Source organism: Notechis scutatus, chromosome 3 (genome assembly GCF_049901735.1).
Source record: "Notechis scutatus isolate UNSWTSFEM ecotype Mainland chromosome 3, rNotScu1.2, whole genome shotgun sequence".
Lineage (NCBI taxonomy): Eukaryota > Metazoa > Chordata > Lepidosauria > Squamata > Elapidae > Notechis > Notechis scutatus.
Window position 1 is genome coordinate 30,930,646 of NC_142011.1, and position 144,179 is coordinate 31,074,824.

Genomic DNA, 144,179 nt, shown 5'->3' on the forward strand with positions numbered 1-144,179 from the left:
AAAAATGGTTTTCAAGAAAAAATGTAACACAAAATTGGCTGGCTTAGCATCAGTGTATCAAAAAAGAACAAGAATATAGTATATTTGATTGAAGCAGTTTATAACTCATAAATTAATGCATGCATGCATGAACACATAATAAATAAAGATCTGAAGGAAAGGATAAAGCAGCATATCTGCTTGCATTGGTTTAAATATGCTCATTGTGTTACATTGAGCTTCAGGAAATTTTTTTTTACCAATTTTTCATTTGAAAAGACATAAGATTATAAGATTAAACAATGACTCACCATGATTTTGGTATTTTCTTCTTTTTCCAAATACTGATCACTGAACATATGACACGATCCCAATACTGCTAATTTGCCACCTTGAGTCTATCAAATAATAAATGGAGGACAACACAAGTATGAACTATAATTATCTAAGGGAACATCTAATACATGCTATCTAGATTAAGTTAATTCAATTTTAAAAGTCAGGTATATTTTTATAATACATAGATGATATAATAAAGAGAACCACTAATCAATATAGAGACAATTGCTAAACCAGGTGGGCAAGGGAATAGAGTAGTAGTTAATATCCTTTTGTTTGAAATCATGTCATACTATTTTCAAATGGCAAAATACAGAGGAAATATACTTTATCATAAAGAACTAAAATTGGACAGAAGTTGTAACTCAGTAACATACCTTGTAAGGATAAAAAGCCAAAATGGGTCTATTAAGAGGAAAACAGACAGAGCCTGTAGACAGAACAGCCACTGCAGGTTTCATCACATTTAATGTAGCACCAAACGGATATACAAAAGTGAGAGCCCTAGAAAAAGGATGCAAAGAATGTTGTTGCCAATTTTTAAACATTGCAGCATAGTGCGTTTCCAGATACAATATACTGTAACAATAACTTCCCTATAAAAATGGTCTCTCACTTAAAAAACATAGCATGAGCAATGTAGCATACAGGATACTTACTGTGAATCATTTCCACCACTATCTTCATCTATTATCCCAGTCACTGTTTTTCCTGCAGCTCTGCTGATTTCCCTTATTGAGGGAAATACAAAATCAACTGAGATTAATAGTTTATAATACAATAATTTAAATAAAATTTGCCTGAAATTAGCCACAAATAACTTACCGATTTAAAACTCCATTAGACACCAAGGCTTCTTTAGGATGGAAATATTTATAATACACATTTCTCACCACAGAATCTTAAAAATAAAAACAAATAGTTACTGAAGTGCAATGCTTTGAGATAGAGATTCCATTTCATGGTTATAATTAATTCCATTTCAAACCATGAATCCATGGTCAATGGTGGATATACAATTCTAGCAAAGTAAAAATGCACAGTTAAACTAAATGAGGGAGGTACAATGGCACAGGGACTCTCTTTAGTAGGTCCACTTTAATAGCTTCCTTTTATTACTTTCATGCTCTGGGCACTGCTATTATTCCAAGCACACTGCAGCTTGGCATGCTACACACTATAAACCAAGGCCCTTCTGTTATCTCATGCATATTATGTAAGTATGGAAAGTAGAAAAGGTTGCTGATATTTTAATAGGTAGGAAAGTTATAGCCTAAATGAAATAGCCATAGCAGCAAAGGCAGTATAGCAACATATGGTTAACTAAAAATTGTACTGTCCAATTATTAGGAGTACAATCATAACAAATATGACATATTCAGATGTTAACTTAATATTATTCATTTATTTAATGCATTTATTTATGCTTCTTATATCTGTTTGTTTCATTCCTAAAACTTGTCTAACTGCCTGAAGTCAGATGCTCGACAGCTTATAGAAATCATTAAATACCAAAAAAATAGATTATAGTCAATATACAAAACTAAATATGTACAATTAAGAAGAGTCCTTACAGTATATCATACATCTCTAAGTGGTTTACCACAATATAAAGGAAAGCAGACAATACATTGAAATAATATAAAATAAATGCTATGAAAAAGTCACATAAACATAGTTCTTGTATAGGATTATTTCCAAAATCAACAGATATTAAGAATAAAAACACTTGTCAAAATAACAACCAAATTTACCATTCTTTTTCAGATCAACATTATTAGTCTGGATGTGAAAATATAAAAGATGTTGAAATAAATATTGAGTTGTAATTTGTTTTCTATTTTGAACTAGGAGTTTGGATACATTTTGAAAACTGTAAAAGTAGCAATTCTTTTTCATGAAATTTATTACCATTATTGACCATGATTCCAAACTCTTCTAATAAGAAGTTGATATTAGTATCATAACGAGATTCACCACCTTCTCCCAGCATCACCAAGATATTCCCACCACTTTCTAGATATTTCTTCAGAACTTCAAACTGAAAAGAAAAAAAAGCAGAAAAAAATAGTCTTATTAATAGAAAGTTGGTTTCATACTTTTTTCTTAGTCAAGAAGAATATTAAGACAGTCTTGAATATTAAGACAGCCATACTACATGACTTTTTCTTTAAGAAAGAAAAAGTTAGTTTTCATTAAGAAAACTAAGATCATGGCATCCGGTCCTCTCAATTCCTGGCAAATAGATGGGGAAGAAATGGAGGTAGTGATAGATTTTATTTTCCTGGGCTCCAAGATCACCACAAATGGGGACTACAGCTAAGAAATTAAAAGATGCTTACTCCTGGGAAGGAAAACTATGGCAAATCTAGGCAGCATACTAAAAAGCAGAGACATCACCCTGCTACCCTGTATAGTCAAGGGTATGGTTTCCCAGTTGCTATGTAAGGCTGTGAAAGTTGGATCATAAAGAAGGTTGAGCGCCAAAGAATTGAGGCCTTTGAACTATGATGCAGGAGAAGACTCCTGTGAGTCCCTTGGATTGCAAGGTGATCAAACTGGTCCTAGAGGAGATCAACCCTAACTGCTCTTTTAGAAAGCCAGATCCTGAAGATGAAACTCAAATACTCTGGCTACCTAATGAGAAGGACTCACTGCAGAAGAGCCTAATGTTGGGAATGATTGAGGGTCAAAGAAGAATAGGACGACAGAGAATGAGGTGGCTGGATGGAGTCATTAAAGCAGTCGGTATGAGCTTAAATGGATTCCAGGGGATGGTAGAGGACAGGAAGGCCTGGAGGAATGTTGTCCATGGGGTCGCGATGGGTCAGACATGACTTTGCAACTAACAACTACTACATGACTTGTAAAATTTATATTTTTTTAAATATTTCCAAAATCCCACTTCCCATTTAAAACATGTATCTATTTTTAATAAGAAAATGATCAAATTAATTCTACAATTTTATTATATTTTAAAAAGTCAAAGAGAAATTTACAAGCTAATAAAGATTCTGTTCCTTGGCACATAGCAAAATGTGCACAGAGAACCTTTCTGTTTCCCCACCAAAATATAAATCTTATGATGAATATTTAAGTTCTTTTCACTATTTAAGATATAATTAATCCCTGGACAATAAACAGATAATGTATTTAATGCTAGCACATACTTCAGCAGCTGTAAACTTTTCTCTGGGTCCTGCGGTAATCCATAATTTTACTCCTGAAAGTTTATCTGAAGTAATTTCATCTTTTAAACTAGGAGCAAGTAAACAAGAAATGTTATTCCATTTAAAAAATCAAAAAAGAAATACAATCTGTTTTAAGGAAAAATTTTATGACATGTGTATTAATTTTATTTATATATATCAGAACAAATTACAGTTTTCAAAAAAGACATTAAATATGATGAATTCCACCTACCTCTGTATTTTCCAGTTACTACGAAGTTTTTTTTGTAAAATCCTGTAACCACTGTTCATAGTAAAAATTTCCTTTTTGGAAGCATTGAAGATAATAATATTCTGAAGATCTCCCTCCATAATTATCTTGAAGATGAAGAAAAGTACAATTACATAAACAAAGGAACAGCAAATCAATGCTATAAATATCAATTAATGTATATTGTCTCTAGCTTAATATGCAGTATATTTTTAAAAAAATAAGATTATGTTTATGTTGTTTATAGCAATTCTAAAAACAATACTAAGCGCCCAGAGTCATTTACTTCAGATGGGGAGTCATATAAATTCAACACATGAATGTAATTATGAGAGTGAAAATTGATCTAATAGTCCCATTATACCAAACAGTAATTAACATTCATAAATTTCAATTATATTTTCTCCCTAAAAACACTATATTTACATAATGTACTCTCAAAGTCCTGCTATTAAAGGAACTAAGTATGCATATGATTTGAAAGTGGCATGTTGGGAATTAGGATATCCAAAATTCTAATGTTAGGGGTTCAATTTGAAATATATCCTTGTTGCCCATTGAAAGTTTCCCTGTTGGAGGAAGGACAGAAAGAGACATGCGAAAAATCCTATTGCTATATAATTTACAGGACATGAAGAATTCATAATTCCTCGGTGTAAAGCAAAAAGGCATCTCCCAACTTCCTTTTAAGCAAATAATGGAAAAAAATATTTAAACACCATTTTTTCCAGACATTCCGCCAAGTAATTAACACATCATTGATTTAGTCATAAACAACTGTCATGAAATTATTTTAAATAACAAAAATATGTTATTAGAACATAGAGATCATATCTACAAAACAACTTCAAAAACTCTAATAGATTGAGAATTATAAGCTGCAGGAAAGAAAACAGTATGCTGTTCAATGTACTTCTCAGCATCTTCTCTGGATTACAATTCTTGGCAAAAAATCATGAATTATATTGCTATACAACTCCACAATTTATGCAATGTAACAATGCATTTGCAGCTACAAAAATATAAGGAATTATATTGATCAATCTATGTCTGTCCTTGAGGAACAGAAGTAAAGGTTGATTCAGACATAATTAAGGCTACCAGATGTCCTTAAAAAGGATGTCCTAATTTTCTCTATCTGACAGGCATAGCATTAAAAGTAAATATTTTTTGGCTTTTTTAGTATCTACAAACTATCTCTTCCTGCAGCTTTTCTCTGCAGCATAACCTTCTCTAAAAATAGTCTTAGTAAATTCTGACTGAAATTGACTCAACTTTAATCAGTTACACACCAACCATTTTCTCCTAACTTATTGTAACACATCCTTGACATTCAAAAGCCAGTCTTTCTGATATTAGAAAAAATAATTTCATATTCATGTAGACCAATGACCTTTTTTTGTGCCCAATGCCAAGAAAGTGAAATAGTGTGTCCTCCTTTACCCCTAATTGTCTTTGAGCAATTTGACCTGTTCAGAAATCTGGTAATCCTACAGGTAATGCTAAACCATAATGGGCCTATTTGCATTAACATGGGGTAAAAACCTACCCATTGTAAGTTTATGTTCTGCAAAAAACCATCTTCAACAGTAGTAAAAACTACTGTTCTATATTAGAATTATTTATAACTAAATGTCCACATAGGGATGGAAATTATCATGTTCTCTGTGGGTGTGTCCCTATGTTGCTAACGGGATTAGAGAGCCATCCAGCGTGCCTACCTTCTACAGAAATGAATTGTCCAAAGACCCCTGGACTCGATGAGGTTTTTTTGTTCATCACCCTGATGTTAGAAACGAGGCTCCTTGCTAAGGAAGTGTTGCCACATATTCCTCATCAAGGGGCTGTTGAAAAAAATGTTTTTCCTTCTTTCGGGCAGGAAGGGGAGGCTCTTTGCATCCGTTTAATTCAGCAGTGGGGGAATCTCGTTTTCCAAAAGTTGCTAAACTACCGTTCCCAGCATCCTTGGCGATGCTGGTCCGATCCCAGCAGCAACAGTTGGAAGAGCCGACAGTTCCTCAGCCACACTTTAATACTTCTGCAACGGTTGGGACTGGGAGGAATTAAGGAATAAACTTTACGCAAAAATGGGGGAACCTCCTCTTTGAGGTAGCGCAAGCATTGCAAAAACCATCCTCTAGCAACAGCGCCAAGCGCCAAGTTCGAGGGCATCGCAAGGCCAGCCCTGTTTTCCTCCATGTAAATGGACCACAGATGCAAGGATGGCAAACGAGCGTTTATAGTTAAGTCTCCACCGTATTACTAACTCACCCTTTCCCGCCCAAGGAAATCCATTTACCTGCGGAGTCGCCACCATTTTTTCGCGGTTCCTCGATTAAGAAACCTTGGTAGCGGCGGCAGCAACACGCGGTAACTAAGGGCCGCTCCACCCTAGCAACGCGATTCTCTTCCTGCGCGTGCGCGGAACGCGGCTTAACTGTAAACCTCCGGTGGGGGTAGACAAAAAATGAGGTTTGATGACGTCCGATCTGGGAATGTTAAGAGACTCGCAGACTTGGAACTGCTGCCTGGAGGTGGCGGGGTGACTTCTCCGGTGGAATCCTCCACTCTTGGAAATAGGGGGAGCTTGTGAGAATGTGCCATAGCGAAGGTGGGGGGAATGTTTTCTCCGTCCCCGTCTTTAGCGCGAACAAGCGGCAATGAAGAATATTAATTAGAATTTAGAATTTCTATTAATCCTCCTGGCTTATTTCTTGCAAATCTGTAGCTCTCTAAGAAAAATGTTCCATAACACGAGGCAATAGCTGTAAAATACTGTATTGGCTTGATTCTGTCATTCTATCAATCCAATTTATTTATATAAATAATTATTTTACAAGTAATTCCAGGGGAAAATGTATTGAATATTCCTTCTTCCTCCTATTTTTCCCACAACAACAACCTCGTGAGGTGGGTTGGGCTGAGAGAAAGTGACTGACTCAAAGTCACCCAGCCAGCTTTCATGCCTAAGGCCAGAACTAACATTTACAATTTCCTGGTCTGGTACCTTAACGACTAGACCAAACTGGTGCTCTCTACATTGAATTAGGGCTGCAAAATCCAAGCGACCATTGAATGGTAGCAATCATTTTCTGTATCATTTTGCCACTTTAAAGTGGATGTATATAAATGTATAGGTTGCTTAACCATGATTTATTGACTAAACCACAATTATTGGCTTCGTTTACACAACATGCTGTGCCATTAAGGATGGTTTGTGTATGGTGGGAACTGTAAGCACTTTGCACTAAGGAACAATCTTGTTAAAGTTTAACTTGTGAACCAAGGCAGGTGAGGTTTTCAGATCAGGTTGCATAATTGCAAGTCATTCTCAAAACAAATCTGATCTGATCTTGCGAAATTTTCAGATCCGAAAAATATTGATTCCAGTGACCACTGAAAAGGACAACAATGTTTAGCTTATATTATTTGCTTTGCCAGTTGTACCCCACCACTTACATACCCTCTCCCACCCAGCAGTAGCCACCCCAAACCCTGTTATCTTTACACTGCACTTCCCCTGGCACTCTCTTCCACCCAGTGGCAGTAGCCATTTTCCTGTCTGCCAGCTTGCTTGAAATCACCTGGAATTTGAAACTTCCTGCCAGCTTCCCCGCTGGTTTTGGTTTTTGAAACCCTTTCAGGAAGTTGCAATTAAGTGCTTATTTAATGATCCATGATCCTCGCTTAACAATAGCAATGGGGACTGCAGTGATTGCCATTGCTTAGTCCTGCAGTCACGTGCCATTATGACTGAATCACTTATTGATGGAAATTTCAGTCTCAATCATAACTCAAGGCTTATATGTATCTTTTTAAAATTTGCAATAAAAATACATGAGAGTTCCTCATTTTTGTAAAGTTGGGACTCAACAATTGTTGAATAAATGGTTATTTATCACATGTGTGGTGCTCTGGTCATCTATGTTTTCCATAATATAGAACGAGTGTTGCTGTCCAGTTGAACAAAGCCATGTCACCACATATCAATATTATTTACAAGAAATCTTTATTCTCTTGATAAATCATTCAAACTTTATCAAACTTTATCAATCATATTAAATGTCAAGAATCATATGGCCCTTTATAGGTGTGTGTATGTGTGTAAATATTGACCACCTGATAGAAATATTCCTACATATCTGAAGAGACAGATAAATGTGGTTTGTATGGATGTAGCATGTAGTGAAAAACCATATACTTAAGTTTATAAACCATGGTTGATAGCATGTCAGTGAATCCCTTGCTTCTGATCTGTTTACTAAGCAAATTATTTACCAGTGTGTCATGGTCTTTTACTTCAAATTATGAGCACAAATTTGATTATTTTCCAACTTTTACTCTTGTGGATGACAAATAGTACAAAGTACATTTAAATACAGCATATTTGCCTTTGCTAGATCTTAAAGGGTTGCCAATTAAATTGCTCTGATTCTTGAATTCTGGTTCAGTCACTAGGTCATGTTCAATTCTTTGTGACCCCATGAACCACAGTACACCAGGCTCTCCTGTTCTCTACTGTCTCCTGGAGTTCGCCCAAATTCATGTTCGATGACACTATCTAACCATCTCATCCCCTTCTCTTTTTGCCTTCAATCTTTCCCAACTCAGAGTCTTTTCCAATTAGTGCTCACTTCTCATTTAGTGGCCAAAGTATTTGAGCTTCAACTTCAGTATTTGTCCTTCCAAAGAACAGTCAGGGTTGATTTCCTTTAGAATCGACTGATTTAATCTCCTTGCAGTCCAAGGACCTCTCAGGTCTTCTAGCCAATATTTCTAGTCTAAAATATTGTCTGCCTTTCCTAATTTAATACCTTATAGAAGAATTAATCATACTATGAATTCTACAAGTTCAAATCCCAAACTAACTGATGGATTGGTGAAGGCACATAAACTATAAAATCCCACTACGATAAGACAAAGATGTCAAGGCAGAAAAGTTTCTATTGGGAATTTTGTGTTGTTTTCTTTAGGTATATTTTAAAATGGGCATACAAGTAATCCTTGTATAATGATGCTAACTGGAAATGGAAACTCCTACATTAAGCAACATGGTCATGTTAAAAATCACATGACTGCACCACTGGTGATGTCAGTTCCAGTTGCCATCATTAAATGAGGACAACACAAATGTTAAGCAAGGACCTCAAGACTATGGTTTTCTGCAGGTTTCTCCATTACCTTTGCTTGTGGGAAATTCACGGGGAAGGTTGCAGACCATGATTATGTGACTATATTCATAACCACAAGATAAGGTCATTTTACTTGTTCAGTGATGTCACAAGTATGAACGGTCACCGAATAAGTGATTTTTTTCATTATTCTTTCTACAAATAAATTAGACAAAAGTTATCTTTATATGTCAAATATATTATACTTTTTATTATGTCTTAAACATTTTATTATAATAAAGAAGTGGGAGTAGGAAGGTATTCTGCTGTTATAATATAGCAATGATACACAGAATTTAGCAGAAACTATCATGTGAACCAACCCGGCGCTTCTGTTACTACCTTGATGACAAAGGAAAAGGAAGAAAGGGAGGCATTTCTCTATGTCAGGAGTCTCCAACCTCAGGGACCACCAAACTCATAATTTTAAATCCCACAGGCCACTAATATGAATTTTGACTGATGGTGGCTTGCTGATGTTGGTGGGAGACAGATGATTTGTAAACTCTAAGGTCTGAATCCAATCATTGTGAGTTTTTGAACAGACTTCAGTCTAAAAACATCCCCACACTATTTGCTTTCCAAGTATCTGATGGAATAGACTGCAGCCTTAAAAAGTTTATACAGATAGTCCTCAACTTATGACAGTTGTGCCCCAAAATTTCTATTGCTAAGCAGTTAACAGTTAAGTGAATTTTGCCTCATTTTATGACCTTTCTTGCCAGAGTTGCTAAGTGAATCTGACTTTGCTGGTCAGAAGTGCTGCTGTAACTTCAAATGATCACTAAATGAATTGTTGTAAGTCAATAATTCCTATATTGTAATATATTTGTCTGTCTATAAAACTATTAGCTACTTTCCAAACACTTCAGTACTAAGGTTTTGGAAAATCTAATGTAAGCTAAATCTAAACACAGGATGTTAAAAAATGTTAAGCAAGTACAGAGCTACCAAAAAATTTTGTAATTCATATTGCTTGTAACTGAATTTGCCATTTCATAAAATTAGCAACAAAAAAATTAGATCTTTTCCAGAAAATCTTTGCTTTGATAGTTTTGTTCTTATACTTACTAGTGGTTCATTTTAGCCAACTCTGGATCTCTTTATAGAGTTTATCAGAAGTCTGTGTTTTTGCTTTTTGCTGATAGTAAGAAATTGTTTTTAGAATGAGCTTGTTATTTTCTTAAAGATCTTGGCTATGCAAGTAGTTATATAATGTGTGAATTGCTATTCATTTTCTAAAAGATGAAAGAAGAATGCATAACTCAAAATTATTTAATGTGGTACAGAGTGGCTGAAAACAACATGACATAGATTATTTGTTCTAAATCTTTAAAAAATGAGACTACATACTATATTGGCATAAGAGCATTGGATGGAAATTGTAACATTCCCTTTTTTATTCATAAAAATCACCTGGTCAACTTTGCCTGTGTTTGAAACAATTCACATGTTGCCAAAAAATTATATATTGTGTCCATAAAATATCACATAGAGACTTTATTTTTTATCTTTTCATCAATACCATTTTGGGCTTAACAGATTTGTTCAGGCAGTTTATTTTTCTTTATCGATTCTTAAAATAAATCCATTTGTTTCTTTTCGATCTGTGCTGTTAAGAGGTAGTTATTATAAGAGTTTAACTTTCAATAAACAGGAACAAATAAGCAAGATTATTTAAAACTATATAAACAGAGATCACTAGAATATTTCCAGGTTAAAGCAACAATACTTGGAATCCAGTAGACTGTATGATGGATGGCTTGCTGTTTCCACCAATTTCATTTTGTTGCAGTGCATTCAAAACTAAAAAGAAATACCTAAAACCTGACAAAAAGCCTGGAGGTGTCAACTGATTTGAGAAAAATGAATTCAATGCCATGCCAATTTCATACCAGTAGGACTAGCTATGAGGACTGGGGTCAAGGAGAGGTAGTTACAGCTTTTCTGACTAACTCAAAAGAGTTCTTCAAGAACATACACAATGAAAAGCAAATTGCAATCAAAAATTCAAGAGCCATAAAATCTAGAATAATATTGCAAGAAAATGGATTCAACTAGTTTGAATTGGTAGTGCCCCAAACTTAAAACAAATGAATACAAAATAATTAGTTATTTAGAATACAATAAATCTCTCCTAAGCATCTTGCGTTCTCTTAGGACTTTATCCATTTGGTGAAAGGCTGTATCAATAAATGTGCTCATGCCTCTACAAATAAAATTATTTTAACTACCGTGATTGGCAATGCTCAGGAAGAGGAACATTCACATTGTAAGTCTCTGTATGTCAAAGTTGCAAAGTTTGCTTCTTTTCCAGTTAGAAGATTAGATAGGTATGTGATGTCTTCCTCTTATTTAAATAATAAGCTAAACCTAGATTTTACAAGTCATATTTACATGAGATGCTTTAATCTTCATCATTTGGTGCATATGAAAAACCCAGGAAAGCATCTGTTGCACTGGAACTGCTGGTAGCTAGATCATGAGTTTGGATGAGGGAACTGGGAACAGTTTCCTGAGTGAATTCTGGGTCAAAATGTCGTAGATCAGCTGGCCCAGCCTTTAAAAAAATATATTATTATTTAAGTTTTAGGCAATAATAACAATAAAGTAAATAGTCATTCTTAAAACCAGAGGGTGTAGAAGGAGAGAAACACAGCAATGTTTTGGGATTATGCTGAATCCTACTAGTCCATTCAACTTTATACTGAGTTGAATTTATGTTACGTTAGGTTCCTTTTATTCCTTTCACATAAAACACTTCGAAGTCAGTCAAACATTCTGGATTACATACATTACATACCATGTTTCTGAGACAAAGTGAGAGGAAGGCCCTGGGTTATTTGTCTGGGGAATGGTGTCCCAATTATTTTCCATTCACTGGTGGAGGGGAAGGGATAGAGGAAAGGAAGCTATTTATTTATTCTATTTATTTATTAAGAAAATTTATATGACTTCCCAGGCAACTTGCAAGAATTAAAAGATAACTACTTGTTTTATGCTCCTATTAAATACATTTTTTTCTGAAAAATACATTTAGCACTATGTGTAATTAGATTTTTAATTAGTTCTAATAGGCAAACTGAGTAAACTGTGATTTCTGCAAGCCATTCTTTACTCTGCAACAATTTCCAGTTTTTCTTTAAAGGCAAATTGCAGTATCCCAAGATGGTAAATCATGTGAATTGGCTCAATATTTCACATGTCAGGAAAATCTGTAACAAATTAAGAAATGTAGATCCATAATACCTGAAAAGCACTCAGAATTGTTAGCTTTTTCTAATATTTCTTCACAATTTCACAAAGATTGCCTATAGCATAATAAACCACTTACCACATTAGGATCAAATGGAGGAGTGATCTTCTTATTATATAAATCATCCCAGTTTATTGGAGCGAAGAACATATGGTTCTTTATTTCAAGCTGAAAAAGTAAAATAAAGATGAGCTGCTATCTGCTACATGTTTATCTATACCTAGCTGCAATGAATCATTGATCTAAATTTACATACTGTAAATAGTTTCCTAAAATACATTTACTAATTGTAAAGATAAACAATTGTACATTGTTATACAGAAGCTCATTGTACCAAATATGTACACAATTAAATCCTGGTATGAACTCAGGCTCAAGCCTACTCAGTAGCAATAAGGGCAGCAAGTGTCAATGTTCCTCCTGTAGGTTATCAAAACACCAGATTACTAGAGAAACCACACAACTCCCCCTCCCCTCAAGTATTCTGTCTCTGTATTGCAAAGATATATGAAGCAAAAGCACAAGGCTGCCAACTTGTCAGGAAAAGCCCAATTAATTCCCAATCCTCACTCTCTTCAAATCCCCATCCCTCTGGTAACTCCCAGATCATCAGGCTTCTAAGATGGACCGTTCTAATAGGTTCCTTGCTTTGGCAGAGGTCTAGGAAAGCTAAAATTCTCAGTCTGAGTAGAAAGTGATCTGTTCATGAAAGAATAAAGACCAGATCAAATTATCTATCTATCTATCTATCTATCTATCATCTATCTATCTATCTATCTATCTATCTATCTATCTATCTATCTATCTATCTATCTATCTATCTATCATCTTTTTTGTGGATTCACAAATGGAGGCTAGGGACTTACATACTTTTTTAGGTAATGGAGGTTGAAATCACCCTAAAACCTATTTCTTGAAGACTCTCTCATGAGCCCTAAGGTCCAGGAGCTCACAAAGGGCCATTGAGGCAATCAGGGCACCCTAACTTGTGTCTATATCACAACCTAACATACAAGCAGTTGGAACTAGTCACCTCAGCTGACTCAGAATTCTTTAGGGATTTCATAAGCTTCACCTTCTAACACCGTGTTGGCGAACCTATGCCATACGTGCCAGAAGTGGCATGCAGAGCCATTTCCCCTGGCACGCAAGAGATCACCTGGAAGAGCCCCACTGCGCATGCATGTGGTGCCGCCCGACAGCTGATTGTCGGGTATCTGGTGCGCATGTGCAGGGGGCAGAGGGGGGTATGCGGGATATGAACGTACATGTGCAGGATGTTGTTGCACGCAAGAGGGGAATCGCACATGCATGCACAAAGACATGCAGTGCACGAGGGAATTGCATGCTCAGATGCACAGTGCTGGCTGAAAAGTACAGTACATTGAGATATAAATGTAGAAGCAGAAGTACATTAAGTGTGTAATGGAAATGCCCATTAGTTTTCCTTTTTCTGTATACTATTCTGTATACTATGTCCAGCCTTAAAATTGATATAGCAAAATATGAAAGTTTCCATTAACCTATTGAATATATAGCCCACTCTAATCTTCCACTTGTACTGCTTAAATTCCAAATTATCTAGTTATTTAAGTTCTATTATATATTTATTAAGCAGCAAACTGTACAGTATTTGTAGCATTCCAAAATGCAGAAATTATAAAAATAAAAAACTGTGCTGGATGAAAGTGAAGATAGTGGAGATACATTGATAAAGGAGTAGCAGTGATGGGGCAGAGAAAATATCAGAAATAGTGAAAAGAGTTGTGAAATCTCACACACACTGCTACAGATTTAAAATACTGCCAAGTAGGATCGAGTTTTAGCAGGACAAGATGCCTGGGGTTCCAAGAATAAGCAGTTATCACATACAAAATCGGTCTTGGTTCCAAGCCTCTTCTTCTGGTCTTTATGAAGGAGTCCTTGTAGGATATCACAAGCTGCTATGGTCTTGGTTCCTTGAATCTGAAGTGGTTTGTGCAGAATATTCTCATACATCTGTGACATGTCTCGGCTGTAAAATGGAGGCTGACAGTAAAAATAGGAAAAGGTCAATAGCATATAGTACAATGTAAATTTGTATCGCGTTTAGATAAAATGCAATTCATGCTGTTTCTTATATAAGTTTAATGAAAGAAATGTATGCTATTATAGTTTGTTTAAAATAAATTACTGAATAAACCATTCAAAAGTTAGACTACCATATTTGTCTGAAATGGTAAGTAGGGGGCATTGAACAAGAAGACCTCCAAGGTCTCTTCTAAATTCTATTCTAAGTTCTATTCTAAGTTCTATTCTATTCTATTCTATATTCGTTGTAGGTGAAAAATACAGGGCAAGATGGCAGCAAACATTTACAGGAAAAGTGCAAAAGCTATATGTTCACAGTTTAGGTTTGATAGCCCTAAGGAATAGCTTTATTAGTAAGATTAAATGTGTGTGCTGCACAATTAGTTCATTTGTATTAATATAAACTGATCCAATCCTGCTTCCAAACATACAATTATCAACATGACTGATATGCTGACAGACTTAACATATGCAAGAACTCAAGCACCCTTTAATTAATTGATCGACTGAGCCACCTGGCAATTGATTTGAAGACACTGTTATCCAAATTCCACCTATGCTGGAATATGATAAACATGGCTAATTATACTAGCATACAGGGATAAGCAGCACAAGATAGGGTTCTAATAACACTCTGAGGCAGTAAAACATGGCAACATGAAGATGTCTAGACTTCAATTCCCAGAATTCTTTAGCTAGGCTGGCTAGAGGATCCTAGAAGTTGAATTCTAGACAGCTTAAACTTTTATGTAAAAAACCTGATGCTGTTTCTTGTCCCTTTGTCTGAAGTTTGTTTATATATTAGGATGAAAAGCCATTCCCATTCCCAGGCCATTTTAGTCTCCACTTCAGAAGCAAAACTTACCAAGCCAAATAGCATTTCATAAAGCACAGCTCCAAGGCACCACCAGTCAACAGTTCGGTCATAAGGCTGCTTTTTAAGTACTTCTGGAGCCAAGTACTGTAGAAATATGTGGAAATTTTAATAATAATATATCATTATATACACAAAGGATTGCAATTACTTTCCCAAAAGCCACATTTATTTTCTTTATTGGAAGTAGTACAAAAAAGTATGTATTTAAGTGGTAATGATACATCTATATGAGTATTTTTTTAAAGTATGCCCTGAGGATCCCTGGGGACTTCCCCAAGACCCCACAGAGGTCTGTGAAATAAAAATTTGAAGATATTTGCAAAAATTTAAAACAATGGCTCTCTTGTCATTGTTATTTTTTATTTATTAAAAATATGAGTTTTTCATAATTTTTTAAAATTAATGTTAATATCTGATGGCTTGAATACTACCATATTAATTTACAGGATTCAACAGATAAATATTCTACATGCATCAATTTTAATTTTTGATAGAATAAGTATCAATAAATACAACCCATGGACACAAGCTCTTTTGGGAAGAGCTTTTGGGAAGAGCTTTTTCTTTATTTTAAAAAGTAGGACAGGTTCCTGAGAGTAAAAAAAATTAAGAAACACTATATCATACTTCTGGTGTGCCACAAAAAGTAGATGTTGTTTCTTCTGGCTCCATTCCTTCTTTGCAAAGCCCAAAATCTGTCAGAACAATGTGACCCTGAAGGATTAGGGAGAAATTTCAGTCTTCTTGATATATTTCAAAATAGACAACAAAACAAATAGGCTTTTTAAATCTGGAGCTGGTAACAATGCCCTTTGTTTTTTTAGTAATATTTTTATCAAACATAACCCAGGCAACTGTGAATCCTGAGCAGAAGTCCACAAGCAAAATATTAGTTACTAAAAACTAGCAACTTGCAGTGAAACTCAGAAGCAGTGACTGGGGAAAGCCTGGGACCATTTCACAAGTCATTTCTCACACATGACATGCTCTTAATTATACATGTCTCACACTTGACACAGCATGCAAATGTTTCATCATAAACTACTGGAAACTATAGGAGGTAGTTGTTAGACATTACTAAATCTGGTCTCTCTTAACAGTGACAATTTTAATTTTCTCCATACAACAACACTAATAAACATACCTGACAATCCAAAAGAATATTTTCAGGTTTCAAGTCCCTTAAAAAAAGAGAGAACAAGAAAGGAATTTATGTTTATATGGTACAGCAGGGACAGACAGAAGATAGATCCAGATCTCTTGCAGTAACGTATAGATTCCCATTCAGCCATCCCAAATGCAGTGCTCAGACAAAGAAACTTTAAGACAGTCTGTATAGCTTTCAAACTTCTTGAGTATATCCTTAATGTATTTTTTCAATATGCTAGACTTCAGTTCCCATAATTCCTATGCAACCTGATCATATCATCTGAGGGATACCTAGCTGGGAAAGACTATGTTAAAATGATTGGTATGCTCCAAATTATCATTTTCAACTAATGATTTCAATTCACTCTGAAATCCATTTTGTGGTAAAGCGATAGTCTCTATTGGAGCACACTTTGACATATGCTGTCTGCTTGCTCTCTGTCTCTGTCTCTCTCTGTCTCTCTCTCTGTCTCTCTCTCTCTCTCTGTGTGTCAGATTTTTATTCCTGGCAATTGCCTAGACAAGTCCCATTGAGTTTTTGGCGAGGTTTCAGAAATGGTTTTTCATCTCCTTCTTCCTAAAGCTGAGACATTCACTGCCCCAAGGTCACTAAGCTGGTTTCATGCCTAACACAGGACTAGAACTCCCAGTCTCCCAGGTTCTGGTCTGATGCCTTAACCAGTACACCAAAATGGCTCTCTATGGCATGCTCTAAAGATATCCAATATAGCAACACTTGGATTTGTCAGAGGGTCTTGGGGGCTTTTCTCGGACAAACATATTTCTAAATAAATGCAAAAATCTCAGAGAAACTCGCCCCATGTTATTTTGCTCACAGGCAGCCAAACCTATTCCGTTAATTCACATGTTGATATGTTTTGCAGCAAGCAATAGGATCAATACCTGCTCTGATGCCAACATAATTTACCTGTATATGATATTCAGTGAGTGAAGGTAGCCCACCGCACTGGCCATCTCTGCTGCATAGAAGCGAGCACGAGGTTCACGAAAACAGCGCTCCCTTTGTAGGTGGAAGAATAACTAGAAACAGAGAGAGAAAAACTTAGGAAAGCAGCACAATGTTTCATAAACCCTCTTTTTATTTAACACAATCAAAAGATAGCAATAGCACTTAGACTTATATACTGCTTCTTACTGCTTTATAGCCCTCTCTAAGCAGTCTACAGAGTCAGCATATTGCCCCAACAATCTGGGTCCAATATCATACACCCTGCTCAAACAATTTTAGCAGTTTCATTTCGGCATTCCCATTTGGAAAGTTGAAAGAATTATTTTACCCACTTTTTAGTAAATAGATTTTACTTTCATTAGTAACTTTTCATTCCTTGGGGAGTATCGATATTCACTTAGGGGAGGACTAGAACCTAGTTTCTAGTCCAGCACTTTAACCGCTATACCTTGATGGCTGTCATTTTCATGTATTCTTTATTATTAGTTTGGTTGTTTTTTTCATTGTGAACTGCTTCAAGATACTTTGACATAGGAAATAGCACACATATGTTGCAAATGATAATGATGATAAATATTATTTATACAACCCCAGTTATGTAACCAGATCACTGCCTAATTTTAACACAATTTCATAGGGAACTGCTCCAGTATTTTATAAAGGTAGTTCTCCACTTATGCCTGATCGCTTGGTGACCTTCTGATGTTATGACAGACTCCCCCAAAGATACTTACAACCTGGTTCTGAATGTCTGACAGCCACTACCCACTGCAGTCAAATGACTGCATTTTGGGTGCTTGGCAATTGGTCCCCATTTATGGCCATTTTCCAGCATCACACAGTCATGTGACCATGATTTGTGATGTTTTTGATGAAAATCGACATTTATTTCCAGGTTTTGAGAAAAAAATCCCATAATGAACATTAATGACCTTAATGACCACAGCATTTGTTTGATGACTGCAGTGTTTGCTTTATAGCCACCATGTTCACTGTATGACTGCTACAAAAAAGAAGTCAAAAGTTGGTGACCTGCTTTAGGGACATCACAACTTATGACCATAATTCCAGGCTCAATTAAGGTTGTAAGAAGGACTAACTTCAATTTTAGTCTTCTGTCCAAGGTTGATTTAGTTATCATCCAGCCATGCACTGAATCATTCATAGGAGTGAAGGAGAAAATGTCAATGCAGTTTAGATTGAAAATGAAATCTGCCAATGATGCTAGGATTTGTGAAAAAGAGCACAGACAGGTACTTGCCTCTCCTCCATTTACATAATCCAGTACAAAGTAGAGTTTCTCCTTGGTCTGGAAAGAATAGTGGAGCCCCACGAGGAAAGGATGTTTCACATTCTTCAGGAGCACATTGCGTTCTGCCATTATGTGGTTTTGCTATCAAGAACCAAGAAGGAGAAACATGCAAATATGCAGGGTAGTTTTTTTAAAAAAAGATGTAGCAAAAAGAACTACAGAAATTGAAATCTCCAATGATACTAGGATTTGTGAAAAAGAACACTTTGGAGGAGGGATCATTCAAATCTACTCGCTGTAGAATACCTTATGCCACCAGACTTGAAATTCTAGAACTAGAAAACCTTGAATTACGCCGTCTTCGGTCTGACTTAAGCATGGTATACAAAATCATACATTGCAATGTCCTACCTGTCAATGAATACTTCAGCTTCAACCATAACAACACAAGAGCACACAATAGATACAAACTCAAAGTAAACCGCACCAAACTTGATTGCAGGAAATACGACTTCAGCAATAGAGTGGTCAATGTCTGGAATACTCTACCCGACTCTGTAGTTTCTTCCCCAAACCCCAAAAACTTTAACCTTAGACTGTCTACTATTGACCTCACCCCTTTCCTAAGAGGTCTGTAGGGGGCGTGCATAAGCACACCAACGTGCCTACCGTCCCTGTCCTATTGTTTCTCCTATTCTTTTATTTTTCTTGTATGTAACCATTTCATGTATTCACAACTATGTATACATTTATACTTATTATCTTGTAAACAATTGGCAAATCAAATAAATAAATAAATAAATAAAATAAAACTCCCATGGGGCCAAAAAAAAAAATGTTTTTACTTGCTACTTTCAAATAGCATCTTTAGCAGAGAGTGGGTTTTTTTAAACAGACTGTAGAAAGGAAGAAACAGAGTTAATGTAGCTCTCCTTCTATGCCTTTTTTTGCTATAAATTGAATGTATTAGAGGAATCCACTAAAGGCATGTGGATGACATGGCTTTCACACCAAGTATTGTGTGCTATCTGCCAGCTATTGATAAGGTTCTATATGCCCAACTTACTTTTCCTTCATATTGTTGTCAGTTTTACCTCAGAGGCTTAAAAACAGAACAGAAGAAAAGCATACAGGAAAGTCCATTCTTATTGATATGGAAGGTTAAGAAGGAAGTAGAGAGCAAATCTGGTTTCTGGGGGTTGTCAATGTTTTTTGGGGGGCTGGGGGGGCTTGCAATGTGCTATCATTGGATGGTAGCATAACAACACGAGAGATCATTACAGCAACAACTGCAGGGGTTTTCTAATGCACGATAGACCTGATGGATAGACCAAGTTCCTAACTGGATCAGAAGACAGTAGCATAAAATAGTTCCTAAAACCAATAAACTATTATCATTTATTGCTACTAAATTCTTCATAGAAATATATACATGCAAGCATATGCCTATCAACATAACCATTACACATGCTAAAATATAAATATCTGTCATTTGGTTAAAAAAGATCATACTACAGAAGAAGGCAGAAGTAGTAAAATATTCTGTACTCAATGTAAACAAAATATATTTCAAACTGACCTCTTTTTTCTTAAGGATGGACTTTTTCTGCAAAACTTTTATAGCATAGAATCTTCCATCAGACTTGTGTTTGGCCAAAAGGACCTGCAATAGAAATGAGAGACCAAGAAGCTTTCAGTACCAATTTTCAACTATCCCAGTTGGCCTGTTTTAGAAGCACAATGCTAGCAACCAAAAAAAATCTATGTGATATATATTAACAGCACAAGAAATATAGAGAGTTTGAAAAGAGTTTGTTTCTTCTAATCATATCAAAAGGAGACATCTGTTCTGAGGGGGGGAAATTGGAGGCAAAAACCAATACTTAATTGAAAATGTTTAATATTATAATATAGAAAAATGGCAGTAATCTATGACTTGCTAATCCATTCCATTTATAAGTGTTTATTGCTTTCAATATAACAGGCTAAACTGAGACATTCATTTTAAAAAGTAAAATACTCTGGAATTTCTAAATGGAATTTAAGAAATGGGACTTTTAATATGGAACAATAACTAAGCCTGAGGCCTTTACATGCCTTCATCTGGTATGCCAGCTGTGCCAGCTCTGCTGTTTCCTAGATCGGAAGGTATTTTGGATAATCCCTCACATCCTGTTCACTTTGCAGCTTGACTACTGCAATATACTCTACATGAGGCTGTCCTTGAGGACTATATAGATGCTTCAATTGATCCAGAATTAGTATCAACAGTGATGGTCTCGATTCCTTTGATTAAACAATACAAACTATTGAGACCCCAGGAATGCATCTTCTCTGTAGCAGTGCCTGCCCTCTGGAACAAGGTTTTCCCCAAGATCTGGAAGGTCTTTACCCTATTGGTGTTTCAAAGAGTCGTGAAGACTTGGCTCTTCACCCAGGCCTCTTGCAAGGGTAATTGAAGCTCCTTTCTGGGCAGAAAGTGAAAAACTAGAGTAATCTGGTAGACATTGTAGGAGGAAAGCTGAGTTAATCTATTGTGGCAAAAAAAAATCAGAAGTCTGGTAGCACCTTTTAAAATAAATATTATTAAAAGACATACGCTTTTGTGAGATGCATTTGATGAAATGAACTGCTACTCATGAAAGCTTATGCCTTTTAGTACATTTCATTAGTCAGAAAAGATGCTGTCAGACTCCTGATAATAATCTCAGTGAACCCGAGCTGGCAGCAACAATAAAATCATTTCACTGGAGTACTGATCTTTTAGGAGATCAATAATACTCTCAGAGAAATAGATGATTGAAATGCCTAGTCAAACACCATCATCACCACTCCACAAATGCCTGTCTGAATTATCAGAAGAAATACAGAGCAAAGGATCTTAAACCAGAGAACTCTCGGTGTTATTGTGCCTATGGATCTTTCTTCCTTTTGTGGTACTGAGCCAAATAGAACTTGATCCTTTTTCCAAATGAAATCTTTATTGTGATAATAGATCAGCTTAAGGTAGCTGGTATAGAAACAATTTTTTTAAGCTGAAAGATATAAAAATAGTATACACAACATAGGGAGAGTGGGGTACACAGCATTAGAAGGGATAACAGATTTACCAGAGTATAATTTAAAAGAAAATAAAAAAGATATATAAACATATATACTTTTTAATATCTTTTACCTTATAAAATAGGTAATTGTTTGTGTTCCACCCTTATTGTGTCCCACCCTTATTGGCAAATAAATTTAATAAATAAGTAAAACAATGAAAGATGTCTTTAGGCTATTTCAGTAGTCATCTAGGGATGAGAGAAGCAACATAATAAAAACATGTCCCTCAAAAACGATTGGTAAGGCATTTACACATCATTACAAATAATGTACAGGGATGAACCAAGAGATGCATTTCTAGACATCTTGAATTTTTTTGATGTTTTAAAGATATACTCTCATTTGAATTTCCCTTGACACAGTGGCAATCTGAAAGATTAGGAGCCACAAATAGTGCTTTGTGCCTTGTTATATGGAATAGATTCATTGAAATGCCAATCATCATAATCATTAGTAGCAGAAGCAAATCCACACTTTTTTATTGTAAATATGGAAGCAAGTTTGGCTTAAGGCAACTTTCTATGAGCAGTTGAAAAATAAATTATATTCCTGCCCATTCACTCTCATTATTTTTTACTACATTTATATACTGTTCATACAACTCTAGGTGTTATGAGTTAAAATTGGTTTATTTTATTACTGAAGAAAAAAAAATCCCAGAAGCACTTTCTGCCCTGTTTTCCACAGAATAATTTAATAGTAAGCATTTCTTACGAATAAATAATCAAGAAGTTGCTATGTTTCACGCATACAAAATACAGTATATGGCCTAAGGTATCCATCTCACTGTGCCTTATGATTGGACTATTCTGACTGGGAAAATAGCACGTGCAAATGTTACATTAATTCCCAAAAGTCAAAAGCCATGAATGAAAAACTATTTGGATCAACAAGCGGTCCACAAGAAAACTTCCCAAACTAGGTTACTTACTTTCCCAAAGCTTCCTTTGCCAATTATTTTTAGGAAGTCAAAATCAGTTGGCTTGGCACTATTAGGGGGGAAAAAAGACAAAATAAATACACCAAAGGCCTTCTTCTATATTAGTTAGAACTTTGTCCTCTACCTCTAAATCAATCATAATACATTTTTGCAGCGTGGATGATAAAATGGATCTACAAAGGCTGATAAGTTTAGAGTTGTATTTTACTTCAATTTCTCTCCCAGTGTCATTCATTCCAGGGGGCTTATTTTGGGGTGTAGGACTCAAGGCACAATAACTCTTTCTACTAACCCAACCCTCCCCCAATAGTTTCTTACTTTCCCATAATCTGCTGTTCTAGTCTGGCAAATGGTTACCCCTGCCCAAAAGCAAGCAAAGAAGTTCAGGATGTAGATACTTACTTTCCTTCACCCGTGAAGGCAAACATGTATGTTTTATTGGCTGAGATCAGAGGTGGTATTCAGCAGGCTCTGACCAGTTCTGGAGAACCAGTAACGGAAATTTTGAGTAGTTCAGAGAACTGGCAAATACCACCTCTGACTGGAAATTTTACAGTATCCTTCCCCTGCCACGCCCACCAAGCCATGCCCACAGAACCAGTAGTAAAAAAAAAATTGAATCCACTGGCTGAGATGTAAAGGTTTCATTGTCTGTGAGCTATTACAATGCAATTCCAAGGTCAAAAAATAATAATGAAGCCCACTACTGGGCTCCAGGTAACCTTTGTGTAAAATATTAACAGTTAACTCAAGGCTATAATTTTATTCTCCCCATACCCCTCCCCATCATTAAAATACACTGTGGTCCCTGCACGTATTTCTTGCTTGTACTACCAATGAATTATTAGCAGCCTATAAGAGAAGGTTTTACTGGAGCTCGAAATAGCTAGCCTTATATTATGGAGTGGAGTGGAGTGGAGTGGAGTGGAGTGGAATGGAGTGGAATAGAATAGAATAGAATAGAATAGAATAGAATAGAATAGAATAGAATAGAATAGAATAGAATAGAATAGAAGAATTGGAAGGGACCTTGGAGGTCTTCTAGTCCAACCCCCTGCTTAGACAGGAAACCTTATACCATTTCAGACAAATGGTTATCCAATCTCTTCTTAAAAACCTCCAGTGTTGGAGCATTTACAACTTCCGGAGGCAAGTTGTTATATTGGTTAATTGTTCTAACTGCTAGGAAATTTCTCCTTAGTTCTAGGTTGCTTCTCTCCTTGATTAGTTTCCACCCATTGCTTCTCGTCCTGCCCTGGGGTGCTTTGAAGAATAACTTGACTCCCTCTTCTTTGTGGCAGCCCCTGATATATTGGAACACTGCTATCATGTCACCCCTAGTCCTTCTTTTCATCAAACTAGACTATAATTCTATAATATAGAAGGAAAACCATCAATTTCTTTGTATTCCATAGTGCTATGAATGGTCTTTTCCATGGTCTTACTTGGGATTAGCAGATGGTCCAAGGTTGATATTGTCACTTGGTGATGGCTGTAGATAGAAAACAAAAAGTCATGAAGTTGAGTAACAATTGTTTGCAGGCAGACCTTAAACTATAACCATTTGTTGAGTAACCATTTGAAGTTACAATTGTGACATGAAAAAAGTGACTTACTACCAGTCCTCAAACTTACAACCATCATAGCATCCCCATGGTCACATTAGCAAAATTTGGGTGCCTGGCATGTATTGCAGCATCCCAGGATCATGGAATTGCTACCTTCCCAGCTGGCTAACAGGAGCAAAGTCAATGGGAGAAGCTGGATTTGCTTAAGGACTGCATTCCTCACTTAACAACTGCAGTGATTTGCTTAACAACCATGGCAAAAAAGGTCATAAAGTCACTTAACCACTGCCTTGATAAGCCATGGAAATTCTGGTCCCAAATGTGGTAATAAGTCAAGGACCCACCTGTACATTGGCTAATTGTGGCCACATCTATGAAAAAAAGACTGAAGCTACCTAATTGCAAAGAATGGTAAATTTGCAGAGAAACCCATACCAGGATAACCCAGCAGTTCCCCCCAACTCGGTGTTCTTCAGATGTGTTGGGTCTCAGCTCTCATAATCACTAGCCAGTCAGCAAATCCAAAGGGGCCACCTTTGGGCAGACTGGCCTATGATGGATAAAATTGTTTTTCTCCCAACTGATCTAAGGCAGCTAAGTAACTTTGCCCCATCTTCTCTTTGTTCAAAATTGTCCCATCACCGATACTTTTAATGAAGATCTCAGCCCTTACCTGGCTATTGTGCTCTGGGCTTCTGGAATGGTCCATTAAAACAGCTACTCTTTCAGCACTGAGGGTTAAAAAGAGAATGATTAACTGAGAAAAGTGGAACAAGACTGAGACACTGAGACTCCACCATTACGTCACAGGTCTCATTTAAACCCTGGGGGGTTAATTTGGCTGTCACAGTTAAGAAATAAAACTTCTTATTAAACCCATAGTCTAACAAAGCCAGAACAGAGCTGTTATTTGTGATAACAGTTGGAATGGCATTCAGCCATTTCTTGTCCTATTTTAAGTGAGGATTAATTAAAACCTTGTCAGCAAATTAATCTATTTTTTCCTGCTTTTATCACCGAATAGTTAGAATTGTCGAGGCAATTTGTATACTTTACACACTTTTACAATTAAAGGTGTAATTAGATCTTTCAAAGTCTTTTTGAAGTTTTCAAAGCCATCTCTTTACTATTTCCCCACTGTAAATCCACCCCCAAGTTACAATTAGCCCTTAATAGATACTCCTGTTGTACATTTCTCCTCCTTGTTCCCTGTGAAATTATTAGCAGACTACATTCAAAGAATGACATTTTGTAACAAGGAAGGATTAACTGCAGAGTATCTATATATACTCTGAAAACTCTAATCCTAACATTTTTTGGAGCAAACTCCCACAAACCAAACATGAGACATTTCCAGTTGTAAAGGCAAAGGCTAAAAAAAAATAATCATTTGGCAGTTCCACGCTAGCATATCCCCTTATTTCTTAAAAGCAAAGACATTAAGTAAAAGTGCCACATTTCAAAATATCCTCTATAGGCCCCAGAATTAAGTCTCATTTTCGGGTATCTTACTTAAGTCCCTTACTTACATCTGCCTGACAAAAAGCTCTCCTTGGAAGCGGAGCAGTGTAACAAAGCCATATTGAGTAACAAATCCCAGTTTGTGCAAGTCGTGGTTCCCTCTGCATCATGCCTGTGCCAGTCGGCTCAATTCACTGCTTATTCCTGGTAGGAGGGCATCCTCAGGCTGAATTTTAAAGGAACAGCACCCCATTGACAGAAAAAAAACAGATACTCACTAGGAGCACAGCCTGGAACTGGAGGCCTTGATGGTCTGTTCCAACTTCTCTCGACTTTGTTTTATGAAATCTACAGAAAAAGGGAGTGGGGAAGCAGGGAGGAGGAGTGGAAGTTAGCAAACTAAATAAACGCTTCAGGTGGCAATGTGATCACAAGAAATATACACAGAGGCACATTTGTTCTACAGTGACCTTGCCCTTCTCATGCACCTACCCGTAAGTCAAAATAAGCAGTCTTCATGAGAAGCAGAAGCAGACCTGTTTGCTCTAGGAAGGAGCTTCAAACTTTACTCAGAGAACAATGCAGAAACAAATTGTGAAACCAGGAAGAAATGATGTCCTAGAAGCAGTAGCCTCCAGTCTCCCTTTCGAATAATACTACCAGAACTGGCCTGCTTTTCTGAGTGATACATATAGATCTCATCATATGATAGAAGAGCCACTCTTGAATGCATATCTGGCATGCCTATACCTCTCAAACTCTCCAAGCATTTTGTGAACACAAATATAAGACCACCAACCCCTTTATCTCAAAAAGTGATAACAAGTCAGTGGACAATTCCCAAATCAGATAAATGTGGTATTGCTGGAATACAGGTAGTCCTATAATTGAGACCAAAGTTTATGTTGCTTTTTGAGACATTTAAGTTTTGCTCCATTTTATGACTTTCTTGCCATGATTGTTAAGTGAATCATTGCAGTTGTTAAGTTAATAACCCGGTTGTGAAGTGAATCTGGCTTCCCCCATTGATTTTGCTTGTCAGGTGGTTGCAAAGTTGTTCCCATAATCTGGCAACACTGCAACCATCATAAATATGAACCAGTTGCCAAACATCCAAATTTTGGATCCCCCCCATGAACATGGGGGATGCTACAATGGTCATAAGTGTGAAAAATGGTCATAAGTCACTTTTCAGTGTTGCTGTAACTTCAAACAGTCACTAAATGAACTGTTGTAAGTTGAGGACTGCCTTTACAAAGATTTTTCTAAGCTCCCTTTCAAGATAAAGACAGCTGACAATATAACAGACATTAGAAATAAGAAAATCTATACCCTTGGTAATATACTGTCATATTTTAATAAAAGCGGTCATTTCCAGTTTGCTCTGAGCACCATGTGTGCCTGTTGGATGGTATCTTGCGTTTTCCATTCATGAATCTGATTGAGGTTTCTTTTTGTTTTAAAGTTGGTTAGAAAATAAACAATAGGCATTGAACAAAATAAGCCACGGTCACAGCTGTTGATAACAGATAAACAGGGTATGTGCAGAAATTCTCCAAAAGGATTTGGGATATCGATTGGATCTCTGGAAATAATCTAATCCAGTTTGGGCTGCTTCTGAGTTAGTCACTTCTTCCTCTATAAATGGATTTTGAGCAAGATATTCTAAATATGGAACGACCTGTGGTTCTGTGAGTGCGTGCTGTGCAGCGTTCAAAAACCACCAATTTGAACCTAAAAAGCTTACCTTCTAGGGCAGCCCCGATAAGTAAAACAGCTGAGGCACGGAAATCCACTGTGCCATGGGAATCAGCTGAGCTCAGAAAGTCGGTAATATAGGACAGGATAGGGTGAGGTGGGTGGGTGGGTGTGGCCAGCTGATCATTGGAACTACCAGTTCGCTAGAACCAGTCTGAACCAGCAGCAGCCCCCCCACTATATGGAACCCTATTGCCTTACATAGCTGTCATGTTTTTTTTAAAAAAAAGCAGAATAGGATGACTTTTACACAAAAGCTAGACTTTATGAGGAGATCAAGTGTGATAAATGTCATAGGCAGTGCTAGCTGGAAGTCTCATCACTTCTAGGGAAGTTGGTGATAAGACATTTGCCTCCAGAGTCACCCTGTGACCACTGCAAATTTAAGTTAATGGTGATGAACGTAGATGAAGGTACAGGAAAACATTCTTGCTCCTTTAGAAAAGCAAAACAGATGTTCAAAACGTTCTCCCAATCTAATGAACCATGAAGAAGAATTTGAAAAGTAATACGAAGAGGAATTTGAACTATCTTTTCAAAGATGTGACAATTGGCTGGTAGAACTACCAATCAAAGAATGGCAACATTGGTCACCTCCAGTGGTGGGATTCAAATTCTTTTACTACCGGTTCTGTGGGCGTGGCTTGGTGGGCATGGCAGGGGAAGGATACTGTAAAATCTCCTGTCAGAGGTGGGATTTATGCTGGTTCTCGGAACTCCTCAAAATTTCCGCTACCGGCTCTCCAGAACTGGTCAGAACCTGCTGAATACTACCTCTGGTCACCTCCTCACAGATTATATTCCAGCAGGAGAGGAAACTATGAGAGAGGGTCTTGGGAAGTTAATGGAAGGACAGGTCTAAGGAAGGCTCAGATGCTAAATCTGGGAATACCCTCCTCCCCCAAATCAGGAAGCCCTTTTGTTGCTATTTCGCAAAAATCAAGCTTCTTTCTTCTTTTGCTAACTACACGACTGTGTTATACTGTATATTCCCACATTCCACACAATTAAACAACACAAACACAAAAATTCTAAGGCCTCAAAAGGGTTTTGCAGTTTCAACAGGACAAAAGAATAATAAAGGAAAGATTTTACAGAGCAAAACTTATATCCCACCAAGCAGTGGTGGGATTCAAATTTTTTTACTACTAGTTCTGTGGGCGTGGCTTGGTGGGCGTGGCAGGGTAAGGATACTGTAAAATCTCCAGTCAGAGGTGGTATTTGCTGGTTCTCCAAAGTACTCAAAATTTCTGCTACCAGTTCTCCAGAACTGGTCAGAACCTGCTGAATACCACCTCTGCCACCAAGTCATAATAGGATCTTTAAATCTCCAACTTGCATTATTCAGCATCCTGGAAACTGGTGGTTTTTTTAGTTCAATAGAACTTTTCCAAACACAATTCTTGGTAAAAATAAATCTGGATCTAACCCATAAAAAGTGCAATGAATCATTATAAGCAATATAGCTTTTATAAGAAATGAAAGTCTTTTTTAAAAAGCTTAAGGTACATCAGTTGTAGAATTCATGTTTAACAGAGTATGTCTACCGATAGGGACAAAAGCAGAAAGTCATAACATGCAGACACATTGTTCAGATGACATGTGTACTTTGCTTGTCAACTTTGCATGTGTCACCTGAACAATGTGTCTGCATTCCTATTATTTATACAAACCTTTGATATTTGTAAAAAATGCATTTAACCTTTCATTTGTTTGCCAATCCCTTTCAAATTTAATATGGAATTATATCATTATTTAAATGATATAATGTCTCAGAAAAGAAAAGACAAAAAATGGATATGGAGAGATATTCTAAGAGACTTCAATCCACCAAAAAGAGCTGGTATTAGAAAGGAAAAAAAGAACTATGCTTAATTTATAACATTTAAATGAAATGAAATCAGCATGGTTACTTCTCCAATATTTAAATATTTCTGTCACAAACTAGTGGATTTTCAGTGGTTTGGGGAAGATGTGTTTGATGAAACCTTATGCTGTATACAATTAGTCATAATTATTAATATTATATTATTAATATTATAATATTATTAATATTATATTATATTATTATTATTATATTATAATAATATTATTAATATTATGCTATAAACTTGCATGCACACATATACTCCTCTCCAAAAAAACAATGCCATGAAAAATCCAGGTTCAGCAATTCTTATATATTTTGGGATTATATTAGTTCCATAGTCCCCATGATCTGCTATTTAAAATAACACTGGTAAGGTTAATCACTACATCTGTTATCCAAGCAATTGTGTTTCTGTACTGTAAGTACTCTTATCATTATTATGGTTTAAAAAAATCACAACCAGAAAGATATGAAATCATTGAGGTGAAAAAAAATCTGTTTGGATTTCAAATAGACCTTCCAACCTCCCATCCCACAGTATACTGTATACTGTATACACATTATCAGTCAATACAGAAAGGGCAGAGGGGAAAAATCCAGGGAAATTTTTTATTGCTAAAGTTCTGCTGCATTCCTCTGTAAAAAAAATTACATCAGAATGGCAAAATCACAAAATAATACTTTTGTCTAAACAGATCAAAATCAGGGATCAAATGCAACGAAAACAAATGGCTCTTAACTGCAATAGTATTGTTTGATTCTTAGCTCTGATTTCATTTTTTATGGTCAAGGCATGAAGATGGGATTGCTCAAACTATGACTAACCTACACGTGACCTACCAATTTCAAAAGAAATTCAAATGCTTGGCATCAGTGAAAAGAAGTAGTCATTAGCAAGGAAGGAGCTGATCCATCTTAGTGGAATAAATTTGTGCCCAAATACATGCAGTAAATAACTAGCAAACTTCCCTGAAAGAAAACATTGGGTAAAATGTGTTTTAGATCCTCAGCACAAATCATTTGGAGCTAAAGAGCTGTGGTGATGCAGTGGTTAGAATGCAGTACTGCAGGCTAATTCTGCTATCAGCTGCCAGCAATTCGGCAGTTCGAGTCTCACCAGCTCAGGGTTGACTCAGCTTTCCATCCTTCCAAGGTTGGTAAAATGAGGACTCAGTTTGTTGGAGGCAATATGCTGACTCTGTAAACTGCTTAGAGAGGACTATAAAGCACTGTGAAGTAGTATGTAAGTCTAAGTACTATTGCTAAAGGGAATAACATGATCCATGGCTGCAGGCTATGAGCATCACAAAAGCTGCAGTAGAATCATTTCTCATAAATTACTGAACCTCACTTTCTCAGACTTCTCTAATTCACATCCTTAAGATTCCATCCTAATTAAAATTTTAAAAATCATCAATTAGTCTCGTGTCATGCAGCTTCAGTAAACCTAGTGATGTTTATTTAGCCAAACAAAAATAATGTGCATTTTTTCTACTGAATAAAAATCTTTAAAGCAGTGGTCCCCAATCAGTAGTGGTCCATGGCCTGTTAGAACCTGGGCCACACAGCTGGAGTTGAGTGATGGGTGAGTAAGTGAAACCAAAACCATCCCGTCCCCCCTCCCCAGTCCATGGAAAAATTGTCTTCCACAAAATTGGTCTCTGGTGCCAAAAAGTTTGGGGACTAACCAGTGGTGGGATTCAAAATTTTTATTACTGGTTCTGTGGGCGTGGTGTGGCTTGGTGGGTGTGGCTTGGTGGGCATGGCAGGGGAAGGATATTGCAAAATCCCCATTCCCTCCCCAGTCCTGGAGGAAGGTTGCTGCAAAACATGGGTGGGATTCAAATTTTTTAACAACCGGTCCTGTGGGCGTGGCTTAGCTGGTGGGCATGGCTTGGTGGTCATATGACTGGCTGGGCGTGGCCAACTCAACATCACTCACATCAAGGCATGCATCTCCTCGCCTAGCCTCTCATGACTGTGGGGATGCTACAACAGTCGTAAGCGTGAAAAATGGCCATAAGTCACTTTTTTCAGTGCCATTGTAACTTTGAATGGTCACTCCACGCAAGCAAAGTACCAGCAAAGGAGGAAAAAAAACTCCAGAGAAGTACCTGAGAAGGAAATCTAGTCCTGCCAAGAATGTAATAAGAGTTAATGGAGAGGCAGTTTCCGTAAGCAACACCAGAATATTTCCTTCCTGCCTTCCTTAAAGGATTAGGCCAGTAATTTCTTCTAACAACCGGTTCTCCAAACTGCTTAGAATGTTAACAACCGGTTCTAGAGAATAGGTGCGAACCTGTAGAATCCCACCCCTGCTGCAAAATCTCCATTCCCTCCCCACTCCAGGGGAAGGTTACTGCAAAATCCCATTCCCTTCCTACCCCACTAACCTGCTTTCCAGCTCCGTTCTCCTATGCAGGACAACAAAAAAAGACCAGCCAATCAGCTGGGACTTGGGAGGCAGAGAATAGATGGGGGCAAGGCCAGTCGGAGGTGGTTTTTCCTGGTTCTCCGAACTATTCAAAATTTCCGCTACCAGTTCTCCAGAACTGGCCAGAACCCGCTGAATACCACCTCTGGGAACAATCGTTGCTTTCAAGTACATCCAGCAAATGATGAGGTGAATAATCTTTTTTGGGGGGGAAGATCACCATCCACATTCCTTCCCTAATAATGCAATGGTCAGGACTAAATGAGTCGTGAATGGGACAAGAGGAAAAAATGGGTGGAAACATCCATTCTCTTTCTGATTCTTCTTTTGTCTTCTTTTCAGCATTCTCTTCTCTGTTCCAAGTTGCACCAAAGGGCAACATTCTCAATTTGTAGAGTTTTTGAAATTTGCTCAAGAGTTGTATAAAATTAGCATAAGGATTGGGTTTAGCATAAGGACAATCTGGCCCTATCCTATGTAGAATCAATTCAAAATAGTTATGATTTTCAATACAGAATGCAAGTAAGTCCGGATACCCTTTCTCTTGTGGTTTTTTTTTTTTTTTTTTTGGCAGGTTCATGAACTGGATAGAATGGGGGTGGACCAGTCTCACATGTTCCTGCCTAGTACTGCCAGCAATCATGTTGACACTGTCAGCAGGCTATTGCTAAATAGTTCAGTTTCAAATATGCCATGACTCAGAAAAATTAGGAAGCAATGCCTTATGGTCAGCCAAGACAAAGCAGTACAGGATGTTCTGCAACATAATTAAATCACCGAAAACCCTTGTAAAAAAAACTTTTTAATAATGGAAATAGCTCCCCCATTAGCAACTTGCTAACATAGTCATGCCACCTTTGTGACAATCGGAAATCGTCCATCTAGAGCTCTGGCAAAAAGAAAAATCTGTACTTGATGCATTGACCAGATTAGCAATCTTTAACAACAATAAAAATTAAGAACCCCCATATGGGCTTTCTGTAATTCTGATTACAAAGGGAATCTATATTGTTTTACACTTTGTGATATGGTTCGGGCTATAATGAAAATCAGGAAATAACACATACAATCAATCAATCCACCACCCCCATTCATTGTTGCATGTCATCCATGGGGAAAAAAAAAAAAATTTCTTGGCTGCTGTGATAAATCCTGAAAATGTCCCTCTGAAGGTGCTGCTTTAGAGGGATTCCACAGTTAGGGCTGCCCCAAATTCCTCCATTAGGCTAGACACGACCTGGTAACTAGTCTCCTGGGTGAGAAGGAAATTCTTCTTTTCTTCTATTTTAGAAAAGACTCCAAAGCTATGACTCACCAACTTTTCTTCGCTTTAGTCTCTCTGGAGACCATCACTCCCCAGATTGTCCAGTTCAGTTTATGTGGCTGTTCCATCTCCTTTGCCCCAGTCTGCAATATTTGAATGCCACATGGCTTTTCATCTACACTAATTTTTGGTATGCTGTTTAGCTGGTGGCTCCTTGATGGGTGGCGTACAGTTTGCTGTGCCAGGATTTGACTCTTTTCTCTGCTCACTTCCTGAATCCTGTTCCTTAAAAAAATGTCAGCAAAATTTTTTCTCTGTCCTTTAGATGTAACCATTATAACAGTATTCTCAAAAGCTGAGAAAGAAAAGGGAGTGAATAAAATCAGGCAGTGGAGAAACAGTTGGACATTTTAACCTTATCTCTTAAGCCTGGAGATTCAGACAGGAAATCTAGGAAAAAGAAATTCAGACAGCTTAAGAAGCCTACTGTAAAGCTGATTTCTTTTTTGTTTCTAAGTTTCTGTATGCTAACCTCTTTTTCCTGTCATTACATTTCATAACTGTGACAGTATATGAATTTTGCTTCTTTAGATATACATTGCTGTGAACAACATTAATGTTGGAAACCCAGTACAGTATTTTGTATTCAAGATCTAGATCATGGCAACTGACCCATAGGGAACACAGCTGAAGGCTGAACAGGTTACTAATAATCTTATACCCCTCTTCTTCTTCCCAGAAGACAAACTAAAGAGTGAAGACTGAAGATTTTATCCATAGGACAAAAAGAAGTCTTAAGTCCTGCCTTCTAACTAGAAAAGGTGGAGTTCCTGATAACTCCATCTTTAGTGATCAACAACAGAGTTAAAACTTGTTCCCAGATCTGGATGAATCCACAGATGGGAAGGATCTTTGGAACAATTCTGTTCTTCATATCTGATTATTTTGGAATAGTCTTAGTTAGCTGCTCAGACATAGCTTTTTTTGTTTTTGTTTAAGTAATTATCCTTAACCCAACTCTTGAATATTTGAGTTATAAGATATGCCACTCTGTTCTTCACATTCATTACAGCTGCACGAAAGCCCCAATACTTTCCAGAAACTGCATGTAGAGGTAAGAAATGATGGGTAAAACTATTCAAAATTTCTGCAGGAATTTTGACAAATGACAAATAAAGTTTACATTATAGATAGTACAGTTAATAAGTGATATACTGTTTGTAATCAAAGAGATAGTATCTATCCTGGCATGAAATTAGATTTTTATGCTGCCTCAATTGCCATTTGAAAAGACAAGACCATCTTTTTGGTACAATTTAATTCAATTTATGCATTTGTACAAGTCTCATATTAATAGCCTCATATTTCACCAAAAGCAATCCATTACTGTGGAGAATATGAAATGTCTCTTTGTTCATCCACCCACCTATCATCCATCCATCCACAGGTAGTCCTCAGATAACAGCCATTTGTTTAGCTACTGTTCAAAATTATGACATTACTAAACAAGAGTATTTATAACTGGTCCTTGAAATTGCAACTGTTAGAGAATTCCCGTCACAATATTATTGCAGTTGGTAGCAATCAACTCATAATTATGAACCATGGTGGTGCAGTGCTTAGAATAGATACTACAATAGTACCATAAGCTAATTCTGCCAACTGCCAGCTGCCTACAATTCGGCAGTTCCATTCTCACTGGCTCAAGGTTGATTCATCTTTCCGAGGTTGGTAAAATGAGGACCCAGATTGTTGGGGGCAATATGTTGATTCTGTAAACCGCTTAGAGAGAGCTTTAAAGCACTGTGAAGTGATATATAAGTCTACATACTGTTGCTATTATTATGATGGTTGCCGCAATCACATAATCACCATCTGCCAGCTTCCAATAAGCAAAGTCAATGGGGAAATTGGAGGTAATTGAATATGGTGATAATGTGGTATGCTTAACAACTATGCAAGATTTGTTTAATGACAGCTGCAACTTTCTTCATTAAGTCAGCATGGTCATGTGATGTCACACATTATGACCGTGTTGCTTAGTAATGGAGTTGCAAATCTGAATTACTTCATTAAGTGTATCTATCTTTTTTCTATTTTTCACAAAGAGGTAGCATCTGAAGCTGATTTCCCAGTAGTCACGTGTTCTATATTGTCTACCTCACTATGTTTTCCAAACTTTATTGCAGTTACAACCAGATGCATTTCATTAAAAACTTACTAAAAAGTAATAATTCTGACCTCCAGATGATAAGCAGGGAGACATTTTCCCTATAATCCCAAAGGGAGAGCAATCCATCCAAGCTGTAACTGCAAACAAGAGTTGGCTATATATTTGAAGGCCAGCCAGGGGTAAAAATGTTTCAAAAGGCTCATGTTCCTGCAATCACATTTTCTTTAAAATGATTGACCTTGAGCATCTACAACAATACTCCAGATGATATAGTTATCTCTTGCATTTCAGTTGTTATTAAGAAGAATATATATCATATTTTCACATCATGTTTATCTTAATGTTAGGAACTTATGGGCAATGTACAGCCCGAGTTATTTGCAAGATGAAAACCAGCTGATAAAGCAGGGCATTACTGTGTTTATAATACACACACACACACACACACGGCATATAAAAGTCTGCACATCTCTGCATGTTCTCATATCACTGTATCATTATTTTCCTTTTCATTGTTTATTCTATTGCTCCTTTACTACCGTTATGTTTACATTTCTTTTCCTATCTTCATTTTTATTTGTGTAAGCCACCTAGAGCAGTCCCATGGTGAAATAGATGGCAGAAAAATTTAAGAAACAAACAAATAATCACATCATCACCATATTCAATTACCTCCCAATTTCTCCATTGACTTTGCTAATTGGAAGCTGGCGGATGGTGATTATGTGACTTCGGCAACATCCTTCTGAGGTTGGTAAAATGAGGACCCAGATTGTTGGGGGCAATATGCTGATTCTGTAAACCACTTAGATAAACATTTTATATAACACTGCTATAAATCATTCTTGCAAATCTGGATTGACGTATCATGATAAGCCAAACCACAACAAAAACAAATTGTTATGCAAAGACAGCCATTATCTCAGGTTTACTTTCTGGAAGTGAACATGGATTACTTCTTTTAAGTAAGTAAGTAAGTAAGTAAGTAAGTAAAGAAAGAAAGAAAGAAAGAAAGAAAGAAAGAAAGAAAGAAAGAAAAAGAAAGAGAAAAAAAGAATGTTCTAGCAGCAACATAAATGGACTGAATTACAGTGGTTATGGGTACACCATTAGGGGACTTGAAGGGCCAGATTGGAGATAGATCTTTCTAGACAAGTTTATGCATGTGGTTGCTAGGAGGCAGCAGTATAGCACATAACCAGCCAATAAGCAGTGCTACTTATACTACTATACTAAAAAAAAAGGTAGAACAGGATAGTTCACCCTGCAATTCCTTCAGACCCAATGTTAACGTTTTAATTAGAATACATCAATTTTTGTGTTAACTGATTTTTATCACTTGCCTATTCAGTCATATGACACATTTGATAGAAGCAAAATTCTACTTCAGTTTTTATAGAGGCAAGATTATAGATTCCTGTCATCATTCATAAACAAATATTCTATTCACAATCTAAAAAGTGGTTTCTTGGGTCCATCTTTGGCCATTAGGATTTTTTTTTGTCATCTTCATTTTTTAAAGTAAAAACATTAATAATCCCAATTAAATCTTCAGAAATCGTCTTTTCATATCCCCTTTCAATGATATCCACATTATTGTGAAATTCTACAACTTTAAAAAAAACCTTGACATTTCTGACACAAAAAAAAATGTAACTCAAATCTCAACCCTTCTAGGCTAGTTTTTGGATAATTCAGGAATTCCATTTAACAAATTCCAGATTAGTGTTGAGGAGGACAAAGTTGAATTGAGGATATGCTTTCATGAGTCTAACCTTTTTTTTCTAATGGGACAGTAAATAAACTAACTCCAGCAGTTAAATAAATATTTGAGCTGTTACTGCTATTCCTGCAACTTACTAAGGAAACTGTCCAATCAAATCCATCTGAAGATTTATCACAGTGGAGGGAGTATTTTAGAATACTGAACATTTAATATTAGTTGCTGAAGCATTTGAGGAAGAAAAGTTGCTGACTCCATGCTTTGCAATGGATTTCTCAGAGGCATATTTTTGGACACAGTTCTAAAAACCAAAATAATTTATGCTGGGTGAGAGCTGCTGGTACAAGCAGGAGAGATTCTCAACTTGTAAATAAATTTTATACAGATGCATCTTTTTCAGGATTTCCATGATTGTGGTTGGTTCGGCACACTTGTTTGCTTCTCAAGAGAAAAAAAAGTAAAAGAAGCCATTTTCCAAAGCAGTCATGCAAGCTGAAAAATTGGCTGCTGTAACAAGATAGGAATGTCACACATATTTGCATCACAAAACAAATCTTTTGAAGGCTCCATGCACCCCAAATATATGATAACTGAATTCCTTGCAGACTAAGATATTGATGAAGTTTTTAAAAACCCTTTGATCTGCTCCCCTTCTTTTAATAGTCTTCCAATCTGGAACCAGAGAAACCCATCTCCACCCATAAAATATAATGTTTCCTTAAAGGCAAGTGATCACCCACAGGCAGGAATCTAATGCTGGAACCAATCAACGTTTAAAAGGCTTGGGAATTTAGCACTTCTGCCTGGCTAGGAAGATCTTTCCTGATAAAGGAAATAAAATATTTCCTACTTTCCTCTAATCTTTTTTCCCCTCCCACTCATAAAACCAAATATTACATTTGCATATCTTTCACCAAAGGCTTGGAATCCTATAAAAATCTTGCCAGCATGCCAGTTTGGTGTCAGCTTCCCTCAAAAACTTTGTATTGTTTTGGGAATAATAATAATAAACCCCCTTTCCAAAAACAGCCAGCTTCCGCATCTTGATTGCTTTGGGGCTTGAAAGAAACCCAGGGAAATTCTCCCAACAATATGTAAAACATCTTCTTTTGTTGCTATGATGATTTTAATCAATATGATTTATTCCTGGCTGACTTTCTATGAATATGATCCCAGAAAAATATATGGTGGAGGTAACCATATGGCAACATGGTGCAACAAAATGCTTTGGAGCAGGCTTCAGTATGCTATTAGGGATTTATTTACTCGCATAGTTATTTCACTACAATGATGCCCTCAACTCTATGAGCCCAGAAAAAAAAGCAGCTTGTTAAAGGAGGTATTAACTCTTCGGTACTCTCTAAGCTTGGTTGTTTTCTTGCTAGCACTGATGATGTTACCTAGTTTGGGTAGTGAAACATCTGCAAGAAAACAATCAAGCTCAGAGAGCATCAAGGCCCCCTCACTAACAAGTAAGATGTGTGTATTCATAAAACTCCAAAGCGGCTTCTCTATTTTGTAACTGAAGTGCTTCACACCCCTACCTCCAGGGAATACTTGTGCCCTAGGCCAGACTCAGAATCTGAATCTCAGAAAACATACCAGAAGAAAACAATGGCAAACCACTTCTGCATTCTTACCAAGAACTGTCTATCAAATTACCAGGAGTTTAGTTCAGCTCAAAGGGCACTTACTTGCTGCTCTGACATTTCATCGTTAACTTACATTACTTAATAGGACATACTTGTTAAATGAACTGGAGTTTAGGAAAATATTATGGATGTGTGCATTGAATTTGGCTAAACTCCGGACTACAAAGAAAAACAATAATTCACATCAAAATGTTGGTGCACTAAAGTGGAAAAGATCAGTCTGAATTCTGGTTTTCATTAAATTTTGACAGTGATTGTACCTCCACAGCATTGCAATGCTTTTGTGATTTACATAAAGACCATGGTGGATTGGAAAGACAAGGGATCACAGCACACATCAGGAGAAGTGACATGAAAGAGCAAGATATACAAAAGCTAGCTTCTTTGTCAAATTATTTAATATTTTACAGAACATCATTTTTCATGGGGTTCTTTTTCAGGTTTGGGGTACTTTTGCCACAACAAATTTTAGACTTCTCTAAATTCATCATCACAGTTGAAGTAAATAATAAATGGAATCCTCCTTTCATTCTTTCCTGTTTTATACTTTAAAAATCTATTTCCAAAGCTTTCTTTTTTAGCCATATATCTGTACATATTGTATATTCACCATGATGTAGCAAGAGCAATGCTAGGATTAATTTCCATTCTAAGTCACCAGTATTCAGCCTGGGCAATAGCCCCAGCATGCTAAATGAAGCATAATATTCACTGTTTAGCACGATTCAAGGTCATGGCATAAGGTTAACAACAGTAGAACCTGACTAGCAACTTTTCTCTATATCTCAAAATCACTCCAAGTCTAGTAGTTAGTAGTAGTTTTCCCTCCAATGTCACCTGGTATATAACAATAGGAAAGAATTCTGATGGATACCAGACACTGTACTTCTAGGGAGAACCAGAAATGATCATTTAATTTGCAACTAAAAGAAATAATGAGGTTCCCACACAGACTATAAGCAATAGATTGGGTTAATGGTCACCAAAATATATTGGGTTCTATTCAATGGTAGCAGCTACTTCTATGAATCATTGCCCCCCTTTCTAGAGATACACCTAGAATGATGATCGAAGTACATGCTGTCCCTATGGACCTCTTTTCCAAAGTGGCATCAAATACTTTACTGTAAATTATTTGGGGGTGGGAAAAGAACAGGAAAAATTCCATACTCAAAACTCTTCCCCACCCTTCACACATTAATTTGCTACAGTAAAATCAAGCTTGCTATAAAAGGATATTAAATTCAATAATAAGGGATTGTGAACTGTTAGGTTTGTAGAAACAGGAGCCACATACTGGCCACATATTTAACAGCTTCTACTGGAAGTTAAAATGAATAAAATAGACTGAACTTTTGGTTGCCCAAAGAACTGGACATAAGTAAATCAATACTATTAAGGGACAAAAAGATGGACATCTCAGATCAACCAGATATTGAGTACAAATTTCTACAAAGCAGCTAAGAAGGAATACAGGTACCTACCTTTCTATCACTGATTGTTATAGAATCAGGGGTGGGATTCTACCAGTTCGCACCTATTCACTAGAACCGGTTGTTAACATTCTAAGAAGTTCAGAAAACCGGTTGTTAGAAGAAATTACTGGCCTAATCCTGTAAGGAAGGCAGGAAGGAAACATTCTGGTGTTGCTTACAGAAACTGCCTCTCTGTTAACCCTTATTACATTCTTGGCAGGACTAGACTTCCTGTCTCAGGAAATCTCTGGAGTTTTTTCCCCCTCCTTTGCTGGTACTTTGCTTGTGTGGAGTGACCATTCAAAGTTACAATGGCACTGAAAAAAGTGACTTACGACCATTTTTCACTTACGACTGTTGCAGCATCCCCACAGTTATGAGGCCAGGCGAGGAGACGTGTGCCTCGATGTGAGTGATATTGAGTTGGCCATACCCAGCCAATAACATGACCACCAAGCCATGTCCACCATCTAAGCCACGCCCACAGAACCGGTTGTTAAAATTTTTGAATCCCACCCCCTATAGAATACATTAGTTAACTGGACAAAACTGAAAAGTCTTATTTTAAGTATGCCATCAGTTTTTGATATGTTAGACATGAGGTAAATAATTTATAGTCCATGAACTGTAGACGGTCCCAAATACTTTTTAATGCAATCCTCAAGATAATACTGCTCAAAATTCTATTGACAACAGAATTCTTTCCCAATGCCTCTTAGGAAATTTAAAGAAAAGTTTTGTAAAGTAATATACTGTAAAACATGGCACTGACTGATATTATATTGCATTCCTAAACATTATTCTAGAACTACCCCTGTCACTATGAAAGCATTAAGGAGAAAACAGGTAGTACATTTAGCCAAACTAGTACAATCAATAGAACTTGGTGGGAACACCAATATCACCCAGTCACTCTTTTTCATTTGATATCACATTTTTTTGACTCAAAGTCACTAAAACACTGTTCTAAAAATATTAAAACAGCAGGGTGCTGAAGATATTGCAACAGGTCAAGTAAACAGATGCATACTGTATAATAAACTTTTAAAATGAGTTTTTAACTCATCCCATATGTCAGCTTGAGTAATTTGATGATTAGTTAGCTTTAGAAAAGTAAAAACAGAACAGTCAAACAGTAAAAAAGGAAAATAAAGTACAAAACCAAAATGCATCAAATAAAATAGGTCTTTAAAAATAACTAAATTTTAAAAAATAAAACTGATAGTGGAGTTATTTTTAAAGGTTTTTTTAAAAGCAGCTATTAATTATTTTCATTAACCATGCATCTGTACTCTTAACTCAGAATAGAGAGAGTAGTAGCTAGAAATTCCTGCCTCTCTGTGTAAACTTTATGCTGATTTCTGCAGATAAAGCTATATTTAAAAGCAAAGAGCAAGGCTAATAGATTTTTTCCACACTGTTGCCACTTTACAAACTCTATCACTTTAATACACTATTTAAATGCATTGAAGTTTAATTACCAGACTTTCTCTTATAAATTAAATCCCATTTCATTTATAAATAAACATATACTAAAATGGTAGAAATCAAGCCATTTTATCATTCTTAAGCATCTGTGAAAGTAAATTATAAGGTAACTGTTAACCCAGCAAATATTAAGTGTTTGAGATTAAAGATTGTATCAGATATATTATCTTTCATTAGTGGATGGTGAAATCTGCTGTACTTTACCTTTTGTCTTTCCCAGTGTTGTGAAGAGGGCTTGTGCCCCGGGTGAGTGCATGGAGTCAGTCTGGGAGGGTGGATGTACAAATTGAAGAAATTCTTTGACAAGTTTGTCTGTTGGCCACTATCCTGTTAGCTAGGCAGAGAGAGTTGTAGTATGAAGCTCCTTTAACTTATGTCCTCTTGCAAATGTTAAGATCAGCTCTCCTTCAGTAGGAAATGAAGCAAGATGTTATTATGCATTGGCTAGATGCCAGCAACATCACCTCTACACAGGTGGAATTTCACTGCAATAGTTAGAACACCCATTTTGAGTAATTACATAATTTTAATAAAAGTTCCCTTTCAAACTACTCTGAGGTGAAATGGGATCAGTTTATGGTATGGTTTCCTAGGTCAGAGGATGAGAAAGAGTCCAAAGATGGCAAACACTACAGAACACCTAATAAGGTTATGCTAAATCACCCCCTACCATGCTTCATCCAGAGGCTGAGTTCCTGATGAATCCTTAGGAGAACCAGAGGTGCAGAAAGTTGATTACATGGGAGTAGGTTGTTACTCATAAGTAATCCCTCTGACTGATTAACCCTGATGACAGCAATTGGTACTGAGTGATAACTTTGAAATTAGATTTGTAGAACCATCCAGTGGGACTACTAGGACACCTGGCTTTTATACTCCTGATCCTTGAACTTCTGTAGCCTCTTTCTCAAATCTCTTTAACTGAACATGCTGTGATAATTCTTGTTAACGTTATGTCCTCATAACAGGAGCTTTTTCTCATTCCAGCTGAAGAAGCTTTAATGTTTTCAGCTTCAGGTTTTAAAGGAGGGCTGTAATGAGAACAATTTAGAATATCTCATTGCTTATGCAGTTGCTCATGTAATGTATGGGATCTGACTAATTGCTATTAACCATTAGGCTGCTACAAGGCTGCCTAATGCCTTCCAGGGCTATTAAGGCTTAGGTTTCAGGAAAGACTGGACACCTGACTTCCACAGCTGCATCTACCTATGGCATACTGGAATTTTCTGAAGTGCTTTATTAGATCTCTCAGGTCTCTCTTGAGAGAGAGAGCTAATCTTCTGCTATACACATAGTTGATTGAAGCTGGGAGAAAGAGCCAGAATTGATCATTACAGATGTCAGTTCTGATACTATACCAATAAATTTTTTACTTCTAGAAACATGGGACTTTATATGGACACCTTTTGTATTGTTTATTACTTTAATGGTGGTATATGGGCCATTTTGGCAGTTCCTATGCTATTTCCATTACTTGACAACTTCTGATACTATCAGCCATAGCAATTCACTGCCAGCACTGCAGTTCCTTTTGTGGTGTCCTTACTGTATTATCAATTGTTCCCTATTATTTCACCTGTCTTCTGCTTGTGACCTATCAGCTGGGCTATTTTTGGACACAGATTTAACAATATGTCAGAATGACACTAGGCCCTCAGTCAGAAATAGCTAACAATTATTGTCAGTGAGCACATCTATACCTATTAATGTGATAAGATTGCTAAACATGCTACCTACCCTATGTACCTTACCTACCCTAGAAGGAGACCTATTAATATATATATTTTGTAACCAGCTGTTGAGGCTTGATGAAAAGGAAAGCAAAATTGGATCCATGTCATGCCCCTGGTGGAGACTGACTCTGAGGAAGAGGAGGAACAGCCAACAGGGAGTGGAAGTGTGGCTCCAGAGGTGGTGGAGGAGGCTGGGGAAGGGCAGAGGCTGGCTGAGCAGTCAGAGGAGGACCCAGGTCCATCCCCTATCCATCCTAGGGCACGCAGGGAGGAGAGGATCAGGGTAAAATGTGATGTATTCAGGAGAGGGCCATGATCCTCTTCATGGGTTGCAGGTGTGAGATCTGCATAAAAGGTTGGACCTGCGTGCTAACAGACGCTGGGGACTAATTAGTGTTTTATTTCTAAAGAAGGTTTATCTTGGTTGGTGTTCTTCCAACGGACTGTCTCTGGTTATCTTCCTGAAGTTGTCAATTATCTATCCTGGTCTGTTGAGGAACTTTATTCAATGCGGTTTGTTTTTGGTTTTTGCTTCATTATCGGCTCTTTGAATGTGAACTGTGTTTCTTGCCTTTGAAATGTTATTTTGAAAATAGTTTACTCCTCCACTGTGAACAATTAAACAGTGAAGCCAAGTTGAAGGCATTAAAGGACTTTTAGTTATGTTTTGGTTTTTGTTATATTTCTGAGATACTCTGGGTCATCACAATCTATCAGTTTCATTCTTTGACTTATTCTGCATTAAAATTGTAAGGGCAGTGCCACTTATTAGCCTCATGATAAGCTTCTCTAGTTGCTGACTTGATTGAGGCCTAACAGGGGACCCCCTAACAGGGATCCCCAGCCCCAGCCCACTACTGGGTCATGACCAATTTGCAAACAGGCTGCATGAGAGGCAGGCCAGCTCAACTTGTACAAGTCAAGTTGTGCATGGATGTGCTTGCCCACTGGCCTGCCACTCGCACAAGTTGAGCTGCAGGCGCATGCATGCTGGCCAGCTGCTTATGTGGCCCAGTTTGTTTCTCCCCCACCCCTGGGGCCGGGCTACCAAGGTGCAAAGCTTGGGGACCGCTGGCCTAGAAGACCAACCTTTTTGTTTTGTCACTGGTTGGATGGACTTGTCTGTTTTACTTTTTCATTGTTTTTGTTTTTACTGTTAAGCCTGTGTGGTTTAATTTCCATATCAGTCTGACATTTTTGAAATCATTTTCACGAAAATATGGATTCTGTGCATATCTATCTTAATGCCCATACTTATGGGCATTGTGCATGCCAGTTAGGTAATATTTGTATTTTTTGAAAGCATTTTCTGTATGCACATTTTGATCTTATTTCCTTATTTCTTCCTTAGCAATTTGTGGAGAGTTGAAATAAAAACTCAGGTTGACTCAATTAGTAATTATATTCATATATGACTATATAGTATTGTAAGTATGTTTCTTTATTCAGAGATATGTTTATAATCAACAGGTTGCTATTCATAGCTATCATAGGTGTCTGTTAGAAGCTGTGATAATGGTAAAGTGCTATTGTGTATATCATGCATGTAACATCATTTTCCCCCTTGTAGATTCTTATAAGTACTACACAGTTGTGCAAGTGCATGTTAGAATTTATTTTAGAAAATAAAATCAGTACATCTACCCTCACTGACAAAAAGAAATAAAGCACAGAATGTACAACCAGGAATCTTTCCTCCATCCTATTCCCAAATTCAAAGTTCAAGGTGCTCCCACTAATATAAATTACAATGCCTCCAAAGCCAGTGAATATCAGGTCATTAGCATTAAAGGGAAAGGAAGAAAACCTTGCCAAACCAGTTCTACTAGTAAGGCCACTAAGACAGTATGACAGTATGAAAGTATTGTTAGTTTATCATTTATATATGCTATTGAGCTATATATTTGATTATTAAAATATCATAAAGACAAAAATAAAATAGAAATATGCCTGGTCTATGAATGGAAGATAAATATGTAAACATAACTCATGATTCAATCTGATGTTGGCAAAAACCATAGGAACAGTGATGCCCTAATAATATTACAGATTGCTAAATTGCTGTTTAGCAAAAGTCTGACCTTTTTCCTCACTAAATCTAGTGAAGGAACTGTCTGTTTTTTCTAGGGCCTTGTAAAAAATGGAATGTCTTCCTATTGGAGATAGAGGTTTTGCATTGCAAGAGATAAACTGCAGTCTATTTTCAAATTCCTTGTTTGCAAAAACACATGCATAACTAGGACTGTGTTATTGCATTTAAAAATATATATTTGGACTTCAGTGGTTTAGGGACAGATATTACTGCCAGCCCTCCCTGCCCCTGTGCAGAGTTTGGAAGATATTGTTGTTACTTTCCACTGAGATGTTTGCTTTTTATATATAAAAGTAAAAGTATAAGATACATTGAGTGAAGAGAAAGAAAAAAAGCAACAGGAAGTAAAAGGGACCTACCAAACAGTTCTATTCCATCAGATCTAGGCTAGAAGTTAACTCTGAGTGCCAAATAAGCTATATTCACTATTTAAAGCATGCTAATACATAGGAGCAAACAATGGTGCATGCTTCTGCATCAGTGCTTGACTTTTGAATGGCACACAAGGTGACTACAGTCCCCAAAATAGGGGACAAAGAACCAGATAGCCAGGACCAGAGGGGGGAAAAGGATAATTGGTTAAATTAAAATTAAATCAAATTAAGCTATTATAATTATTCCTCTTCTGTCAGACTAACATTTCAAATTGGTTTGCAGAGATTTGAGAGGCTGTATTTATGGCTTCCACTGTTTATAGGCAATCCTAGTTCTTCAGGTTGTCTTGAAGATAGCCACAAGTATTCTCAGCTATCCTTGAATAAAGATGCAGGTTTCAGCTCATTCCAGTCCCCAAACAACTTTTTATTTTTTACACTTCTGTCAGAAGCACCAAGGCGTTTCTGGGTTAAAAGGATTAGCCAGCGACATCACTGTTGCCTGGAGGCATCCACTTGGTGGCTCCCTTCATGTCCGTGGCAGGAGCTGGAGCAAAGGACAAGCACCTGCCCTGCCGCATGGCAGCACTCAGTTCTCGAATGTGAGCACTCTTAACCTCCAACCTAGCGTTCTAGCCACAAGAGCCACTGTGCTCCCAACACCAATTGTCTGTCTACATACATTAAAATCAGCAACAGGAGAATTCTCAATATAGAAAATGAGCTTGAAAAGTGACTAGAAAAGTTATGTCAAGAAGATTTACAATTGCATTTGTACTTACCAAGAAGGAAAGACACAATTCTGTAGATTACAGTACAGGTAGTCCTTGACTTACAACAATTCATTTAGTGACAGTTCAAAATTACAATAGCACTGGAAAAAAATGACCTGTGATCATTTTTCACAGTTACGACCTTTGCAGCATCTACCATGATCATGTGATCAAAATTCAGATGCTTGACAAGCAAAATCAATGGAGAAGCTGGATTTAGTTAACAACTGTAGCAAGAAAAGTCGTAAAATGGGGCAAAACTCACTTAACAAATGTCTCACTTAACACCAGAAATTTTGGGCTCAATTGTGGTGATAGGTCGAGGACTATCTGTATGGATTGAAATCTATACTGGTGCAGTTTTGCTGTTATAATAGCCAAAGGAGCAGAGAGAAGAGAGGAATAGAAGACAAACTATAAGTTTATAAGCAAAATGCAGAGAGTCCTGCTGGGGAGTCCTGCTGTTCAAATAAATGGACATGAAATCCAACAAATTGTGGGATATTTTGAGACAAAGTTTTCACTATCTTCCTGGCTGCCTTATTCATATCATATTGTCAGATCTAGGTGTCATTACAGATAGTCTTTGCTTACTGATTGACTAGTTTAGCCACCATTGAAACTTGCAGCAGAACTGAAAAAAATAGATCGAGGACCGGTCTTCAAACTTGCAGTCATCGCAGCACCCCCATTGTCACGATTCACCCACATGGCAACTGGCATGCATGTACTACAATTGCGGTCACATGATCGTTATTTGCAACTTTCACAGCCAGCTTTTGATAAGCAAAGTCAATGGGAAGCCAGCAGGAAGTCGCAAACTGCAATCATGTGAGACCGCACTTATCCCTGGGGCACTGGTGATTTTCTTAATGACCACAGCGAAACTGATGTCACAAATCAGGGACAATCATAGGTTGCTTCACTTAACAAATGCACCCATTAGTGACATAGTTGCTGGTCCCAATTGTGCTTACTAAGTGAGGACTTGTTTTCCATTTGTTACACTGCTGAACTGCCTATAACTTTTGATCCTTTTTAAAAAAATGAAAATTCTGCAGCAATATATTTTGATGTCTAATACTGGAAACAGCATTAAACTGCAGAGTAGAACATAACTCTTTTGAAACCTAAAACTATTTTATTCAATTAAACTATTTTATTCAATGTAGTCTCTTCCCCAAACCCCAAAAACTTTAACCTTAGACTGTCTACTATTGACCTCACCCCTTTCCTAAGAGGTCTGTAGGGGGCGTGCATAAGCGCACCAACGTGCCTACCGTCCCTGTCCTATTGTTTCTCTTATTCTTTTATTTTTCTTATATGTACCCATTTCATATATTCACAACTATGTATACACTTGTACTTATTATCTTGTAAACAATTGACAAATCAAATAAATAAATAAATAAATAAATTGTGGAACTCTTATCCGAAAGGGCAGTAACTCTAATCTGAATTCAAGTAGCTTAGTTCTAAGTAACTGCTCTATAATATATATTCCATGATTTTAGAATTAGTTTTCCCAGACCTACTACTTTCTTAGAACTTTCTCCAAAATACATAAATATGAAATAGAGATAAATTCAACCTTACCTGCTTACGGAGGTACTGCCAGAAGGCTGGTTTCTCTGTGTCTTTCTAAAAGCAAAATAATTCCATCTTCTAACTATTGTGCCCTGGCTGTGTCCTCCTTTCCTGGTGTTTTTGTTTTTATAAATTAGTCTGAAGGTCAGAAGAACATGAGGAGTGGCTTATGCTGGGACGTAAATTATTACCCTGGCATTGCCTCTGAAGGGGATGAAAATTGAAGATAATGGTGATGGCAGAGGATAGTTGTTCTCACTGGAAGATTAGAAGCCAACTCAGCTTTCCTGGGAAAATGAAAAATATTTAAGTAAGGTTTGCTTTCTGAAAGCAATTCATATCTGAAACTGAGCTATTAAGATATGTGCTTCTTTTTAAATACCACAGAATGGCAATCTAGAACAATGTTTTTCAATCTTAGCAACTTTCAGATGTGTGGACTTCAACTCCCAGAATTCCCTGGCCTGGAATTGAAATCCACACAATTGAAAGTTGCTAAGTTTGAGAAATACTGGTCTAATGAGTCTGAATACAGGGAAGTTCCAATTAGTGCAATTAATCCCCTGAAATGGTCACATTATTTAATATGTACTATAGGTTTTGAGACAGTGATTGATACGAAGGCTGTACTATGCCACACTACAAGCAGAAATACAATATTACTGTTTTGACAAGAAATGATAAATCATGCATGATAAACTAGCTTTATAATGTGTTGACAGGTTTTCTGGCTGTTTAACCTTTGATAAAATTGAGTTCTGGTAAAAAAGAAAAACATTTTTTGCCTCAAGTAAAGATAGGTAACTACTGCTTATACAATATCTAGAAAGACTTACATCTTGAAGAAATTTGGCAGCATTCTGTACTTCAACCAGCAGGTTCTGACCAGAACTGGTAGAGGAAATTTTGAGTAGTTTGGAGCAGGGGTCGCCAACCTTTTGGACCTTAGGGACCACCAAACTCATAATTTTAGATCTCAGGGACCACTAACTGGTTCTGTGGGTGTGGCCTAATTTGTGGGTGTGGCTTGGTGGTCATGTGACTGGCTGGGCATGGCTTGTATGTAAATATTATAAATATTTATATAAATATTGAATTTTTTATATAAAAAAAGAGCAACTTTTACCCAAAATCAGGCAAAGCAGGCAGGCAGATTGAGTTGCTCACAGAATCAAAGATTCATTCAGAAATCTATCTATCTGCCATTGGCTAGCTCAGTCTGTCACATAAAATTTGCTTGCAAGCAAACTCACAAAATTAACTCACACCACACCATGCATGTATATACTGAATTTTTTATTTTAAAAAAGAGCAACTTTTACCCAAAATCAGCAAAGCAGGCAGATTGAGTTGCTCAGAATCATTCAGTGATCTATCTATTTGCCATTGGCTAGCTCAGTCTCTCAAATTTGCTTGCCATGAGTCTGCACTGAATTTGCTTGCAAGCAAACCTTCAGTCTTAAGGGAGGTTTGGTTGTACTTACAAGAAAGCAAGAAATCCAACCATTTCCTGCTTCCTAGCTAATCTAAATCTCCCGGCACAGCAGAACAGATAACGTTTGGAAAAAGGAAAAATAGCAATTTAGCAGACAAGTTTACCAGGTAGTGAGTAGGCGGGGAGGTTTCCCGCGGGCCATGTGGGTGGCATAGCCTTGTGTTTCTGCGCAGCCTGGATTAATTGCTTTGTGGGGGTGCTCTGGGGGTGAGATTTCTCTGCAGCCTACCAAAATTTTCTCACGGCCCACCAGTTGGCGACCGCTTGTTTGGAGAACTGGGAAATACCACCTCTGACTGGAGATTTTACAGTATTGTTCCCCTGCCACGCCCACCAATCCACACCCACAGAACTGGTACTAAAATAATTTGAATCCCACCACTGAGTTCAATGTTCTAATCTAATGGCTTAACTAAAACAGAACAATAGAGGGGATTTTTGAATAGAACAGAAATGTCAAGTCCACGAATGAATTTGCAAATACTAGTAAAAAGTTATCTGCATTTTATTGTCATTTGCTCTTCTTTCGATTTATATTGACTGTTTCCTAGCATGATTTGATTGCTTATTGTACCCTATGACAATTATTAAGTGTTGTACCTGATGATTCTTGACTCTTGACAAATGTATCTTTTCTTTTATGTACACTGAAAGCATTTGCACCAAGACGAATTCTTTGTGTGTCCACACTTGGCCAATAAAGAATTCAATTCAATTCTATTATATTTTTTCAATTCCTTACTTGCAAAATATACTATACAAGGTGTACAACACATACTTGTAAGACTTGAGGCAAGTGAAGTCAGCAGTTCCAGGCCAGATACGACTATTACACAAACATGTAACAATTATTTATTCTGGAAATCACAAAGAAACATTTTGTCATGTACTATATCCATTAATTTGGAAGAGAGGAAGGAAGAAGCCTCATAATTTAAACCTTTGCACTAGCAATGGACATTCCACTGTTCTATATGACTTCATTCTTATAGGCAGTAAAAATCTAGCAAAATACTGAAGAAATTTTTTAACCAAATGAAATCAAGAAATCAAGCTAAGGTATCATGTGGCAGATTCATGATTTAGTACCAAACTTAGATCAGGAAGCCTGACAGTATCTTATGGGGATTGTCTGGTAAATCATGTGCAAATATGGTTCCAATTCACTTTCTACTATGAGGTATGTGTGTGTATGTGTGTGTGTGTACATGCTCGTGGGAGCATAAAATCAATGTTAGACGTAAACTTCTAACTTCTTTTTAACTTTATATACAGTATGTTATCAGCATGTCAAATCACAAGTAATGGGAGATGAATTATTAACACAAATAAGCCCTGAGAACTTCATCTGGATCAGAATGTTGTAAGTTAAAAGTGAATGTGACTGGGGGCAGATTATATGTTATGCTCTAACATTGCATATGAAAATAAGTGCAAATGAAACTGAAACATGTTATCATTTTTTATTTTCAGGTCTAACTCCACCTAGTACTTATAATATACATTTCTGCGATAGCATTTTATGACCACAAATAGTCCTTGGATTAAGGCCACATCATTTCAAATCATATGATGATCAGATATCACATTAATATTATTTGGTCATCCCTAGTTTAATAATAATTTCAAGAAGTAAAGTGGTGTGTTTTTATTGGCAGAAGGCCTGTAGCATATTACCTATTAACAACTTGTTTAAATTTGATCAGAATCTTCCTAATCCAGAAATGAAAAACCTGTGGCCCTTCAGTTATAACAGAATTATATTCAGCATTCTTGAATATTAACTTTGCTGAGTTGAACTACTAGGAATTCAGCCACATTTTGGAAGTAATAAATGTTTTCAGTAGCTGGAAGTATAATTGATTTTCAGGCAGTCATTGACATTAATTCTTCCAATATTACTGCTATAGATTGTAAGTGTATCTTGAAAATGCTATCAGATATGCAGATATACTAATATCCTCAGACCCTGATTGTATAGTCTGATGGGGTCTGTCTGTCAAAACATAGACACCCACATGGTGGTATTGCCTCTGAAGAGACAAACTGCTGTCACCATTTAATTTCTGTATAAATATAATCTTTCTAACCCTCATACATTCTTGTAAAAATCACTGTATAGTAGATTAGGCTGAAATGGTAGTTGATTAAAATGGCTTCACATCTGGGCATATTTTAAAAAGTTTTCTCAATCCAAGTGCACTTATATTTGGCACTAAAGTACTGCTTGCTGAAATTCTCAAGCTGATTTTCATTCTGTAAATTATCTTCAGTGAAACCAATGAAGGCTTAGTTTGAACCAAGGGCAGAACAAGTTTATTGTGCATGAGTGGTCCAGCCTTGGATTTATTTTCATTTCTAGATTATAGTTCCAAAAAGAAAAAGCAAACAACGTAACAAAAGAATAGTACAGAAATAAGCCTTGTTTCGAAAAACATAGAGCATGTGAAAAAGAGAGGGTATTCTAAAACTGTCAAATTTATGTACTTTAATGTGTTAAATGATCAAACTTTGGGATTGCCACAAGTTTTCAAATGCATAGTAGTCAACGTTAAATGTTCAAGGATTTCACTTTGAGTGTATGCAAAGATTCATACACAATAAGAAAGTTTAAGAAAAAAAAGAGTATCTTATATTCTCCTCTATGCTGCATCGAGAGCCCAGGATAGGTTGACTCCTTCCTATGATGTCATTTAGCTGAGTCTGTACTAAGATATAAAAGCCAGCCCCCAGGAGAGACCCCAGCTTTTGACTCAGCTCCTTTCAGTCAGTAGCTGTGTCTCTGAAAGCATTCTGTTAGATAGCACTCACCAGCGATCTTCAGTACTTTTTCCTCGCTTAAAGCAGCTCCCAGGGATCTGGGCAGCTGCTCTTCCAGGAGAACAGGGCTCTCTCTCCTGCAACGTTGGGAGCAGCGTTACCAGAGCTCTGTGCAGGCAAGCTGGGCAGCGTCTGTAGGCCTCCCCCAAGCCTGCGGTTTTGAGCGATCGTAAAAATGATCAGCAAACCGATAAGAGCACAAGCTAGCTGATCGTGTGGCCAGTTGCTGCGTTTTCCCCTTGCTGACTTCGCTCGGGGCTCTGTATAGGAGCGATTCTTCGATCTCGGAGCCTGTTTCCCATAGTCAGCGGCCATCTTGGATTGAAGACTTCCACCACGAGGTGAGCAGCCATTTTGTAAGCCCGGGGGCCATTTTATACCCTAAGGGGCTTAATACAAAAAATTTCTAAACAGTTTCTTTCCAACGCAAGAGCCTTTATTCTACAAATGGAGCAAGATAAGGCTCAGGCAGAGCTTTCCCCACAAGCGGAACAGTCTCTTAAGCCCAATAGGAGAAAAAGACGTAGGCAACGCACCCAATCAGTCCAGAGGGAGATGGCTGCTAAAATCAGAGCTAAGGCTCTAGCCCCTAAGAAGGCAACTCAGGCTGAATTGAGGGCAGAGAAGCGCAGACATGCAGCCCTAGAGAGGCAGTTCAACAGAACTATTCAACAGAAGGGAGTGCAACTACAGCATGTTTCAGGTGATACTCATGGGCCCCAGCCAAGCCCTCCCAGGGGAGGAGAAGTTATCTATGAGCCTTTCCATCCTCCATCCTGGTCTCCTGAGGCTCTTGCTGTCCAGTCAGATCCTCAGGATTTAAGCAGGTCTGGGCCTTATGCCCAACAGGCTTCTGGGCCCTATGCTCCTCCCCCTCCCTCCAGGCCTTGAACCTCTCCTCAATCTAGGCCTGAAGCCACCTTCACTCCCACAGCAGCGGGCCTTCTGCCTTCTGCCTCTACTTTTGAGCATAGACCAGGGGATATCCAAGATGTTGTCTCATTGACCATTAGGCAGGGATTGGCTGAAGGCTTCAAGCAAATTCTTCGACCTCTGGAAAGGGTTCAAGCCCTTCTCCCTTCTCAATCTATAAGTTCCTTGCCTCATCACCCTGATTTACACAGGCCCCAGGACCTCAGGGTCCATTCTTCTCTACCAGAATGGGAGGAGGTTGATGAGGAAGGAAGGGCTTCACCATCTGAACACAGTTACTTCTCTCGTTCAGAGTGTGAAGAGGGTGAGATTTTTGACCAAAATCTTTCAGAGGAAGAGGATTCTCGCCCAGAGCAGACATCCTCTGCATTGGTCTTCAAACCTACTCTCTTCAGGCTATTACTCAGCAAGGCCTTGGTCACTGCCAAGCTGTCGCCAGAGGAAGTGGCTCCCGAGCCACAAGGAAATCCCTCTAGCCAGGGAGACTCACTCTTCTCCAAGCCTGTAGTGCATGCAGAGGTTTTGCCTTCTCCCACTTTGTTCCTGGACATGGTCAAGGAACAGTGTGCTTCCCCTTCGGCAGGTCCTTGCCCATCTTCTCAGGATAAGCGTTTCTACAATGTCAGCGCAGCTCTGGACAATGCCCTGGCAGTGCCTTCTGTTGACATTCCGGTTCTGGCCTCATTCTCATCTTCTAGCACTCCCATGGAGCCAGAAGATATCCTGAAACCGGATGATAAATGTTCCGAACAGACCCTCAAGCGCAATCACCAGGCCGCTGCTTGGGCTGTTCGGGCTTCAACAGCAGCATCCTTCTTCACGAGGGCATCCATACGGTGGCTGCACCAACTCCAGAATAGATTGCCTGCTTCTGACCTTCGGTCTCACCAAGACCTTAATAAGATTATCGCAGTGGCAGAATTCACTGCGGATGCCACTCTCAATTCTGCCAAATTTGCATCCAAGGCAATGGCATCTTCAGTAGCAGCAAGAAGACTTTTATGGCTCTGAAATTGGCAGGCGGAGTCACGCCGAAAATGGAAGCTGGCTTCAGTTCCATTCGCAGACAATAAGCTTTTTGGCGATGCTCTGGAACCTTATCTCATCGAAACCAGAGATAAACGTAAAATTCTCTCTTCCTCTGGGAAGAAAGCCGACTATCGCCCTGCTCCTTATCACCCTCTTGCCTTCCAAGTGGAGACCTCATCTCGCTTCCTCCACTCTCAGAGGCCGTACTCCCAACGCCAAGACCAACAGGCAGAAGCATCTGGCAGGCAACAACCTTCTACTGGTAAACGGCCCTTTCGGGGGGAGGGGGTCGTTCCTTCCGTTGCTCTAAGTAATCCCTCGTTCTCCCCATCCATCAGTCACCTAGCCTTCTTTGCCTCCAAATGAGAGGAGTCAATGACAGATGCCTGGGTGCTCAGCACTATTAGGTCAGGGTTACAATTGGACTTCCTAACGCCACCCCCCAAATTTTTTTGATCTGTCCTGTCTCTCGGGACATTTCAAGGCAAGCCTTCATGAATCAGGCCAGTCAGCACCTTCTTGAAATCAGGGCTATTCAACCTGTTCCCCCCTCTCAACGGGGATGTGGGCTTTACTCTCGCCTTTTCATCATTCCCAAAGCCTTGAGGGGGTGGCAAGCCATCCTTGATCTAAAATTTCTCAACCAATTTGTAAAATACAGGCGATTTAAAATGCAGAATCTGCATTCTATTTTAGAGAGCGTTCGGGAGGGCGACCTCCTCACTTCCATTGATCTCACTGAGGCTTACCTCCACATCCCAATTTGGCCTCATCATCACCAGTTTCTCCGTATCAGAATACCCATTATCAGTATCGAGCACTTCCCTTCGGCCTCTCATCGGCTCCAAGGGTCTTCACAAAGGTTCTGGCAGCATTGATAGCATCTCTGTGTTCTGTTCCAGTGAGGATCCAATGCTACTTGGACGACATTTTGATTCAGTCCTCTTCCATCCATGCGGCCCATCAGGATCTACAAATTACCCTGTCATATCTCCAGAGCCACGGATTTTCCATCAACACCAAAAAGAGCCAGCTCTCTCCCACAACCAAATTTCAACACTTGGGAGCAGTCATCGAAACCACGTCGTGCCAGGTTTTCCTGTCCCCAGCTCGTGGAAAGAACCTTGCAGAGATCATCAGCCAGATCCAGCAACATCAAACTGTCCCCCTGTTGCTGCTGTCCAAACTTCTGGGGAAGATGGTCTCCTGTATTGGCATCATCCTGTGGGTTTGGCTCCACTCCCAACCCCTCCAATGGTTCCTGCTTCCCTACCAACGAGCAGGAACCAGCCACTGGTTGGTTCCATGGATATCAAGGTCCTGCTCCCGCCACCAATCCAGAGATCTCTCAATTGGTGGCGTTCCCTGTCAATCTGGAGGGGACTCCTGTTCAGGGACCCAGACAGGCTAGTGATAACCACCGATGCCAGCCTCCTGGGTTGAGGTTCCCATATGCAGGGCCAGATAGCTCAGGGCGTTTGGTCCAGGTCAGAGTAGACCCTTCCCATAAATTGGCTAGAGCTCAGAGCCATTTTTCTGGCTCTCAAGCATTTCAGGCAATCAGTGACCGGCTCCCATGTTCTAGTCCTTACAGAAAACATGGCCGCAAAGGCTCTTGTCAACCGGCAAGGGGGGACGAGGTCCAAAGCCCTCATGAGAGAGGCTCTACGGTTGGGGTTATGGGCAGAGAAAAACCTGTTGTTGATCTCGGCGGACCACATCTCCGGGGTCGGCAACTCCCAGGCCAAGTGGCTCAGCAGGAGCCTAGTCGACCAGGCAGAATGGTCCATTCCTCCGTCTCTATTCAGGGACCTTTCCCTCAGATTTGGAACACCGGAGGTGGATCTCTTCTCCACTCCTCAAAACGCCCAAGTCACTAGATTCTTCACCAGGTTTCTTTGTCAGGGAGCGGAGGGGACCAATGCTCTTTGGTGCAGATGGCCCAAGAGTCTCCTCTACACCTTTCTCCCGCTTCCCATCATTCCGGCAGTAATTCGGAAGATGTTGGAGGAACGAGTGGAGATCCTCCTCCAGGCACCCTATTGGCCAAGGAGGACCTGGTTTGCGGACCTGGTCAACCTATCGGTGGCTTCTCCTTGGAGGATCCCAGCCCATCTAATCTCCCTTCACCAGGGGGCCCTGCTCCACCCAGAGCCTCAGTGGTTCAAGCTGGCACTTGAGCGGCAGCGGCTAGAGTAGGCTGATCTTCCAGAAAGGGTCATCCTCACTATCCTGGCATCTCGCAAACCTTCTACAAGGTGCATCTATGATGCCACCTGGAAGACTTTTTCCTGATGGTGCCTCAGGGAGGGTCTTTCTCCTGCTTCAGCCAAGTTGGCAGAAGTTCTTAGCTTCCTTTAGCATGGGCTGGAGAAAGGTTTGGCCCCCAACACCTTACGCAGGCAGTTTGTGGCCCTCTCCTTGGTCCTTTCATGGGGTTGATTTCCTTCCTTATCCCATCACCCTTCAGTCAGGAGGTTTTTGAAAGGGGCTTCCAACCTGCACCTACCAGTGGTTCACAAGTATCCTTCCTGGTACCTTCATATGGTCCTTAATGCCCTTACAAAGTCCCCCTTTGAACCCCTTAGAACAGTGTCTCTCCGTTTCTTGACTCTGAAGGTAGTGTTCCTTGTTGCCATCACTTCTGCCAGGAGGGTTTCCGAGCTTGCTGCTCTTTCCATCAGACAGGACCTTTGTTCCTTTCACGATGATAGGGTTGTTCTCCGTCTGGACCCCTCATTTATTCTGAAGGTTATCACCTGGTTTCACAGGTCCCAGGACATTGTCTTGCCTGATTTCTATCCTCTCCCGCACCATGACTTAAAGCGGCAGTGGCACATTCTAGACGTAAGAAGGGCTCTTAGAATATACATGAAGCGCACTTCCTCCTTCAGGAAGTTGGAAGCCATGTTTGTTTCCTTTTTCCCTTCTCACTTGGGGCACAAGGCCTCTTCTCCTACGATTAGCAGGTGGGTCAGGTCTTGCATTGAGCAGGCCTACAAAGCTGCGGCCCTTCCGGTTCCCCGAGGTCTGACGGTGCACTCTACCAGAAGCGCGGCCACTTCTGCTGCCTGGGCGACCCAAGCATCCTTGGAGATTTGTCGTCCGGCCACATGGACATCCCTGTCTCCTTTCATCAGACACTACCGTCTGGATGCCTTTGCCTCGGCGACTGCAGCCTTCGGCAGACGGGTACTTCAACAAGTGCTTCCACAGTCGGTGTGATGAACCAGATGAGGACCCGCCCATGGACATGCAAGCTTTGGTATGTCCCATCCTGGGCTCTCAATGCAGCATGGAGGAGAATGGGCATTGGTGGAAGTTACCATGAACGCCCTTTCTATCTATGCTGCGAGAGAGCCCAGCCCCTCCCTTGATTCATCTGGAAAGGGTAAGACATATTTCTGTATTCATTTTGTGCTTTCAGAGACACCTTTCAGACTTAGCTAAATGACGTCATAGGAAGGAGTCAACCCATCCTGGGCTCTCTTGCAGCATAGATAGAAAGGGCGTTCACGGTAACCTCCACCAACGCCCATTTTTGTTCTTTTATCTTGTTTTTTAGGGAAAAAACTTCCTCTGAAAATATCCTGTGTTCCCTGTTTTCTTGTTCTTTCTGGCTCTTTCTAACTACTGTTTTTTATTCTCAGATGCAGCTCCAGCATTTTGGCCTCCAAGTGGGAACTCAGTAATTGAAAAATCATATAACGCAGCCTTCCCCAATCTATAATCACCTTGAAGTGTTCTTTCTTCAACCACAACTCCCACCTTTTCAGGCTAGCATATTTGGAGGTCACTTGAAAAGGGGTGACATAGTGCATGAAATCACAGTCAGATTTCACTTCAAGGTAACTCAAGCACATTCACAACTTATCTATTGCTAAGCATGGCCCCCAGATCTGGCATGGAAGGCATGCTTTAAGTCCCATCACTGTCAGCTTCCTGGACCCAAGAGTTCTGCCTTTTGTATAGTGGCACCTCCCCTATGGTGCTTCTTTTGCTCCAGTAAGCTGAAATTACCCTTTTAAACATGAAATAATTCTATTAATTGTATTCATTTTGTTCATTTTATTTTATATACATTAAATAAATGATTCATAAAATCAGAACAACAAAAACATCCATTCGACATCATTTGAATAATTCCATAATAACAATAACATAATAAATTGTTATTGTAATACACTGACAAAACATATCACATCTTGCTTTTGTTTTAGATTAACCTTCTGCATAATCAGGACACAGTGTTCCAGAATAGCTGCACTAGATACAATTATAGTATTTCCATAATGAAAACACAAAAGTGCAAATATCAAAAGACAAACCAAACAAGTGCAAATGAATGAAAGTGCAAAAAAGCTTCAAAGTTATGAAAACATTTTTTCTAACAACGTTTTATTTGCCTACTATAAAGGCTACTGCCTTAAATGAAGGACTTCTTTGCGGGAATTGCCATACAGTGACTGTCATCTATCTGATATTTCCACTTCTCTCATCTTTACAATAATTCAGCAGCCCAAGAAACATGAGAGAGCAAGAAGGTAAAAATCTTTTTTTTAACATTTCTGTTTTCCATTGCACTCAAGCCCAAAATAAGCCTAGATACAGTAGTAAACTCACTTTGCAACTGGAATTTGGATTTCCCATTTGAAAAGTGCTTAAGTTGGAGGGCCAAGACTGGATTAGAGGGATGGGGATAATGATGATTGTAGGAGAAAGATTTTTCTCCTATCTGGGAGTCATAAAAACTTGGGCAAGAAACCAAACAATCATATGGTTAAAACAGGAGCCTGTATACTCTAATGCAGAGCTGTCAAACTCCCGACCCACAGGCCGGATGCGTCACTTGCTAGCCACGCCCAGTTTAATGAAGGGGGGGAAAGTCCCAATATGTCACATGACACCGCCGTGATGACATGAGCTTGACACCCCTGCTCTAATGCATTATGATTCATCAGGCTTTAGTGGAAATGTAAATATTATGATTTTTGCTATGTAAAATAAGCCTTAGCTGCCTCGTATTTAAAATAAGTGACTGATTTATAAAGAGGTATAAAGGAATGTTAATGCGAAAGCAGTAGTAAGATAATTGCTCTTAAGAACAGCTTACGACTATCAGTTTTCTATAAAAGTAATACATTTCTCACCATTTATCAATCTATCAAAACATTTTTTGAGTTTTTAAAGTATTTTTTTTGTGGCTAATAACATTTACTTAATTTTTGTTGTTAATGTATTTTTTGGGCCCATCTTCTCATCTAGTGAATAACAATGATGAATAGAGTCACGTCCCTGCATGCTAGCTTGAGAAGGAAAAACACAAGTGTATAAGCACCATGATAGGTTGATAGCCCAATTTTGTAATGGAACTACTCAAGTACTGATTTGGATAGAAAGCAGTAGATTGAACGTAATGCTCCATTTCTATACTTGCCACGTGTAAATAGGGTGAAACAATTGCAAGGGCACATACATGCTGTAATTTGTGACAATTACAGATAAGTAATAATATCACTCCAACTTATGCTCAAACATTCACCATGTTGCGAAGAATTTATTGTTACCTCGGGAACCTCTGCTACTCCCTGCTATTATTACTTTTATGCCATAAACTGGGGTGTTGTATTACCATCCAGTATAAAATTAATCCACTAGGTTTTAGCAGCTCTCTCTTTAATTTATAATTTTTCAATAATTTCTCAATAATTTTCACAAAATTTTAATTGGGGAATTGATGCAATTTGTGTTTGTACATCTCCAATTATATACATAATCAGTTAAGGTGATCTGATCCCTGTTATTTCCTAATAAACAAAAAACAAAGAAATTGAACTGTCATAAATAATTCCATCAGTGGCAAAGCAATGAAATAATAAATAAATAAATAAAGTCACTATGAAGCCTCCTAATGGAATCAGTCAAACTGTTATCATCACCACATATGGAAGATGGTCTCAGGCTCTTGGGCCTGATGTTTCCTTGATTGTCTTGCTTGGACTTAGAAGATATGATCCAAAGCTTACAATGGAAGCACAGTTAGCAGACAAACATAGAATCTCAGGTTGCTGTGGAGTTACTTAGCTCAGGAGACATTTTAGCTGCCATTGGCTCCTTTGAAAAAAAAAATAGAAGCCATTATTAAGATGCTTGAGACAAAATAACTCCTAAGGTGCCTGATGCTGAGGAAAACATGGTCTATTGGAATGAGGTTTTTAAAAATTAGCCTGACACTTTGGTAGTATCTGGATCTGAGCACATCTCCCGATGCCTAACTAAATTCAACTGTTCAGTGTTATTCAAGAAAAGAGTATGAAGAGTATGTTGTTCAAGAAAAGAATATGCCAGACCACTGATCAACCCAGCCTATACAAGCTATTCAGAGTGGTAGAAGCTCTCAAAACTTTTTTTGAAGGAGTCTTCATTGACCTTGCTCTTTGGCAAAAGCAAAGCAATTTTACATAACTTTGGTGAGGCCAAGATATTTTTTTTACTGACATCTGCTATCTTTTAGAGCTAATCCTCTTAACATCTATAGCGTAAGCGAGGAACCTTTTTGGACTGGGGGCTAAATTTGGAATTTTGAGAAATGTGATATATACACTCAAAATCGCTCAAATGTACACAAAATTGCTGCCACAGCCAACATGACTAGTTATAAAACATCCATTTACCAGAAGCAAACAAACCCTCCAAGATGCTCTCTACCATTCTGGCAACATCCTGAATGCCATAATAGTACCTATCTTGCTTAATAGTGCTCACCTTCCTATCAATTAAAGCCATTTTCTCTCTCCTGGACAATCATTCATGAAGAAAAGTATAATCACCTGTTAATTAAACAAAAATATTTCAGAATGTCAAAAATATTTCAGAATGTCAAAGAGGAAATACAGAGGGTGACATCTAAGGATGCTTTCCCTGAATTCAAACTACAAGATGAAGAATGTTTTGTACCAAAAAAATATAAGTAGCCATATACTGCAATTGTTTATATACATAAGATCCATCAGAAGTTGATTTCAATTGAAAAAAATAAGACTTCAGGGGGAGGAAATGGCAGATTAAAGATAGCTCTGTGAAAAGCAGGGCTGATGACAGTGAAAACCAGTCAGTAAAGTAGACTGGCTGCTCAAAATCTCTCCAGACAAGGAGAGGATGGGAGATTGCCCACTTATACTCTGAACAGTTGCTCCTCATGAATAAACTTCAAGAGAGCAGTTCCCAGTGGGTTTTAGCAATGGGAGATGACAGGAATAGCCATCTTGGTTGTAATCATAGTTGATGCATTTTAAAAGTTCTAAGTTTGAAAAATTCCTTTAGCAGTCACAATGAAGTAACAAAATGAGAAATTGCTTGTTACAATTACTTTTAAACTATCAGTGGCACTTGGATTGACAAGTCTTGGATTGACAAGTCTGAAAACAACATTCAATCCTTAATGAAAGAAAAAAATTAATCATAAGATTAAGATTTCTTTGATAAAAAGGTGAAATAAGCAGCAAAAAGCTAAACGAGACTTTGATCGTAGAAAATTATAAACAGATTAAGGCTCCAGATAAATGTGGAAAAATATTTTGGAATTAATTATAAAGAATCCTTCCCATGGGAAATAGATTTGTTTGAACTTTGCAGGACAAAATAAAAATAAGCAATTTTAAAAATTGGATGTTAAAGGGAATTAAATATTTTAATGAAAGAAGAAAATAAATAAGCCAGATGAACCACGAATTAACTGGGATATTTAAAATGGTGCAAAATATTTCAACGTTAAAAATACTGAAGGATACTTTTGAGAAATGGAATCAGAAATCAGTATCCACAAAGTCAATAGTGATGTTTGCTTTTATGGATAAGCTGTATCCTGAAAATATAATGGAAAAAATAGTAGATGAGGAACAAGTTTTATCTGACAAGTCAGAGATGCTATTGAAAATGAATCTACAAATCACAGACCACAGTATTAGATTTTACTATTATAATTAAAATTCTTAATAAAAAGCATATATGTATATATAAAGCTACAGTAATTTCAACTGAGCCAAATATAGCAATCTAAAATTGTTGAAGAAGCAGAGTTGGACTGCCTACATCTCTCAATGACAACACATTTAGTGGAACTACGATAGTAGTACCAACTGAATTAAAAAGGGCTTTAGCATTACCCAGCATTTTTGAACCGGCATCTGTTTCCTCAGTTTCAGGTTTAAAAATGAATCCTTTGTCATTCTCTATAGGCCACCCATAGAGGTCTAAAGTTGTATCTTACTGTCAAATTCAGGAGAAATGCACTTAGAAATTTAACAAAAGTTACTAAGAACAGACGAATTGCTTTTTTCTTCTTTGAAGGATTTACTTCCTACAAATGGCTGCACAGCAAACAAGACTTACGATTATGTCAAAAACAGGACTTTTAAGTCCACATCCTTTGTCAAGAATCATCCAGGTATTCCAAGAGGATTTTCCCCCCCTATGGATAAAAAGTATATCTCTTTGGATATAGAAAGAGCTTGGCACATTCATCATTGGCATTTTTAGAAGAGTTTGGTAAGAGATGCAAAACCTCTTTTTTCTTGGCATCATACCTCTTAGGAACTACATATGATATTCATAGAGAAAACACAAAATAATAATAATAATAATAATAATAATAATAATAATAATAATAATAATAATAATCATCATCATCATCATCATCATCATCATCATCATCATCATCATCATCTACTTATTATGAAAGAGGAAAGCTGAGATACACATTTTTTTCAAATAGCAAGTAGCCAATACTTAAAAGAAAAAAGCCAAACATGTCTTAAGTATTTCAGATTTCAGAGACCGCAATAATATCAAATCTGTTGGTGGCATATACATGATTAAAGAAAATCACCCTTATCTTCATAAATTGAAGTGGGAAGAAAGGAAAAAAAGTGTGTTCTTAAGGAGCTCAATCACCTTGCAAATTAGATCCAAGAACACATAAGAGATCTTTGACCACTAAAGCCTTAGTTCAGCCATCATAATCAATGCAATGATTCTATTATCCAGGACCACTAACAAGTTCATACAAGAGATGAAAAATTGAAAGGAAGAAAATCCCAAAACATATCAAATTGACTTAAATTAGAAGAAATCCAACAGGAACGTTCCAAGATATTTGGGCATCTGACATAGAAAATTCATATGGTTTTCTAAGTTTCTTCACAAAAGTAAATGCAATAACAATAAATTAATATTCTGTATTTTGATTAAATGTAAACTCTTACTGTCTCAAGCCATCTTTTCCCTTGCCTAAATAGGAGACAGACTGGAATTACAACTCCTGCCTATCTTCTTAAGTCCATGTGAGCACAGCATAAATGGCCCAACAGAATATGTTAGTCATTATCAAGAGGATATAGGAAAAACTCTATGCAGTTAGCAACGTAATTATTGATTAATTGAATGTTTACAACACACCTTATACTGTTTAGGTAAAACTATAAAAGATTAAACTTTAAATAAGAATAGTTTTAATCTAAGTTGTGAAACAACAAAATATAAATATTTGGCACATGTTGAACTGAATAGAGACTGATGGGACAAAGTTGATGCAATCAAAGAATCTGAAAACTGCGTTGCACAACTTTTTTTTCTTCATTTCATGTATCTCATGGCCAATATGACAGGACAAAGTTAGCTACCTCTGCATAACAATTAGTTATTGACTGAGAGGAATGTTTTCACTTAGTGCAAAGTATTAATATTGTTACTCTGCTAATCTTGTTTTCTATATGCCTTCTATAGCCCATAGTAAAATTCCTGATAATTTAAGAGACTGACTTTTGCCCAGAAAAATCAGATTTCAAAATTGCTTCCAAATACTGTACATGGTAGCAGTATATCCAAAGCAGTGGATATATTGCAAAACAATAAATACTAATACAGACACACTGTAATTCAAGCAGTTGGAGATGATAGGTGAAAGCCACCGCAGGCTAAATTCAGTAGCAAATCTGGTCTCAAACCCATGTTATGTGCCATCATAACCAACAGGAGAACTTGGCAGGATTTCTGGCATCAAGTAAGTCATTCCTGGAATTTTTCAATTAAACATTATCAGGACAGAATTAACAAAGGCTGAGATAAGAAGGGAGGGAGGGAGAAAGGAAGGTGTTTTGCATGTAAACAAGAATGAAGACTCAGAGAGAGCATGTTGGCAGGATTTTACAACTGCAGCAGTTAAGAAGGTCTCAATTCATCCAAGACAGACAGACAAAAGAGTCTGGCAGTTTCTGTGTGGAAGAAAGTCAAAAGCTGTCATGGCTAGTTCATTTTAAGGTGTCATCAGCATTTTTGAACATAAGAATGGCATTGTAGATTTTAAGTGCTGGGCCAAGCTTTACGCTCATGATCTTCACAATGTCAGCCTGAGTCAGCAAAAGGAAGGCCTCACCATCAATCATCTGTGGAAGATATGTCTGTTTAAGTATAATGCATATACAGCAACAGATTAAACATCCAATTATTTAATCTCATTATACTGTTAGCAGAAGATGCAAAATAAGACAATTCAGAAAGGTGAAGAAGTCCAAAAACTTTACTGTATTCAGATTTACTGTACAGATTGAATGGTAACAGTAAGACTTCTTTAATGCATGCTTCAAAAAGGATTCAATCATTTTATGTTTATTCAAGATCCCATCATAAAAAGTTAAAACCACCAAACTCAATCTGAGAATATAGCAACATTTCATTAATTCAGTGAATACTTCTGTTGTCATATTTGGACACAGCAAAACTTTACTCTTGGGCATTGAGTAACTTGTGGAGTAAATAGGTAATTGCAGGTTGCTTATCTTTTAGGAAAAGTTCTTAATATAGATAGTCCTCACTTTTCAACCACTTGTTCGGTGACCATTCATAGATGCAATGGTGGTGAATGAGTGATACTTACAGCTGATCCTCAATGTTCTGGTCACTGCAGTACCCCTGCAGTCACATGATCACAATTCAGGTGCTTGGTAACCAGTTTGTATTGGCAACCAGGGTTGCAGCATCCTACAGTCATGTTACTAATATTTGTCACATTCCCTGCAGGCTTTCCTCAAGCAAAGTCAATGTGGAAGTCAACAGGAAAGACTGCAAGTCATCCTACTAAGTGCCCTCCAGTTTTCTTACTCCACATGCCAATGAATTTTTATTTTATGAGACTGTAGAGCACTTGGAATAGTGCTAAGCAGCAGGCATCAGGCTAGAAACAGTTCCTCATTAGATATGAAGTCATCAAGATGACCTTGGCCCAATCACCCTCTCTCAGGCCTAGGAAGGTGGAAATGGCAAACTACTTCTGAAATCTTGCCAAGAAAACTTAATGAACTAGTCCAGGCAAGAAGTCAAAAACTGATTTGAGGATACACACCAGAGGTGGTATTCAACAGGTTCTGACCAGTTCTGGAGAACCGGTAGCGGAAATTTTGAGTAGTTCAGAGAACCAGCAAATACCATTTCTGACTGGAGATTTTAAAGTATCCTTCCCCTGCCACACCCACCAAGCCACGCCCACAGAACCGGTAGTAAAAAAAATTGAATCCCACCACTGATATACACACAAAAAATATTCCACTACTCTACCTCATCTCTGAAGAGTTTTGCTTGATCCTCACAACCTGTTAACGTCTGTACAAAGCTGAAAACCTTTGGAGAAAAGACATACAGACAAAAATTAAAGAAGAGAGAAAAGGGGAATAGCAGTTTTCTCTATACCAACAAATCCTAAACCTTTCTTTAATATGACCTATTTCACCATCAGAAGCACCTGAATCTGATCTATTAACCAAGACTTGGTAATATACTATCCCACCCCTAATGACATCTGGAAGATGCTGAAAAACAAAATTATTTAAATGTATTACATTAAAGTAAGGTTACGGTTGCTTAAACAAAATTTTGGACGCTCTTACCTCATCAATTGTCCATTTGGCCACTGTGGATGCTGTGATCCCAGCTACTCCAGGAAGAAGCTTACAATGCTGATCCCAGCAGAGAGATAAGGAACGGTCAGGATGTGCTGACAAGGCTGACATAAACAGAGACTGGTGCATACTTTCTGATGAAATGGCTGATAACAAGATTTATCACATGTCAAATTAGAATGGGAAATTTAAAAAAAAAAACCTCAAAAAAGGCAGAAGCAAACTTCTTCTGTAACCCCTTGAAGAAAAATGTGCGGATGCAATAATCAGGAACTGAATTCAGCTCATGGGTACCATCATCATTCTAAAGTATGGAGAAATTGGCTTCTTCTACAAGTTCTATGACAACTTTCTCCTATCCGATATGTTGAGATTACACCACCCAGAACTCCTGGTCCTCCAATATCTCTTGGTGCTGTGTTATATCTGACTTTTGATGGGATAATCCCCAACCCAAGCTGATGATCAATTTTAGGGTCTTCCTGGACATTTACCTCCTGTTCAATAAGCTGCTGGTAGTTATGGGAGGGGAATATCTGTACAGATTTACCAACTGCACCAATTCCTGAACTGAGAAACCTTGCTCACAGTCATTCATGCCTTAGTCACTTTCTACTGGATTACTTTAAGATGCTGTACATGACACTAACCTTGAAGACTACCCAGAAAATCCACCTGATCCAGAATATAGTGACATACACACAGTGTTAAATACCATTCAGGCCCTATAATATACCAGAGTATACAAGATGCACTGGCTCCCAATCTCTTTCTAGATGCCAATCCAAGATGCTAATAATGACTTTTAAAGCCTTGCATGACAGTGTTATTTGCATGATTACCTTTCCCTGCCTATTCTACCCATTTTGGTAGGGTGGATATGCTCCGGGTCCCCTTCTTGAAATGTCTTAACTGGTCTGCAGTTTTAAAGGCACTAGTCTCACTTTAGGCAAAAAACTATATGTGTGATTTTGGACAAATCACTCTCAGCCTTAGGAAGGAGGCAATGGTATCTTGCCATGGTATCTTCTGGTATCTTGCCAAGAAAACTGCAAGGACTAATCCAAGCAGTCACCAAAGACACAGAAAAAAATCAAAGTGGATCCTAAAAAGCATATGCCTTTTTCTATGGAATCCCCTTTCCTATAGAATCCATCAGGGACCACAAACGTTTTTTGCTCTTCATACCCTGCAGGCAAAAGGGATCTCTCGACAGCTATCAATATGGATTACCTTCTACAAGCTTTTGAAACTAGCCAAAACTCCAGGTTGCCCAACTCTATTACTAAAGTATCCTAATAGCATCAACATTTTAAATAAAGTTTCATAATCTCTTCCGCATTACATTTGAATAGGATTTCCATCCCTATAGATATATAACATTAATGGCGAAAAGCACAGAATATATTTTAACAAAGATGGTATTTAAAACATAATTTGAATTCTATCAAGTTAGCCAGATCCAGTTGTACCTTTTACATATGAAGACCCACTCAATAATTATTTTTCTACTCTTATAGTATTGTTCTTACAGGATAAGCCCTTTTTTGCTTGCCACTTATAGAAAAAACAAACTAATATACTTACTTTGGAAATCATCCTGCTGGATTTTCCGATATTTGGGAGGTCGTCCTCTAGAGAAACAAAAAATGCTTTATATAAATCATAGGGTTGATTGGAAAATGTGCTATAGTAAACCTTACTAGCTAAACCTTAAACCATATATTGGTGGGGGCAGAATTATGTGAAACAGATGACAGTGGAATAAAAGCAGCTTGGAAAAGTGCTATACAGGTAGTCTTCACTTATTGACTGCAATTGGGATAGACAAATCCATTGCTAAGCAGCACAGTTTTTAAGTAAAATGTCATGTGACAACATGGATTTATGATGTCAATTCTGGCTGCAGTTGTGAACCAAATCACTGAGGTAACTTACTGCTGACTTCCGCAATGACTTTATTTGTAAGAAACTGGCAATTACATGACCATGAGATGCTGCAATCATCATAAATGTGTGCTTGGTTACCAAGCACCCAAATTGAATCACATGATCACACGCAATGGCTTCAAGATTGTTCTTCAGTGCCATTGTAACTTTGAACAGTCACTGAATGAGTGATCAGTAATCAAGGACTACTTCTACTCGCAAATGTACTCCCAAGAACAAGTAAAGAAAAGGTGCATGTATTTCAAGATTATATGCCTTATCAAAAACATCTTTCTCAATGAATCCACAAGAGAAGAATGTTTTGTTTGTTTTACAGACCATGAATCAAATATCCATGTCCAGAAATTTGCATGGAGTATCTAGCTGATTTTTTTCATTTTTTAAATTTAATTGTATTTATTGCTTTTATATCCTGTCTGTCATGGATAGTGGAAGTATTAGCTGACCATGGTTAATCTTGAAAAAATGCTGGATCTGGATAATAGTTGGGTGGGGGATAACTAAGGAATACTAGACTGGGATGTCAAAAAAAGAAAATACAAAGATAAATCAATGTCATGTTACTGACAAGAAAGTGAGTGCAACTTCTATGAGTTGAGCTTGATTTGAGTGACTTTTTAACATTTTCTTTTGAAAGTTTAAGATGTATACACAGATGGGATTTCTCCCCTCATTTTTAATTCAGAGCAACCTACAATATGAGGTGGGTAGGACTGCTTCAACCCTACTAGGTAGATCAAATCAAGAAACTAACTTCACAGAAAGACTAAAACTATTTTTATCGAGAGTAGCTACAATTACAGAACCTTGCAAATCTGACTGTGTTGTACTCTTCTTCCTTCAGTGAATAAGGGAAGTGTCTGTTTGTGGACAGCCAAGAAAAAAAACACCAAATGGATTATCAAACAAATCAACCCAGAGTTCTCACTTGAGGTACAAATGATCCAGTTCAAATTAATCAAAATTTTGGACACATTATACAAAAAAACTAGCCCTATGCTGAGAAAGGTAGAAGGAAAGAGAAGATGAGGATGACTAGCAACAAGACAGATAGATTCAACTGCAGTGGAAATGGATACACCATGGGAAAACCTGAAAGATAAGTTAGGGACAGACAGTCGTGAGAAAATCTATTTATGTGATTGCTAACGGTCAACAATAATTTGATGGCCCATATTTAATCACACTGAGAGCAAACTCTGTGATTAAATGTGAACTTGAACCTGGATTTCCATGTAGTTCAACTCCTTAATCACTATTATACTTCCATTGGCCATGTCAAAAATGTGGTTGATGTGTATATATTCTTTCATCATATCCAGTGTGGTTCTTTCCAAACATGCCACCAGAAGATTTATGGAGCTAAATATTGATTTTTTGTTCTATGCATTTCCTTGTATGCAGCTTTAAGATTAACATGCCTGTTAATCTTCATTTTAAAAATATTTTAAGTACATACAGGGATCATCTGCTGTTTTCTATCTAGCCTCTCCTGGACTGAGATATGCTTAGCTTTGAAATGACAATGTATTATATGACTTTGAAATTATGCCATGAGATGTTCTATTTTAATTTCTAATGCCACAGTTGATTAGGACCCAACTTACTCACAGATCTCTGCACTCAGAAGCAAGTTATTCTGCATAATATTAATAAGAACAGATATAAAAGCAGATAATAGATTAGTTTAGAAGGTGACTCAGGGTCCAAGAGAATAATATATAAAAATAGATATAATGCCTGGAGAAGCACAGGATTAGCAAAAAATCATGCATAAAGTATGAGGAATAGCCATAAAGCAAATATTTGAAAATGACTGGTTATAAATTACAATGGCACCCTTCAGTGTGACATCCCAACGGATTAACACTGGCTGTTCCTTTACCTTCCATGATGGCGAGACTTCTTCTTCTGGGAATAAGCAATTAGGTTCCTTTTTCGAACAGAGTTTTCAGTGTCTGAAAGTTCAGCCTTTACCCTCCCCTGGTTTTTCTCTGCCAGGGGACACCCTGAGATGCAGTAATGAGCTGTAAATCTCCCAGTCACATGGCCTGAACCATCACAACCAGGTGTTGGACACTTTCTGGAAAATAGAGATTAAAAAAGCATTTGGTTTTGTGTGTTAGCAGGTGCTAAATAATAATAATACTATCCTGCTCAATATTCATCTATGAAATTTAGCAGCTGTGAACCATATATGCTCAATTTTAAAAGTTTCAGCTCCTTTTTTCAGTCTATTGCAACCAACAATAAAAACATAAATTGCCACAAAAGACTAGTAGCTGGAATATCTTGATGAGGATACAGGATTCACACAATATGTTGAGTTGATTTATTCCAGGTAAGCTGCACAGACACTGAAGTAGTAGTTGTTCCTCAACAACTCTTAGTGGGGCCTTAAGTTCATGCTGCCTATACCAGCATAATCAGCAGGATATTGCATCTTATGTTGAGTGCTCACCTATGAAAGCTATATTTGGAAGTCTTGGTAGCTGGGAGGGTTTTACAGGCCAAGGTTGGACAGCTTCCATTGGTAGTGGAGATGGGTTCCTTTGGCCCTGCTCAAAAGGGAAGAAATAATTTGAATCTCAGGCACTTTAAGACAAAGGCAATTTCCATCTGAATGAAGTTATAATTAATTTTCTTTCTTTAAACAAAACTTGTATATAAATTTTTCTCCTCCCCTCCCCAAACAAATATAGTTCAAAATTTGAATTCTAATTAGTAAAATTTGCCTCTCTATTTCTATGTTGCATATTAAAATATTTTACAGTTGAATTTCAGAAATACCCAACTACACCAACATTCAAAACTGTTCAGTAGATATTTCTAAAAAACAGGAAATATTTATGTATTATATATTTGGTTTAATGTTTGAAAGCCATTCTTACAATGTGGCTTATGTAAACATATTAAAGTACACTAAATATTTAGTTAAAACAACAACATTGGTACAGTAATTTAGCATTAAAAAGCAGCAGAATTATCTAAAATAGCATCCATGAACCATCCTAAACCTTTGAAGAGAGACTACTTGAAACAAATAGAAGTTTTAGAAGTTTTCATAAAGCTTAAATTGAGTGGAATATATACACAATTATTGGAAATGTCCCTACAAATTTTGTACAGTGATAATAAAGTCTTCCCTCTTTCTTTTGGAAACAAAGCAACTTTATAGATTCATAATTGCATAGGGGTCATGTTTTTATATCTTTTTGGAGAACTAAAGATTCCTCACATATAAACACTGTAGTTCCAGGGCAAAAGAATTAACACAATATAAGGTGTTTGCGTTACTTTTTCATCACCTGTTATAATTATAAGCTAAAAGATGCCACCCTATTATTCCACGGAGTCTGTGCTGTCTATTTCTACTGTCACTAGATAATCATGAGAATGTGGCAAGTATTTGTGCAACATGTAGTTACTGTTCTTACTAAGAGGAGGTTGCAATGGATGTCCAGTTTTTGAGCACCATCCAACAGGATGAATGTCTGGGTGATCTGAGTCAATCCAGAAATCATAGATATGGCTCCAGCCATCAAAATGAATCTATAGGCAAACATCAACAGAATGTAGTTAGATTTTAGAAATCATCCTTGGAGCATCCAACCAGCAGAGACAAAGGTGTATTTTCTCTAATCATATATATATGATTAGAGAAGTATGTTTATATAAAACATACTTCTAAGACAACATACCTCACAAGTGGAAGTATGAATCTTTTAGATGCATGCAACACTCCAAAAAGGCAAAGGATGAAAACTACCGAATCCCCACATCTCACTCCAAATCCACCAATATGCAGGCAAAACGAGCATAACTGAAAATCTGTTCATTCCGGAGTCTGTTTGGTCATGGCAGCATGGAATCAATGGGGAGTCTCAGAAAAAATGTTATAAACTTCTAAATAATTCCTTCTCCTCATTTTACAGAGGCCACATTTCTATTGTTTAGGGATGGAAACTGAATCCATACCTTTTCTTTCCCACGTTATTGTCCTTCCTATTCATCCACAAGTGAAAATGGTGCAGTTTTCATAATTATGCCACTATATTTTACCTTTTGGCTTGCTCATTTGACCTCATCTCTTCCCTTGACAAATGCTTTTTCTTCTGACATCTAAATAAAAAGTACTAGGGGATAGTATTATGAACACTATTTGTGGGAAAATAGTGGCATCCCACTGAGAACAGAAAACTTTACTGAGTATAAAATGCACAATTCTTAATCAGTGTTGACAAAAGCATATCAGCTATCCATGACAGCATGCCTATGTGCTGTGCATGGAAAGGAACAGGAATAGACATTACTACAGTTGCTTGGCTATTGCCAAATCTTTCTGCATTATCTTCTGTACCTACCATATTGCATTTACTGTTAGATCTTTCCATTTTTGTAAGTACCAGTGAAGTGACAACCATAAGCACAGAAGAACTTTAGAATTGGTGTGTCTACCTGCATTGATATCTGTTGCTATAACAAATTAAGTGGATGCTATCGTATGACATTTGGCAATATTGGCCCTGAAATAAGGGGGAAAGTGCCCTCAAAGTGCCCTCTTCTAAAGTGACTGGCCAATTACCCCAAGATGCTTTTCCAAATGGCAACTGGATTTTCTTGGTTTTTTTTTTCTTTGAAAATGTTTCACTTCTTATCCAAAAAGCTTCCTCAATTCTTTTTTCAAAGAAAAAACCCAAGAAAGTCCAGTTGCCTTTTGGAAAAAGCACCTTAGGACAACCATGATCTGGATGACTGAGAATCTCCACAGACATTGGCCAATCATATCTCCTTGTTGCCTTCATTCCTTCACTATAAACTGGTTTCTCCCTCCCACATCAGCCCTCCTGGGAAGGGGCTGCAGACCAGTACCAGTCCATGTGGGAGGCAAGCAAGTGCAGCTTCATCTGTACATGCACAGATCTAGGTTGTGCATGAAACCATACCACCACCCCCAGTCTGTGGAAAAATTGTCTTCCATGAAACTGGCCCATGGTGCCACACATTTGGGGACTGCTGTTCTGGGGAACCAAGGAGGATTGAAAAAGAATTCCTCACCTCCCCCTGAGGTGAATATAGAAGTATACAGAAATACAGAACAAAAAATTTTGAGGTCTGTAGCTCAGCCAAACTCAGGCAGGTGTCAAAAGGCAATTGATCAGTTCCAGAATTTAAACAAAAACCAACTTATGTCAAGTTATAAAATAGGTTTCCACACTTACAACACCAAGTAATAATAACAATAATAGCAACAACAATAATAATACCCTAATGCAATTCTATCTAAACCAACTTTCAGCCTTGCCTGAGGTAACAACCTCATCCAGCATTCCAGCAAACTCCTTTACCCCAAAGCTCTTTCTACCAAAAACCCCTTTCTACTGAATCCCCTTCTTTTGCTTTCTTGGCCTCTTAGGAGTCAGGGATGTACTTCTGGGCACAAAAGATTGGCTTTTGATTTAAAGGGCCAGCCACTCCCCATTACAGGCTCTGTATGTTCAGCTCTGAAACAATCACATTTATACATTAAGGAAAGCTATATTTTACAAACAGATAACTATTATAGTAAGCAAACAAAGCTTCTTATTGTTCTTGTTAAAAAGTTTATTCTGCTTTTGCCTGTTGTAAAAGCCAACATTGAAGTATACATTAAGTTCTCAGGTTTCAGCAAGCATTAAAAGTTATAGGTTTTCTTTATAAGCATAGGGCTATAAATACTTTCTATAATCTTAAGAATGCAGAATTTAAATCCAGTATATGTTTATTTTAGTGCATAATTGTAGAATACAAAAACAAAGCTCAGGTTTTCCCAAGCTATAGATGAAAGGCATAATTAAGTGATAAACAGGGATTTGGGTACATCATGCAACCATCTGTAATATGGCTTGTTTAATTTTGACTTAAATCTGTTGTATGCTTTAGTCAACAAATTATGGCTTAGTACCGTGTATCAATTAAGTCAAACTATCGCTTTGCTTATATAAACCCCCAAAAGCCATTGTAAATGTTACAAAATAACATTTATACTCCTGCATTGTATTTTTTAATCACAAATAGACTTTGGATTTTTTTCCCAATACCCATTTCATTTACCACAAGGAAGTACATAAATTACTGGGCAATACCATGAAAAAGAAAGGCATAAGCAGAAAGCAGAAGAAAAGCCCACCTTTATCCTGTAGTCTTCTACATCCTCTACACTAGCAACTCTGATTAGAGAGGGGGTCCTTCGATCCACTGCCTCCAATTTCATGTTCATCAGAAAGTCATGGGGTTGCCTCTAGAGTGAGGCAAACAAAAAGGTAAGGAAAGATGGTGCTTATGAGGTGAAATCACATCCTGCACAACTAACTTTCCCCTGGCCTGATTCATCTTTTTATATGAGAGAGGAACAATGCATGGTTTGTTGCTTATTCTAGTACTGAAAACTTTAACCATTCCTAGATTCTAAAACTGCACATAACCAAAATAGCTTCCCCTGAAAATGCGATCAGAGGAAGAATCGCTGTCTTCTGAACATTGACTTAAGCATACATAAGGTTTCCCTCCTCCCAGCTATACTTCTGGAAAATATTGAGGCCGAGAGGAAAATATTATGGCAGAGATTTGGAACAAATGCAAACTACTCACCACCTTAAAGGCCCAAGTTGGTGCTGCAGAAGCACCTGTTTCTGACAAATATTTTTCCCAACAGAAGTTCTCAGGGTCAGGATAGTCTGGAAATGAAAATATCTGGGAGATGAAAAGGTTTTGCTGGAGTGGATCTATTTAGAATAATTCACTAGTAGCAATAGGCTCTTGGGAACTCAAATTGACCATGAATGTTAGTTACTGATAGATACAAATCAATGGTCAATTTAAAACAGGGATTGATTATGCCTAGCATATTAAAAAAATTCAATGTCTTACACCATAAATGTCTTCTCCAATACAGATGCCCTTGAAATGCAAGGACTTCAACTTCCATAAGTCTCAAAAATGGTCACTGAGCAAACCTCTAGAGGTTTCCAGGTTGGGGAAGGCTAAGCTACAAGTTCATGACTGATTTATAAAACATTCTTCTACAGGAAGGTTGAATGCTATTTGGGATCTATATTCCAAAAGGTGGGCAAACCTAGGGCAAAGAAATGGGAGAAACAAGGACAAAAACTTTTTATGTTATGTAAGTTAAGTAAAATATTACATTTTCATGATGCCATTTTTATTTCAGCATTTAGTTTCAAAACTTCACTTCAGGAAATCATGAACTGACATCTATTTTAACAAAAAATCCTTGCCATGATTTTATGCTACTTGTTTATTATTGTATCTAAAAGGGCTTATATTTTAAGAATAAATAGGGGTGTGAATTCCTATTTGATCACAAAGCAGTATCTGTGATGGAAGGAGTAACCAGCTAGATGGCTCATCATATTTCCTGTATTGGAAAATGCCCTATGTGCATTCCTATATCTTTTTCCTTTAGCAAAAGATGGAGTAGACAATGCTTAGACATTCACCTTGTGGAGGAGTGAGAGGTTTTCCATGTTCCTGACACCAACCAACAGGATGAATGTAGGGGCTACTGGGATCACACCTGCAATAAAAATATGTGGTTATATAGTCTGTCTAAAGGTTGCCAGAGTGAGTGGGGGAATCAAGCATTGCTTTAATTATGTGCAAGTTTATTACCTGTTTAAAAATAATAAGCAAGGTAGGGTTTCTTTTTTATAAATATCACATAGGATAAATTTTACATTTCCAACACAATCCTGGCAAAATGCCCATTCTTGCCCTCCACATAACAAGTAACAATAGGAAATAGTCTAGCAATGTGAAATATCCTACTCAGAGTGAAAATAACACTGGGAAATGTATAAACCCTGCTTCCACAATTCCTGTGATTTTTTTACTAGATAAATGTTTATCTTCTTCATCAAGAAACATTAAAATCAGTTTTCATGTCATCATCCCATGACTTTCAATGGTTGGCCACAGTAGATACGAGTAATATTACTAGCATTCATCTCTCACCTACCAGTAGTCATATGTGTCATCCCAGTTGTCAAAGTGCACCAAAAAGCGATTGTCTACCACATCTGTCACTGTGGCCACACAAATCAAAGAAGGATTCATACGGTCCACTGCTTCAAGCTTCATCCCTACTTGGAATCCTATGGGAGCACCATTCTGAGGAATGAGAAGGCAGAACCTCATGCATTTGTCACTCATGATGCAGCTGCTGCAATTCTATAATGTAGATGTGGCAGTATACGTAGAGTCCAATTATGCCAAACTATCTATGCCAAACTATTTATATGACTCTGCATCAACAGAAGTAGATAAAAGCTACAGTGAAATGGATGGCATATACATTTAATAAACAAACAAACTACCTGGAGGTACGAACAACTTCATTTAATCCTAACCAGCATAGTTAACAGTGAAGAATAGTAGAAATTGTAATTTGATAATATCTAAGGCAGGGGTGTCAAACTCCCAGCCCATGGGCCAGATATGTCACGCACTGGCCACGCCCAGTTTAGTGAAGGGGGGAAAAGTCCCAATATGTCACGTGACAACGTGAATAAGACACCCCTGATTTAAGGGATAATAGATTTTTAACCCTAGTTTATGCGACCTGGAGATATAAAGGAATTTTATGAGGTAATTCTATGATAAGTCAACAACATACTGTGGCCAGAACTGTTAAAGAATTGCTTGTGATGCAGAAAAGAAGGGACTTAGTAAAATTTCCAACAGTAGAAAATTAGAAATCTAATGGGTATTTTAATATTTCAATGAACATTCAAATGATTAAAGGTTAATCTAAATGGAATTATCTGTTATTCTTTAGAATAATTTGTCCTCAGAGCAGATTCATCAATGTTAAAGAAGTCACTGTTAATAAGAAAGGTGTAAATAAAGTTAAGCTACAAGTTCTGTGCTGCAAAAATCTGCATAATTATTAGATGGCAGAAAAAGGATGCAGAAAAATCTGACTCTCTGCTGTCATCTAGTGGTTTTTTTCAATTTTTGCAAGCAAGATATGTCAGCCCTAAGACCTAGCTTTGATCCAGTAATAAATCAGTTACAATCCTTACTATTAATCCAATGAAATTATTTAATTGGCTGATAACTTTAATTATTATTGCAGGTGTGTTCAAATTACTTATTTTTTTAAATCCTGATTCAAAAGATCAAATGAAGGATGACTGTGGAATATAAGTCAGGCTCTCTCTTACTGCTGTTTCAAGAGTGAACAAAAGAGATTAATTTGTAAAATAAAACAGCAGCCACTCACACTGTCTGGACTTGCAAAGAGATGCTTGGGAGCTGCCTGAGCTTTGGTAATCTTCAAGTAATTGGCCCAGCTGAATTCATCTTCCTTGTAACCTAAACCCCATACATAAAGGAGACATAAGAGGAGACATACCAACAGAAGTCCATAGTGCTTCATTCATTCATAGGGATCACCATCAAAAATGGAAAAAGCAAAACATGTTACAGGAAGAATTAAAGATAGCACATCCCTTTTCAAGTACCAAGCAATATGCCTTATGGTATAAAATGATACTAAGATCATTTTTTCAATGACTAAAATATTGTGAAATTTCAGCAATTTCACAAGCTGTTCATGTTCTCACTTGAAAATTGTTAATATTTCTGGTGAGAGCTTGAACATCTGAGATTGCCATTTTTATTCTGAAATTAATATTTCATTGTGCACTTTTATGGATATGAACTGAGGGCTTGCAAGATAGTTGTTTCTGAAGGCAACTTCAGTATATTGACTTTCCTTATAATACTGAGAACCCCAGAAGAGACAGTTTTACACTAGTAAGATATCCCAAATAAGTTTGGAGGTCTCTCACAATATTAGGGTTAGGATTGTTGTGTGCGTGTGTGTGTGTGTGTGTGTGTGTCTTTCAATGATATGGATGCACACTTGCAATGTGTATACTTTCATGATGAAGAGTTATAAGAAATTTGAGCAAATATAGCTAGCATAACATAACATCTCAGTTATCCTAATAATTACCTTTATGGAATCTGTATTTTTGCTTCTCACAGGTAACAGAGTTATAACTTCATTTTATACTGTGTATACTATTTAATTTCATCTCAAGAATCTGAAGAATCAAAATGAAGATGTATTTCCTTATTTGTTCTTATCCCTTATTTTGGGTTGCAATTCTCCAGTCAAATTAACTATATTCCCAATAGAAGTTTAACCAAACTTAAACAAGAATGGCTCCCATACATACCGTGTTTCTCACAAAATAAGGCCAGGCCTTATTTTTTTTTGAGCCCCGAAAAAAAGGCTAGGACGTCTTTTCGGGGTGAATTAATTTCTCCCTCCCCCCCCGTGCACCAGCGCCGTCTCCAACAACAGCGTCTGAGTCGCTCCCGCTTTCCCCCCATCCCCGTAACAACAGGGGGGAAAAAACATTTTGAGGTACCTGGGAGCGCTGTGAGCTGCGTTTTGGTTTAAACCCAAGTGGCTGGGTGGGCGTGAGAAGAGCCGAGCGAGCATCTCTGCTGCTGTTATCCTTGGTGCTCCAGCCTCGGGCTCTGCAAGTTTGCAAAAGTCCCAGTGCGCAGCCTGTTCCTGCATTCCAAGCACCCAGGCCGAGCTGCAGCTGTCCCTCTCTCGCCAGCGCCATCTTCAATAACAGCGGCAGCAGCGGTGGGAACCGTGGAAGTTACGAAGGCGGCTCCCCCACCCGAGAAGCAGCTGAAACGCTTCCACGGTTCCCACCACTGCTGCCGCTGTTACTGGAGACGGCACTGGCAAGAGAGGGACAGCTGCAGCTCGGCCTGGGCGCTTGGAATGCAGGAACGGGCTGCGCACCGGGACTTTTGCAAACTTGCAGAGCCCGAGGCTGGAGCACCAAGGGTAGCAGCAGCAGAGACGCTCGCTCGGCTCTTCTCATGCCCACCCAGCCTCTCGGGATTAAACCAAAACGCAGCGCGCAGCGCTCCCAGTTACCTCAAAATGTTTTTTTTTTCTGTTGTTACGGGGATGGGGGAAAAGCAGGAGCGACTCAGACGCTGTTGTTGGAGATGGCGCTGGCGAGAGGTGCCAGCACTGGTGGGAACCGTGGAAGCTACGGAGGCCTGAGAAGCAGCTGAAACGCTGCTGGACATCCATGCCAACGCCGCCCGCCTGCTGACCCGGATAAGGGAGGGGTAAGGGAGCCCTCCGTGCTCCACCATGGTGTTAGGAGCGGCTGATGGTGAAGCGTAGCTGCCCGTGGGGCACTCCTAATGGCAAGTTCCCCCCACCTTCCCCCCCAATTTCGCATGTTTTAAACTAGGCCTAAATTTGTGGGGAGGGGCTTAATTTCATTTTATGCCTAGAAAACATGCTGGGTCTTCCTATTGGGGGGGCGTATTGTTGGAGAAACACAGTACCATGTATCATACAGCATGGCACATTTATAGTTTAGCTTCTAAGAGGTCTTAAATGTTGATAAATGTTGTAAATTAGCAGAAGCATCAAAAAAGGGAAATTAGAAACCAAACAGCCTTTATTTTCTATTATTTTTCCTTTTTTGTTTCTGTCACCTGTTTTTCTTTGTCTTTCTTGTTTTCTCAACATGCCTAAACAAGTAACAATACAATGGAGACCTTAGTATTTTGTAATCAACTGAAGACAGAAATCTTCATTGTATAACAAAAATCTTGATGTAATACGCAGCTGCTTCTTAATGCTAGATCCAGTTTCAGTTGTAAATGCTAAATTATCTTATGTTTATTAATATCAATATTTTGAATCAGTTTATATTTATTATTTATTTATTTATATCCCACCTTTTTTGTTTTTATAAATAACTCAAGGTGGAGAACATATCTAACACACTTTCTATTTTCCTCAAAACGATAATTCTGTGAGGTGAGTTGGGGCTGAGAGAGTATGACTGGCCCAAGGTCACCCAGCTGACTTTCATGGCTGTCGGGACTTGAACTCACTGATATTGATATAACACCTTTTTTAAAAATTATTAATGGTTTAAGTTTCCTAAACATTAGAGTATTAATAGTTTCTTGTCAGCGCTGTTATCAGCACTGCATAAATACCACTGTATCAAATAACGTAATGTATTATGCCTGTCTTATAACAATGTATTTTTTTTATTGTAGAATACAGAATGACAGAGTTGGAAGGGACCTTCTTCTTCTTCCTCAGGCAGGAAGCCCTATACCTTTTCAGACAAATGGCTGTCCAATCTTTTCTTAAAAATTTCCAGTGTTGGAGCATTCACAACTTCTGGATTCAAGCTGTTCCACTGATTAACTGTCAGGAGGTTTCTCTTTAGTTCTAGATTGTTTCTCTCCTTGATCATATTGCTTGCCAAAATATTCTGGAAAATATTCTTGTGGGCTTTTAAAAGAGTTACATAGTGATATAAAAACAGAATGAAATTGACCTAGCAATTTAGCTTTGGAAAAACTGGACACCGAAAACTAGAGATTCATCCACTTCTCCATTCTCTCCATTCCTTTAAAAGCACTTCATTCACTCACTCCTTCATTCACTTTGCCATCAGACAGGAAAAGCTTTTGGGTGTGAGCTTCTAAATGCACTGTCCTAATCTACCTACCTTTGGGAGGCTGAAGTTTGTGTCCCGTTTTCTCAAACCAGCCAGCAGGATGAATATTAGGAGAATCAGCATTCAGCCAAAAATCATGACATTCAGAGTAGCCATCAAAATGAAGCCGCATCCTGTAGCCGCATACCTGCATGCAGAAAAAGCAAGAGAAACACATAGGCTATCATATTAAATCATCATGCGTTGCTTTCCACTGAGAGATTATGCTATTTTATGATCACAACGTTTTTGCCTCTATTTTTAGTTTTAGTACTTCTTGTAACTAGGTTGCATATGAATGGAAAGCTTTAAAATACATAAGTGAAAAAAACTAGGGGCAAATGAGAGAATAGCAGAGCTAGAACAATATAAACAATATAAACTGCAACAATATAAACTCATCTCACCTCTGCTACAGTGAGAATAAAATACATTGAAGGGTGCTGAGGATCTATCCCTTCCAGTTTCATTCCCACTTTGAAACCATTCTTGTTTTGGGTAATCGACTGGTGCTAAAAAGAACAAGTCACACACACAAAAATTTAAGAGGTACATAATTGCTTCTAATGATACATTTATGCTATTAAATGGAAACTATTGCAATAAGACAATAGAGATTAAGATGGCACCTTAACTAAGATGGCAGCTCCCACGTGACTGCAAATTTTGCCTCATGTTTCTGCTTCTATTAGAAACAGAAGTTCAGTACACATATTTTGAGGACTTGAAGTAAGTCAAAATAATAAGCCAACTTATGATCAGAGTTGGGGCCAGAATTTCGATTGCTAAGCACAGTGGCTGTTAAAGGAGTTGTGCCTGATTTGACAAGGTTTTTTTTAATGGTTGTAAGTGAATCACAGCAAGGACCGGTCATAAATCACCTTTTTCAGTGCCACTATAATTTTGGCTACCAAATGAATGGTTGTAAGTTGTAAAAGAAGAGTACTGATTTCATTTTTTTCCTTCCAAAACAAAATGACTTTATTTGCTACATTTAAATTTCACTTGACTTTCCAATGCTTAATGGTCCTAAAAACACTATCGTATTGTATCTATATCCCAGAATGCAATTTCTCTTTCCCACGTTCATTATTTTCTTTCTTTCTGATGAACATTACTATGAGTGTTTGCTTTTTCTTTCCTTAACTTTGCTTGAGACAGAAATACATATGAGTTATGAAATAAATCTCTCTGGTAAAAAGAGGTTCCTACAATATAGCAACCATATAAACACCACTGGAATCAGAAAAAAGAATCAGATTCTCTTAGAGAAAAGAATAAATGATTACAGCATAAATATGTTGATTGACAGCAAAATGTCAAAATTCCATAAAGACAGCAGGTAAAAGAATACTGTAACTCACTTCTTGGAACAAATTTAAAGGGGCAGCTGTGGCTTTTTGTTCTTCTAGGTATGATGCCCAGGTCCAACTTTCTGCCTTCTCACTGGAAACTAAAAATATCAGAAAATGGAACAAATGAAATTTCCAAAACATTATATTAAGTGACATTTAGACACCTAGGGCAAAGTTTAGGATACTCCTCTTTCCAAAATTATAGCCATTATCTGCTTTCAGCTGTTGAAGACTGAACATTGCATTTTACTCAAAAGCATCCAGTTCTTCCTTTTATTCTGCACTTATACTTTCTGGCTGCAGATGGGACAAGCATAGCTAGATTACATCTCAGAATGAACAGATAAGAAAAGCATAACCTCTGACAGAACATACCATTTCATATTTGGGGATTATTAATGATTACATTGTAGTTGCTCAAACAAGGAAGCCATGTTATATGCTTACCAAACTGATTGGCAATCCATTCTTCATTACTATTATTAGCAGCAGGAAGTTCTCCTCCTGAACCATTTATCTCCTCCTGCTTTAGTTCCTAAGACACACAAACAAAATCTCTTATTTATGGGGATACCAAGCAATTTTAGAGGCTTTCTTAGAAGGGGAACACTACACACTTAGGAGAAGGGATAACATAATTAAAAGTGATTACATTCCAACTCAGTTACATTGAATATATATATACTAAACATTGTTCCTCATGAATTTTCAGTGATAAAATGTACTACCGGTATTTGGTACCAATTTTTTAACACCTGTGTAGTCATTCCCAGGGTTTGGATGGTTACCTGCAATCTTGGGGTTTCAGATTATGTCCCCTAACTTTCTATGATCAACTTCAGGTTACCCTTTTAATAAATAAATCAAAGAATTTTGTAACACTCTAAAGACAAACAATATTTGTGATATAAGCTCAAGGCATAAGCTTTTAAAATTCTCTTCATCAGAGAATACATCTACAAAGTATTATAAATGCCTATGATGGATGACAGAGACTGCAAACAGAGGTCAGTGAAAAATAAAATACAGATGTGAGAATAACCTTATTACTCTGGCATTCTCAAAATATTTGCTGCCTATGACACAGACATTCTCACATCAGTGAGCTGATTAACACAATGCAATGTGCGAACAAATCTCGATTCCTCTTTAACAGAAAAGAGACCTCTTGATAACCGCAAGAAGCTTTGAAGGTACCAAGAAGAATATTGTTGACTTAGTAGTATCTACAGGCTCCATGTTGGTGATCCAGGACTTATCATAAATTTGCTGTCTTTACAAAACTCTTTGCTTCTGTAAGATCAGTTCCAGGGTGCTGATATATAACGAAAACTTGTACTCCAGAAATCTTTAGGACAGTAAGTTACTGTAAATTAAGATAAGTAGGAATGCAGCAAAAACCAAAGCTGAATTGGTCCTTAAGGGAACTTGCAACTTAAGGCAAATACAAATGAAACATAAGAAATCTGAGTATATCTTTAAGTTATTTTTAACTTGAAATCAGCCCAAACAAAAAGAGACTTTTTTTTTTTGCAAGACTATAGAGCAAAAATTGTTTAGAGAATAGAGATATAGTAGTGCTGTTTCAAAATTTCACCATCCCACTTTTTACCAGTCATACTCCTGGAAGGAGATGTACCAGAATTATGACCCGACTTTATCCCTTGTAAGGATAACTGCATGCTGCATTTGTGCAATGGAATGAATGTAGGAGTATGATTTTAATCCAGAAAATGAATTAGTAATCCTGCTTGGGATATGGTTGCATTCAAAATTAATGCTCTTTGCAGTGCTTTCATGAAGAAAAAAGAATTAAGGGGCAATATTTGGTTCCAGATTCCTTGCATCATCTTAGTTTTAGCTGTGTGTTGCATTTACAAGTTAGGAATACTTCTAGAAACTTTACAAATAATATCAATTTCTAAACAAGCAGTGATGATATAGGGATGCATGAGGTAAAAAATCCACAGATGGGGAATACTTTATTAGAAAAGGGAAAAGGGGAGAGAAGAGGCTTGATCAAGATGCATAAGCTACTGCTTTTGACTTATCCTGTAGATAGCTGTGGTTTTATAATATATTCAAAGATAAAAGCTAGTTTAATGCAGCATTGTATTAGGGTTAAATTAGCAATGCCCTCCAGATGTTTTGAACTACAGCTCCTTTCAGTTCACACCCTCAAATTCAATAATACAGATTGTAAATTATTCAATACAAAACATCTGGAAGGTACTAGGCTTGTATAAATGTGTGGTTTTCAATGAGTAAGACAAATGTAGATTAGTAAATCTGCAGCGTAATGATATGAATTCTGAATATGTATGAGTCACTTCTCATGAGATGAACAGCCATATAAATTTGATAAATGTATACGTTTGTAAATTTAAAAAGTTAAGCAATTGTCAAGTAATAAATTATTTCAAAACCACAAATTATAGGTATACCTCTTTCAAATGACAGCTGGCTTTGACCATGTCCAAAATTACCAGCACTATTTTTATTTCTGCACAATGCAGCCTGACTGTCCTGACCTTCTCTTGATTTCTCAAGAGTGTTGCCCTGCTGGCCAAAGAAAACTATATGAAATGGCCTCTACCTAGCACTCTGCCTTGTTTCCCCCATTTTACGAAGAGTCAAAATATAAGCACAAAGAATAATCAACAAAAGCTGTTGTATCTGGTGCAGCAAAGTGCTTCTCAAAGCATCCAGTGGAAAGTAGGGGAACAATGATAAGGTACCATGGCATATCCAACTTAGGAAAAGAATGGATACCCTACTATTCAGTGCCATCCCTATATAGTGGAAGAACCCATATTTAGAATATAACAGTCACTTCGAAGCGGAATCTTGATCACTGAGGAAATGAAGGACAGATATGAACATCTCTTTCCTCTCTAGAAGTCCTATAAGTTACTTGTACAAATAGATATGTGTATGTTACGTTGTGCCTATGGACCATTCCTTTATATCTGTGGGGCACCAAAGAGTTTAAGGCAGCTGTACTTCCCTCCTGCACTAAAAAAAAAAAAAAAAAAAGTTGCCCATCCCTACTTTGTAGTGTCCACTGGTTAAAGCTATGGCTCCATGGTCTGACTGGCTCTCACTTAGGCCAGTCCAATGAATGAGCGAGCATGCATACCAGGAAAAAAAATGCTGCTATCAGATTCTACTGCAAATACATGCAAGAACATCCCAGTCACACCATTTGCTCTGATTCTTCCTCTTCTTCCTCTGAAGGGCTTTGATAATCTTTCCTCTTCCGTTTCTTTACTGGCTTGAGAAGTTCGGTAGTGTTGGTGATGCCAGCAGAATTCTCCACAATGACAGACCTACAAAAACAACCAAACTTGCAGATTCTCCAGACAATGTTTCTCAAGCGATGAGAGTTGGGTTAATACTAAAACTTTCTACTGCAACAACATTGACAAAATACAATAAACATTTTTTTTTCAAGGAAGGCACACTTCAATGTTAACATTTTTAAACATTCAGAAATACTACACCTACACTACACTACACTACTACACTACATTCAGAAATACTTCAGCGTTTCCATTAGAGGACACTGAAATAAAACCTTAAATGAAATTGATTCATGCAATTTAATTCTGTTTCTCAAACATCATTTTAGTTATTTTAGGAAAATTTTAGAAAAATCAAGACTAATCAACATTGATAATAAACCTATGCTTGACATTCATCGCTACAAAGCAATTTTGACATCATATTCTTATCCGCTCCTAAACAAAGAAAAAAGGAAAAAAAAGAAACCAGAATGCTTCAATCTGGATGAAAAATATTTGAAATTTGGGAACATTCATTCTGGTGAAATTATAAGAAAATGTACTTTGGCAAGGGTGATGCAATTCCTCTATAGACATTCATATACACCTTACAAAATCCTCAGGTCAAAAGATTGCCTATGAAGAAAGTGCACTTAATATATGTGTAGCTTGTCCTTCTCTACAATGTTCTCTAACTTCTGGGAATTGAAATCCATACATCTTAAAGCTGATAAGGTTGAGAAACACTGATGTAACCTATGTTACATAAATTTGTCTATATTACCGTATTTGCCGGCGTATAAGACGACCCGGCGTATAAGACGACCCACCACCACCACCAGAAACGCCCTCCAGAAATCCCCGGGGCTGCAGCGGCAGGGCGGAGTGCCAGGGGCCGTGGGAAGAGCAGGAAGGCTGCAGCCTCGGGCGGAGCGAGGCGAGCGGGATGAAGCGGAAGCGACGCAGGGGATCCGGGAAGCCAGAGGCGCCTTCGCTGCGTCCAACAAGCATCCGAAAGCCGGCAGTGGATATACCGGCGTATAAGACGACCCCCACACTTGGAGGCATGTTTTTCGGGGCAAAAAAGTCGTCTTATACGCCGGCAAATACGGTAGTTATTCAGCATTAATGGATGCTCTTTTGCCCAAGTGCTCCTTTAAAACAAGATTTACAGTATTTCTTTCTGTCCATGGAAGAAAGGAAAAAAACAGCAGGAACAAGACATAAAAAGTGCATTATTTTTTCTTCTCTCCCTACCTCCTCTCCCCATCCCCTTTAAAGACAACTTCTTTATTACCTTTCTTTGAACTGCCGGTGACAGTTCTCACTACAAAATGCCCGGCCTTCCTGGGTTGACCCAGAAATATTTCTTCGGCCACAGGTATTGCAGTGGCATAGGTTGTCTACCGTTGGGAGTTTAAGAGGCTCTGGAATATCTGATTCTACAGAAATCAGAAAGTGAAAAGCTCAAATAAGTCACATCAATGTTATGATAATGAGAACATTTTCTGGGTCAGACTAAATTGCAGAATGATAATCCAGTGGGCTGAGCTGTATGTTCTATGTGCCAATTATTCAGACATATTTTAGGCCAAAGGTACAAAATGAAAATATAACAGCCTATCTTTCAGAACTCAGACCATGATCAGAGCAGTAGAAGCTCAACATTTGAAACATCTCTTTTACATTTTTCAGTGTTTGTGGGGTTTTAAGTATCAGAATGACACCTTACACTTTGCAAAGGTTTAAGAATTAATTTTATCACTGAAAACACTACAATTCCTCTCCACAAATGGCCCCTGGAATCATCCATTTTGAAATGCAGCCCTTTACATTTGCAAAAGTCTGGCAAAGCCTCAAGCAGACAAAAATATATGGGCTTATGATTAATAACTACAAAGATTACCACATCGAGAAAGTACACATATTATGGATTCTGGAATACTGTCCAAATCTTTAATAGCAGCTCCAACTTGATTATGAGGAATGAAGGAGGGGGGCGTTAAGAATGAAGCAATTAGCAGCATTCTAAGTTACTGCCTGATTGCCTCTTTCCTAACATTTTTACATTCAGCAAATTTTTATGGATTTTTTTTCTCTCTGCAACCCCTTGATGAATCCAAACTGTTTTTAAGGTCAATCATCTTCTGCTATATCAGTTGGGTACATTTTTCTTCATTTTTCAAAGAGTAATCCGGATGACCAATAAAATAATGGACAGATTATCTGAGACCTACACAAAATGTATTTGCAACATTACTTTGGGCCTGGAAAGAAATGATACACGTTATTCTGGGTAACACAGAATGATCAGGACTAGAGGAAAAGAGTGCTTGAGGAATTCACATTTCCCAGGAAAACAGGACATCTATGAAATTCATGAAGTATTAAGAGCAATTAGTCATAGCTTTTAACATTCTCCATATTGCTGTGGTTTAGTAAAACCTATTCTTGTGGAAACGAGATATATAAAGGTTTGTATGCTTCCCCTCTCCAAATCCTCACCTGGAGTCCTGATAGGATTGCCCTTGCAGGTAAGTACCCCTCCATCATCCCCATTTCTTTCCAGCTGACATTCCTGAATGGGTTCTGCAGGTGAAAGTTTGTCAGCACTAACTACTTTCACTGTCCCGTATTCATTTATTCGAAACTGTGTCAATACAAGATGGAAAGAAAAAAATCAATGGGGAAGCAAGCAGCAAATTTGGGACATGACAATATCGTGATAGAGTGAAAACAAACTGTCCTTCTTTCACTGAGCATAAGAAAACACACCTAGAATCACCTTGGTTTACCTTCAGACACTTTGTGAGGTAAGCTGGACTGCAAAACAGCAGTTGAATCAATACGTGCTTTGAGTATGTTCATAGGACATACATGACAATAATATACATATGTTCAGGGACAAAGGGAATACTTGCAAGAATATAGCTTCAGTAACAGAATGTTGTAATGGATGATCGCTTGGTATATTTAAGAGGCTGGCCTAAATTCTTTTTAAAAATTTTCAGTGATAGATTCTAAATCTCTATTAAATTATCATCTCAAATTGGAACTGCGGTTTTAAATAAGCATATGAATGCTATTGAGGGACCTAAGGACAAGTGTCATGCTTTAGCAAAAGACCTGAATGCCAGGCCCAGGTTCTCATATTTTCCCTTTTCGGAAAGGCCTATGCCTAGTATAGGTAGTTCTCAATTTATGGATGTAACTGAGCCCAGAATTACAGTCTTCGGTTGTTAAATCAGCCATTTTACAACTTCTTCAGTACTGGTCAATAAGTGAACATTACTTTTGATAAGCAAATGCAGTGTTCATGAAGGAAATTAATGTTATCCAGTAGACATTTTTTTATCAGAAACCAGAAGTAAATACCAGAAACTATTTTTTTTAAAACTTGCACTCATGTAGGAAGATGCAATCAGCCATAAAAGTGAGATAGTTGCCAAGTGCCCAGAATGTGATCACATTGCAGGTGTGTGTGTATTCAGCCTCTGTAAATGTAAAATCAGGTCGTAAGTACCTTTTGGGGGAGGCGTCTGTCAGAACTTTGAATGGTTGGTAGGTGGCTTGTCGTAAATTGAGGACTAATATGCATATTATGTATCAATCAAGTAATTTTCCCAATGGAATATACACCTAAGAACCAGGGGTGGGATTCAATTTTTTTAACAACTGGTTCTGTGGGTGTGGCTCAGTTGGTGGGCGTTGCTTGGTGGTCATGTGACTGGGTGGACGTGGCTTGGTGGTCATGTTATTGGCTGGCCATGGCCAACTCAATATCACTCACATCGAGGCACGCATCTCCTCGCCTGGCCTCTCATGACTGTGGGGATGCTGCAACAGTCGTAAGTGTGAAAAATGGTCATAAGTCACTTTTTTCAGTGCCATTGTAACTTTGAATGGTCACTCCACACAAGCAAAGTACCAGCAAAGGAGGGGAAAAAACCTCCAGAGAAGTTCCAGAGACAGGAAGTCTAGTCCTGTCAAGAATGTAATAAAGGTTAACAGAGAGGCAGTTTCCGTAAGCAACACCAGAATGTTTCCTTCCTGCCTTCCTTACAGGATTAGGCCAGTAATTTCTTCTAACAACCGGTTCTCCGAACTGCTTAGAATGTTAACAACCGGTTCTAGCGAATAGGTGCGAACTGGTAGAATCCCACCCCTGCTAAGAACAACAAAAAGAGTCTTCATTGATTTACCCTTAGGTTGCTCCCAGGCAGAGTGGCAATCCCATCTTTCCATTCTAGATCCCGGATGGTGTTGCAAATCTGCACTCCACTGATCTGAGGGATGACTGTTGCTGTGATGGGCTCATTCCCCACACCCTCTCTTGGTCTCTCTGTCCCCATGTTTTTCTGGGCTTCTCGGGGGAATCGCTGGATTTCTAAGGTGTTCACTGGAAGATTTATAGTAGTTGTGGTTGCTGATGAAGAAGAAAAGCAGTACAGTATAAACGTACTGATATACATGCAAAGGTCACCCAATTTCATTACAGAGCAATAATCCTGATATAGCTGAGTGCTGAAGGGAATATGAGTAGAAGTGGAAGATTCCTAAACTTTACAAGTAGTATAAAATCAGTGAGTTGCAAATCTGTAGCTTGAATAATCCCAGGGCATCCCATTTTGGCACCAGAATCTTCAGTGATGACAACACTTTTACCTAATGTTTGGCATTTGGAAGGGGGAGTGGTTATCCCTTAACACCACCCACCCACCAAATAGGAATGATTTCCCTCCAACATTTTCTCACTGCTAGTTCCAGTGATATCACAGGCTATCAAAATGTTGCCCAGGTTCCTGTAATGCCAGAATAAAGGCACATATAAAATAAAACGTAACTTCTCCCCTTCTTTTTTCAGGAAAAATTCCCATTACTGCTTTAAGGGGTAGAATACATTTTAAAATCTTGGCATGCATTTATCATACTTGAATGCTCAGTTCAACCTTCTCCACCTTGGTAACTTCCAGATGTCCTAGACCAGTGATGGCAAGCCTATGACACATGTATGACTTGTCATGCTATTTTTAATGACACACCTAGAAGCCACATGAGAAGATGGGTGTTCTTGTACATTCTTGCATGACTTTCAGAGGGTCCAGAGGCCACATGAGAGCACACCACATTCTTGTATTGCTTCTGCACTCTCCAAAAAGTACAGGAAGTTCTTTTGTAATTTTTGGAGAGTGCAGAAGCACACAAGAATGAAACAGTAATCAGAGCCTCTGAAAGTTGTACGAAAGGTCCCTGATCTCATGTGCTCTAGAGCCTCTGAAAATCACACCTCAATGGGGCATGCTTTTCTGCTTTTTTAGCGGTTGCAAGGCCATGCAAGAGATTTCTGCCTTTTGCAATCCAAAACTGCCTTCGATAGGTGGTTTTTGCTCCTACGAGACAAAGTCAAATAAAAAAATATTTATGTAAGGTTTTTTATTTATTAAAATTTTTATGCTGCCCATCTCAAATGACTCTTTGTTATAAACTGTTTCTCTTTTATTTGGAGTGGGATGATAGGGCAGCAGAGTCAACTTGGGCATTTACTGAATTTTTGACACAATGTACACCATCACTGCTCTAGATTAGAGTATAACTTCAAGATCTGTGATAGCTAGAATATATGGGAGTTGTAGTGCAACATCCCTGTAGATGCTAAGTTGCTTAAAATCAAGATATGTAAATACAACATCCTTCCTTCTTCTAAGAATACTAAAATCAATAAGGGATCTTTAGCCTTAAAAGGAAATTGTAGTAATATAATTTTTCTAGTGTAATTGTGATACACACTTAAAATTTATTTGCAGTTTACAATTGCATTAATTCTCTGTACTTTATGTCCTCATATCTGGGGGGAGGGGTTATGAAAAGATCAACATTCAAGCTAAATATAGTGTTGAAACATTTTACAACTGTCTTTTATTAATGTATGTTATCAACTTGAAAAATATAGAATCAATTAAATGAGGAAAAGTGACCCAGCTGTGTTTGTGATCTAATACAAAAGGCATAACATTGAAAAAAAAAGGAACTATAAAAAGAATTGAAAGCAGAAAAGTAACAAACTTCAGCACTTGAGCACTCACCTGGTATGATGAAGGTAGTTGCTGGTAAGTGGACATTTTGCACCGTATTTTCACTGGCCACCAAATGGACACTGACCTCCCCAGTTGCATTTCCTTTTGTGCTTCTTATCACTTCCATCTCTGCTCGCCCATCCATTACTTTACCTAACAACACAGGATATATAATTGGAATCAGGAAGTATGGATTCCATGAAACCACAGGAGAATTAGTATCAAAGCTTATGCCAGCCTTCTCTAATTTTGTGACCTCCACTTTATTAAGACTGCAGATCCCAAAATTTCAAGCCAGGATAGACAATAGAGAACTTCTCTATTACAAAAATAGCTGCCAAGGTGACCATTGTCAATCATGATAATCAGGGGGAGAGGTGCTTCGGTATCCCTTCTAGTTCCACATCTCTCCCTGCCACCTTAGTTTTGTCTCTCCTGGACAGATAAGCATACGTTTAAATAAAGAGTTAGGCTTCAGCCCACCCACTAGTTTTGTTTTCTGTCAATGCCTATAAAGCCATACTTGAAAATGAGGTTGAAGCCTGGGACTTTGTAACATGCCAACTTTCCCCTATTTTTTAAGCAACTGAATAAATACAAGCATAAATATAATTGGAGGTAGGGATAGAGTGCCTGGATGGGGGCATCGCATTGCTTACTCCTATTGTAAACTGTCTTCATATGTATGCATAAATTACTGAGTGTAACAAGCCTTTTTTTTCAGTGGAACAAGACTGCCCTTTGAAACTTCTGAGAAATTGACAGACTTAAAAAGATGCAATGCAGGTTTCCTTCCATTTATTCAATGGTACAATTTTTGTTGCTGTTGTAGTATTGCTGTACAGTTGCTTATTGTTTCTAACTCTGCATAACCTACTGAATTGGGAGCCTACAGTTTGCTAAATTGTCTGTAACAATTATGAATTCTTGCAAGCTCCTTCTTAAGTCAACACTGATAGTCTTTAGCTACCTAACAAAAACTAGATTGTGCCTTTATTATTCCAGCAAGGATCATTAAGAAGGGTTTAATTACCACTTAGTATCTGATTAAGACATAGCACATCAGAGATTTTCCATGACAGGGCAAAGCAACAATGAGTCTCTTCAAAAAGGCTGCCTTTCACTTCTGTTTTATATTCTGTTACACTGAACATAGTTCTGAAAACAGAAAAATGTTCAAGCAGAAGGCCCAGCTGTTCTCTCTCCTGCTATCCTTTCTCCATCTTGATTATGGGCTAAATCAAAGCCTTTATTGAAAGAGATAATAAGTAATGACTTTAGCTAGGATAACTGTATTGACTTGGAAATCTCTTCATGTGACAGCTGCCCCCCCTTTTTTTCTTTTATTTCAATAAATTCCATTTTTATATTTAGAGATTTGGTTTTGTTTGCCAAAGGAAGTTCTCTTTAAAATGTTGCCTATGTGCAAGACTGCAGGGATACTCATCTTTTGTGTTTCAAGACTGGCACAAGGTTGGTTAAATTCTGTATTGCTCAGAATTCTTGCTCAGAAGATTCAAAAGCTGCTCTTTCTTAGGACTGGGTTGAAGGGAGAAGTTGCAGGTATAAGGGCTGAAGACACTTTCTGGAGAAACCTGGATAGCAATAGCAATAGCACTTATATTTTACAGCACTCTCTAAGCAGTTTACAGAGTCCGCATATTGCCCCCAACAATTTGGGTCCTCATTTTACCCATCTCAGAAGGATGGAAGGCTGAGTCAACCTTGAGCCTGGTGAGATTTGAACTGCTAAATTGCAGGCAGCCAGCAGTCAGCAGAAGTAGCCTGCAGTACTGCATTTTAACCACTGCGCCACAATGGCTCATGTTGTGAATGTTATGGAAAGTTCAGCTCACCTTTGGCAGCCTATTTTAAGTATCTTGCACCACAGAATTCTTGGACAAAAGGATCTGCAACTACTCTTTTTTTTAAACACTCCTACATTCCAATTTCTTACACACATATCCCTATTTTATTTTATTTTATTGTAAATTAGACTGGTTAAAAGAAAATGCCAGCACTCCCTATGGTGTTCCAATGTCTAGAATTTTATATTTGGAACACAGTTCAAGGGCTCATTGTTTTAAAGAATATTCAAGCACTCAAGTTGATTCGAAAGAATCAACAAGCAGATTTAAAAGCATATGAATGACAAACAACAGAAATCAGGAAAGTTCAGCTGGAAAGATGTAAATAACAGGTTTCCTAACATTTAGAACAAAAGCTCTATTGATAACTTCTCCAATGGACAGAAGAATAGGTTATAAATTGAAATAAATGAAATAATACCATTGCATTTTTTATATCAGGAACACACAAAGAATATATCATAAGGAATGATCGCCAATAATATAGTTTTTTTTTAAAAAAAAATCTATGTTCTATACAATAATTGTTATGTTCTGTTGATGCTGGAATTTTCTTGTTTGTTTGGGTGTTTTTAGTATAATTTTATTAAGATATGTTTACATGAAAAGATAAAAAATTCAGAAAAAGAAAAAAGAAAGAGTTAGAAAAAAATACAGAAAATAAAAAAGAAAAATATTTTTGAAAAGCAACTTCTGATCTTCTTTACAACAGTTATAAACTTATCACTTCACCTCCTTTAAAACTTTGAATAGTTTCATTTTTGACATTGATTTGGATTATCATCCTATTATTTGAATTTGAAAAGAGAAATATATAAATACAAACTAGCCTAAACCACCTCTTAAGTCAGAGGCAACAACCTGCCATATGTCTGTGCGCAAAGCTGCAACCGCCTGACTATAATTAAGAGCATTTGATTTTAAAAATGTAAACAGAATCAGACTTCCCATAGTGCCGACTACTAATGCCACATGGCATCTGGATTTAACATGCTACAATCATTATTAATAACACCTCTTAAATCACGGCCATACTATGGCCCCTGCATGAAACAGAGAATGAGGTTCTGAGGTTTCTAAATTTCTCAGAAACAGGGGGCCAAGCCCTTATGTGGGCGTCATATCAACTGCTTTAGTAAAAATATCACAGGTATTGTATCACTCAATGAACGTCTTTGCAGGAGCCATATAAAAGCAGCTATTTTGATACAAAGAGGTTCATGCTATGTTATACACCCATCTGTTAGTAGGATCTAGATCCTGAAAAATCTGTTTTATTTATCAAACTGAATTAAAATTAATATACAACATCTGTACATTATTTCCAAATAAGATGTTTAGATGGATCCCAAATATTGTCTAGATCAGGGATATCAAATTCACGTTGTCACGGCAGCATCACGTGATGTATTGGGGCTTTTTTTCCCCTTCACTAAACCAGGCATGGACAAGGCCAGTGCATGACGCATCCAGCCCACAGGCCAGGAGTTTGACAGCCTGGTCTAGATGGAAGAAGACTGCCACAGAGTAGATTCAGTTTAGTAACACTTTCACTTGTATTCTTCATTCCTTGTTTCTTTCCAAGAAGATATTGTGTCAATAGTTGTTCCCTCAAAGTTTTATTAGTTGATTTTTATAATATTGATTTTATATTGGCTAATCTTGTTTATTCTGAATATTTTAATTAGTTGTGTTGATTATTATTTACCATGGATGATTTAAAAGTTGATTTATGATTGCAACCACCAACATTCCTCGTAGATTTGATGGTATACAGGTGGTTGAAACAAACAAGCCAACCAATAAATTATATTTGTGCCTCCATAACAAATTTGGAATAATTATGTATATGATTCATATAGCATCATAGGGCACTCAAAATGGTTAACAAGAAAGCACAATATAAAGTAAAACATCTAAATTATCACAAAAACAGTAAAATGACTTATAGTGAATAAAGTGACCTTTCTTAGCAAACAAGCTCAGACACTCGATACATCCACAAGAGTGATGATCTGGTAGGAAAGTAGCATTTTCCACTGGAAAATGAACAAAACCTCCTGTGTTAAAGAAGTCTCTGATAGCCCTCTGCAAGACTGTCCCTGCCATCCAGCTGTGGCTTTCTATTCCTTCCAAGGCTACTGCTGCTTTGACAGTTCATACTAAAAGAGCAGGAGAAGCTTCTTGGAAGAGAAGTGAAACATCTTCAAGGAAAAAACAAAGTCCAATTGCTTTTTGAAAAAACACTTTTGGGACAACCACGAATGAGAATCTCCATAGATACTCACATTAAAAGATACCTGCAAATTCATTAGCAGCCATTTCCAGGGGTGGGATTCAAATTTTTTAACAACCGGTTCTGTGGGCGTGGCTTAGTTGGTGGGTGTGGCTTGATGGTCATGTGACTGGCTGGGCGTGGCCAACTCAATATCACTCACATCGAGGTATGCATCTCCTTGCCTGGCCTCTCATGACTGTGGGGATGCTGCAAGTCATAAGTGTGAAAAATGGTCATAAGTCACTTTTTTCAGTGCCATTGTAACTTTGAATGGTCATTCCACACAAGCAAACTACCAGCAAAGGAGGGGGAAAAAACTCCAGAGACGTTCCTGAGACAGGAAATCTAGTCCTGCCAAGAATGTAATAAGGGTTAATGGAGGGGCAGTTTCTGAAAGCAAAACCAGAATGTTTCCTTCCTGCCTTCCTTACAGGATTAGGCCAGTAATTTCTTCTAACAACTGGTTGTCCGAACTGCTTAGAATGTTAACAACCGGTTCTAGCGAATAGGTGCGAACTGGTAGAATCCCACCTCTGGCCACTTCTCTACTACAGTGAAAATTCCCAAACACAAGCTGCTCTTTTTATTTATTTTTCAAATTTAGAAACCTCGCATTTCCCTCACAGAAAGACTCTGGGCAGCATACAAATAAAATGTTAAAACCCGTACATGAAATTTAAAAAGAAGCAAAGATAGCTAAAATTCAATATATAAAGTTAATTAAAAGGGGGGGGTCTTCAGTGTGGTAACCAGCCCCACAGCTGCATGCTCCTTTGTGAGCCCCACACAAGATAGCAGAGCCATATTATCAAGCCTTCCTGAAAGGCCAGAAAAGAGGTGGGGGTCTGCCTCACCTGGGGGGGGGGGATAGAATATTCCAAAGGGAGGGGGCAACAGCTGAGAGGGCTCTCTTCCTGTTGCCAAATATTCCTTGTACAATGGCCAACTGGCAAGGAAAAGTACTGGATTCCAGCCTGGAGTCCACCAGTATGTAACAGACAAAACGGTAGGAACTGTGCCAATGAAGCTTTGCAAGAGACAACTGTAGCAGTTCATCCCAAAGCAGCCCCCAATACAAGCAGCAACAGCAGCAACCACCTCCCTCACACAGTGACTATTAGCTTTGTTCCAGAGAGGTGGCATGAAGAGTACTGTGGGTGTTTTCAGACCAACATTTTCTTTCATCTTAAGGAGGAAAAGGGAACCTATACTTGAGAGTTGTGTGGATCAGCCCTTAGTTGTATATACATAGAATGACATTAACCTGCCCCTGCCTTTATTGAGAATATGAGCTTTAGTTCTTGAGGCATATACCTCCAGAGAAGTTACATAAAGAATCTGGATAAGGAACAGGGGCTTGCTTCTTCTTGACAGCCTGTCAGAAAAGTTTGAAATCTCCAAGAAACTGAAGTAATCAACACACCATGAAACAGATCATTTAACTTCAAAAAAAAAAAATGACCTATCTGACTAGGAATATTCCATTCAGATTTTAATTTGTGTTTACTGTGTGCTAAAATTAAGATTCTGTACTTTTCTGTATTAGGGGATATGTCAGCCTCACAACATACAATATCCATTACAGTTCTGTCTTTCTTTCAAAACTCTTCCACCTCACCATTCCAATCTTCTTTGCATGGCATCTGAACACTTTCTGTGGGAAGCAATTCTCCATTGCTCATGGACATCTTTGACACACAGACAGGAGGCATAACTTTCATATTTATCTTGGTTCCCTTAGGCTGCAGTTTGTTCGGTTTTTTTAAATGTACATAAGGTGAAACCTGATTCTCAAACTTCTTTCATAAAAATCAATTATCCCAACATATTATACTGCTTAAATGTACTGGGCCCAAGAAGTCATTCTTATTGTACTTCTTATATCTCTACTGTTAAATATGCATGACGCCACATTTACATAAGCCTACGTTACATGCAAAGTGGAGTCTGATGTAAGACTCCACTTATTGGTTCAGCCGCTGGCAGGAAGAATGAATTCTCGTCAGTGGCTGAAGTGTTGGACAGCGTGGCTATAAAAAGCCGATGCTGGCCGCGTTTCTTGGCTTTTTGAATCCGGTTTGTAAATAAAGAGTTTCTTGCATTCCTGAGTCCTGCTCCTTCCTCATCTGCACACACTTAACACTGGAGACGAGGGTGGGATCCTGAGGAAGACAAAGGACCTCGTGGGGCATCGCAGCCATTTTCCAGCTGATTCGTGAACTCAACCATTCAGACCGACAGCGAAACAACATGGCCCATTGACCCCTATCAATCCCATTCGAGCTATCCAAAGAGAAGTGGTCCTTGTACATGGGAAGATTTAACCTAAATCTGGTAGTGAACGGAATGCAGGCAGAACCCGATGCAAAGAAGAAGGCTTACTTCTTTACCTATTGCGATTCGGAACTCTATGAATTAACCAAAGCCCTCATTGCCTGATAACTTAGAGAACATCTCCTGGGACGAACTGCAACGAGCATTGAAAGGACATTTCGACCCTACCCCATTGTACCTGGCAAACCGGAACGACTTATATCTCTGGAGCCAAAAAGAGGGGGAGAGCATAAGTGATTTCGTGACCGCACTGAGGAAACTTTCAAAGAACTGCAAATTCTCAAATGCTGAAGAAATGATCCGGGATCGGCTGGTCCTTAGCATTAAGAATTTGACCCTGCGGAAGAGGACGTCTCGTTTAAGGAAGCTCTGGAAGAAGCGAAAGCCTCCAACTCTTCTGCAGCCCGAGTCAAGAGCAGTAGCAAGGTCCATGCCACCCAGGCCGCGAGGGGAACAGCGTGTAACCCATCCGGCTCCGAAAGCAGCGACAGTGAGAAGGAAGATGTCCACCGGGTAAAAACCAACAAACCTGAAACCACTAAGGGAATCAAGCCTTGTGGAAGCTGCAGAGGGAATCATCCTCGGTCCACATGAAGGAGGCGATCTGCAGACAATGCGAGCGGAAGGGCCACATCGCGGAAGCCTGTAGAGCCAGCCAGTGGACAAACTGAGCCGCAGAACATACTCCCCAACCAGACAATACAAGGGTTGGAAGACATTTGGCACAAAATTCAAAAAACAAGATGGCAACGGAGAAGAAGAAACCGACCATACAATTGGAGGCTACACAACACACTTCCAGCAACAATGACACCCAGGAAATTACAAACCCCACAAAGACACAGATTAGCAAGGGAAACCCCGAACGAAACAGCGGAGGTCTTAGCTGCGGGGGGGGGGAGTCCAGCATAGTACTTCTGAGGCCTCAAACTCAACAGAAACTGCCACGCCCCTGGAAACTTTTGAGGAGTTTCCAAGGGTGGAGTCTGGAGCAGCGGCAGACCTGTCTGTTCAGGCTGCCACCTCAGGAACAACTGAACCACGCAGGCCCAGTCGCACCCACAGAAGCCCCGCCTACCTGAAGGATGTCTGCTGCGTATGCGGTGATTGGTCAGCCTGAACTAAGAAGGGAGGGGTGTTAAATATGCATGACACCACATTTACATGAGCCTACGTTACATGCAAAGTGGAGTCTGATGTAAGACTCCACTTATTGGTTCAGCCACTGGCAGGAAGAATGAGTTCCTTCAGTGGCTGAAGTGTTGGACAGTGCTGGCTATAAAAAGCCGGCGCTGGCCACGTTTCTTGGCTTTTTGAATCCAGTTTGTAAATAAAAAGTTTCTCGCATTCCTGAGCCCTGCTCCTTCCTCATCCGCACCCATTTAACATCTACTGCCTTTGTTTTTTCAAGAATTGGACTGCACACAATTCCGCATGCAATTCCAGGTGTGTTTATGTGGAAATAAATCCCACTAAAATCATTAGGATATTTTTCTGCTTAACATTAAACTGTCAGGTTAGCTGCTTATGTGGTTGCTGCCATCTAAGCAGAGCGCTAAAAACTAGCAGTTTGGATAAAAAGGAAAACTGAATCTATTTTAAAAATTACAATTTGTATGCCTATCATGAATGACTTAATACCAAGATCTAGAAAATTCCATTTTTTAAAATGTTTTGTCTTGCCTACTTTAAACAACTCTCCAGGTCACCTTTTCCCTTGCAATCAATGCACTGTAGTGAACAAAAAAAGGAAAATTATCCATTTCCTTTCAACATATTTATGAACTACCATTTTGGGCAGCACTATTCTGCCATCGGCCTTAGCAGCACAAAACCAGCTCATTACCCTTTAGTAAAGTGCCAAGCACACTGAGTGTGAAGCCGCTAGCAGTTCTGAACAATTTCCACAACATATTCAATATTTTGTCCTACTTTATTCATAGAACAGTCCTAGCTAAAGGACCGTCCAGTTTCCCCTTCCCCACAAAAAAAAAACATGAGGGGGGGAGGAGAGAAGGTGCCTTGAAGTTGTTCCATTAATTGTTTGGAATAAAGAGAACATAAAGATAATTGTCTTCTTTATATTAACCGGATTCACATGTCCTATCAAGCCCTATTTAATCAATAAACCATAAATAGCTGAGTTCACATAGTATGCTATAGTAAGAAGCAATCCCATTATATACACTACTTGGCTTAGTGTGAAGTGCAAACAGGCCCTTTTAGCCAATTTCTACTTGAATTACATCATTCAAATTTCTAAATGTGCAAATACATTTCACTGATATTTATAAATCTGTATTATCTTTTTGTCCTCTTTTGACGATGCCTAATTCCAGCAGAGGAATAGTGATTACAGTATAGGCTATGTGTGCCTAGTTTAATACTATTTCAAGGCAAAAGAACTATCCAGTAATCCTGCCCTATCAAGAAAACCACAAAAATTACAAGTCAACACACACACAAATAAATATTAAATATCCCCCTCATTCCCTCATCTCAAACCTATGTTTGCAGAAATGCAGTGTGGTATTTCAAAACCAGAGATATGAAATGTGAAGTTTTGTTTCATCTTTGTTCTTGTTTTATTTTTATCCTCTCATTGGGCTAGCCTAGAATTTTGTAAAATAAATAATAAAGTCCAGCTAATCTGTTATCTTGCGTCTGCCCCAGGTCTCTTGAGCTTGATTCTCACTCAAAATGTCTATACCTTTGTCCTTCTTAAATTGGGGCAGTATTGCATATTGTTTGTCATAAAAGGCAGCACGCTATTTATTACTGCTGTAGGATTTTTAGAAGAGGTGCTTCAAAAATTTGCTGCCCCAAATAAGTTGCCTTACATGGGCTTTATGCAAGCAAAGTGCCTAATCCTGGGGACTATGTAGTGTGTTTTGGATGGTGAAGAATGTTAATTGCTACTCTACCTGTAATAGTGGAAATACTCCACAGGTAGTTCTCAACTTAGGACTATACCTGAGTCCAGACTTACAATCATAAGTCATGCTGGTTGTTAAGCAAGCCATATTATGACTTGCTTAACAATGTCATAAAATCACTGACTGATTTTATGACCTTTCTTTGCAGTGGTCCTAAAATATATTCCCATGGTCATGAGGAGAATCTATTTTATCCAATGGGCACTTTTTGCTGGAAACCAAAGTAAATGCTGGTTTCCAGCAAAAAAGTAATAAATAAAACCATAAAGCATGATTTTTTTATTCCCTGACTGCGGAATACTACAAACAGCAGTAAATGAGGGCTGGTTGCCAAGTGCCCAAAATGCAATCATGTGACCATGTGAGGGGGGGCAGCCATCAGGACTTTGAATCTGGATCGTAAGTTCCTGGGCCTGTTGTAACTTTGAGTGGTTGCTAAGCAACCAGTCATAAGTTGAGGACTGCCTCTATGCCATATTTAGACAGCTGGGACTGCTGCTGAAGTGCTGCTCTTCTAATAATATCTCTTATTCCATACTATGTGTTAAAAGAGCTTTAACACTATATGTGGGATTCCAAGAAATCACAACTGAAGCATTATTTTAAAAACATTCCTTGAAATGAAAGTCCCCCCCCCATTTTTCATATCAATTGAACATTTTGAAATTTACATTCTACCTTTTAAACGTATTTATTTAAAGACCTGTGCTGCCGATTCACTTTCAAGCAATAACATTGGCACCGTGACCTTTAGTTTCTCTCTCTCATGTTCATTACAAATTACTGAGCTTCTGCAATTTTAATACTACTCTAAAAATTAAAACAAGTATTATGAATTATCCTTTTTTCTACTTGCTGCTAAACTGCTTTATTAAATCCCGAGTGATTTATATTATGATTACAGATACCTAATTAGTTATGTCAGTTTACCTCTGCAATGACTTCTGACTGACAAGTCTGGATGCTTTTCAAGCTTTGGAGCTCCTTCTTTGATAAACCTCATGATTATGTGAATCAAACATTCTCCTTCTACACAATTCACTTACAAGTCTTGTGGACTTTCTTGAGTGTCCACACTAACCTGGTAAAGAAATATATTCTGTACATCATTTTCAGACATGCCAGACCTTCATGCTGCTTCTCCTTGCTTCAAGATAAGATTATGGTGCTTTATCCATTTTCATGTACTTACAATACCACTGTACTCTAGTAACATTTTTTTTGCCAAGTTCTTCTAATATTGTTTTCATCTTGTCCTCAATCCATGAATGAGGCAGGGCAGGCTTAAATCGCCCTTCGGTGTGCAATTTAAAGTATTATCTTTTAAAGTACTTTTTCACTTTTCTGACACTTTCCAAGGGCACTTTCATGGTATACAAAATTTTAAGTTTAGAACACATTATTTCAGAGTTAAATCAGGTGACACCAAGATTTGAAATAGAGGCAAAAGAGCAGAGAAGGGAATGGAATTAGAAATAGCAAATGTCATGCTTCTATGGTTTTATGCCAACCCAAGGATGGGCAGGAATAATTCTACTCAGAAGTGGGGAAAGGTGCTGTCTCTTTAGATTTGAGAAAGGCAGAGTCTGGTCATGGGAGTTTTCAAATGTTACAGAGAAAATCACAAAGTTGAACTCAAATTCTGCATCTATCTGCAACTCAGTACACAAATGGTAAAACAAATCATATGTAATCCAATTATTGTGCATTCAAAGCAACTGAAATTCAAAATAACAAGAGTCCCCATATAAAGTCCCCATATATTGTTAATTGAAATGGAACAATGGCACCTGAAGATTTTCTATATAACCAGAATACCTAAAAGTATTTTTTTTAAAGACAACACATGCTTTCTCATATTTCTAAAAATACAGATTTACTTCTCTTTTTTCATATCCTTTCTTGAATCACATACTAGTAGAATGAACATTGAATCCGGATGCTTCCCCCACCTAATTCTCATCCATCTGGGTTCCCATCTGTTTGGAAGTCACATCCTCTGATTTTGAAGCTTTTAATTTCCAATTCCAGAGGTGTGAGCCTTGGTTATACTAGATCCTCAATAATTAGAGAAAGCTATACAACCTCTGTACATGCTCAAAGGTTCTTTTCTTTATTAAGTCACACTTATGAATCAGAGGTGGTTTTCAGCAGGTTCTGACCAGTTCTGGAGAACCGGTAGTGGAAATTTTGAGTAGTTCGGATAATCGGCAAATACCACCTCTGATTGGAGATTTTACAGTATACTTCCCCTGCCTCGCCCACAGAACCGGTAGTAAAAAAAATTGAATCCCACCACTGTGTAAAATAATCAGCACTGAGCATCCATCCGATTTTTCATTCCCACAGTTCACAAAATCAAGCCAGTTCAATTTTAACAACACAACCTGATCAGGTCTCATGGAGCCTAAGGCAGTATCTGTCTTGCAAATTTTCAGATTTTTCTCTTGCAAAAGAAATTTCTGCTTTTCTACCATATTCTCAAGAAGCTTGAGAATTCCTTTTCAGTTCTCTTGATGTTGTTTTCAGTTTAATATGTGGGTAAATATGGCATGTCTTTTGGTCATTCTGAAGACTCTATGACTGCCCAAGCTTTGTGGGGGACACCTAACAGCAGATTGTTCATGCCTTCCTGTGGAAAACCAGAAAGGTCCAGAAAGATGACTGCATGATAAAACAGCACATTCACATGAACCCTGCCTCAATTATCTAATAAAAAAGTTGAACATTGCATGCTACACATGAGAATTTTACAGGAAGTCTGAAAAGTTGGAAAATTACTATTCTATATTATATTTACAATGTCAAGGTGCAAAATGTGGATTGAGTTTAGTCTACTAATTTCTGCACTATATTTGATCCATAATGCCTTGCAAAAGATAATTCTGTTTATATTGTATGGTACAATATATGGCAGGTAATAAATTCAAATTATCAAAAGATTGAAAGGAATCCCCAAAAATAAAATTAGCTTTATCTTCATCTATAATCACCTTAAAGGGCATACAGAAATCTCTTTTACAAAATACTGAAAAAGTTGGGTGTGAAATAATACATAGCTGTGTCTTTTTCACTAAAAGTGTAACTATCACTATCCATATAGAAACCCAATTATTTTTAAAAAAATCTGTGAGGAAAAGAAAACCAACTAAGACACTTCTTAAAAATAGTTGCAACAGCCATGTCCATTAAAACTCTCTTGCAGGGACATCCCAAGGGGAAGGTTAAAAAATCAAGTGGTGTTCAAAACTGTGCAATAATGGACACCATCTTAATGTGTTTGAACCCTCTGCCCCAGACCACTGAAAACATTTCTATCAGTGGACTTTGTAGATACGTTATTAATCTAATAATCTATGTCATATTTACACTATTTTCCTTGACTGCCGGTTATGCACATAAAGTGTCTTTCAATGTCACTGCACTAAAATGAACCAACTGAGCACTATACTTAGGTTTGTGATTTATATACTTGTGGTATATAATTTAATATGTAATTCCCAGTGATTAAACAATGAGAAGTTTCATTTCTTAGTTTATGCAAACAGAATAGAAGTGACACAAATGAAAATATTACAACTGGGAAAAAGTAGATTCTTATTTCTATAGATTAGGGATTTTTAAAAACTTAAACTCTGTCACTTCTTTTGTTTTGTGTAAACTGGATACTAATGTCCTCATTACATTCTTATCAGTTTCAGAACTATAATATCATTGAATTAATTTGGAACTGTAATTATTTTTCTAAGTATAAAAATAATAAATATCTTTAATTAGCTTTTCAGTTTCCAAAAAGCTTTCTAACAATTATATATATATTATGTTCTAAAGTTTAAAACTTACACAATTAGTACTGTGTTATCAATAGTAATACCAAATGAGAGGGATTTTTGGAATAGAAATTAAAAAGTGCCAACAAATCCTTTTTATTTCATACAAAGGGATGTTTGTGTCCAAGCATGCTATTTTACCATTCAAATAATCAGCATCAATACGTTTTTGGTACAATATATTTTACCATTTTAAGATAAATCCTGTCTCATTTCCTTCCTTAGCCCACCATAAAGGGATATATGTATTAGGGGACAGATCGTAAAAGCAGGAAAGGGATGAAGGATGGAATCAAGTGGGTTAAAAATTGCACAATATAATGGATCCATCTGCTGGAAAGAATACAGTACGGGCACATACATTTCCAAAAGCGAACACATAGGCAAACAAAACTTGGACAGAGACTTTCAATCAAGCCCATCCCTTATTATCTCAAGTGACATCCTATTACAACTGTTTGTATTAAACCATACTAAAGTACTAGGCTCCGTGAAGTTATTCTGAGCATCCTTATAACGCACCAGAATCAAAATCCTGAATATCCAGGTGGGGAAAAGACTGGCTTTTTTTTTTTTTTTTACTTCACTGCACACGCGCACATGCACACACACACACACACTGATAAAGCGTGAGTTCTGGCCACCCGTAATAAGGAGATTACTATAAATCTGTCAAGCCACAAAATCCTTACTTTTTAAAAAACATCAAAATGGCGGAATCCTCTGTTTTTATTCTGTTGGTCCACCATATATTCCCTTTATTTGAAGAGAAGAGAGAATGTCAATTAGCCAAAGGAGAAAGTTTGTGAAAACGATCTCCTTTCCTTCCCTCCTCCGTTGCACGATGATTGTATACATCTCTGCTACTATCTCACCCCCATCTCTTTTTTTTTTCCAGCATCGCTTCGTTCCAACTCTTGCATATCATCTGTTTATGGAAAAGGGGCTTCAAATTCATCTCTCCCACTTGCAAACAACATGGAAACTTCAAGAAAAATATATATGTATATTTAAAAAGAGCTTGGGATTTTGCACTGCCGGTTAGAAATTCCAGGGACCAACTGTTTGGATTCCATCCCCCCGCCTTCTCTTTCTCTCTCTCCCTTACCTAATCCTCTCTCCCGACTTGCTTTTTTTCTTTTTCTTTTAATTGCAACGTTCACTGTCAAAACATACAACTGAAAAGGATGTGTGGATGTGTGGTCCTCACGGCGGAAAAAAAAAAACACACCAAACGCTGGCACATCTACTTGCCAAAGCAGACAGGCACAATTTTAAATGAATGCACGGCATGCAAAGGAAAGCAAAGGTCTACAGAGCAGGGGAGCAGAACCTTTCTCAGCTGCATTTTGACGATTTAAAGAGGTTTATAAATTACTTTCTTATCTGATTCCTTACCTACAATAATCAGCCTGTGGTCACTGAATGCTGAGCCTGCGGGAACCTAAGGTTGGCCGCGCCTGCGCGCAGAGGGGGCGGGGCTGTTTCCCTGCAGAAATGCACAGGGCGATGAAATTGACAAGCAAAGCATATTTAATATACAGCGGGGGGAGAGGTAGACGTACTATATTATGCGCGCTGCAAACCCCATATTTATATAAACATATGATTAAAACAACAATTAACCCTTCTATTTTCCCCGTTTGGCTGCGTAGCAGACTCTGTCTGCTGGGAGGTGGGGGGTTGCTTCCATATTTTCTTTTTCCTTCAATACAGAGCATCGCTAAAATAAAACAAAAACAGCCCGATTTGAATATGCTTACGATTTTTAATAAATTTTCCCAATGGCAATATATATTTTTCCTGCTCGGACAGAGAGAAAGAGAGGAAGGAATGAAATACGAATGCTGCTGATGAATAAACCCAGAACTGGACAGATCCTGGGGCTTTTTTTTTTTCCCCACCCTTCTCATCTAAGTGTTTGAATTCCACCCTCCAGATTGAAGTCGTTGCCTCAAGGTATTTTATTGTGGTCTTTCTTCTGTCCGTGGAAGCCTTCCACTCTTGTGGGGGGGAGTGCACACTTTTTACCGCATCGCCATCCTCCTGCTGACCCCCACCTCCCCAACCAAATGCTACCCTATGGCTCTCGGTTGGCAGGAGGGAAACCTGTGCTAGGTGAAGGGGAGGGAAGGTTTGAGATGCTGAAGCAGCTAGAAGTCTTTCCAGAGATTTGGTGTAAACACGAGTAGATATTCTTAGGCGAAGGGAGGAGTTGCTCTTCTCCATGCTCTCGGACTAGAGTCGTTTCTTGCACGGATCGGAACAAAAGAACCAATCACGTGCATTTCGCTTCAGGATGGCTCCTGGGTGCGCGTTTCGCCTAAGGAAGCGAGCACTATTTGCCTGGCACAGAACCAACCAGGCTTCTGCTCGCCAAAGATGCAGAGTCTTGTGCCCATCCCAGTATTTCTAAGCAGGAAAAAAAATCACTCCCTGTTGGACACTCTGGCTCTGGGGTTCCTAGCAGGGCTCCTCTGGATAATACCAACGTGCCCCGTGGAGATTGTCCTCAGATCTCGCCAACATTCATGCACGAGCTGATCGTTTCATTTTTTTATATAATCTCACTCACTTTTTGTTAATGTTATTTTTTGCCTCCATAATGGCAGACAGCTTGGTGTCTACAACTTTCTCTCAAATTGCAAATGTGTTCACTAGCCAAAAAGGTTGGGGTACTTTGTTAAACGCTTGGTAAAGAATAAATAGTACCTATCTTACAGATAGAGATAAGAAGCAATAGTAAAATCAACAGCAGTCTGTGGTCCAATTCTAAGTGCCCTTTAAAGTCTCTGAGATATTCAGGGACAGAAATGCGCATTTGAGAATCTTTTTCATACACTGTCAATGTTTGTTTTGTCTTTTTCTTCAGTGAAGGCAAAATATTGAAATATGGAGTGTACACTTTAGCTGGTTAATTTTAGTTGCTAGAATAAAAAGTATTAGACCCTGATCATTTCAGATATTTAATAACATTTTGGATGTCTTCTACATGGCAACGTACTAAATTCAGGTTAATAAAACATAATTCCTATGGCCAAACAAGTAAACCAGATTGTGGCAGTATGATAGCCTGCTTTGTGTTGCTCCAAGGAAATGATTGCTGGGTTTACATATGCATCATTAACTATTAAATTACCATTACTAATTATTATTATGACTGAATCACTAACGATTAATTTGCATTTAAATTCAGCCCATGTGTAAGTTTCAAGGGGTTTGGCTCCTTTGCATCTGGTATCCTAGTTTACTTTGAATCTTTCCAGGTAGGCGTTTGATAAGAGCCATAGAGTGAGTTTATTCTTTTTACTGACTGTGCTTCTGTCTTTTTAAAGAAGTGAGGTTTTACTTGAATTGTCATATGAAGGGATGAGTCTAACACTCCGAAGTTATTTCTACATATTTTCTCTATTGACTTTTCTTAGCAGCACCATTTTTTTCAGCAAGTAAATTTTAAAATTGTGTGAAACCACAATTTATTTAAACTTTTAAAAATAATTTTTGAGACGTTCACACAATAGTTCTTGAATTAAAAAGTGCTTTGGCACAGATTAAATATTAAATGCATGCACAAAGTACTATATATGCTGCCTTTTGGCCTGATTATAGAATTGTTTACATGTGACCTGAAAAAACATCTGTTGAAGAAAGATTTTAATAACATATGTGGGGGAAGGTAGAAAAATATCCTATGATTGTTATTTTATTAGTATATTTAATTCTAAAGCGGATAGTTTATTTTTATATATAATATTTCACATAAGCCACTAAAAGTCTTTGGGTTGCAGCTTGATATAAATGTAATAAATAAATACATTAATCATATCAAAGTGGAAATTGTTAAAACATGGTACATAAGTGAATTGTTTATTTGCCCAATGATTAATTTAAATTCATGAGCAGACAAAGAAAAGTAAAATGAACATAACTGTCCCCCTTCCACCCATAGTCCGTTATAAATCTGCTCATAAAAGATAGAAGAATAGGAATCAAGCAGAACTACAAACTGCCCATTAGCCTATGCATTTAGTGTTTACAAATTTCAATCCCTACTTACCCACCCATGCTTATTTAGAAACATATGTACATACTGCAAAATGATTATTGTCCAATCTAAAACTTGTTTTTTCAAAATATTTTTCTCAAATATACTTCTAGTCTCAAACCAACAACTTTTGAATACTTATTCCTATTCATGTATCCTAGCAATTTAAAAAAAAAATACATTATTTCAGTTATATGAGTTATCTGAACATATTATAACAGTAAATGAACAAAAAAAGAGTAATTGTAATAGCATAAGAAAGAAAAAGAAATGCAATGAAGATCTTTTAAAAAAAAACAACCCTGTTTTCCAGCACTGGTTTTATAGTGCAATAAAAATTAAAGTTTAATTTAATTCACTCTTTTTACCAGTAAAAGTTGTATGGAAGTTTTGATATACTGGGTAACTAGTGTTCCGGCTTGGGATGTTTCTTTTTAAAATCATGTCCATATCAAGCTGATTTCATGCAACTTTCAATATACTGAATTTTCAGAAGAAAATTCTGAATAGAAGACCCTTCCCTCACCTCTCCCAAAATAAGATTAAGCACCTACTTTCTTCATCATATTCTTGGCAAACTGAAGAAAATCTTCCCATTTTAAAGAAACTCATGTGAAAAATGGCAAACTTTTCAAGCAAAAACATGAAATAGAGAAGATAAATGGTGAAATTCAAAATACAAGCACTGAGCATTTATTTTACAAATGCATATGTTGCCACTGTACAATATTCACCAACATTAAAACCTCTGAAAACTCTTAAGCGGCTTGGGTAACCCTGTTATCCTTAATTGTAATAAGAATGAAACTCCATGAGATGTTTCACAATGAAGACCCCTCCAGATAAAAATAAAATTTATGGTTATTGTTTGATGAATCGATGGTGGGCTGCAAAATGTGCCCCCTTAAAAATCTGAGAGCATAAATATCTGGTAGAAGTCATAAAGTGTAATGATTGCATAACACAAATGCAATTCATTTGTACATTGATGTCAAGGCATACAAAATATCAATTAGTTCCCATTCTCCCATTCAGATTTAGGTATCTGACATTCTGGTGCAGGTTTATTAGAGAACTTCTGAAAATATTAAGTGCAGGGTGTGTGCATGTGTGCATGTGTAGGGGTAAGTTTTGTTTCTTTTGTGTCTTCAAGTCAGTGTTGATTCTTGGCAACCGCCTTGAGTTTTCTTGGCAAGATTTCAGAAGTGATTTGTCATCGCCTTTTTCCTAGGAAAAGGGTAACTGGTCTAAGGTCACCCTTTGTGCCTAAGACAGAACTGAAACTCATGGTCTCCCAATTTCTAGCTTGATACCTTAACCACTACACCAAAAAGGTTCTCATTAGGTATGGACACCATATAAAAGTTTGTATATCAGAAAGCAATAGGAAACCAGTGGAGCTTTTTTACTTAGAGGGATGATGATGAAGCATCTATGAGAAGTGCCACTCACAATTTATGATGCTGCATTCTGCATCAGCTGCAATTTCCAGACTATCTTCAAATTTTATTCTGTAAAAAGCACATTATATAATCTAATTTTACTAAGGATGTGGTTGTCCAGGATTAATGTAGATCTAAAAGGATTCCCATTCTGTGGACCTGCTTTTTTAGGCACAGTACAGAATGGATGTGCGACACCAAATTGGTTTCATCCCCTGGAATCATCAGCTATTCTACTTGTCTGAATGTAGCTTCATCTTGTTCCACTATATTTGGCCTCTTACAATTCAAGGATACATAAATCATCTTGAAACACCCAACTTTGACTTCTCTAGAAAAGAGAATTTTGGCTGGTATGGCAAATATTCTGACCTAGGTTTTTCTGGAAATATTTAAAAGAAACTAGACAGTGGTAGTCTTATAGGACTACATGTAATCATAAGCATCTGAGTTCAACTCAAAGGACTGTACTTTTTATATTTTATTTTTTAACTTATATACAAATAAACTTTACAAAAACCAAAAATCTAAGGTTAAAAGCAAGATGTGGCACCACTTGGGTTAATTTAAACTGTGAAGCAGCTATGTCACCTTTTTATCAATCATGTAAAGTATATATATTATGATTTGCTAAATAATAAATGGCCAAGATAAGCGCAATATTGCAAAGGGAATAAGATTTCTGCACAGCTTTTCTCCCCCGCACCCCATAAAGATGTTAATTATATATTTAGATTCAACTCCACAAAAGCCAAGGAATATTAAAATACCCAAAACAATTAACAAAAGCTAATACAGTATTTAACTTGCTGCAATTGTGGACAGCCAGGGATGCTCATGCATCCATTATGTCATTTGGACACATACATCATTTTCAAAGGCTTAAAAAGAAGCTAAACAAAAAATAAATTGCAGAGGTACAGTCTGTGCATACTGTCTTGTTCCCTAGCCAGTGTCCAGTGGAAATGGGAACAGCCTTAATTTAACCTTCTTCAGTCAAGATGCTGGATGCTATGAATTTTCTCCTCATGCAACAGTCCTGCCAGCATTAGCAGAAAAAGCATATAGTTAACACCTATGGAATGCTTGGCAAAAAGTAGTGGGACTTTAGCAAAGAACGGGATGTGAGACATAAGGGCTATAGCAAGAAGCAAACTATCTTGCCAATCATGGCCCACAAGATTTAGACTTGACATCTTATTGTTATAAGCCCAACTACTGTATATGAGCTAGCAAATACTTTAAGAGGAAGAATCTCCTTATGTTACCTAGCTCCCTTCCACTTTGATTTTATGAACTGTGGTTTCATTAATCTAAACCACAGGCAAATAAAAATCACACGCTCTTCTTTGATTAAATTGGTTTGCTAATCTGTAATTGCCGCTATAATTTATACGGGACTTTAATTTTAAAGACCTTGTACATTTTGCTAGAGGAAGCTGACAGTTTCATCAAAGAGAGGCAGAATTGGAGTTTTAGATGCCACTTGAGATGTTTCAATTCATTTTGGATAAAAGATTCTTCTGAATTATGCGTACAGGAGGAACTGGAAACAGAAATGTCCTCACAAATAAACTGTAAAATAATTTTGGTCTAGATATTTAAAAAGATAATCAGTGAATGGCAAAAGAGCTTCAGAGTAAAGGATTGTCTCAAATTCTACTTTATGTGTTATTGCTTTTTTTCTAGTCACAATATGCAAACAATTTTAAATATATGGTCATGATGTCAAGACTGTGAGCAAAAATATTCTTTGTTTGATAATAATCAAGGCAGATGTGTTTTCCTAAAATGACTTCATTGTTCCTTGTCAGCTACGAGAAGAGTTAAAAAAATAGGGGCAGGGGGAAGAATGATGATTGTAGCTGAATGAGTGAAGAGCCACTTTTTCGTATATTGATTATGAATGTGGCTGCCATTTTGATTTTTGACCCTTCCTTAAGAATTTTCTTACTATTGGTTTTATACTGGTATATATTTCCCTGAAATATACAGCCAACAGAGAAGGCCTGCGAGAGGCCCCAATCTCTTACTAACACCCCATGTAAAGTGAGCATGTGCCCCAGGACATATAAACACAATTCACAATGCAACACGTAATACTTTTTTTAAGAAATAGAAAAGTCACTTTGTAGACTAATCAGCCTGAAAAGAATTTTACCAGTATAGAAATCTTGAAAACAACTAGACTAAGGTCTGTAGGGTTTCAGAAAAAAACTATCCTGTAATCTGCAGCTCTTACACTGCAAAAACATATGGACTACACAACTCGATCAGAGCAAAGAATAGACACAATCTGCATAGACTTCTGTAAAGCCTTTGATTCAGTGGTACACGACAAACTACTACTGAAACTAAAATCTTATGGTATCTCTGGACACCTACATAACTGGATAGAAGCATTCCTGTCAAACAGACAACAAATGGTCAAAATTGGGAGCGTCCTATCAAATTCTGTACCTGTCAACAGTGGTGTCCCCCAAGGCAGTGTTTTAGGACCAACTCTCTACATACTCTACATAAATGACCTCTGTGACCATATTAAGAGCAACTGCGTTCTCTTTGCTGATGATGTAAAGCTATTCAACACCACAGACAATACTACTACCCTCCAAAAAGACATTGACTATGTATCAGAATGGTCAATCAAATGGCAACTTCAAATCTCAAAAAATAAATGCTCTGTCTTACATATTGGCATAAAAAATAAGAAAATAAAATACAAGCTAAATAGTCAAGACCTTGTTGAGGATCCAAACTTTGTCAAGGACCTTGGAGTACTCAAATGATCTAAGTGCTAGAGCCCACTTTAACTACATAGCCAAAAAGGCATTAAGAGTTGTTAATCTAATCCTATGTAGCTTCTTCTCTGGTAATATCACACTACTAACTAGAGCATACAAAACATTTGCTATACTTGAATACAGCTCATCAGTCTGGAACCCATATCATGTATCTGATATTAACAATTGAAAAAAGTCCAGAAATATTTCACAAGAAGAGTTCTCCACTCCTCTACTCATTGCAGAATACCTTATGCCAACAGACTTGAAATTCTAGACCTAGAAAATCTAGAACTACGCTGCCTCCAGTCCAATCTAAATATAGTATATATAAAATCATACATTGCAATGTCCTACCTGCAAATGAGTACTTCAGCTTCAATCATAACAATACAAAAGTACACAATAGATACAAACTCAAGGTTAACCGCACCAAACTTGACTGCAGAAAATACGACTTCAGCAACAGAGTGGTCAATGTTTGGAATACTGTACCTGACTCAGTGGTTTTTTCCCCAAACCCCCAAAACTTTAACCTTAGACTGTCTACTATTGACCTCACCCCCTTCCTAAGAGGCCTATAGGGGGCGTGCATAAGCGCAACAATCATGCCTACCATCCCTGTCCTATTGTTTTTTATTTTTTCTTATAAGTATCTATCTCATGTATTCAAAACTATATTTATTCTTATACCTGTATCTTGTAAGCGATTGACAAATCAAATAAAATGTAAATGTAAAAAATATAATGTTATTGGGGGAAAAAATAAGGCCTTAATTACATTTTTTATCTAGCTTTCCAATGGAGTTTCCTCAGTTGGGATCAAAAGATGACTGCTATATGTATGCGATCAAAGCTCTACAATTTTTATGTGCATTGCATGGGAGAAATAATTCTACTAGGTGATTTCAATCAATGTATGGAAATAAGGTATGGAAAATTGATTGGGCTGTAGGAAACCAAACAATTAATGAAAATGGTGAGTAGTGAGTATCAGCAGAGAAAAAGATGAGTTTGTTTCAAATGTATGATTTAAACAAAAGTCCATCATCACTCATGGCAAAGGAATGATGATAAATCTAAAAGTATCAGTTTGATTGTTTATGATGAAAGATTAATGAAATAAGCAAATAATTTGTTGTGTCAAGAACATTTTTCACTTCTACATTCCACCTTTCATAATGTAAGAGATTTATCTACATTCTGACATTTTTTTTCAAACAGGACTTTTAATTCTTACAGTCACTCTGCTTCAGAGTGGATACAAGGCAATGAGAAGTTCAGACCATTTCATAGTAATGTCAAGAATAGATTTTGAGAAGCAAATGAACGTGGGAGAAAAGGAAAAATGTGAAAAAACTGGAGTGGATGAAGAGTGACTACAGGAAGTAAAAGTCCTGTTTGAAAAAAATATCAGAATGCAGATAAATCTCTTACATTATGATAGGTGGAATATAGAAGTGAAAAATGTTCTTGATACAACAAAATGTTTGCTGCAAAAAATGAGAGATACTGGATTATATCCACAGAGAGAAAAAATAGCTCCAGGAGTGTAGTAAAAGAAAGGAAGGAAGTGTTATAATTAAAAGTGACAGAGAAAATGCAGCGTGGTGTAAAAAAGGAAATAATTGTTTTGGAAATGGGCAAAAAGAAAGAATCAGCAAGGAATCTCCAACAGACTGAGCAGAACTAAAAATAAAACAATGAAATAATTTGGACTGAATGAAGTCAGGGAATGCTTGAAGTTGTATTTTAGAGATCTCTATGAGCAATATGTTGAAGAGAAATATGTTAAATTGATTATAGAAATATTAGTGTCCAAGAAAAAAAAAAACATAGAAAGATACAAGAAGTGCTTTGATAATATTAAAAAATGGCTGAAAGTGTAGATTGTGTAATTGAAGATGTGTCAAAATCTGGCTATGGTTAACTTACAGAACCGTTGTGTACCTCATTTAATCTTTTTGTGAAGGCTGCAGCTGTGCCTGATCAGAAGAATGCAATTACAGTATTATTCTCTATTCCTGTGATGGCGAAGCTTTTGTCTTGGTTGTCTTTGTCAAAAATGTGGAAAATCTTAACTTGTTTCTGGTGGCCTGTCACCAGCAGCCCCCCAAACCAAAGTGAAATCATTGTTTACATATTAATTTATTTTAAAAATACTGTTCAATCATTGATTGTGCTATTATATAAAGAATCATCAAACAATTTACAAAAATGAAATATGAGTAAAACAAACTCCTTTTGGTGGGTCTGGAGTCTGTTGGAGTCTGAATTTGCGGGGGAAGATGAGCTGGAACAAGAGCTGACAGAGATCGAGAGGGCTACTCCTTTGGTTTTGGAGGAAACTGGGGAAGGGAAGAGCCAGTCCAGGCAGAGCTTGTCAGGATTAGAAAGGCTTGCAGACAGGGAGGAGGAGGAGAGACAGAGCTCAGGTGACGAGCAAGGACCATCCTAGATCCTAGAGCACAGAGAGAAGAGAGAAGGCGCCAGCTACGAGGGAGAAGAGTGCCTCACCCCCCCCCCCTTCACAAGGCATACCTGGGGACAAAGATGTAAGGTACCAGTGGGAGGGATATTTGTTGGGAACAAGCATTGAATTAGTGGAGACTCATGTGCACTTGCCGATGCCTGTGGATTACTTTGCTCTGTCTTGGGGGCTTGCCCGGTTTGCCTGCTTTGCTGAACTTCTTGCTCTGGTTACTGTTTGGCTAACCTGGCTTACTGGACTGCTGGTCCAGGTTACTGTTTGGCTAACCTGGCTTATTGGAGTTCTGGCCCTGGTTACTATTTGGCTAACCTGGTTTACTGGACTACAATCAGCCAGAGGCTGCTGAAGGTGTGTGTGAGAGTTTTGCTCCAGGACTTGTAGTAAACATAGGGACATTTGGGGGCAAAGTTGGAGTAATAAAGAGGAATTAGACCTGTTCTCTGACTGTGTTGCTTTCATGCCATGCCCCAGGTCATCACACTTTGCGAGAGCATATCCCATCATCAAACATCCTCCAAAAATCAGGTGAGAATACACCATGCTTTCAAGAATAGTTGTTATCAATGAATTCTGGTGTCACCCAACCATCGTGGCATGTCATCTTTGACACATGTGTCATAGATTCCCTATCACAGTGCTCTTTACAAAGGAAAGGATCTATGTAGGGATTAATTTCTTAACTGTGCTTCAGAAAACATTCAGAATAATTCTGACTGAAACAGCATAAGAGGGAATAAGGAGCACATTTTGGGAAGTTTAATGTGGTTTTATGAAGAAAAAGCAAATGGCTCAAGAGGAAGAGAAAGTCATGTGTGTGTAGGATTGATGAGATCCTAAAAAAAAAAGACATTTGAAGATCAAAAGACAATTTCTAAATTAGTCCATAATTGTGGTAGAGACAGGGTTAGTTTTTAAGAATAGAAAGGTTTGGAGAAGTATAGTGTGACTATAAATTAGTTTTACTCTTACTTTTTAAAAAATCTCCTGTCTTTACTTTCTTTAATTTGCTATTCTTTGCATAATAAATAAATAGTGCATTTTATATAATTATAATTTATATATAGTTTGGTCTAGTGGTTAAGACACCAGACTAGAAAGCTGGAGACTGTGAGTTCTAGTGCCACATTAGCCATGAAAGTTAGCTGGTGACCTTGGACAGTCACTCTCTCACAGACCAATTCACATCATAGAGTTGTTATTGTGGGGACAACAGGAGGAAGAAGATGCACTGGATGTGTTCGTCATCTTGAATTATTTGTAAAAATAATAAAGGCAGGATACAAACAAACCAAGAAATAACACAGCTTATCTCAAAAGGAAACCAAATGAAATATCTGCTTTACGAATGTATGATGGCATGTCTCTGCACCATGAGAGATTCCACAATATGCGCTTAACTTTTGAAATGTACTCTCCAGCCGCAAATAATTTTATGAAGTCCATGGTTGGATTACTCACTGTTTTCACTGAGGAAATTCTTAAAAATACTTGCAAATTCTATAACAACAGTCATTCATCTTACATTTTAGAAGAGAATAATATGTTCAGTCCACAAGGAGGAAGATCTGAGGACCTAAAGTTATTGATCAAGAGGTAATTCCAGAATAACTGACTAAAAATGCAGACATATATGTCAGTATTCCCCAGTAAGTAACCATATAAAATATATTCATGATTTCTGATGTAATTTTCTTATCTTCCATTCAATTGTGCCTGATTCCAGGAAACTGCTTGGAAAAATCTGCATTTTTCTTGGCAAGTTATATTTTAGGCACATTCCTTTTGTCATGATGTATATCACTTTCTTATATACTTTGCAAACGTAAGTGTCCTCTCCAGCAGCAGACTGGAGGACCCATGACTTCTTAGTACACCTTACTTAATTTAATTTCAGCCTCTCCAGAGGCTATTTTCTCATATACCTGTATTTTTATCTAGGCAGATCAAATATTCATGATGAAGGGTCTGATTAGATAGGGGAAATAGTAGCAGAAGAAAGGATTAAACATGTCTAGAATTCTTCTCCAATTTAATTCAGTTCCATTGCAAATGCTTTTTAAAACAGTGATCTAATACAGCTACCAGATATGGGCTGCAAAAATCTGTATCGGCACAAGATAATAAAATGATATTTGAAAGACTTCACTATTTGAGTTAGATCTAATTGTGAGTAGCTATTGAGATTCAGAAATAAAGAAAATGACTCTAAGCTGTAAAGTAAAAGGTATCTGGTAAGCTTCATTATATTATCTTTTCATCTTGGAAAAAAAAACAATCCTCATCTTATTTTAATGGAGAAATGTCCACTTTCTCTATTTGCCCTAGATTTTTTGCAATTTTAAATGAATGCATGTGAAGTTTTAAGTGTCCCAGTTTCCATAACAACAAAGCACTTGTTCTTCAGAAGTGCTGTGTCAATTTTTAATCATATCATATTATTTTGAAATTTGATTGCAATAGTACAGAAGTTTGGTTGCTATAACAACTATACTGTAAAATATGCACACAGTTGTATTTTATGGTGACATACCCTATCATCTAGGTCACAGAACAAGATAGTATGGTTATTTACATTTTAAGTCTACATCATCCATAGGTTTTTCATGCAAAATCTACAGTATTTGGAATTAATATGGGGGATAAAATGATGAAAGAACATTATACCTTATCCTAAATCCTTGGAGACTAAAAGTGTCAACATCATCAATTCTCTGTTTGTACAAGCTTAACTTGGGCTGCTGACAACCTAATAAAATGAAAAGTTCTAGAAATTCTTTTTTAAAACATGGATGTTTCAATTTCGAATTAGTTCCATTTAATATGGGCAGGAAGCTATGGACAGCAATTCCACAATGCTAATAAGCAAAGAAGCGGGGTGGGGTGGGGAGAGAAGGGCGTTAAGGGTGAATTTTAACAGCAGTGCAGAGATAGGAATTTAATTAAAACGTTCCAATATTTAATTATTAAATAAGACCTAGGAAAATATGGAGCTAAGCCTAAGGCTCATTACAATCTTTTCTATCCTCCATAGGAATTTTTCTTTCAAAGTAAACAAGCAAGTTGGGGGGATGACACTGTAGCATGGAGTGTGATCACTCAGCATTACAACCAGGATGTATCAACTCCTGAATGAAAACAAATATATGTGTGTCAGGATAATGTTGCAGGGGGGGGGATAATGTTGGGATAATGTTAATGTCAGGATAATGTTGCGGGGGGCACTGTAGCATGGAGTGTGATCACTCAGCATTACAACCAGGATGTATCAACTCCTGAATGAAAACAAATACATGCTGGGATAATGTTGGGATAATGTTAATGTCAGGATAATGTTGCAGGGGAGGGGGGATAATGTTGGGATGATACAACCCGGATGTATCAACTCCTGAATGAAAACAAATATATGCTGGGATAATGTTGGGATAATGTTAATGTCAGGATAATGTTGCGGGGGGGGGGCACTGTAGCATGGAGTGTGATCACTCAGCATTACAACCAGGATGTATCAACTCCTGAATGAATGCAAATATATGCATGTCAGGATAATGTTGCAGGATCCCATCTGGGTCATTCACTGGGACCAGAGGTTTAGTCTTCTAAGACTAAAGACTAAGACTTCTAAGACTGAAAGAGTCTTGCCCATCCTCAGGGAAATTCTCTTTAGCAGAATATGCTAGCGCGAAGATTGTATCAACTAGTCTTTCTCCTCACTTTCCATTCCTAGCTTGTGTTATGCTCTCCCACCTGCCAACTGTTGACATATTTAGTTCTCATCAGATATATTTTCTATGTATAAATTATATAAGACAGCATATTTCTTGATATTCTGTGACTCTTTCAGGGTATCTTGTAATTTTTGGATTTGTCAGAAAACAATTCAGAAAAGACTGATTAAACCTATTTTGGAGTAGTATTTTGCTTTTACAAAAATATTGAGAAACTTCATTCATATGGTAATATGTTTTTTAGTTATGGAAAGAACTCTTGGATTATGAATAATGCATAAAATGGATGGAATAATTCCAAATTTACAGCCAAGCTTCCTATGGAGGGGCAACACCTACCTCTGCTGTTGTAAGGCTACAAATCTCATAAATAAACTTGCCTGAGCAGAGTAAGGTGTAAGGCAGAACATGTTCCACTACATACATAATGTAGGATAACAGAAGGAACAGAATCATATTACAAATCAAATCATTGATCCATTTAGTTGGTACTGTCATATTCTTATTCTGTTACTTCCCATGGTTTCACACAAAATTCTCTAAGTCAGGAGTGGAGATGTTATAAATGGAAACTGGACCTTGGTAGAGAGTATACTGCTAAGGTATAGTCATCTCCAAGAAAATGTATAGTTTCTGTTCCATTTTCCTCACTCTTTTCACAGGTCTATGCTGAACAACTGTGAAGTAGCCACTGGTCTTCATTTAAAGCAGGGGTGTCAAACTTGTGTAGTCAGGGCAGCGTCACGTGATGTATCAGGACTTTCCCCCCCTTCACTAAACCAGGCATGGGCATGGCCAACATGTGACACATCCGGCTAGTGGGCCAGGAGTTTGACAGCCCTGATCTAAAGTATTTGAACAACTGCTAGAGTCAATCAGTGGCATTGAGTGAAGCTGGGATTCCATTTAAGTTTCTAGCAGCAGCTTTTGCAGCTTAATTTCCCCCAAGTGCATCACCCTGGAAATTTTGGCAATTTATGGCATTATGTAAAATTATCAATTAACACTGTCATGGGCTTTCATAATTTGAAGGCAGGCATCTTCCAGGAAAGGAAGCCAAGAAAATAAAATATATGCCTTGAATTGTAGCTAGAAGAAAGATGCTTTCCATATATGTTATTGATGGACTGCTTTCTCAGGTAAAACTATTGAACTCTTCAGCACAGAGCAGAACATAATAACTGTCTTCAGGGTTGTGAGGTGTAATTCTGTTGAATTGTAAGTGTCAGCCTGAATCCTATCACAACAAAATCATAAGTTTCCTGACAAACGCATTTCAAAAGAGCTTCTTTTCATTAATAGTTACTTCAGTAATACTTGTGAATGCTAGGTCACAAGTGACATACACTTGCATCCATCAGAAAAGAATATATGTACCTGAGGGTTGAACTGTGGAGTTCTTGTTTGCTTTACAAATGTTTCGTTACCCAACTAAGTAATAACCTCAGTGTTAATGAGTGTAGATTTGCTTCATAGGTATAGACCAGGGGTGGGGATTCAAATTTTTTAACAACCAGTTCTGTGGGCATGGCTTAGTTGGTGGGCGTGGTTTGGTGGTCATGTGACTGGGTGGACGTGGCTTGGTGGTCCTGTTATTGGCTGGGCGTGGCCAACTCAATATCACTCACATCGAGGCACGCATCTCCTCGCCTGGCCTCTCATGACTATGGGGATGCTGCAACAGTCGTAAGTGTGAAAAATGGTCATAAGTCACTTTTTTCAGTGCCATTGTAACTTTGAATGGTCCCTCCACACAAGCAAAGTACCAGCAAGGGAGGGGGAAAAAACTCCAGAGAAGTTCCAGAGACAGGAAGTCTAGTCCTGCCAAGGATGTAATAAGGGTTAACGGAGAGGCAGTTTCTGTAACACCAGAATGTTTCCTTCCTGCCTTCCTTACAGGATTAGGCCAGTAATTTCTTCTAACAACCAATTCTCCAAACTGCTCAGAATGTTAACAACCAGTTCTAGCGAATAGGTGTGAACTGGTAGAATCCCACCCTGGGTATAGACAGTAACTTGTCCTGCCATTGTTGGTGTAGGTGGAGTTTTCTCTTTAGTTAGGGTATTGCTTTCTTGTATGGTTGTTTGTCAGGTATTAATCTCTACTTATCTGGATGATGTTTATCTCTCTCACACCAGAATTCTGGTTTTTATCAAAAGGAAAAAAAATACATTGTTTTGAGAACAATGAGTCCATTTTCTTGACAAAGCAAGTATATATCCTTCTGTTATTTTCTTAGGTGAAGTCTTTCAGTATGAAGAGAAAATCCATAAACACATTTTTTCTTGTACCTTCTCTTTGGGTCATTTAGAGGCCAATTATGAAATAAATTAAATACAAAGCAAACATAAAGCATCTGGTTGATTATGTATAGTTTTATTATACCCCATGGCCCATTCCAAATCTAGTTAATTGTATTTGGGTCATCCTCCCAGACCTTTGTTTAGGAAAATGTACTTTTCTCCTTCCATAGATTATTTTAAAACTGAATGCATTTAATCCAATAAGTTCTTAAAAACATACTGCCCTCAGTAATGTGGAATTTCAAGCAGTATATAAATGTTTCCCAGCCGTGGCAACTTTAAGATGTGCAGACTTCAGTTCCCAGAATTCCCCAGCCAGCATGGTTGAGGTCCATACACATTTTAAAGTTATCTAGGTTGAGAAACACTGCATTATACTGAATCCAACAATCAAACAAACCTACTTGACCAGAAAAGGTGTCACAGAAGGAGCAGTCTAAACATCATACTGCCTGAATCCCTTCTAATGCTATGGACAAAACTTAGCTTGATAATAGAAAAAAGATTCAACATTGGGATAGCAACTGCAACATCCCAAGTAGTCTCTGCTGAGATAAGTGTTTCATTCTGCCTAATGATAGGAGTCATTATTTCACACCATTTAAGACAGCTTACTATTGTCTTTTTCAGTCTTTTTCACATTTTTTTTTGTCAGCATTGTTATTGGGGCTTCAGGACTTGACAAAAAGTTTTGATGAAGTAGAAGTCTTATACCCCAAGTCTTTTCTGCCTTTTAATAAAGGATTGCAATATGCTGACTCTCATTCTGCATACAGCTATACTTGCATGCTGGCATTATCCTGACATCTGAGCTTAGGAATTGATTGCTTTTCTTCCCCAAAAAGACTAGCCAGAGCTTTGCAAGATCAAGAGCCACAAAATATAAACTTTACTGCTTAATACTGCTCCCATTATGAATTAATTTTTAGTTATCATTTTTCTATTTATTGAATTGAAAGAAATTGTTCCCAAAGGATTTCTGCTGCATGCAAATGCCTACCAGGTTCCATTTTAAAATTAACATAGGGATTGTAGCATCCCTATGCTCCCAGAATCCTACTGGTTCTAGATAAATCCTTCTATTATTAGCTGATTAGAAGGGGAAGTTAGATGAAAAACTGCAGACTAAGTAGCATCATTTACAATTGATAAATGAAAACGAACTAAAGGAAACATCTTTATTCCCTCGAGAAGGAAAGGAATACATCAAACAAGAAGAAAAGGTACAAGGTCAAGACAGTGCGAAAACTTATGTGAATCAGCACATATACCATGACCATGTATAAAAGATGGAAGCATGGCACTGGATAATCTCCTTCAAGGAACCCCTTGAATTCTAGCTCTGCTTCATTCATTTGATCAGGAGAATGGTACTCTTTTTTAATGTCCATTTTTCTTCCTTTTTGCTGTGCATGTGTGCACGTGAATGAATATGTGTATGAGAGAGTGCTTGTAGAATATGTTCTAAGAAAGTAAGAAAAGAGTATATGGTATTCCTGGCTTGTTGAGGGATGGGAAAGGGGGGGGTTACTGTCTTTTCTCTGACACTGCATATAAGAAGATATATATGGGATACTTTGTATTTGATAGATATGAGAAATTAAAAATGAAAGGACTGAGCACCACCTGTCAAAATTGCTGGTTTAATATGTAATTCTATTGAAAGCTGTGCTAATACATTTGTATTGTGTTAACTCTGGATTTTGAAATCCCTGGGAGAATATGTTATTGGATGTTCTCAGTGAAAACATCTTTTTTTTTTTCTTTTTACAGCTTTTCATGTTTCCTGTCCTTTTGGTCTATTGCACAATGCCCAAAGGAAGCAGGAGAAATGGAGACTGCCTATTCTCTTTGCTTGTTTCATTGCTAATTTGCTTAGAAGAAAACAGAGAAACAAGCCGGAATCATGGAAGAAGAGGCATTTCTGTGGCTCCACAATCAGGCAGTGGGCTCATTATTGGGCAGAGAGCCTCAGTGAATGGCCAGTGATCTGAACAGCATTCATAGAAAGCTTTATACAAACCAGAGGACTGGGATTTGTCATTACAGTTTAGGTTCCCCCCCAAATAATATGACTAGCAGTTTACTGGCAAAGTCCACTGTCCTGCAATCCCTGAGATGTTAATTGATTATGCTATTATTATAAATATACCAAAGGAACTAACTTGTCTTAACTAGACACATGATGAATAAATGCATTTGTTAACTGTGTGTTCTTTCAAAAACATCATTTGTAACAGTAAACTGCATTAATGGATGTTGTTCCAAATAAAGTCAAATAGTGAGATTTGTTTGGATATTTAGATTTTTTTTTAAAAAAAATTGTATTAGCCCAGCATTTTTTACATTTTGAATAAAATGAAACAATAGTTTATTACCATTCAGCCTATTGTTGACCATGATCTACAGTAGTTCTAGTAGATTCAGTTCCATAGGTTTCTCAACAATATGCCAAGAGGAGTGAGCTGCTTTTTATAAATTAAACCTCAGATTAAGTTGAGGCTAGGAACAGAAACTAAAACAAACAATATGTTTTCTTTGGTATATTTAAATTACAAGAACAAGAAAGAATGCTTTCAGTGAAGACAGCAATATCTATTAGTGTTTTTGTAAAACTGTCTGGGGAATTCCAGAGTTGAAATCCACATATTTTCCAAGTTGCCAAGGTTGAGAAACACTGTTCTATCAGATAAAGAAAACAATATACTACAACAAAGAATGAATTGCAGAGCAAAGAGAAAGGACTGAAAAACTGAGCTTGATAAAATGCCTTAGTTATAAAATGGTAACTTCCAGAAGATAACCTTGGATTTATCAAGAAGGTCTGCCAGATTTGTTAGTGTAAACATATGATTATGGGAATGTTGCAGATATAATCCAACCTGATTTCTCCAAAACATTGCTCCATGACATTCTGATTAGCAGGGTGGTAAAATGTGGGCTGGAAGGCATAGTAATTAGGTGAATACATAGCTGGGTTGAAAATAGTCTGAAAAAAAATGCTCATCAACATTTTCTCATCAAATGTAGTGCAATATTAAGTGGGGTGTAATAAAATTCATTCCCCCTGCATTCTTTAGCATATTATTAATAAAGTGGATGAGAAGATACAAAGAAAGATAATTTGCCGATAACATAAAAGGTTTTTTTTTAATATTCTAGAAGGCAAAAATAAACTTCAAATTCAAATCAGTCTTGTGACAATTGAAATATAATTTCCAAACCATGGGAAATATTATTTCTCTATTATTCGGCGGTGTGGAATGTGTATTTCTAGTACTGTGTGCTCCTAATACTGTGTCCAGATCTGGATACCACACTTCAGCAAGAAACTGGATGCAAAAATTGCATCGAAACTCATTTTTATACATAATGACTCTTCATATTCTTGAACGGTTAGGCAGAAATAGAGGAAAACTACGTAGTTCTCTGTCATTCTATAGGAAATGAAATCAAGTAATGCATTCAAGTTACAAGGCAAAAATAGGAAACATAGAATATGAGTAGTTTAGTGGTCCAGCGTCTGAGTGAATATGGTCATGCCTGAGGCTTGTCAGTATCCATTGTAAATGCTCTGATTTTCAATTTCTGCCTGGACTGATTAAATACAGTGCCATCTGAGTTTTTTTATTATAATTCTAAAAACATTATAATAGGATTCCCTTAATGAATCTCCCTGATCTAAGGCTTTTTTTTTAAATGTAACTGTATTTGTTTTTGCCCAATGTTCAGTAGCACAATTCTCCCATGAGCTGTTCAGAGCATCCAGAAGTGGGAGGTGCTTCAGTCTCTTCTGGAAAGGCTGGGCTTAAACTCCGGGACGCTCCTCCTCTTCCAAGGGACACCTCCTCAGCGTCCCCCAGTTTTAGCTCAGCCTTCGTGGTAAGAGGTTGTGCACTCCCTGACTGGAACGGTTTTCTGATTCAGGTTTGCTCTTGGGTTATTTTGGCTTTTAAAATTCTTCACCATTTAATTTGGCTTTTTTAGGCTTGTCCCTCTATTAGGTTACCTCTATCAGTAAAAAAAAAAAAACAACGCACAGTTTCTTTGTAAATAGCAGAGCCTGCCACTCCGCAGGCAGCTTGAGGCTACCGCCTCAGGCAATTATCTTTTCTAACTTTCCGATCGTTTTCTCTGCGATCGGAGCGGAGCGCTCGCAGCCGCGGCTCACTTCACCTTGCTGTTTCGTCTGACAGCAGCATTTAACTCGCAAGTTAAAGCCTCAGCAGCAGCGGCTCATTAGATGGCTCAGACATTAGCAACGGTGATTCTGCTTCCCGCCCTTTTCAACGGCTGGCTCAACTTTTCGCCTAATTATCACAGGCGCCATTCCTCACTGGTTTCCCTTGCTGGGGACCGAGGCAGTACCTTTCCACTTTGTTCTCCCTGGGTTTAGCTCTCCCTTGTCTGGCTAACGTTGAAAAGCAGGCTAGTCATTAAACAGGCATTTCTTTGCAATTGCCTTTGGATCATTTCTTCGGACTGAAACTGCAAGTGCCATTTAAATTGCGGGATGTTTGGTTTTGACAGGAAAGGATTCACCTCAGAGCCTGTATAGCTGGTTTCCCTTGTTGGGGACCAGGGATCCAGAGTTTTTCTCACTTGGAGCACTTGGGGGTTTCCCTTGTTGGGGACCCTTAGATACTGTTTACCATATACACAGTTATACATATAGATATAGGCATATGTCTATGTATATGGGCATGCATATATAGATATATATATATAATCTTACTCTCCTGGAGGAGCGTTCTACTTTCAACCGCAGGGGAAGGCATCACCCCAAAGTACAAATATTAACAACAACAATAATAATAATCATAATTTAAATTTATATATATATAAAAAAGAAAATTTAAAATTAAAGTCAGAGGCAAGACAATCAGTCATCCACAATGGAAGGTGACAACGCTTTCCGCTCCAAGTCAAAGAAGTCCCGAGATAAGCCAGTGAGCCCCAAAAAGGCCTCTAAGGCGGATAAGGATGCCCATAGACGGCACCTAGCTTTGGAAAGGCAATTGCAGAAACAAGCCAGGGAGGCAGACAAGATGGCTATGACACAACAATCTGATCAGAACCCAAACCCATTGATGGGGCCCTTGGACTTAGCTACCCAGCCCAGGCAGGCTGTTTCTGGACAACCTCCCATAGGCAGGCACAGCTCCTCCAATGAGCACTGCCTGGCCAATCCCAGAGGCAACCTTCACCCCTACGGCCGCCGGCTTAAGACAGGAGAAGGGATTACCTGAGACTATCCCCATCGAAATGAGGCAATGGATGGAGATGGCGATTCAAAGGGGCATTGCGGCTGGAGTTCAGCAAACCATCAGGACCAGACACTCCTCGGCCGCTTTGGATGCGGGATCCCTGTCCAACATCAATCTCAGGTATTCCCCAATATTCCCAACATACCAGGCCAGGGTCTTCAGGAGGAGGTGGACCTTGAGGATCAGGATGTTCCCATGGAAGGGGGGGTGTCGATCCATCAGATGGGGTTGTCAGAGGGTGACCCGCTAGAACGGGGAATGTCGGACAACGAAGGCCTCATTCCGGACCAACCTACTTTTTCTGGCCTTTTTCGCCCGCACCTCTTTAAATCCTTACTGTTCAAGGCAAAAATCACCGCTAAACTAGGCACATCAAACCCTCATCCATTGTCAACAGGGTCTCTGGACGAATCTGAGGATCTAATATTCTCACAACCGGCTAATGAGGCGGAAACTATTCCTGTTCCTAGTATGTTTGCTGAATTAGTACAAAATCAATGGGCATCAGCAGCATCATACCCAGCCCCAACAGGGTACGATAAACGAAATTATAATTTGGCACCAGAGTTTTCAAATTTTCTCAAAACGCCGGAGGTGGATGAGCCCATTGTGGCACTGGCCTCTTCTTCAACCTTTCTCAACGAGGCCGAGGAAGCCCTGAGACTGGAAGAAAAGAGAGCAGAGTTGGCACTCTGTAGGGCACACGTTTCTGACGCCTGGGCCATTAGGGCTGCTACAGCGGCGTCCTTTTTTTACATGGTCCTCCCTCCGATGGCTCTTCCACTTGAGGAATATATTGCCGGCATCAAATAACAGAGCCCACCAGGACATAGCTAAAATTATTGCAGCAGCAGAATTCTCCGCCGACGCCATATTTAATGCAGTCAAATTCTCGTCTAGGGCCATAGCCTCTCACGTATCAGCACAGAGACTGCTATGGCTCACGCATTGGCAGGTGGATACCAAGCATAAATGTAAGTTGGCATCAGCCCCAATATCGGGGGATAAATTATTTGGCAGTGTCTTGGAGCCCCTCCTTATAGAGAATAGAAACAAGAAAAAAGTGCTTCCCCCTCTTTTTCGGAATCTGAAAACAGAACGCCCCAGTTGTTTCGAAGGGGTTCCTTTCGGCCCTACTATCAAGACCCATACGTTCCCAGATCTCAGAGAACATCAGGCTACAGGCCCAGTTTTAGACACGATAGGTCTAAATCTTCCGATAGAGGTCAGCGGGGAGGCCAAAACAGACGAAACCCCAGAGGCACTGGAGGCCAATTTTTTCGTTGCCCCAAGTGAGTCCTTCACAGTAGTTCCCATTGGAGGGCGGCTAAAATTGTTTGCTGATCAATGGGACAGCTCCACCTCTGATGCGTGGGTCAGGGACACTATTAGGTTTGGTTTGGCACTAGAGTTTCAATCCTCCCCTCCTAACTTTTTCATTAGGAGCCCTAGGTCCACGGACCCCATTAAGAGGGTGTTGATGCAGGAGGCTATCAATCATCTTCTACATATTCGGGCCATTAGAGAGGTCCCATCTGAACAGCGGGGTCAAGGCTGTTACTCTCTATTGTTTGTGGTCCCAAAGAGTTCGGGGGACTGGAGGGCAATTCTGGACCTCAAACATCTGAACAGATCATTGGTTTATCAAAAATTCAAGATGACTACTCTCCAGTCCATTCTGCTCAGCATTAGAGAGAACAATGTCCTGACCTCTATAGATCTCACAGAGGCCTATCTACATATACCAATTAGACCTGCTCATTACAAATATCTTAGATTTTGCTATTGTGATCGGCACTATGAATATATCGCCCTACCATTCGGTCTGGCTTCAGCCCCCAGGACTTTTATCAAGGTCCTCGCGGACCTCACTCAGGATCAAATCTATTCGCTTACAATGTTATGTGGATGATATTTTAATTTTGTCATCTTCCAGACATCAAGCAAAATTGGATACTAAGATTACTCTGGAGACCCTTCAGGGTCATGGCTTTTCCATAAATTGGGATAAAAGCCATTTGATCCCCTCAACTAGGTTAGTTCATTTAGGGGCAGTGATAGATACCATGGAGGGCAAGGTCTTTCTCTCTTAGGACAGTTTAAACAGTATCCAGGCTTTGGCCAGAGAGATTAGAGCCTTAAAGAGGGTTTCCCTGGCAGTGCTGTCTCAACTGTTAGGGAAACTGATTTCTTGTATTTCCATTGTGCCTTGGGCTCGATTCCACTCTAGAGAGCTGCAATGGTTCCTGCTACCTTTACAATGTCCGGATAAAGGTACCACACAATGTTTTCCGATCGCTCCGCTGGTGGTCGGAAAACACGATTAACAAGGGGTGTCCTTTCAAGGAACCTTACAGGGCAACAATCACTACCTATGCCAGCCTGGTAGGATGGGGAGCTCACTTCCAATCCCACACTGCGCAGGTAATTTGGACTATTTCCGAACAATCACAAAGCATCAACCTGTTGGAGCTACGAGCAGTTCACCTGGCCCTACGCAGCTTCTACCCCTTTTCCAATCACGCCACATTCTGGTTGTGACCGACAATATCACAACCAAGGCCCACGTAAACAGACAGGGGGGTACCCATCCCAAACTTCTGATGCTGGAGACGGCCAATTTGTTCAAATGGGCTGAGGCCAATCTGTTTTCTCTCAAGGCAGAACACGTAGCAGGGGCCTTAAACACACAAGCAGACTGGCTCAGCAGGGCCACGATAGATCAGGCAGAGTGGCACCTACACCCGTCTGTCTTCCAGGAAGCAGTGCGGAGGTTTGGGCAACCGGTGATCGATCTACTTGCCTCTTCTCTCATTGCCCAATTGCCCCGGTATATTTCAAGGTACCCGACTCAGGGGGTGGAGGCCGTCAATGCCCTGCGTTGTCAGTGGCCTCCCGGACTTCTATATGCGTTTCCTCCACTCCCGGTAATGCCCAGGTTGATCCAGAAGTTATTGGAGGAACGAGCGGAATTGATATTGGTCGCCCCTTACGGATCCAGGCGAACGTAGTTCGCAGACTTACAGGACCTGTAGAGAGAACAACCTTGGAAAATTCCACCGTCAAAGGTTTTCCTCTCACAAGGGCCGATACATCACCCGAACCCACAATGGCTCAGTCTAACCGTATGGAGGTTGAGCGGAGCGGTTTAAGGGCCCAACAGATTTCAGAGGATGCTATTGCCACCATTCAAGCATCCAGACGGTCCTCAACAAATCATATATATGAGGCCACGTGGTCCACCTTCTGTTGCTGGTGCCAGGGGTCTAAGATTGACCCAACTGCTCCATCAATATGACAATTGTTGGCCTTTTTACAGGAGGGGTTGACCAAGGGCCTATCTCCAAATACTTTACGCAGACAGGTGGTGGCTTTAGCCTTGGTGATAGCCTGGGGTGACCTCCGGACCATAGCGCACCATCCACATGTCCGCACCTCTCTTAAGGGTGCTGCAAACTTACGACCTCCTGTAATTCACTGCTATCCCACCTGGGACCTCAACAAGGTGTAAACCGCACTTACAACTGGCCCGTTCGAGCCTTTAAGAAATGATAGTCTTAAATTCCTGACATATAAGGTGGCCTTCCTAATTGCAATCACATCAGCAAGGAGGATTTCTGAATTGGCGGCATTATCAATGAGAAAGGACCTGTGCGTGTGTCATGCGGACAGAGTGATTCTCCGATTGGATCCATTGTTCACTCCTAAAGTAAATTCAGCCTTCCACAGAGCGCAAGAGTTGGTGCCTCCAAAATTTTTGTCCGAAACCATCTCATAGACTGGAGCATCAATGACACCGACTTGACGTTCGAAGGGCCTTAAGCATCTCTCTAGACCGCACGGCGGCATTTCGAAAATCTGAGGCTCTATTCCTATCCTTCAACCCATCCACTTTAGAGCAAAAGGTGTCGGCGACGACCATCGGTAGATGGTTGAGAGCCACCATAGCTAAAAGTTACGAATGCCAGTCCATCTCAGTTCCTAAGGGCACTGCAGCCCACTCAACAAGGAGTGCGGCAACATCACCTGCACGGGCCACAAGGGCCTCCATAGGCGAAATTTGCAGAGAGGCAACTTGGGCTTCACCATCTCCCTTTGTCAGAAATTATAAAATTGGTATCTATGCCTCAGCGGACGCTTCATTTGGCAGAAGAGTCCTGCAGAGTCCACAGAGTTTAGGAGTGGATTTCGATCCAGACGTAGTCCCTCCCTAAGGATAGGCCAAGCTTTGGTATGTCCCACTTCTGGATGCTCTGAACAGCTCATGGGAGAAAGGACGTTGGTACTTACCTGATACGCCCGTTCTCTGTGAGCTGTGAAGAGCATCCAGCCCCACCCATTTCTTTCCGTCTGGTGGGGTTCCGTTCCAGTCAGGGATCTAGATTAGGTGATGAGTCCCGGACTTTGGCACTGTCTTCGCAAAACTGGGGGAACGCTGAGGTGTCCCCTAGAGGAGGAGGAGCGTCCCAGAGTTTTAAGCCCAGCCTTTCCAGAAGAGACTGAAGCACCTCCCACTTCTGGATGCTCTTCACAGCTCACAGAGAACGGGCGTATCAGGTAAGTACAAACACCCTTTTTCTTTTTGTACAAGCTTTGGACTGTGTAAAGACGGACATCAGCAGATTTCACTGAGTGTGAATAATTTGGAAAGTGTTTGGTCCCAGTGGAGTCTGTGGTGCAATTCTTTTATCTCTGTAGCACAAGGAAGTCTAAAGTGTTGTACTCTGTAGCTATCCATTCTCTCTGTAAACAGCAGTACATTTTAAATGTAAGAATGCTTTTAGTTAGATCTCCAATTTTAATTAGTAGTTAGTAGTGGCAGTTATTGCCGCAATGGACAACTGGACAACTGCTATTTCATACATGCCTGCATAGTTTGATTTGGCACTAATTCAGTAGTTATTGCTACTTTTTCTTTTTTACAAGTAAGAATAATATGCCAGCTCTCACAGCATGATAGCACCAAGCACTCTCACTACCGGCAGAATTAATTCTTCCTAAGAATTTGAGATCTAGCTATTTCATTCACACATATCTTTATTAAAAGGGCAACTTGTGAATTAAACATAAGATCTCCAGGCTTGAAATAGAAAAGCAAATATAGTAAATGTGTATTACTGATTACGCATTCCGATAGTTTCTATGTAATTCCATTTGTCTCTGAGCATAGAGAACAGTAGCATGGATTGCAATATAGAAATGTTGATTTCTGCATTATGCAATTTATCATCTTTGTTCTGAAAAACATTTTATTAAATTTATGACTTCAGCCTCAAGGGCATCCTTAAGTATTTCTGAATTTTAATCTTAATGGAAAGCTAAATTGCTCAGCTTTCATCCATTCCTCTGATTTTTAAGAAAACTGTAATTACATATGCTGTATGTGGTACCAGTTCAATCACAACTGTTCCTCGGAAGCATGAAAGCTTTTCTAAAAGCACTTCCATACCACTACTTCATTAGTAAAGTGGATTTTCTAGTAGCCTCCCACCCAAATAAAAACCAAATCTTTTCAAGATGAAGTAAAGTTTGGTAGGTGCTTAAGTTCAAATTAACATTTATCCATGGAGGGTTTTTTTTTTTGGGGGGGGGGGCAATCTTTAGTTAAATACTGTTTCTTAGTCTAGCATCGATAGAGGAAAATGAGTGTGATTTAAAGCTTATTCATCAAATTTATACTTTTGTTATTGAAATGTATAGATTGCACATACCTCTTTGATTTAAGAGGCCTCATCAAATGCTAACTCAAAATCTAAGGGAAGAGCTAGATTTTTAATGCTCACATAAAAGTATGAGTAAGGTGGGACCCATATGAATTTCTGGTGCGTGGGGGGGATGCTGTTCCAGAGGCAGGGGCAGCAGGAGACCAAGCTCACTTCCTGGGCCCAAGTTTAGTCACCATAATCCAAAGCAAGCTATACTGTATTATATGGGAAGGAAGGAAAGGTAAGAGGTTAAAAGACAATAAGGTCAATGGCCATTATCATTTAGGTGAGGGCTCAAGAACATATAATTGTTTAAAATGGGGTGTATTCATATGTGCAGTTAAAAACCTCTGGACTGCCCAGGGAATGACCTCAAGTGAAAAACAGAGAGCTTGACTCTGCTTAACTGTACCATATCCCCTCGCCCCAATATGTTAGTATATTAAAAAATCAGATTTTTCTTTGATCACTTTAAGTCATTGTCTCTGCTGAGGCAGAAATTAAACAGAGAGGCAAGTTCAAGCATAGGCTATAATCGTAGATATTAAGATAGGTGGTTCACTTTTCTATTTTTTAAAAGCACAATTCATCTTCTTAAATAATCTGAATGTGGAGGATGCATGTAGCACGTCTAATTGTAAATATGGACAACCTATCCTCTGGACATCTGTCTAAGAGAAAGGTAGGCAGCTACATTGTGGGGAATCTCATCTTGTTAAAAACTCTGAAGAAAATGCTAGTTTTGAGCTCTGAAGACATCCACACTGCTTTCTTGGTTGCAGCTAGAAAACAGGAATGTAGCTTCTGAAGCTGATCCTGAAGTTGATAAGGGGTACTTGGTAGGATAGTGAAAGGGAGGGAGGAAATGGCCTCCTTCAGTTTTTTTCTCAAGATGCCACCCTCTGGCTGCCAGGCTGCGTTTCTTATAATTTCAATTATTAAAATCTGTGCAATTGGACGGGCACATCTAGTAATAGAAGACAACCAGAAATTACACTAAATGTAGTTGTTCCTACCCTGAGAAAGTCTGGTGGTTTTGTACCAAAGGTGCTTTTTCAGGAGGCAACTGGACTTTTTTCCCATTTGAAGACATTTCGCTTCTGATCCAAGAAGCTTCTTCTTCAGCTCTGACAGGATAGTGGGGAATGGAAGGATCCTTTCATTCCCTACTATTCTGTCAGAGCTGAAGAAGCTTCTTGGATCAGAAGCGAAATGTCTTCAAATGGAAAAAAAACCAAGAAAGTCCAGTTGCCTCCTGAAAAAGCACATTTGGGACAACCATGACCTGGATGACTGAGAATCTCTAGTCTGGTGGCTTTGATTAAGCATAAAAAATCTAATATAATCTTTAACTGATCTGATTTTCTTTCCCACAATAGCCAAGCAAATGGTTCTACAGAGCCCAGAAACATTTGATCCCTTCACTCGTGTAGCATTTGTGGATAATCCTATTCTGCGTGAACTGTTCTATTTGTCACTTTAAATAATTTTAAGTTATTGCAACTCATTGACTTAATGTATGGAGTGCATCTATGCACCCCGCCAGCTATTCAGAATTGGGAGACTGAAGATGGGTGAAATCTGTATTGTCCTAGATGTGCAAGGTGATGCCAGGGAAGCTACTGAAATTTTATGTTGACGTTTTATGCTCTAACGCTTCCAGACTATTTTACATTGTCACACTATTTTGTAAATCAATAATGCATTGAGAATTAAGGCAAGGATAACTAATGATTTGACAAAGGAATGACTGAATCCATTCCTAGAAACCTCAGCTACTCAACACTGATTCTGCTGTATGAGTTTGGCTACAAAGGGATGTTCCCCATTTTATTTTTCACCTAATTCTATTTCTGCATTGCAATAGAAATAACGTTAGAATTAGCATTTAAGAGTTTATTGCACATCCATTGACATCTAAATGGAAAGTCTTTAGGGATTAACTGTAACCTGTGGTATCATATTCCAGCAGAGAAAATTTAGCTTATCTTCATGCACAATTGTTGATTGGATTGCAATTATTTTTATACTTTGTATTGCATTTTTAATGTAAGTTGTGAAATCTACCTAGAGACATCTAAGCAATAGATAAATCTATTAAATACAGCTTAAACAGTGAACATCATATATGGGAAGTGTTATTTACTGGACCTATTATCTTAACAGCCTTCTCCATCTTAAGAATTCTAAAAGGGTTGGTATATACTGCCCAAATACCCCAACATACACGGTCAATTGCAAATTTATATTGTTCAAAAATTGTCAAGGGTGACAGTAATCCTGATTCATGGTCTTTACCCTACCCTATAACAGTATTCAGATGAAGGAAATTCTATCAATTCAAACTGATTTAAAACCAGTCCACCTTCCTTGAATTAGATTAGAAAATTAGGAAAATGGCTCTTCTCTAGCAGTATTCCTCAAACTGATAAAAGCAACACACACATTTTCCCTGCACTCGGTAATTTAACATTATTTGGTATTAACATTATTTGTTAATATTGTATTAACTGTATTGTATTATTAGTATTAACATTTGGTTATTGTTAAATAACAATTTGGTTATTTAACTGAATAACAGTTGGAAGGGACCTTGGAGGTCTTCACCAAAGACCTTCTATTGTATTTGTAGGTAGGTCAGTTGCACCCATTCAAATTTAGAAACCATGGTTTTTATATTTTAAGATGGTAACATTCCACTTCATATTTATACCTTTCCTGACAACTAGGCCCCTTTAATCATAAGTAACTCCAAATTTATGTAATATTTGAAGGGCTAATAGCTACAAAACCACTTATGTTCTCTGCAGAACATAACACTTGGGCTTAACAAGGACAGGCAGCTTGCAAGGTAGCAGGCAAGGTGTGGCAGAAGGCAGAGCAGGCAGTGAAATGAGGAGGGTGAGAATGATTTACAGGAGCAATTTGTGACCTTTCCTCCTGGCATCCCTATTGATTTAGCTTCTGGGAAGCCAGCAGGAAAAATTGCAGATGGCAAACATGAGACCACAGGACATCATTAAGTTCAAGCCAGTTGCCTAAGGCTCAAATTGCAATCCCATGACCATGAGGATGCTGAGACAGCCAGAATTTTGAGGACCGGTTGTAAGCACCATTTATTCAGTGCCATCGTAACTTTGAACAAACATTGACAAATGCCCATTAAATAGGGACTACCTGTACTGGGATATTCACTTTGTCTAAAGAATATATCAAGAGAAAAGAACATCAATACCAGTAGATCAAATTTCTATTTTTCACTACCGAGAGCAGAGGTAGTATTCTCAAATACAACACAAGTTTTTGAACAACCTTCAAATAGGCATCCTAATGTTTCCAATTTCACAAGTATGAAAACTAGGGCAATTAACTATCATAATGAACCAAATTAATAAACAGACCACTGTTTACGTTAATCCCTAAACATCTCAGAAATAATAAGAGTGATTTTTGAGCCCTTCTGTAACTTCAATTTGTTTCTCTGCTAAAGAATAAAATAAAACATTTGCTATTATGAATTCTCCTGCATTACAATACAGGATGCAATTAGCAGAGTTTTTGTTCAAAGACATTTTTTTGAATAGGAGCTGCTTAATTACATTTAATTAGAAACCAGCTTGAAATATTTGGGGGGGGGGGGGGGCTTGGTGCTTTTTTTAGTTTGGTTGTTTTCTTGCAGATATTTCATGACCCAAAATAGCTAACATCAGTCTAGCATGGACCAGAGCCTTGGTGGCAGTGGTCAGAATGCAATATTGCAGGTGAACCCTGCTCACTGCCAGGAATTCAATTCCTTCAATCTTGACCTGCTCAAGGTTTATGATCAGTAAAATGAGGACCCAGATTGTTGAGGGAGCAATATGCTGATTCTATAAACTGCTTAGTGCTGTAAAGCACTATGAAGTGGCATACAAGTCTAAGTGCTATTGCTATGATGTTACCTAATTTGGATAATGAAATATCTGCAAGAAAACAACCAAGTTAAGACTTCTATGACACTACAAATATTTTTATTGGAAGCTTGAAATATACATTACATAGGTTTAAAAACTTGCAACTAAGCAAGGGCTGCTTAACATTTCCAATGAGTACAGAAAAATAATTCAAGAACAGGACAAGATGACACTAATAAGCCAATCTAGTATAATGGTTGAAATCAGGCTAGAAACTGGTAAACTATGAGTTCTAGTCCCACTTTAGGCATGAAGCAGCTGGGTGACATTGGGCCAGCTTCTCAGCCTCAGTCCTAGGAAGGAGGCAGTGGCAACCACTTCTGAAAAAAACTTGATAAAATTGCAGTGACTAGAGGCAGTTAACAAGCGTTAAAAACTGACTTTAAGGCAACCCTCCCCCGATTTGTAGAATATATTGCAACAGTAATAATCTAAAAAATGAGAAACTTCCGTCACTACCGTATTAACGCTGAAAGAAATCTACAGAAGCAGCAAGGTAATTGCAATATGGGATAGATCATAATGGATCTTTCTCATTTATTCACAATCAAGTGAATTTTGCCTGAATCAATCTAATGTATAATACTATCTACTAAATAAAGTTACACTGACACAAACATTTGAGTCACTGATTTAATTTCATACAAGTCAAACTACACATTGTATAAAGATTATAAGATTGTACTAGTATTGTTTTACTAAACGTATTGATTACATGTAAGTTTGGTGATTGGATTTCACCTCACATATACTTATTTTAGATTAACTGGAGCCCTAATCCTAACAGTTTAGAATTTTTCACTAATCAAGCTGCTTCTAGTAGTAGAAAATAGGGAAATAATTACTCCTTCTACTGTAGCCATCCATGTCTTCAAAATCTGAGAAAAGAATGTGATAGACTATAGCAGAAGAAAAAGAATATATTACTCGAGTGGATTTCTGCTTGTACAATGGGAGATTTCATGCAGGAACATTGGGTTCCAAAATGTTATCAAATTTAGATCAAGTAATATTGTTTTTCAGGAAAAAGCAACTGCAAAATTAATGAAGAAATTGGGAATTGTTATCTGGCACTTGGAATTCTTATCAAATGAGTTAAACACTTATTGGTTTTATGGTGTTAGGCAAAACTATACCATGCATAGTTAGAGATAGCCGTTTTTATTAAGTGAGATTGCCATAACACAACGAAAAATGGGTTACTTTTAGTAACTTATGGTACAGCACAATGAAATATTCCAATGTATATTCCAGGATTAGCTTTACAGGCATCTTTGATTTGTTTAATACAGCTCTTCTATGCTTTTAGAAGAAAGCCATAATTCATAAAACCTTCATTAATTTTAAAATAATGGAAATATTTAGGGAATATTACCATTTCCAAAATCTTCACTCAACATTGTATATAAAACCCATTTTCCACTCCCCAGCGTATTATTCCAGCTGTGGCTCCAATAAAAAAAAGCCTGTCTTAATTTCTATCCCCAAAAGAAAAAAAATCTTTTTTTACTGATATTCCTGTACACATCTCAGAAAGTTTTAAGTACTTCAAATGTTTTATCTTGTTTACTTAGTGAACAAGACCATTCCTTTCTGAAATCAAACAGGTAACCAAATACTAATATTAAAAAAAGACTTCTGGCTGACCATACAATGTTCCATAATCGCATAATAGCTCCAATCTTAATCTTGTGAACTGGATCTTGACCGTGAACGGGATTTTGAACGTGACTTTGAATGAGATCGTGACACATCTCTTTTGGATGGAGACTCAGAATGAGCCTTTGCAGGTTGATGCTGCATTGGAGAACGGGAATGAGATCTGCTTTGTGATCTTGATTTAGACTTTGTTTCTCCTTTTCCATTTTCTTTAGGTGAACGAGACACAGACCTGGATCTGCTCCGAGACTTTTCTTTGGATCTGCTGCCTGATCGTGAACCTCTGCTAGATTTCACTTTTGACTTGCTCTTTGATCTAGATTTTCGACTTTTTGATCTGGAACGTGATCGGTCTTTACTCCGAGACCTAGATTTAGAGCTAAAAAAAAAAAGCCACTCTTAAATTATGCTTATTTTAGAAGGTATTATTAAATATATCTAATATACTGTCAATGGTAAAACATCTAATATAATACACGCCCTCACCGTGATCGGCTTTTTGAGGCACTACGGGATCTACTCCGGCTGCTGCGACGACTTCGACTGCGTGATCGTCTTCTAGAACGGGATCTAAAGAGAGTATATTCCAAATAAACATTGTGAGGGAATCAAGAATTCTTTTTCTTCATTATACAGTACAAGTACATAAATATATTTTCCAAATGTGATATTACACGCATACAAAATGTATTAATCATCAAAATGTTATTACACATATGAATAGCGTTTTAGTCCATGCTTGGAAAAACTATGCAAAAGACAGATTTTTCGTAAAATTTATTTCCTGAATGTTCTAGTGTATCTGATGCATTAGAAACAAGTGAAAGACTACATCAGTGGTTTTAAAACAACAAAATGTATAGCAATAGCTTAAGATATACTGCTTCTCAGTGCTTTAAAACCTTTTCTAAGCGGTTTACAGAGTCAGCATATTGCCCCCACCAATCTAGGCCCCCATTTTACTGATCTCAGAAGGATGGAAGGCTGTCAACCTTGAGCCTGGTAAGAACTGCCAAACTGCTGTTAGAATTATCCTGCAGTTCTAACTACTGTGCTACCACAGTATAGTTTAATCCTGAAGGATTTTTCATATCAAATAAACACCAGTTATATAAATACCTTGATCTACTGCCGGAGTAAGATCGTCTATGGCTCGATCGAGGCTTATCTTCAACTAGCCTGATTTTTCGTCCATTTATCTCTGTACCATCCAATTTATCCAAAGCACGCTTCATGTCAGAGTAAGAACGGAATTCTATTACTCCCTCATTTGTTCGCTCTTTATGGGCATCTGCATAGGTTACCTCACCTGCTTGCCTCATGAAATCCTTAAATAAATAAAATCTTTATTTAGCCCAAATTTAAGATTCCATGAACTCAGAAACTTTTCTGTATTTTACATGTACCAAAAATAACGTAAAGTTGGTTTTTTAGAAAATATTTTTATATTAACTTACTTTCAAATCTTGCCAACTACAATGACTGGAAAGGTTTTCAACAATTAATCTGTATTCTGTACGAACAGGTGGTCCATATTTATCTCTTCCTGATGCTCTCCGACTGCTATATCCTCCACCACCTTTATCATACAAAAATAAAAGTTAGTGGCCTTATAAGAAAAGCAAGTAGGTCAGTTCACTCTAGTCTATAAATTGTATTTACAGGAGTAGGACTTTATTTTTCTAATCCTTCAACAAAATTTTAATTCGCCATATTCTATATATTAAAGGCAAATCAAAGTCTAAAATCCTACAAGACTGTGCTCCTAAACTCTGTTAGAGAGTGACTGCACCTTTATTAGATTTACCTCGCTAAGTTTTATTTTACAGAACATTGTAAAATATAAAACTTAACTGATTACATGCATTTCTACATTTACAAAAACGTTTACTAGATTACACTAAGTACTTACATCACAGTATGAGGTATATGGTGGTGGTTTGGCCACAACACACGCAAGGTAACAGTCACCTAGTTCAGTTTAACCAGTTTTGTCTAACCCTTGGAATCCTCACCATCACCCTGCGTCTAATGGCAAAAGGCTGCTGTCGTCATGGCTTCCGGTAAGGTCAGCCAAAGGGTCATAGGGCAAGGGTCACACAATGTATGGAAAAGCCATGGCCAATCAGGAAAGGCAGTCATCTTAGCCTCAGTGGACACAGCCTCAGCCCCACTGGTCACTTTTAAATTGAAACATCAAGGACTTGTTAAAAAATTTGAATTGAACATGCAACAACTTCAAAAAAACATACAAATTTGCAAGAAATCCCATCCCCCACCATGCCCCGAACCAAAATAGGTCTACCTTACTGCTCTTAACCATTATAAAAAGTTCTATCAAATGCAGCCAATTTTTTTTGTAGGAAAGATAATTAAATGGGTGTTGCATTAGCTGTTTATTTTGTCTCCAAAATTAACATGGCTGCCTTCTATCAAAGCTACAATCTCTCTTCCAATTTCTAAGCAAATAAGTTAAGGCATAGTCCTGACCACTTTAAGGAACAGCTTTAGGTGGTGGAAAAACTTCCCACTCGCTTTCCTGCTTCTTTGGAAGCTTTGTGCCAAATGTGTTTAATTAAGAGCAGTGAGTATTGTATATATAACTCCCAATATGCCCCCCCCTTTTATGTGGTTCTGCACTTATGAACGCCATTTGCACCAAAAATGCCCAATCCCCGTCAAGAAAACGTCAATTTTAAATCCCGAGGGGGAATGTCGACTCCTTTCGGACAGGAAGGATGGTTAACCACCCCACCCCTCTTTCCAAATTAAGATCCAAGGAATCTTCCTCTACCAGAGGTTTCACACCCCACCCCACCCCCAAACCCTCCGCCACGTTTATGGGCCTCCGCTCGCCCCACTTGCGCTCCTCCTCCTCTTCCCGTTGACCCATCGCTGTCCCCGCGCGCCTAAGGAGGCCGCAGCGGAGCCACACTCACTGCGACTGCTGTAGCTGTAGCCATCCCGGTCGCGGCGGGGGCCGCGGGCGTGCTCGACGATCACCCGCTCCCCGCAGAGATCCTTGCCGTTCAGCTCGTAAACGGCATCCTCGGCGTCCCGGGAATCCTCGAACTCCACAAAGCCGTAGCTGCAGGAAGGAGGGGCGTGGCGGTTAAGAAAAGGGAGAAAGAAAGCGCCATCAAGGCTGGGGGCTCCCCACCCCCTGGTTCCCTCTAAGGGACGCCCGCGATTCGGCCCGAGAATCCGCTCCGCCGCGTGAATTATGTGGAGAGGCTGCTTATTTGCACGACCGCGATAAGCCTCCGCTTTACAACACCCCACCCCGCGCCCGCTAATGGGACAAAAGAGACGAAGCTGCATTCGGCCGCCATCTTGAACACGACGCCACGCGGCCCGAGAGGAAGCCATGGCAGGCCTGCCGCGGTCGGGCAATTTTTTACCACCAGCGGTTCGCGCCAAATAGTAACCCTTCCGGTCGGCGTTCGCGCTACGAGCCTCCACAGAACCCGCTAGGCCTTACTTTCTCCCTCCCCCCCACCACCACCTTTCGCGCCACGAGCCTTCAAAAGAAAACCGCTAGGCCTTCGCCCTCCTCACCCGTTTTTTAAGTCGACCTCCAGCAAGCGCCCGTAGCCGCTGAAGAAACGCTGGATGTCCTTTTCCCGCACATGGTAACTTAAGCGGCCAATATAGACACGCGGCATCCCCGCGACCTAGAAAAGGAAAGAGGAGGGGAAGGGGAGGGGGGAAAGGATAGATGTAAGAGCCGAAAACAAGTTGCGGGAAAAACGGTCCTGAGAGCCGCTGATAGTTACGGCCTGTTCCGTAGCGTAATGACGGCCGGCCCCCAGGCAGGCTTTTATATTGGTGGGCGGAGTCTTGGATGACCGTAGGCCACTATCAGCGTCGTTCGGAGACGTCGAGATCTGATAGGAAGAGAGGAATGTCAAGGAACTGCGCGTGTTCAACGTGTCACGCCCTCTTCTTCATTTTCGACTTGGGATGGTGCTTAGCTTTAGGTGTAATTAAGCATAATTTGAAAAGCTAGGTTTGTTGAATCATATACAATTGCTGGGGTCGCACAACAGGTTGTCATAACTCAGCCTCTGTTTTGTAGTGGTAAGTGGTAAGCCTGGGGAAACTCGGCGATGAAAGTTTGGTCCGTGACTTTGGGACAGTCATACTTTTTCAACTCACATATCCATCTAAATTGTACACGTTACAAAACTAATGTCGCAAAAACCTCAACATGATGTCAAGATGTAAATTCCGGCCTCTGGTGATATCTGTGAACCTACATCGCATTGGAGGAGAAGGAAATGTGATATACGTGAGCTTTGCAGGGAAGGTGGGATATTTACCTTAAGTATATTAGCAATGTGCTTTTCACAACCTGCTACTAAGCTAATTAGAATAGAATAGAATTCTTTATTGGCCAAGTGTGATTGGACACACAAGGAACTTGTCTTCGGTGTATGTACATAAAAAACATTAATCAAGAATCACAAGTTACAAGACAATGATAGTCATAGGATACTAAATAAGCAATCAAATCATACTAGGAAACTAAATAAAACAATATAAATCGTAAAGATACAAGCAACAAAGTTATAGTCATAAGTGGGAGGAGATAGGTAATAGGAAGGATGAGAAAAAGAATAGTAATACAGTCTTAGTAAATAGTTTGACAGTGTTGTGGGAATTAGTTGGTTAGCGGAGTGATGGCATTCAGGAAAAAATTGTCCTTGTGTCTAGTTGTTCTAGTGTGCAATGCTCTATAGTGTAGTTTTGAGGGTAGAAATTGAAACAATTAATGTCCAGGATGTGAGGAGTCTAGATATTTTCACAGTCCTCAATGGAAGGCAGGTTGGTAGCAATTGTTTCTTCTGCAGTTCTAATTATCTGTTGAAGTCTGTGTCTGTCTTGTTTGGTTGCAGAGCCAAACCAGGCAGTTATAGAGGTGCTGATGACAGACTCAAAACTGAATCAACAGCGACTTCTGGTTTGAAGGGCTTCGGCGACAGAGAGGAATCCGCGATCGTGCACGGTTTCTGTCTGGGCTCGCCGCTGGAGCACCCTGAGCCGGCTGGTTTCGGGGCTAAGCCCGTAGAGGTGGTAAAGAGGGGGGAGACCGCCAGCAGGGTCGAGGAGAGCCGCATCTCTCCTCGTCAGCTGGCCATTACTCCCTTTCCCGAAGGCAGTAGGAGCGGTGGTCAGAAATGGCCACCTCAAAGAAGAACTCAACCGGAAAAGAACGTGCAGGAGGAAGATAAGAAGTGAAAGTTTTGGCTGACTGGGTTAAGTTGAAAAAGCAACAACTAAGGTACCCTGGAATTTAAATTTTACAAAAATAACATCGCTCCCAAAGAAGAGTCGGAAGCAGCGAAAGAAAGTGAAAAGGGAAAGGTTTGGCTTTTTTCTCTCTCTCTCCTTCCCTATATTGACAACTAAGAGACTTAAATAAGAAATCGGAAAAATCCGTTTTAGCATCAATAGGCAATTAAGCTGAAAATAAAACAAAATGCCAAAGGGACAATAAAGATTTCTGGACATTAAAAACTTTTTCTTCTATAAGCAGGAAGGGAGAGAAAAAGAATAAGGGCAGGATCTGGAAGAGGGAGGAGACTGCCTGGACTTTAAAAGAATCTAAAGTAAAACTTCAATAAGACTTCTAAAAGATACATTTTAACTGAAACTTTGCAACTAAATAGTAACCCCAGGAAGAGAAAGTGAAAAAAAAAAAGAAAGAGCAAAAAAGAAACAGCTTGCGTGTATTTGGATTATTTGGTAACTTTTGGATTTTTGGTTATTATATTTGAATGGCTAAAATCAATCGGTGGTTGTTTAAAAATTTATACAATGGTATCACTTCTGGATGAATTGAAAATGGAACTTAAAAAGTACAAAGAAGATGCACAAGAAGGGAAGGGTTCTTTTGGCTTCGTTTTTCAATTCTTAGAAATGGAGATCTGGAACTATGAGAAACAACAAGAAAAGACTGCAAAACAAGAAGACTGGGACAAAGAAGAAGCCATCTTTAATGAACAAGTAACTCAATGTGGGGAAGAAAAAGGAAAGGGGGGAAAGAGAATGGAGAATTTAAGACTTAAAAAAACAACCAAAGAAAAGAAAAATAATTTGAAAAATAAGTATAG

At 38.3% G+C, this 144,179-nt stretch overlaps 4 protein-coding genes and 1 long non-coding RNA gene across 9 annotated transcripts in view; 1 reads left to right on the forward strand and 4 right to left on the reverse strand.

Annotated features, from left to right (window-relative positions):
• Nucleotides 1-6,252, reverse strand: part of IFT52 (intraflagellar transport 52) — an 18,183-nt gene extending 11,931 nt beyond the window's left edge. Inside the window, exons 1-9 of one of the 3 annotated variants that reach the window (XM_026682440.2) lie at nucleotides 6,059-6,147; nucleotides 5,481-5,603; nucleotides 3,742-3,866; nucleotides 3,489-3,576; nucleotides 2,230-2,359; nucleotides 1,144-1,219; nucleotides 978-1,049; nucleotides 696-822; nucleotides 291-377 (exon numbers count right to left, since the gene is read on the reverse strand). In XM_026682440.2, the coding sequence (XP_026538225.1) occupies nucleotides 291-377; nucleotides 696-822; nucleotides 978-1,049; nucleotides 1,144-1,219; nucleotides 2,230-2,359; nucleotides 3,489-3,576; nucleotides 3,742-3,860 (699 nt within the window). In that variant the 5' untranslated portion in view covers nucleotides 3,861-3,866; nucleotides 5,481-5,603; nucleotides 6,059-6,147. Of the gene's footprint in view, nucleotides 1-290; nucleotides 378-695; nucleotides 823-977; nucleotides 1,050-1,143; nucleotides 1,220-2,229; nucleotides 2,360-3,488; nucleotides 3,577-3,741; nucleotides 3,867-5,480; nucleotides 5,604-6,030 lie in introns of all 3 variants that reach the window. The other 2 variants (XM_026682439.2, XM_087959381.1) reach the window with 2 other exon arrangements.
• A 3,937-nt stretch (nucleotides 6,253-10,189) lies between these two features.
• Nucleotides 10,190-48,106, reverse strand: SGK2 (serum/glucocorticoid regulated kinase 2). Of its 3 annotated transcripts, XM_026682442.2 has the most exons (15): nucleotides 47,987-48,078; nucleotides 41,620-41,820; nucleotides 25,857-25,926; nucleotides 24,791-24,848; nucleotides 23,995-24,041; nucleotides 22,541-22,598; nucleotides 20,084-20,167; nucleotides 18,514-18,645; nucleotides 17,211-17,323; nucleotides 16,278-16,314; nucleotides 15,761-15,847; nucleotides 15,122-15,217; nucleotides 14,059-14,214; nucleotides 12,265-12,354; nucleotides 10,190-11,490 (listed from the first exon to the last, which is right to left on the reverse strand). In XM_026682442.2, the coding sequence occupies exons 2-15, from the start codon at nucleotides 41,669-41,671 to the stop codon at nucleotides 11,338-11,340; spliced, it is 1,233 nt and encodes a 410-aa protein (XP_026538227.1). In that variant the 5' UTR covers nucleotides 41,672-41,820; nucleotides 47,987-48,078; the 3' UTR covers nucleotides 10,190-11,337. The 3 variants fall into 3 exon arrangements, with proteins under 3 accessions (XP_026538227.1, XP_026538229.1, XP_087815509.1); XM_026682444.2 differs by lacking the exon at nucleotides 41,620-41,820 and having other exon boundaries at nucleotides 47,987-48,106; XM_087959383.1 differs by lacking the exon at nucleotides 41,620-41,820 and having other exon boundaries at nucleotides 25,647-25,926.
• On the forward strand, nucleotides 33,792-58,798 carry LOC148131132 (uncharacterized). Its single transcript, XR_015748469.1, has 4 exons — nucleotides 33,792-34,018; nucleotides 50,748-50,835; nucleotides 57,911-58,102; nucleotides 58,672-58,798. It is a non-coding gene; the product is annotated as an uncharacterized LOC148131132 (long non-coding RNA).
• A 4,767-nt stretch (nucleotides 58,799-63,565) lies between these two features.
• L3MBTL1 (L3MBTL histone methyl-lysine binding protein 1) lies at nucleotides 63,566-106,140 on the reverse strand. The gene is made up of 22 exons (XM_087959382.1): nucleotides 106,088-106,140; nucleotides 91,453-91,596; nucleotides 89,572-89,795; nucleotides 87,875-88,019; nucleotides 86,667-86,811; nucleotides 85,288-85,414; nucleotides 82,533-82,620; nucleotides 82,095-82,183; nucleotides 81,138-81,242; nucleotides 80,743-80,878; nucleotides 77,439-77,530; nucleotides 76,173-76,324; nucleotides 75,655-75,731; nucleotides 74,786-74,871; nucleotides 74,325-74,435; nucleotides 71,593-71,707; nucleotides 70,617-70,713; nucleotides 70,041-70,238; nucleotides 67,793-67,839; nucleotides 66,194-66,351; nucleotides 65,865-65,927; nucleotides 63,566-64,696 (listed from the first exon to the last, which is right to left on the reverse strand). Exons 2-22 carry the CDS (start codon nucleotides 91,586-91,588, stop codon nucleotides 64,562-64,564), a joined length of 2,526 nt encoding a protein of 841 aa, XP_087815508.1. The 5' UTR covers nucleotides 91,589-91,596; nucleotides 106,088-106,140; the 3' UTR covers nucleotides 63,566-64,561.
• Nucleotides 106,141-137,023: 30,883 nt separating this feature from the next.
• On the reverse strand, nucleotides 137,024-141,877 carry SRSF6 (serine and arginine rich splicing factor 6). Its single transcript, XM_026682458.2, has 6 exons — nucleotides 141,622-141,877; nucleotides 141,003-141,151; nucleotides 139,521-139,642; nucleotides 139,183-139,391; nucleotides 138,550-138,633; nucleotides 137,024-138,442 (listed from the first exon to the last, which is right to left on the reverse strand). Exons 1-6 carry the CDS (start codon nucleotides 141,726-141,728, stop codon nucleotides 138,088-138,090), a joined length of 1,026 nt encoding a protein of 341 aa, XP_026538243.1. The 5' UTR covers nucleotides 141,729-141,877; the 3' UTR covers nucleotides 137,024-138,087.
• Nucleotides 141,878-144,179: the final 2,302 nt, after the last annotated feature.

Bases quoted from the DNA above. Each gene is read 5' to 3' on its own strand.
- SRSF6 (XM_026682458.2), bottom strand. From the start codon at position 141,728: ATGCCGCGTGTCTATATTGGCCGCTTAAGTTACCATGTGCGGGAAAAG. The intron at 141,152-141,621 runs GTGAGGAGGGCG...TCCTTCCTGCAG, and splicing joins GAGGTCGACTTAAAAAACGG to CTACGGCTTTGTGGAGTTCG. The intron at 138,634-139,182 runs GTATTTATATAA...TACTCTCTTTAG, and splicing joins TACTCCGGCAGTAGATCAAG to ATCCCGTTCTAGAAGACGAT.
- SGK2 (XM_026682442.2), bottom strand. From the start codon at position 41,671: ATGCACTCACCCGGGGCACAAGCCCTCTTCACAACACTGGGAAAGACA. The intron at 24,042-24,790 runs GTAAGGGCTGAG...TTCTATCTACAG, and splicing joins GCCCAGAGCACAATAGCCAG to CCATCACCAAGTGACAATAT. The intron at 22,599-23,994 runs GTAAGACCATGG...CCCCCCTAATAG, and splicing joins GGACCATCTGCTAATCCCAA to TGCCAAGCCAACTGATTTTG.
- L3MBTL1 (XM_087959382.1), bottom strand. From the start codon at position 91,588: ATGGATGGGCGAGCAGAGATGGAAGTGATAAGAAGCACAAAAGGAAAT. The intron at 89,796-91,452 runs GTGAGTGCTCAA...CTTCTTCATCAG, and splicing joins AACTACCTTCATCATACCAG to CAACCACAACTACTATAAAT. The intron at 70,239-70,616 runs GTGAGCACTCAA...TCTATTTTCCAG, and splicing joins TCCAAATATAGCTTTCATAG to AAAGTGTCCAACACCTGGTT.